Genomic DNA, 144,179 nt, shown 5'->3' with positions numbered 1-144,179 from the left:
AATGTCCTACCTTGAGCTGTTCTTCCATCAGTATCTTGGGCAAAGGATCCTTTCTTGGGAGAAATCGTCTTTTGGTGGAAAGCTGTCCTCTTGCCATGTGGAAATGTCAACTACGTTCGGGATGAACTGAAAAGCGTGCCCAACTTTTCACATCGTTGCAAAAATAAATGTCCCAAAATCGCACTAAACGGATATAAATTGCTATAAAACGCTTTAAATTAACTACTTTATGATGTTTGTAACTCCTATAACGAGTGAAAAGATGACCGGAGAAATATAACAGGCTAAACTAACGCTTGGAACAGGAGAGGGTCGGTGTCTTCCACGCGCGTTACGCAGCTCCAAAAGAATGACTAGCTTCAGAGTTTTTTCATTTGTAGGGCCTGTGAACGCGCAATCGAGCCCGTTGGAATCGTCATCACGTAAAGGCATCCAGGGGAAGACGTAAGAAGTGTCCGTATAGTCATAGCAACGACAGTGCCCTTTTAACTGACTTCAGAAAAGTGCCCAACATTTCTCAAATCTGACTCCATGTCAGGGAAATTGCTGTAGAATGGGCTCTGTTCCACTTAGAGACAAAATTTCAACTCCTATAGAAACTATAGACTGTTTTCTATCCAATAATAATAATAATATGCATATTGTACGATCAAGGATTTTGTGGGAAGCCGTTTAAAAAATTAGCCACATTAGCATAAATAGTCTAAACAGCGCCCCCATCCCCAACAGGTTAACCCTCCATCCATTACTTTATCATTTTATAAGATGACCTGTTAAAATGTGGATATATTTTTTCAAACATGTAATTGTGTCATTTCAGCCTGAGGCTATTATTGTAAGTGTCTTCCAGAATTTGAATGATAAATAACATCTGAAGACATCCTAGCGCCCCAACAAGCTATCACAGTCGCCAGTCACAGAATTAGATGTTCATCCATGTTTCTCAAACGTCAATTTTCGAAATTGTTCCAAATTTCAAATTTCAGGGTGTTTAAGGTTAAGTTTAGGCATTAACTCTGAATTCTTACGGTTAGGCATTAACTCTGAATGGTTAAAACCTTTCTAGGACACGCGTTCCGCTAGCGGAACCCCCCCAACATTCCACTGAAAAGGCAGCGCACGAAATTCAAAAATATTTTTCCGAAATATTTAACTTTCACACATTAACAAGTCCAATACAGCAAATGAAAGATAAACATCTTGTTAATCTACCCATCGTGTCCAATTATTTTTTTTTTAAATGCTTTACAGCGAAAACCCAACATATATTTATGTTAGCTCACCACCAAAAACAAAAAACACACAGCCATTTTTGCCAGCCAAAGATAGCTTTCACAAAACCCAGAAATAGAGATAAAATTAATCACTAACCTTTGAATATCTTCATCAGATGACACTCATGTGACATCATGTTACACAATACATGTATGTTTTATTCGATAATGTGCATATTTATATCCACAAATCTTGGTTTACATTGGCGCCATGTTCAGAAATGCCTCCAAAATATCCGGAGTAATTACAGAGAGCCACGTCAAATAACAGAAATACTCATCATAAACTTTGATGAAAGATACATGTTTTACATAGAATTAAAGATACACTGGTTCTTAATGCAACCGCTGTGTCAGATTTAAAAAAAACTTTAGCAAAAAAAAAGCACACCATGCAATAATCTGAGACTGCGCTCAAATATAAATAACATTTCTCCGCCATGTTGGAGTCAACAGAAATACGAAATTACATCATAAATATTCCCTTACCTTTGATTATCTTCATCAGAATGCAATGACAGGAATCCTATTTCCACAATACATCGTTTTTTTTTGTTCGATAGTGTCCATTCCTTATGTAAAATTAGCAACTTTAGCCAGCATGTGTAGTACATGTGTCCAAACACTGGCGCAAGGGAAGGCAAACGTCGGACGAAAACTTCAAAAAGTTATTTTACAAGTCGAATAAACTGGTCAAACTTAGTTGAGAATCAATCTTCAGGATGTTGTTATCATATATATCCAATAACGTCCCAACCGGAGCATTTATTCATGTCTGTAAAAGTAATGGCACACATGCTCATTCCATGACTAGCGTGCGTGACCAGCAACTGGCAATCTGCCAGACCAGTGACTGAAACACCTCCCATCCGGTCCCACATCACACTAGAGGCTTCATTCCACGTTCTACTGACTGTTGACATCTAGTGGAAGGCGTATGAAGTGCAAACAGATCCATAAATTACAGGGATTTGAATAGGCGATGACTTTCACATCGAGCCTTTTCAGAATTTTCACTTCCTGTTTGGAAGTTTGCCTGCCATATGAGTTCTGTTATACTCACAGACATAATTCAAACCGTTTTAGAAACTTCAGAGTGTTTTATCCAATAGTAATATGCATATATTATCATCTGGGACAGAGTAGGAGGCCGTTCAATTTGGGCACCATTTCATCCAAAAGTGAAAATGCTGCCCTCTCCCTAAAAAGTTAAGGTTTAGGGTTAGGGTTATCAAAAACAATTATCTATCGCTAGAACATGCAAACTTTTGAACCAGAGGCAGATGCTTATGCTCATCCCCATCCACAAAACCCTGCCAAAACCCAAACCTATTTGAAGGTAACAGGTGGCCGGTTTCCACGTCATTTCCTGACGTCCTCAGACATGGATGGATGTCGAATACTGACTTGTATCACGGGTGACTTGCCTGAGCGCCCTGCTATCAGATTGCCAAATGAGGGCACCTGTCACGGCCGTTGTAAGGAGGAGACCAAGGCGCAGCGTTGTAAGCGTACATTCTTCTTTATTATAAGAACGAACACTGAACAAACAAACAAAATAACAAAACGAACCGTGAAGCTAATATGAGTAGTGCAGACAGACAACTAAACATAGAACAAGAACACACAAACACCAAAAGGTAAATGTCTACCTAAATATGATCCCCAATCAGACAACGATAAACAGCTGCCTCTGATTGGGAACCATATCAGGCCACCATAGACATACAAATACCAAGACCTACAAAAAACCCTAGACAATACAAAAACTAACGTACCCACCCTAGTCACACCCTGGTGACAGCACCATGAAAGATGGAGTGTACCTGCTTCTACACTCAGAGGTGAAAAGACAGCACAGGCCTTTATCATTACCACCTGTCATCAGTAGTTTTGTTTTGGATATTTCTATGACACCTATGCATGTACTAAATGTACGTGTACCATTTGTCAAGTTTCTGATATTGGTTCGGTTCTTATGAAGGACAATGTGCCTTTTCTCTCTCACGTCCCCATTGGGTAAGTCAAAACAGAACATTGGCTATGACTGTTTTTTTTGTTTTTTTTAAAGGGGTGGATCAGCTTAATATTGCGTAAAGAATGTTGCTTCCAATGTAATTGTCTGCATCATTTCCAATGCCCCATATTTTTGTGGTAAATATATATATCCATACACGTATGCATACATATACACATATATACATACACATACCTATATAGACATACATACTTTTTTAAAGAATATACCTTTATTATTATTCCCCGCAAACCCTACCACCGATCCCCCATTTGGAGTAAACTAATAAACACTTCTGCTTTACCTTCAATTTATACATCTTATACACATTTTACAGACACAGTCTACTTTACAATACAATACTCTTGTTTGTTCTTAGTCCTTCCTCTGTTTCTGATTTCCATCCAGTTTGATTTCTATTTGTAACTGTGCTATTTCACAAAGTTCCGAACCTATATATTTTACAGATCCCGTATGCATTACATTGTTTATCTTGATATTAGTCCCACCCTTCAGCTCCATTCAACCCCTCCCATCTATCTCTCAACATCATCCATTTTGGATTTCTATTTGCCATATATTTTTCAACTCTGCTGTGATGCTTCACAAAATAATTGAACCTTCCTATTCTCAAAGCTTCTACAGATTTCTAGGCAAATGTTGCAATTCTTCAGCCATTCCTGGACCTGTGACCAAAAACGAGCTACATATGGACAATACCAAAATAAATGATCTTATGACTCTGCCTCCTCACAGCAGAATATGCAGAGCTGGGAAGATTATATCCCCCCATATATATAACATTCTATTAGTTGCAAGAATTTTGTATAGTAATTTAAATTGAAAAATTCGAAGTTTTGAATCCGGCGTTGTTTTGCGTGTCAATTCATAAACCATGTGCCATGGAATGGGTACATCGAAAATCTCTTCCCAACTATTTTGCAAATTATATGGCACAGCTGTCAGTTTTTTGGTCCTTAAATGAAATTGGTATATGTTTTTATTTATCACACTTTTCTTTAACCCTTTATGTTCTTTAATACAGGGCCGACATACAAGTTCCTTACTTTTTTCCCCTTCTACTTGCCTCTTCCATTTTTGTGGTAATGCTGGAATTAATTGGTTGTAATTTTGAGTAGAGCAGACATTTCCATATGTCTGTGTTAGCTGCATGTGTGACATAACTCCACCAGTCCTATTTATGATATCATTCCCTAAAATTATACCTTTTTTAAACATTTCTTTGATAAATACATTTTTTTTAATCAATTACTATATTTGAATTTGAACAACAACATTTGTTGTACTATTTGTTCCGTCCTTTCAGGTGGATTAAACTGAAATTGCAACCAACTTTCAAAGGCTTGTTTAAAAAATAAAGATATTTTGGAGATGATTTCCTTTTCAAACAACCGAAAGTGAGCAGGTGTAATCTGAATAAAGGGAAAAGGCCCTTCTTGAACATAGGATGAGACATTCGTACCAATTTACTAGAGAACCAGTTTGAATTTAAGTATAACTTTTGTATGACTGATGCCTTTAGAGAGAGGTTTAATGCTTTAATATTGAATCATTTCTGCCCTCCGAATTCATATTCGTTATATAAATAGGCCCTTTTAATTTTATCTGGCTTGCCGTTCCAAATAAATTTAATATTTTTTGTTCGCATAATTTAAAAAACAGATCACTAGGTGTAGGCAAAACCATAAGCAAATAGGTATACTGTGATATGACTAAAGACAGTTTTCACAAATAGACAGGTATTTTCCTTTCCATGGTAGCAAGATCCTATCTATTTTTGCTAACTTTCTATAAAAATTTATTTGAGTGAGATAATTTCTTTCTTTTGGGATTTGTATACCGAGTATGTCAACATCTCCGTCAGACCATTTAATTGGTAAACTACATGGTAATGTAATATGTGCATTTTTTAGTGATCCAATACGTAATATGGTACATTTATTATAATTTGGTTTTAATCCAGAGAGGATAGCAAAAGTATCTAGATCCTCTAAAAGGCCGTGGAGAGACTCTAATTGTGGTTTTAAAAGAAAACATGAATCATCAGCGTACAATGACACCTTAGTTTTCAAGCCACGTATTTCTAATCCCTTAATATTATTGTTTGATCTAATCTTAACAGCTAACATTTCGATGGCAATAATAAATAGATATGCCGATAGTGGACAACCTTGTTTTACTCCTCTAGATAGTTTAAAACTTTCTGAGATGTAGCCATTATTTACTAATATACACCTAGGGTTACTATACATAACTTTAACCCATTTTATAAGAGATTCCCCAAAATGGAAATATTCTAGGCATTTATATATAAACTCCAATCGTGCTTGGATTTTTGCATCACAACACTGAAGTGTAAGAGGTCTCCAATTTTTTTAATGGACTGGATCTTTATATATACCACTTGGGTCCTGTTTCAGTAATAATGATATCAGACCTTCTTGTTGCGTGTCTGATAATCTACCATTTATATAGGAGTGGTTAAAACAAGCTAATAATGGTCCTTTGAGTATATCAAAAAAAGTTTTGTATACTTCCACTGGTATGCCATCCAGCCCTGGAGTTTTCCCATGCTTAAAGGCCCCAATTGCATCAAGCAGTTCCTCGTCTGTAATTTGGCCTTCACATGAGTCTTTCTGTACAGATGTTAATTTTACATTATTATTAGGAAAAAAATCCATACAATTAGTTTCAGAGGAGATGGAGGAGCCTGAAACGAAAAAATATTCTTAAAGTACTTTACTTCCTCTTTCAAAATATCATTTGGTGAATCATGCGTGACTCCATCATTTGTAACAAGTTTTAATATTTTTTTTTAATATATATTCAAGATTGAAAAATAATTTGTTGCATTTTTCCCCATATTCCATCCAGTTTGCTTTTTTAAATAATATATTACACTGGATCTTTCTTGAATAAGTTACTCCATTTATTTTTGTTTTTCCTCTAACTTATTCTGTGCCTCTATGGTACCGTTTTTATTGCTATCTAACTGTACTGTTAGTCCTTCAATTTCCTTTTTTAATATGGACTCTTTTGATCTAAATTGCTTTTGTTTTATAGATGAGTACTGAATTGCATTGCCTCTAAAGGCACACTTAAAACTGTCCCATACAATATGGGGATCTGCTGTACCTATGTTATGTCTGAAAAAGTCAGTTATAAATTCTTCTGTCCTAGTTCTAAACAATTTATCATCTAGTAGGCTTTGATTAAATTTCCAATATCCTCGCCCACGTGGAAATTCTGTAAGAGTAATATATATGCCAATTATGTGATGATCCGACCGCATTCTGTCCCCTATCAACACTTTTTAAACTTTTGGTGCCAGAGAGAATAGTATAAGAAAGTAGTCAAGACGACTAGCTTGATTAAGCTTCCGCCATGTATATCTCACTAGGTCAGGGTATTTAAGTCTCCATATATCCACTAATTCCAATATATCCATGACATTCATGATTTCCTTAAGTGCCTGAGGGTGATAGTTTGTAGTGTGATTTCCTTTCCGGTTCATAGAGGTATTTAAGACCGTATTAAAATCTCCCACAATAATAATAGAGTCTAGTGTTGCTTGTAGAGTTGATAAATTCTTATATATATTTTCAAAGAAGCTTGGATCATCATTATTCGGACCGTATAGGTTAATAAGCCATATCTGTTTATGGTCCAATAACATATTTAAAATAATCCATCTACCTTGAGGATCTGTTTGGACAATTTGCACATTTGGATCAAAATTATTGTTAATTAAAACCATCACCCCTTTTGAATATCTTTGCCCATGGGAGAAATATATTTCGCCCCCCCAGTTCTTTATCCACAAAACTTCATCTAAAACGGTTGAATGGGTTTCCTGTAAACAATAGATATTATATTCCTTCTCTTTTAGCCAGGTAAATACTGATTGTCTTTTCTTATTATCTGCTAGGCCATTACAATTGTAACTGGCTATACTTATTTCACCACTTACCATAATGAGACACAACTTTCAATTATTTTTATCAAAAGATATGTTTGTAAACGTACCATTAAAAAGTAACATGATGATTGAGTGTCTATATAGCTGTACCATGATATTTGCATTTCTACTAAGTAAACCTCCAATTGGTCCCTACTATTCCAGCCGCTAAAAGCCCTCCTCATCCCGAGTTGGGTTGTCATCCCAATGCCCGACAGACCACCCTCGACCACCTGTATCCCATAGCCCTGAACCGACTGGGATCCATCCTTTGAAAAGAGCACACATTTACCGAATTGAAGTAGATCAGCTGCCAAATGCATTTCCATCGCCCTCACCTCGATTTGTATTATATATAACTGTGGATCATCCTCTATTGTCCCTAACATCTTTTACTCCTTCGCAACAGTTGTGGGATACACACATACACCCACACACTCACACACACTCAACCCTTACCCCCACACAACCATAAGCTCACTTTCTCAACAATTGCACCATCCCAGAGCCCAACTCAAGATAGGTCTTGATTTACAAATGCACTTGCAGCTGCATGAGAAGGCCTGCAAGACCGTGCAAAAAATGGGCAAAAATTGAGAGATTTTATTTACCATTGTCACATCCTAGATGATGGAGGTCAAATGTACACCTTCTTCCTGAAACACCCACAACACGGTCCCCCGTATTGACCATATTCCCAAGCATTTCCATGCAGTCTGACTTTGATTTTGTGCCACCAGGGTCACAATAATATATCCCCTCTCTGAATGTCCGAGTGTGACCCCCTCCCCCTGGGTTACTGCAGCTAGTGCTGCCAGCACTGCCACTGCCTGGGTGGGGGCACCCCACTGGAATCCCCACCGGCTAGGTACAAGGTAGTCAAGGTTCTCATTAGCAGCTTTGAGAATTTCCCTGTGTAGTATGCTCTCCCTTTAGGGGGCTTTGGCTTTGCAGGACCAACCCTGCCAAGCAGGCTCAGAATCTTAAGGGGGCAGTGCTGGTCTTGGTCTCTGACCTCATTTTGGCTGCATACAGACCGCTTACAGCAGGCACATAAAACAGTTAGGGACTTCTCCTTAGTATTTGGGTCATTCAGGTGGGTGTCTAGGGTATAGGGTCATGGACGATAGCATTAAAATAGGATCATAAATAAATAATTAGATATAAATAATTTTTTAAATATAGTTCCCCATGATAGGACAATAACAAATCAAATGTATCATTTATTTTAAAACTGTTCCACCATGATAAGACAATAAATAAGACGTATAATTCATTATAAAAGTATATTCATCATCTGAACAACATTGAAAGCCCTCTCATACCCCGGCTCACAGCAATACATTGGCTCTGGGATATGCAACCATTTCATCACTCACTCACTCAACTTTCCAAACATAACAAATAAAATAAAAAATAAACACACACCACACCATCCACACATACTGTGCCTTCTGTTTACTTAGTTTTTATCTTCACTATGTTGAATTAGTGCTTGTGTGTTCAATTAGTTATATGTGAAGATATATAGAAAAGCTATATTTTTTTATTGTATTGTTACAATCCACAACCGGGCTATAATTGTGTTTATTTTCCTCATCTATGAGAACTTTGTAATTTTTAAAATAACCATGGAGTAGTCTTTGTGTCTCTGAACAACTGGTTATCAATATATAGTTTATCAATGACGAGAGCTACTCGTTTCACTTTTAATCTATTTTCTTTGAAAATTGGATACAGAAGTTTGCGCCGTTCTGCAATTTCCTTCGGAAACTGATCATTCATGCCAATTTTGGTCCCAGCAAGTCTTTTACCCAGGCTTTTAACCATTATTTTATCTTTAAATGAAGCAAATTTGGCAAAGATTGGGCGTTCATACCTTTGGCCTCTCTGTCCGAAGCGGTGTACACGTTCAAGTTGGATTTTGACGATAACTTCGAGTGGGATCTGAAGCGCTGTAAGGAGGAACTCTCTAACTACAGATTCAGGAACTTCCCCTTCTTTCTCCTGGATACCTGTAAGTAGCAGATTCTCTCTCATGGATCTAGTTTGTATGTCCAGTAAGGCTTCCTTCAGAACGGTGTTCTCCTTTTTAATTTCATTCATTTCGGTTTCAATCTTATTGACTGTCCCTTTTAGCTTGTGTGTTTCCTTCTCCAATGTCGCAGCTTTTTCATCACTCATCTCGAGGCTTGCCTTCAACTCTTTTATATCCTTACCAACTAATTCAAGTATACCCAGTTTGTCATTTCTTGATTTTAACAGATCGGTTTCGACCTTTACCATTCCCGGTGGTGAAAATATTAAATCGTCTTTGTCTGTAGAAGAGTCACGTTTCCGTTTTGAAATCGGTTCCCCTGTCTTACTCTCCGTCATGTTTGGGTGTTGCTTGTTTACGTAATATTTGTCGATAAATGTCTTAAGATTTGTTTTGTGTTATTATCCAGATTGAAGGTTATCACCCACCAGATTATGTAGTGCTAATATTTTAGTCTAACTTGCAGATATTGAATATAACATTTTATCTTGAGGTGCTCTACATAACTTCGTTCAGTCCGCCATTACCTTTACGTCCGCCACGTCCGCCCACGCCCACCTGATGTCATGATGTGGCTATGACTGTTTTGCACTCTCCTCCAGCCAGTGTTCTGAACATTTATTTATTTGCAGCAAACTACACCACATCACCTCCAGCATCTAAAGCAGCCAGACAGTCTACACATCCCCTAAAGGACCGGTCAAACAAGGAGTGTGAACTCAACCGAGTCTTTAAGATACCAATGCTTTGTTCTTGATAATATCAAATACGATTCAGTTTTATGCTTGTTTGAACTGTCCAGTCTAAAATGGAAAAGGATAAATCACCCATGTTGGAAGTGTTGGGAGGGAAGACCGACACAATGCTCCTGTTGTCATTTTTCACGAGGCCGTGACGAGGCCCATCAGGCTACACCAGAGTAGCTACTTGGTATACAAGGCCGCAGTAAAAGGAAATGGAGCATGATTGTCACGCTCTGTCGCCCCACTACCAATTTCCTAAGCCGTATTTCTCTCTAATATTGTTAGGAGCCAATAACTCTTGAGGGACAAGTGACAGGGGGCGGCGGAACGTGAGGCATCAAACATGACAGCACACAATACTAAAACAAGTCATGCCTGGAATTAATTTCTATCTTTAAATTCCCATCAGTTATATTCATATCGATTAGTGGTTTTCAATCCTGGTCCTGGGGACCCAAAGGGGTGCACATTTTTGGTTTTGCCCTAGCTCTACACACCTGATTCAAATCACCAAAGCATTTTGATGAGATGATAATTTGAATCAGCTGTGTAGTGTCAGGGCAAACACAAAAATGTGCACCCCTTTGAGTCCACAGGACCAGGGTTGAGAACCAGTGGATTAGAGTGACAACGATGAAAAGACTGTGGTCATTGTCTTTACACAAGAGTACAACTCAAAGAGACAAGTTTAAATAAATAAAAAATGTATAAAAGAGACAAGTACTCAAGGTCAATACTGGCATTCATTAGTGAACAGGTTTCTATAAGAATCATCATCATGATGTCAGGTAAGTGCCTAAATAAAGGAATACAAAGTATATTGGTATTGGAGGGCCAGTAGGAGGCACTCTTTCCTCTGGTCTAATAAAATATCCCAATGCCCCAGGGCAGTGATTGGGGACACTGCCCTGTGTGTAGGGTGCCATCTTTCGGATGGGACGTTAAACGGGTGTCCTGACTCTCTGAGGTCATTAAAAATCCCATGGCACTTATCGTAAGAGTAGGGGTGTTAACCCCGGTGTCCTGGCTAAATTCCCAATCTGGCCCCCAAACCATCATGGTCACCTAATAATCCCCAGTTTACAATTGGCTCATTCATCCCCCTCCTCTCCCCTGTAACTATTCCCCAGGTCGTTGCTGCAAATGAGAACGTGTTCTCAGTCAACTTACCTGGTAAAATAACGGTAAAATAAAATGAAAATAAAATTGAAAGCAGGTGCTTTCACACAGGTGTGGTTCATATATACTTTATACTTTTGTCATACTCTTTTCATATTTGACAACAGCTGATCAATTACAGTAGATATGAGGCTATGCTACCGATATTAACAAATAGCGGGATACGACGCAATCGCAAATGACGCATTCTCAGTATGCGAAGATAGAGTATATGAATTTTCAAAAATAGAGTTTAAATGCCAGAATGTTATAGTCATTTCGGCTCTTCATCTAGTATAATTTAATGCACACTTTTCCACAATGCATTGGAAGAGGTGGGCTGCGAGTGATAGGCCCTAGTTCTCTTCAAGTAGCCAAACAACAAAACTAGGCTACTAAATTGGGAAGATCCCGAATAGCGAAGCTTCTGCTTTGGTGTTCAAATGTAGGCACAGATCTTTTGTATTTTTTTGGTGGATTTCTGTTTTTTCATTGAAGTGTTTCTTATTCTCTTGGCCTTTGTCAGAGCTTTTAAACAAAATATTAAATCTTTTGACTTCTGAAAGTGTCGGCACCGGGGACTCAGGATGTGGCTGTGTTATTTATGTCTTGTTAATCAAGCCTTTTGATTTGAACATATGGATTGTTTTAGTTTTGTAGGCTACCTATTCAATGATTTAATTTATGGATCAAGTCTTAGCAGTCATTCTGATCTCGTTCCTAATGATCAGGCGTTCAGTTTATTATGTTGCTGTCTAGCAATTCTGAATTTGCGATGCACCCAACTGTCCATCTTTTTCAGTGCAATAGCCTTTTGATTTGAACATTCAAAAAATGTTGGTGTGTGCCAGGCTATTTAATTTATACATGTTACAGCACTTTGGTTTCACTAATAAATATGTTACAATGGAACCAAATGATCAGTTTCTGTCTTCCGTCCTTTTAAAATAGGATATTTGGGCTATATGGTCCACTACAGTATAAGTTGAAGGTGATAGTCTGCCTATAACCAACCTGAGTAGGCCTATAACTCCATTCCTATTCTATTCAGAGTTTAGGGAAGTTAATCTAACAGGAAATGAGCTATTATCATGCTGGTTAATGCGATGCATGTCTGTTGAATTTGGAAAAATCCCACCACACTAATCAAATCAAGTTTATTTTATATAGCCCTTCGTACATCAGCTAATATCTCGAAGTGCTGTACAGAAACCCAGCCTTAAACCCCAAACAGCAAGCAATGCAGGTGTAGAAGCACGGTGGCTAGGAAAAACTCCCTAGAAAGGCCACACTAGGCCCTGCCCCACCTACTCAGCCAGTCAGGATCCACTAATGCATACCCCATACTTTTTACTAAACGGTACGTGCTAAATAGTATGCGTCCATTAGTACATAGTATGCAGTATGCAGTTTATGTATGGGTATTCGGACACGGCCAGTGACTTTGAAAGAGGGGGTCACAAAGGAACATATGAGGTTTGTGTGTGTGTGTCTGTCACCAGATCTCAATCCAATTGAAGACTTATGGGAGATTCTGGAGTGGCGCCTGAGTCAGCGTTTTCCACCACCATCGACAAAACACCAAATGATGGAATATCTCGTGGAAGAATGGCACATTGAAGCTGTTCTGGCAGCTCGTGGTGCCCAACTCCCTATTAAGACACTTTATGTTGGTGTTTCCTTTATTTTGGCAATTACCTGTATGTAGGATTTGTTTGTTCATAATGCAATTGAAATGTATCAACTGCACTCAACAGCCATTTTTACAATCTGAACAGGAGGTACACTTAGACTACTATCCTCTGGACACGGCTCAAAATTCTAAGAGAACACGTCACTTCCTCTTGAATTTGCAGACGTGTTGCTGTGCGTTTTGTTGCTGTGCGTTTTGCTGCCAACCTTACTTTGCTAGCTGACAACTTTACGTTTTTTTTTCTTTTTACTTTTTAATTACCGTTTATATTTTTAGTTTTTCCATCACAACTTTTTTCCCTCATTCAACTTTTTCACTCCCGACGCTTTATCTGGACATGGTTTGTCAGCACCTTCAACAGCCGAAGCTAAGTAGTAACATTAACATGATGTCTTCTAATTGCAGTCGCTGTACTCATAATATACAGGAGAACAATCGCCTTATGGCGAGGATGGCTGTGCTGCAAGCCCACCTTCAGACGCAATCGTTAGGCAAGGGTAATTTCAGTGTAGGAAAGGATGAAACAGTGTCTGTGCCACCAGTAAGTACAGATAGTAGTATAAACCCCCCCCCCCCCCCCCCGCACAGTCCCCGCAGCCGGACAACTTTCTCATGGCTTCTGGAGGGAAATGCTGTAGGAATGCTCAACTGGTGTCGCTCATACAGCCAACAGAAACTTTCAACCGTTTTTCCCCATTAAGTAGCGAGTCGGAGTCTGAGGCCGAGTCTTCTCTTGTCTTTACTCCTCCCGTTACGGGGTCTGAGACGCCGAAGGCTCCCACCATTAGCTCTGACAAATTGAAAACCCTAGTCATTGGCGACTCCATTACCCGCAGTATTAGACTTAAAACGAATCACCCAGCGATCATACACTGTTTACCAGGGGGCAGGGCTACCGACGTTAAGGCTAATCTGAAGATGGTGCTGGCTAAAGCTAAAACTGGCGAGTGTAGAGAGCATAGAGATATTGTTATCCACGTAGGCACCAACGATGTTAGGATGAAACAGTCAGAGGTCACCAAGCGCAACATAGCTTCAGCGTGTAAATCAGCTAGAAAGATGTGTCGGCATCGAGTAATTGTCTCTGGCCCCCTTCCAGTTAGTGGGAGTGACGAGCTCTACAGCAGAGTCTCACAACACAATCGCTGGTTGAAAACTGTTTTTTGCCCCTCCCAAAAGATAGAATTTGTAGATAATTGGCCCTCTTTCTGGGACTCACCAACAAACAGGACCAAGCCTGACCTGCTGAGGAGTGACGGACTCCATCCTAGCTGGAGGGGTGCTCTCATCTTATCTACCAACATAGACAGGGCTCTAACTCCCCTAGCTCCACAATGAAATAGGGTGCAGGCCAGGCAGCAGGCTGTTTGCCAACCTGCCAGCTTAGTGGAGTCTGCCACTAGCATAGTCAGTGTAGTCAGCTCAGCCATCCCCATTGAGACTGTGTCTGTGCCTCGACCTAGGTTGGGCAAAACTAAACATGGCGGTGTTCGCCTTAGCAATCTCATTAGGATAAAGACCTCCTCCATTCCTGCCATTATTGATACCTCACATCTCAAAATAGGGTTACTTAATGTTAGATCCCTCACTTCAAAGGCAGTTATAGTCAATGAACTAATCACTGATCATAATCTTGATGTGATATGCCTGACAGAAACATGGCTTAAGCCTGATGAATTTACTGTGTTAAATGAGGCCTCACCTCCTGGTTACACTAGTGACCATATCCCCCGTGCATCCCGCAAAGGCGGAGGTGTTGTTAACATTTACGATAGCAAATTTCAATTTACAAAAAAAAATGACGTTTTCGTCTTTTGAGCTTCTAGTCATGAAATCTATTCAGCCTACTCAATCACTTTTTATAGCTACTGTTTACAGGCCTACTGGGCCATATACAGCGTTCCTCACTGAGTTCCCTGAATTCCTATCGGACCTTGTAGTCATAGCAGATAATATTCACATTTTTGGTGATTTTAATATTCATATGGAAAAGTCCACAGACCCACTACTAAAGGCTTTCGGAGCCATCATCGACTCAGTGGGTTTTGTCCAACATGTCTCTGGACCTACTCACTGCCACAGTCACACTCTGGACCTAGTTTTGTCCCATGGAATAAATGTTGTAGATCTTAATGTTTTTCCTCATAATCCTGGACTATCGGACCACCATTTTATTACGTTTGCAATCGCAACAAATAATCTGCTCAGACCCCAACCAAGGAGCATCAAAAGTCGTGCTATAAATTCTTAGACAACACAAAACTTCCTTGATGCCCTTCCAGACTCCTTCTGCGTACCCAAGGGCGTCAGAGGACAAAAATCAGTTAACCTGTGTGGGCTGCAAGGGGCAGTATTGAGTAGCCAGATAAAAGGTGCCCATTTCAAACGGCCTCGTACTCAATTCTTGCTCGTACAATATGCATATTATTATTACTATTGGATAGAAAACACTATCTAGTTTCTAAAACCGTTTGAATTATTTCTCTGGGTGAAACAGAACTCATTCTGCAGCACATTTCCTGACCAGGAAGTGGAAAGTCTGAAATCGATGCTCTGTTCTTCTTCCTGCCTATAAATGGGCACGAGACCTATTAGTATACCTGCACGTCATACACCTTCCCCTGGGTGTCAAGAGGCTGTGAGAGAAGAAATGAGTTGATTATCTTGGTCTTAGATGGAACACATCATCTTGGAATGACGTGTCCCCCATTTTCGGTACTCTGAAGAGCGCGAGGTGGACAGTGGGATTGCCTTTTGTTTAGCTGCCGTTATAGGCGACTATTATCTCCGGCTTTGATTTTATTTGATATATGTCACCATATCATCGTAAAGTATGTTTTTTCAATATAGTTTCATCAGATTATTGAAATTTTTTCGGGAGTTTTGCCGTGTTCCGTTCTCTTCCGTTTGTTGACATGGAGAGCTTTGTGACACTGGGCTAGCGCGCTTGCTAAATGAAGAGGGAAAGTTGCCGTTCTAAATCCAAACAACGACTGTTCTGGACAAAGGACACCTTGTCCAACATTCTGATGGAAGATCAGAAAAAGTAAGAAACATGTTAGGATGCTATTTCATATATCTGTCGTAGTCGTCGGCGCCCAAGTGTTTCTGGCTATTGTGCTAAGCTAATATAACGCTACATTTTGTTTTCGCTGTAAAACACTTAAAAAATCGGAAATATTGGCTGGAATCACAAGATGCCTGTCTTTCATTTGCTGTACACTATGTATTTTTCAGAAATGTTTTATGATGAGTAATTAGGTATTTGACGTTGGTGCTTGTAATTATTATGGCTGCTTTCGGTGCAATTTCTGATTGTAGCTGCAATGTAAACTATGATTTATACCTGAAATATGCACATTTTTCTAACAAAACATATGCTATACAATAAATATGTTATCAGACTGTCATCTGATGAAGTTGTTTCTTGGTTAGTGGCTATTTATATCTTTATTTGGTCGAATTTGTGATAGCTACTGATGGAGTAAAAAACTGGTGGAGTAAAAAAAGTGGTGTCTTTTGCTAACGTGGTTAGCTAATAGATTTACATATTGTGTCTTCCCTGTAAAACATTTTAAAGATCGGACATGTTGGCTGGATTCACAAGATGTGTACCTTTTGCATGCTGTATTGGACTTGTTAATGTGTGAAAGTTAAATATTTAAAAAATATATATTTTGAATTTCGCGCCCTGCACTTGAAGTGGCTGTTATCATAAGTGTACCGACGCCGGGCTGCAGCCATAAGAAGTTAACCACCTAACTGAGGAACTCAATTTAACCTTGCACAATACCCTAGATGCAGTTGCACCCCTAAAAACGAAAAACATTTGTCATAAGAAACTAGCTCCCTGGTATACAGAAAATACCCGAGCTCAGCACAGCTCTGCCAGGGCCTGGGATCGGGAGAGACACTTAAGTGTTTTAGTACTATATCTCTTGACACAATGATGAAAATAATCATGGCCTCTAAACCTTCAAGCTGCATACTGGATCCAATTCCAACTAAACTACTGAAAGAGCTGCTTCATGTGCTTGGCCCTCCTATGTTGGTGAATGCACCAATTTGTAAGTCGCTCTGGATAAGAGCGTCTGCTAAATGACTTAAATGTAAATGTAATGTTGAACATAATAAATGGCTCTCTATCCACCGGATGTGTACCAAACTCCCTAAAAGTGGCAGTAATAAAGCCTCTCTTGAAAAAGCCAAACCTTGACCCAGAAAATCTTAAAAACTATCGGCCTATATCGAATCTTCCATTCCTCTCAAAATTTTTAGAAAAAGCTGTTGCGCAGCAACTCACTGCCTTCCTGAAGACAAACAATGTATATGAAATGCTTCAGTCTGGTTTTAGACCCCATCATAGCACTGAGACTGCACTTGTGAAGGTGGTAAATTACCTTTTAATGGCGTCAGACCGAGGCTCTGCATCTGTCCTCGTGCTACGAGACCTTAGTGCTGCCTTTGACACCATCGATCACCACATTCTTTTGGAGAGACTGGAAACCCAAATTGGTCTACACGGAGAAGTTCTGGCCTGGTTTAGATCTTATCTGTCGGAAAGATATCAGTTTGTCTCTGTGAATGGTTTGTTCTCTGACAAATCAACTGTACATTTCGGTGTTCCTCAAGGTTCCGTTTTAGGACCACTATTGTTTTCACTATATATTTTACCTCTTGGGGATGTCATTCGAAAACATAATGTTAACTTTCACTGCTATGCGGATGACACACAGCTGTACATTTCAATGAAACATGGTGAAGCCCCAAAATTGCCCTCGCTAGATGCCTGTGTTTCAGACATAAGGAAGTGGATGGCTGAAAACGTTCTACTTTTAAACTCAGATAAAACAGAGATGCTTGTTCTAGGTCCCAAGAAACAAAGAGATCTTCTGTTAAATCTGACAATTAATCTTGATGGTTGTAAAGTCGTCTCAAATAAAACTGTGAAGGACCTCGGTGTTACTCTGGACCCTGATCTCTCTTTTGACGAACATATCAAGACTGTTTCAAGGACAGCTTTTTTCCATCTACGTAACATTGCAAAAATCAGACATTTTCTGTCCAAAAATTATGCAGAAAAATGAATCCATGCATTTGTTACTTCTAGGTTAGACTACTGCAATGCTCTACTTTCCGGCTACCCGGATAAAGCACTAAATAAACTTCAGTTAGTGCTAAATACGGCTGCTAGAATCCTGACTAGAACCAAGAAATTTGATCATATTACTCCAGTGCTAGCTTCCCTACACTGGCTTCCTGTTAAGGCAAGGGCTGATTTCAAGGTTTTACTGTTAACATATAAAGCGTGACATGGGCTTGCTCCTACCTATCTTTCCGAGTTGGTCCTGCCGTACATACCTACACGTACGCTACGGTCACAAGACGCAGGCCTCCTAATTGTCCCTAGAATTTCTAAGCAAACAGCTGGAGGCAGGGCTTTCTCCTATAGATCTCCATTTTTATGGAATGGTCTGCCTACCTATGTGAGAGACGCAGACTCGGTCTCAACCTTTAAGTCTTTACTGAAGACTTATCTCTTCAGTAGGTCATATGATTGAGTGTAGTCTGGCCCAGGAGTGTGAAGGTGAACGGAAAGGCTCTGGAGCAACGAACCGCCCTTGCTGTCTCTGCCTGGCCGGTTCCCCTCTCTACACTGGGGTTCTCTGCCTCTAACCCTATTACAGGGGCTGAGTCACTGGCTTACTGGTGCTCTTTCATGCCGTCCCTAGGAGGGGTGCGTCACTTGAGTGGGTTGAGTTACTGACGTGATCTTCCTGTCTGGGTTGGCGCCCCCCCTTGGGTTGTGCTGTGGTGGAGATATACTATACTCGGCCTTGTCTCAGGATTGTAAGTTGGTGGTTGAAGATTTCCCTCTAGTGGTGTGGGGGCTGTGCTTTAGCAAAGTGGGCGGGGTTATATCCTTCCTGTTTGGCCCTGTCCGGAGGTATCATCGGATGGGGCCACAGTGTCTCCTGACCCCTCCTGTCTCAGCCTCCAGTATTTAAGCTGCAGTAGTTTATGTGTCGGGGGGCTGGGGTCAGTTGGTTATATCTGGAGTACTTGTCCTGTCTTATCCAGTGTCCTGTGTGAATTTAAGTATGCTCTCTCTAATTCTCTCCTTCTCTCTTTCTCTCTCTCTCTCGGAGAACCTGAGCCCTAGGACCATACGTCAGGACTACCGGGCATGATGACTCCTTGCTGTCCCCAGTCCACCTGGCCTTGCTGCTGTTCCAGTTTCAACTGTTCTGTCTGCGGTTATGGAACCCCTACCTGTCCCAGACCTGCTGTTTTCAACTCTTAATGATCGGCTATGAAAAGCCAACTGACATTTTTTTGTGATTATTATTTGACCATGCTTTTCATTTATGAACATTTGAACATCTTGGCCATGTTCTGTTATAATCTCCACCCGGCACAGCCAGAAGAGGACTGGCCACCCCTCATAGCCTGGTTTCTCTCTTGGTTTCTTCCTAGGTTTTGGCCTTTCTAGGGAGTTGTTCCTAGCCACCGTGCTTCTACACCTGCATTGCTTGCTGTTTGGGGTTTTAGGCTGGGTTTTTGTACAGCACTTCGAGATATTAGCTGATGTACGAAGGGCTATATAAAATAAACTTGATTTGATTTGATTTGATTACGGAGGTGGAACTCTCATTGAAAATAGTAATAATATTTGTATAGGTTTTATAAGGTGTTTTATCATTCCATACTTTCAGAGAGTCTTATTATTTTTACCATGCATAAGCTCCTAAAACCTGTAAGTATGTGAACCGTGAGATCCTGGACCACACAAGCATGCGCTTGTTAACGCAATAGCTTCCTAGACTAGTGAAATCCTCTAAAGGTCCAATCATCTATTAAGCTAATTCCCCTCCACCACAATGCATACGCTACTGAAATGAGATCAGATAACAGTCAGCCCACTTGAAAGATGGCTACATATAGATCGTCACAATAACTAGTGCTTGCATACCATTTCACCCTTTGAACATCAATGTAATGACTCAACTGAAACCCGATAAATCCAGCCAATATGTTTCAATAGTATCAATCCATGTTATGACACCTAAATGTAATACTTAAATGTCCAATTTGCTTTCAAATGAACATGTGACCATATATTTAATTTAATGTAACTGATTTATTGACGACTTCGGAGACATTAAAGTTAAATGATGCAAGTCGGCAAGTTGAAACGGTCTGCTGATTTGCAAAGGTATACTGTTTTCTCTGGGGGCGTATCATGGTTCAAGTCTCTTTTCCAGGGTTAATAGTTTACTATCCATTCTATTGCTCCACCAATGAACAAACTGTACAACGGCATTGGCCCAATGACTTATAATATCCTCTCTCTACACCATTATTGCTCCTACGTCCTACCATATAAAGTCATGTTAACAGTCCTCCTGTATCACTTCAGAGGAAGTTTCAAACATAATATCAGCTACAGCACCATTGTACTTCTCAGAATGTGTTTGTAGACAAGTTATTTTGCACTTGAACACTCAATGGCTGTACTACAGATTAGGAGTGCAGTATCAATAAATGCTTCTGGAAAGGGTATAGTTGTTATCCGTATTCTTCAAATGGCACATGTTAATGCATTCATAAGCAACATTAAGCGGTCAGCAAAGGCTCTTCCTGTGTCAATTACATTTTGAGATACTCTAAGGAGAAAGCAGCATCGTTGTATTTCGTTGCGAGGCATCATTCCTCAATTAAAGTAAACAAAGTAAACATAAAAAATTATAGAAGATGGGCAGAAGGTGAAGGTAGTAGAAGAGGATGAGTTTGGAGAGAATAGGGAATCTGTCACGTCGGTACAAAGGGTCGGGAGACAGATGCAGGAATGCGTAATCGTTTTTGTTTATTACACCCAAATTACGGCGTGCCCTGTAAAGGCATGGGGACGAAGACCAAACAAACACTATACAAAACACAGGGTAGAAACCCAAACAAAAGAGCGAGGAGTTCCTCTAATAAATAACACAAGCGCACAATGATTAACACACGGGACGAGACCCCTAATCATCTGCGCAATCCACAATGGCACGAAAGCCAAAACACACAGCTCAGGTACTCACACGACCAACAGACATAGTAACAACAATCGACAGCACAATGGTAAACCAAGGACACACTTATACAATTACTAATCACTGGGAATAGAGGCCAGGTGTGCGTAATGAAAGTTCAGGAGGGATCTGTGACAGACTCATTTGAAGTATGAGCACATTCTTCTAGTCTGGAAGCAGCCAAGCCCTCTAAGCTAAGGAGTGATGGGTTTCAGGGTTGCTGCGTGATGTGTGTTCCTCATGTAATCATAGAGGCAGTCATTCTCCCCACTGTCTGGTCCAGGGCAGGTGAGGACTGAACATCATTCCTATGTGTGAGCAGCTTGTCATTCCTGAGATCCCTCCTCTCCAGGTTTATCTGCTCCCAGACTATTGATCCACCACCAAACCCTAGCTCAGTAATAGAAACATAGGGTCATTCATCAAGATGTTGACTCAGGAAGGAGATGAAAACCACTGGCAAATCATCATGTCCCTCCTCTCATCCCCAATCAGTCAGAACTAGGGTCCATCCCTAAAGATGCAGAGTCTCTACTCCAGCCCCAGCAGCAGCCCAAGGACAACAGCCTCTCTCCGGCCTGATTCTCTCTACCTCTACCTGGCCCTGTGAGGGATGACCTCAGGCGGTCCCAAATCAGTCCACATTAGTGCTCAGCTGTCGTCATCACTCACTGACGGAGGCCTTCGGGCTGAGGACTACATCTCGCTCACAAGACAAAAGAACCACACCATTAGTCTTGATTCCATTTCAGGTGCAATGGTGACTTCAAGTGTCCTGCCATGGCCAAGGACGTGCCGCCTCTACGGCCTTCTTTCCCCAGAGGACCTCCTCTGAGGGAAGGAGCCACTGGTCTGCCTTCAATCTCTCATCCTCATAGTCCACTCTACGGACGTTGGCTTGTCCATGATGAATGTGGCCTACCATTTGTCTTTATCCTATTAGATGTGTGTGACACCAGGTGGACGGATCGAGCCTAAAGGAATACATTGAAATGCTACCTGTAGGAAAAAAGGTTTGCGCCATATAACCAGTTCATTGGGGTTTCGTTAAGAGGTTGAACATAATACAGAGGTTTGAATGATGTGGTGATTTTGAAGGCCTAAAGTTATGCGTTGGAAACAACATATTTCAAGCCGATTGAGTCATTAGTTAAGCAACAATCTGATTGCTCATTCCAGTGCAGACTGGGATGTAATAAGTCATTAAGACCTGCAGCAGAGCAGAGCATTATCCAGAGGTCTCTGTCTGCAGCCCCTGAAGACCACTGTACTTCAGAGCCATCTTTTAATTTGTAACTGCTTTAACGCTTGGCTTAAATTCATGTCCAAATAACGGTTTTAATTACGTGATTAGGACAGATCTGTATTCCCTCAGGAAAAGAGCCGATCAGTCCCTTTTCTGGAAAGCTGTATACAGAGAGGCTTAAATCCATGTTATAACATCATGTAAATATGCTATGCAAATCTACATGAGATTTCCACATTTCCCCGTGGTCTCTGTCTTGTTGACTGATCTGAAGGCAGATCAGAATATTCATTATGAAGACATGTTAATATGTATTCTTGTCCACTCTGGAAGCGTGATATTCTATGTTAGCAGCAGGAGGGGTTGGAGTGCAGATTCCATAGGGCTGTAATTAATGTTCCAGTGCCTATACAGTACCTTAAAGGCAGATCTCAAATCAAATCAAATTGTATTTGTCACATGCACCGAATACAACAGGGGCAGACCATACCGTGAAATGCTTAGTTACAAGCCCTTAACCAATAATGCAGTTCAAGAAATAGAGTTAAGAAAATATTGAATAAATGAACTAAAGTAAAAGAAAAATATATATAATAAAAAGTAACACAATGAAATAACAATATTGAGGCTATATCCAGGGGGTACCGGTACCGAGTCAATGTGGGGGGTACAGGTTAGTCAATGTAATTTGTACATGTAAATTGTACATGTAATAATCTCACGAATAAACACATTTAAATTACTTCATTACAAGCACAATGACAATAATAACAGAATTGCCGAGACCAAACTGGAAAAGGACAGCATTTTGAAACAATTTACCTTTAAATGGATTTTCCAATTAGCAACAATACAACTGGTTTGAGTAAGATTAAGGTACAGTTAAAGTCGGAAGTTTACATACACTTAGGTTGGAGTCATTAAAACTCGTTTTTCAACCACTCTACAATTTCTTGTTCACAAACTATAGTTTTGGCAAGTCGGTTAGGACATCTACTTTGTGCATGAGACAAGTAATTTTTCCAACAATTGTTTACAGACAGATTATTTTACTTATAATTCACTGTATCACAATTCCAGTGGGTCAGAAGTTTACATACACTAAGTTGACTGTGCCTCTACGGACCACCCATCCCGGATCCGGGATCATTCTCATCAGAAACGCTGACTAGAATAGCCTAGCCTAGCACCACAGGGATATAATATAATATAATTTCATGAAATCACAAGTCCAATACAGCAAATGAAAGATAAACATCTTGTGAATCCAGCCAACATGTCCGATTTTTAAAATGCTTTACTGAAAACACAACATATATTTATGTTAGCTCACCACAATATCCAAAAACACACTGCAATTTTTTCACAGAAAAGATAGCTTTCACAAAACCCACATATAGCGATAAAATTAATCACTAACCTTTGAACAACTTCACCAGATGACAGTCATATGACATCATGTTATACAATACATTTATGTTTTGTTCGATTATGTGCATATTTATAGCCACAAATCGTGGTTTTACATTGGCGCCATGTTCAGAAATGGTTCCAAAATAGCTAAAGTAATTAGATACACTGGTTCTTAATGCAACCGCTGTGTTAGATTTAAAAAATAACTTTAGTAAAAAGCACAGCATGCAATAATCTGAGACAGCGCTCAGCCATTCTTCGCCATGTTGGAGTCAACAGAAATACAACATTACATCATAAATATTCCCTTACTTTGATGATCTTTCATCAGAATGCAGTGCCAGGAATCCTAGTTCCACAATAAATCGTTTTTTTTTGTTTTATAATGTCCATTACTTCTGTCGAATTAGCAACTTTGGCTGGCATGTGTAGTTCACGTGTCCATCGAACTTTACGCTAATGAAAGAAAACTTCAAAAAGTGATATTACAAGTCGAATAAACTGCTCAAACTCAGTTGAGAATCAATCTTCAGGATATTTTTCTCATATATATCCAATAACATCCCAAACGGAGCATTTCTTCATGTCTATCTAACGCATTGCAGACAAAGACATCACATGCCCTCTGTGCGTGGCCAAGAACTTGGCTCTCATCCGGTCCCACATGAAGCTATATGCTTCATTCCACGTTCTACTGCCTGTTGACATCTAGTGGAAGGCGTATGAAGTGCATACAGATCCATAAATATAAGGCAATTGAATAGGCGATGCCTTTCACAGCGACCCATTTCAGAATTTTCACTTCCTGTTTGGAAGTTTGCCTGCCATATGAGTTCTGTTTTACTCACAGATATAATTCAAACAGTTTTAGAAACTTCAGAGTGTTTTCTATCCAATAGTAATAATAATATGCATATCATATGATCTAGGACAGAGTACGAGGCCATTTAATCATTCAAAAGTGAAAATGTCGCCCCCTATCCCTAAGAATTAAACAGCTTGGAAAATTCCAGAAAATTATGTCATGGCTTTAGAAGCTTCTGATAGACTAATTGACATAATTTGAGTCAATTGGAGGTGTACCTGTGGATGTATTTCAAGGCCTCCACAAGTGTGGTTCATCCTTGGGAGCAATTTCCAAACGCCTGAAGGTACCACGTTCATCTGTACAAACAATTGTACGCAAGTATAAACACCATGGGACTACGCAGCCGTCATACCGCTCAGGAAGTTCTGTGTCCTAGTGATGAACATACTTTGGTGCAAAGTGCAAATCAATCCCAGAACAACAACAAAGGACCCTGTGAAGATGCTGGAGGAAACAAGCTACTTCCGGGTTGGAGCGAGTGGTCGCATTTCGCTCCGCAGGTAGTATTACATTTCATTACAGTACAACGGTTTGACTTGTCTGATCTTAAATAGCTACATAGCCGTCTTTGTATCAAAGATAATTGTGTAGTTTAGAGTAATTATCGTAATTACCGAGGTTAGATAGTCAGCTATTTTCGTCCTAGTCAACACTGCTAGCTAGCCAGCAGCTAGCAGCTAGCCAACGTCTACCATCTACCGAATAGCAGCACTGTTGGAGCGAGTGGTCGCATTTCGCTCCGCAGGTAGTATTACATTTCAGTACAGTACAACGGTTTGACTTGTCTGATCTTAGCTAGCTACATAGCCGTCTTTGTATCAAAGATAATTGTGTAGTTTAGAGTAATTATCGTAATTACCGAGGTTAGCTAGTCAGCTATTTTCGTCCTAGTCCTAGTCAACACTGCTAGCTAGCCAGCAGCTAGCAGCTAGCCAACGTCTACCGTCTACCGAATAGCAGCACTGTAGAAACTATTACATTAGTTTCTACATTACAACGGAACGACTTCATTAGTGTAGTGTTAGCTAGCTACATAGTTGTCGTTGCTGTCTTTGTATCCAAGGTAATTGTGTAGTTTAGAGTAATTATCGTAATTACCGAGGTTAGCTAGCCAGCTATTTTCGTCCTAATGTAGGCAACTCTGCTAGCAAGCCAGCAGCTAGCCAACGTCTACCGTCTACCGAATTGCAGCACTGTAGAAACTATTACATTACAACGGAACGACTTGATTAGTGTAGTGTTAGCTAGCTACATAGTTGTCTTTGCTGTCTTTGTATCCAAGATAATTGTGTAGTTTAGAGTAATTGTCAAGGTTACCTAGCCAGTTACCGAGGCTACCTAGCCAGCTACACTTTCAAACTAAGTCAAGAACGCAGCCACTGCTAGCTAGCCTACTTCACCAGTCAGCAGTACTGTATCATTTTAGTCAATAAGATTTTTTGCAACGTAAGCTTAACTTTCTGAACATTCGAGACGTGTAGTCCACTTGTCATTCCAATCTCCTTTGCATTAGCGTAGCCTCTTCTGTAGCCTGTCAACTATGTGTCTGTCTATCCCTGCGCTCTCCTCTCTGCACAGACCATACAAACGCTTCACACCGTGTGGCCGCCGCCACTCTAACCTGGTGGTCCCAGCGCGCACGACCCACGTGGAGTTCCAGGTCTCCGGCAGCCTCTGGAACTGCCGATCTGCGGCCAACAAGGCAGAGTTCATCTCAGCCTATGCTTCCCTCCAGTCCCTCGACTTCTTGGCACTGACGGAAACATGGATTACCACAGATAACACTGCTACTCCTACTGCTCTCTCCTCGTCTGCCCACGTGTTCTCGCACACCCCGAGAGCTTCTGGTCAGCGGGGTGGTGGCACTGGGATCCTCATTTCTCCCAAGTGGACATTCTCTCTTTCTCCCCTGACCCATCTGTCTATCGCCTCCTTTGAATTCCATGCTGTCACAGTTACCAGCCCTTTCAAGCTTAACATCCTTATCATTTATCGCCCCCCCAGGTTCCCTTGGAGAGTTCATCAATGAGCTTGACGCCTTGATAAGTTCCTTTCCTGAGGATGGCTCACCTCTCACAGTTCTGGGTGACTTTAACCTCCCCACGTCTACCTTTGACTCATTCCTCTCTGCCTCCTTCTTTCCACTCCTCTCCTCTTTTGACCTCACCCTCTCACCTTCCCCCCCCTACTCACAAGGCAGGCAATACGCTTGACCTCATCTTTACTAGATGCTGTTCTACACTAATCTCATTGCAACTCCCCTCCAAGTCTCCGACCACTACCTTGTATCTTTTTCCCTCTCGCTCTCATCCAACACTTCCCACACTGCCCCTACTCGGATGGTATCGCGCCGTCCCAACCTTCGCTCTCTCTCCCCCGCTCCTCTCTCCTCTTCCATCCTATCATCTCTTCCCTCTGCTCAAACCTTCTCCAACCTATCTCCTGATTCTGCCTCCTCAACCCTCCTCTCCTCCCTTTCTCCATCCTTTAACTCTCTATGTCCCCTATCCTCCAGGCCGGTTCGGTCCTCCCCTCCTGCTCCGTGGCTCGACGACTCATTGCGAGCTCACAGAACAGGGCTCCGGGCAGCCGAGCAGAAATGGAGGAAAACTCGCCTCCCTGCGGACCTGGCATCCTTTCACTCCCTCCTCTCTACATTCTCCTCTTCTGTCTCTGCTGCTAAAGCCACTTTCTACCACTCTAAATTCCAAGCATCTGCCTCTAACCCTAGGAAGCTCTTTGCCACCTTCTCCTCCCTCCTGAATCCTCCTCCCCCTCCCCCCCTCCTCCCTCTCTGCGGATGACTTCGTCAACCATTTTGAAAAGAAGGTCGACGACATCCGATCCTCGTTTGCTAAGTCAAACGACACCGCTGGTTCTGCTCACACTGCCCTACCCTGTGCTTTGACCTCTTTCTCCCCTCTCTCTCCAGATGAAATCTTGCGTCTTGTGACGGCCGGCCGCCCAACAACCTGCCCGCTTGACCCTATCCCCTCCTCTCTTCTCCAGGCCATTTCCGGAGACCTTCTCCCTTACCTCACCTCGCTCATCAACTCATCCTTGACCGCTGGCTACGTCCCTTCCACTTTCAAGAGAGCGAGAGTTGCACCCCTGCTGAAAAAACCTACACTCGATCCCTCCGATGTCAACAACTACAGACCAGTATCCCTTCTTTCTTTTCTCTCCAAAACTCTTGAACGTGCCGTCCTTGGCCAGCTCTCCTGCTATCTCTCTCAGAATGACCTTCTTGATCCGAATCAGTCAGGTTTCAAGACTAGTCATTCAACTGAGACTGCTCTTCTCTGTGTCACGGAGGCGCTCCGCACTGCTAAAGCTAACTCTCTCTCCTCTGCTCTCCTCCTTCTAGACCTATCGGCTGCCTTTGATACAGTGAACCATCAGATCCTCCTCTCCACCCTCTCCGAGTTGGGCATCTCCGGCGCGGCCCACGCTTGGATTGCGTCCTACCTGACAGGTCGCTCCTACCAGGTGGCGTGGCGAGAATCTGTCTCCGCACCACGTGCTCTCACCACTGGTGTCCCCCAGGGCTCTGTTCTAGGCCCTCTCCTATTCTCGCTATACACCAAGTCACTTGGCTCTGTCATATCCTCACATGGTCTCTCCTATCATTGCTATGCAGACGACACATAATTAATCTTCTCCTTTCCCCCTTCTGATAACCAAGTGGCGAATCGCATCTCTGCATGTCTGGCAGACATATCAGTGTGGATGACGGATCACCACCTCAAGCTGAACCTCGGCAAGACGGAGCTGCTCTTCCTCCCGGGGAAGGACTGCCCGTTCCGTGATCTCGCCATCACGGTTGACAACTCCATTGTGTCCTCCTCCCAGAGTGCTAAGAACCTTGGCGTGATCCTGGACAACACGCTGTCGTTCTCAACTAACATCAAGGCGGTGACCCGTTCCTGTAGGTTCATGCTCTACAACATTCGCAGAGTACGACCCTGCCTCACACAGGAAGCGGCGCAGGTCCTAATCCAGGCACTTGTCATCTCCCGTCTGGACTACTGCAACTCACTGTTGGCTGGGCTCCATTCCTGTGCCATTAAACCCCTACAACTCATCCAGAACGCCGCAGCCCGTCTGGTGTTCAACCTTCCCAAGTTGCATCCGCTACAAGACCATGGTGCTTGCCTACGGAGCTGTGAGGGGAACGGCACCTCTGTACCCTCAGGCTCTGATCAGGCCCAAACACCCAAACAAGGGCACTGCGTTCATCCACCTCTGGCCTGCTCGCCTCCCTACCTCTGAGGAAGTACAGCTCCCGCTCAGCCCAGTCAAAACTGTTCGCTGCTCTGGCACCCCAATGGTGGAACAAACTCCCCCACGATGCCAGGTCAGCGGAGTCAATCACCACCTTCCGGAAACACCTGAAACACCACCTCTTTAAGGAATACCTAGGATAGGATAAAGTAATCCTTCTAACCCCCCCCCCCCCCTTAAAAGAGTTAGATGCACTATTGTAAAGTGGTTGTTCCACTGGATATCATAAGGTGAATGCACCAACTTGTAAGTCGCTCTGGATAAGAGCGTCTGCTAAATGACTTAAATGTAAATGTAAATGAAACAGGTAAAAAAGTATCTATATCCACAGTAAAACAAGTTGTATATCGATATAACCTGAAAGGCCGCTCATCAAGGAAGAAGCCAGTGCTCCAAAACTGCCATAAAAAAGCCAGACTACGGTTTGCACGTGCACATGGGGACAAAGATCGTACTTTTTGGTGAAATGTCCTCTGGTCTGAAGAAACAAAAATAGAACTGTTTGGCTATAATGACCATCGTTACGTTTGGAGGAAAAAGGGGGAGGCTTGCAAGCTGAAGAACACCATCCCAACACGGGGGTGACAGCATCATGTTGTGGGGGTGCTTTGATGCAGGAGGGACTGGTGCACTTCACAAAATAGACGGCATCATGAGGATGGAAAATTATGTGGATATATTGAATCAACATCTCAAGACATTAGGAGGTTAAAGCTTGGTCGCAAATGGATCTTCCAAATTGACAATGACCCCAAGCATACTTTCAAAGTTGTGGCAAAATTGCTTAAGGACAACAAAGTCAAGGTATTGGAGTGGCCATCACAAAGCCCTGACCTCAATCCCATAGAAAATTTGTGGGCAGAACTGAAAAAGCGTGTGCGAGCAAGGAGGCCTACAAACCTGACTCAGTTACACCATCTCTGTCAGGAGGAATGGGCCAAAATTCACCCAACTTATTGTGGGAAGCTTGTGGATGGCTACCCGAGACGTTTGACCCAAGTTAAACAATTTGAATGCAATGCTACCAAATACTAATTGAGTGTATGTAAACTTCTGACCCATGGGAATATGATTAAATAAATTAAAGCTAAAATAAATCATTCTCTCAACTATTATTCTGACATTTCACATTCTTAAAATAAAAGTGGTGATCCTAACTGATCTAAGACAGGGAATTTTTACCACGATTAAATGTCAGGAATTGTGAAAAACTGAGTTTAAATGTATTTGACTAAGGTGTATGTAAACTTCCGACTTCAACTGTAAATGGTCTATAGATAGAGAATCAATTTTTCAAGTTCTTCTTGTCCTAATAAAGACTAAAAGGGGCCACATTTCCTGCACAAAGGGCCTTTACAATTGCTGTTCTTTTCCAATTAGACGAGAAGACAGAAAGGTTAATTTCATACTTGTTTATTCCACATCAGGACAAATTGATTTCACTTCTCAGAATGCTGAAATCCTCCAGTTTCCTCCACTCCAGGCTGAAATGAATCAGGGTAATGTTCCTTCTAAGTGAAAATAAAAGTAATTTTCACTGCTGTACTGGTCTAACTAATAATGAGGTACAAGTAAGGATAAGATGGGAAATCATTACTCAGCGAACATTGTCTTTATTATTTGTGCCCACTCCTTGTCACATGGAAAGACAAAATGGAGGGGCAACCAAGGAGGAAGTTTAGGGTGTATACCTTGAAATGTGTCTGACTTTCAACAGGATCCTGAAGAAAAGCATTAAAAAAGGAATTGGACATTGATTTCTTGCTAATGCCATCGGAGAAAGAGGGAAGGAGGGGAAAAAATCTTTGCAAAAAACTTTATGAGCCACTCATGCATGTTATTAAAATCGTTGAACTGAAATCCTCATTGAAAGATATGGGATATACTGTAGATAAGATCTAGGAAAGGAAACCTGAACTTGCCAGAGACTATGAACTAATATACATCTTATCAATGCATTTATGGCAACCATAAATTTAAATGACAGGACACTAAAATCCCCACTAGTGATAAGCAAATATTGAAAATATTGAGCATCTCCAGTTCACTCATCAATTCCGTTAGCGCCAGTACTGTGGGCATGATGATGTCTCTGCCTTCACAAACCATAGCTTGGCTTGTCCCTGTTCAGCAAAAAGTAATTAGTAATAGTTAGTACAAGTTTGTGCTATCTATTTTACAATTGATCTTCAGCTCAACTCAAATAACTTTTTGTCTAAGATCACAACGCCATTTGGGAAATCCTCCTATAAGAATTACTCTGTGAAGAAAAAAATACCAGTTGTTTTGTGTCTAGCGACCCAACAGTGGACTAGACTTTCATCACAGTTTGCCAGTGTTTCTGTTGGAATGGATTCTTGGGGCAATTAAGAGTTGGATCTTGTGGAACGTGGGAAGAATCAGCACGAGAGCATAATGACAAATGGTTCCATTTCCATTTTACATTTTAGTCATTCAGCAGATGCTCTTTTCCAGGGCGACTTACATGTACAGTAGTGAGTGCATACATTTTCAAACGTTTTTCATACATTTCTCATCTTCTCAGCAAACAGGCCTCAGCCCACGTCTGCCAGCACATCACTGTCTGCGTTTTTTTTCTCACTTATGTCTTTTAACCATTCGGATCAGCTCAGAAAAAGATCTGATGTGAAAAAATCTGATGTGATTGGTCAAAAGACAAGAAAAAGGATTAGAATTGGGCTGACTGTCTAAAAATGGCCACTGAGGCACACCTGTACATCACAGAGTTCACGATGCATGACCAGTTTGAGGGCTGGTGGAATAGAGTAGAAGGGAAACAACATGAAGGAGAGGGGTTAGAGCTGTCCTGATTTAATTTATACATGTTTTAGATACAGTACTGACAACTGACGTACAGCACTGTATGGTTGAGCCCTAATTAGTTAGGGCTGCATGTTGTATCTGTCCATTGTTTTAGATAGCAATTAATTGTGCAGCTCATTATAAAAACAATGTATGTGTGCTTGCAAGCGGCAGTGTATAAAGACCAGGGACATACAGTACATACAGTATTTACAACAGTGTGTCGTTGTAGATTATTAAGGTACATCTATCACATGTACGGGGCAGAACATCAGTGCAATAAACCAATTCCACACCCCCTTAGGAGTTAAAGGGCCAATAGTGCGGTGTTGTGGTCTTGTTAAGAAAATAATAATTTATCTTGAGGGTTACTTTTTAATAGTAATTCTTTAAGGCAATTTTGTGTTTTAATCAGATTTAAGTTTTCCCATGGCAATGATTACCCAGAGGAGCAACGCTATTGTTATATTTTTAAGGTTAAAACAAATAACATAAATTGTGCACGGAGGACTGAAATTAGACATCATGAGATGTGACTGTCGCTGCAGGATATTGGAACCCCACATAAGACTTCAGCTAATATTAAACAGTATGCAAAGTATTGAGTTCTACTTTGCAACAGGGGTAGTAGATTTGCTGACATTATATGGAGTGTTTTTTAAACCTAATACTGTGTCCAGCAGCTTGTCCACAGGGCAGGGTATAGATCAGATATAGAACATAATGGTTCTATAAACAGACCTGCTGTTTTCAACTCTATAGAGACCGCAGGAGCGGTAGAGAGACTCTTACTGATCGGCTATGAAAAGCCAACTGACATTTACTCCTGAGGGGCTGACTTGCTGCACCCTCGACAACTACTATGATTATTATTATTTGACCATGTTGGTCATTTATGAACATTTGAACATCTTGGCCATGTTCTGTTATAATCTCCACCCGGCACAGCCAGAAGAGGACTGGCCACCCCTCATAGCCTGGTTCCTCTCTAGGTTTCTTCCTAGGTTTTGGCCTTTCTAGGGAGTTTTTCCTAGCCACCGTGCTTCTACACCTGCATTGCTTGCTGTTTGGGGTTTTAGGCTGGGTTTCTGTACAGCACTTTGAGATATCAGCTGATGTAAGAAGGGCTATATAAATAGATTTGATTTGATGGTCACCAGGTTGAAGTTTCCCTAAACCACAGATCAAGCCTATTCTCAATCCTAAATATGACCATTAGAGGATATTAACATATCTGACCCTGTATTGTGGATTGGAGTAGCTTCTACATTCTGTGGTTGTATTGGCCAGATAGTTGTGGTCTCTCAGAGCAGTGGTTCCAACTCCAGCAGTACCCCCAACAGTACACCTTTTTATTGTAGCCCTGGACAAGCACACCTGATTCAACTTGTCAACTAATCATCAGGCCCTCAATTAGTTGAATCATTTGAGTTTGTCCGCGGCCAAAACAAAAATATATGCTGTTGTGGGTACAGGAGGACTGGAGTTGGGAACCACTGTCTTAGACAGGCATATGGGAGTGAGGGCCCCTCTCGTCTCCTCACATGACTGAGATTAGAGAGGTGCCAGAGCGGTCAGTCAAAGTGAATGTCATGTGTGGGAGATCAATAGCCTGACAGGAGCTGGTGTAGAGAGGTACAGAACTGACAGCTAGTCAGCTACACATGAATAGTTACAACCTGTTTGCCATTCTCTGTCTGTAGGTGTCTAAAAGATCTTGTCCTGGGGAATTTGACATGTAGCCTATATGGATTTATATGCATGTGAGGAAGTCAATAAAGCTACAACCATAGTATTCACTACAAGTTTACCTTTTACAGCTGTTTTCAAGTGCAAGGAATAGACTTTTGAAATATTATCTGAAAAATCTGGATTTGTTATTTACTTTACTACAGTGCTTGTCTAATGTTTCAATGAAAGGACAACTATGTCACACCGGAGTCCATATTGAATCATGATACATTCATTCTGAAGGGTATAACTACCTTGTTTCCTCCTTGATATAAGAAGCACTCCTTTCCGGCACTTCAGATGATGGTCACACACGGAAATGGAGCACTTATTCGAAATAAACCTGATATTTCAGCGCCATGTACAGTGTGATTAGCCTGTTGATTCAAGATGCAATATTACCCCATTCACATAAGATCTCTCCATTTGAACATCAAGGGATTCCAAAATGACTGGAGGTTGAGAGCCACTGAGTGAGAAGAGAGCACCACCCCCAATTGGATTACTGTGCCATTCTTTCAGAGTGATTACAGCAAAGACGCAGGTTTATGTCCCAAATAGCACCCTGTCGTGTAGTGTACTAGGAATAGGGTGCCATTTGGGACAAAGCCTGCATCTCCACTGTGGCTTTCTTCATTCTGTTATAAAGGATTAACCACTGTGCAGCTGCAAGCAGATGAAGGAAATTACATCATCCAACACTGAATTTAGCTAGTTTAGGCACAAACAAAAAAATATACACTACTGTTCAAAAGTTTGGGGTCACTTAGAAATTTTTTTTGTCCATTAAAATAACATCAAATTGATCAGAAATGCAGTGTAGACATTGTTAAAATTGTAAGTGACTACTGTAGCTGGAAATGGCAGATTTTATATGGAGTATCTAAATAGGTGTACAGAGGCACATTATCAGCAACCATCACTCCTGTGTTCCAATGTGACGTTGTGTTAGCTAATCCAAGTTTAACATTTTAAAAGGCTAATTGATCATTAGAAAACCCTTCTGCAATTATGTTAGCACAGATGAAAACTGTTGTGTTGATTAAATAAGCAATAAAACATTTGTGGTTTCGATTACAGGCTCAAAATGGTCAGAAACAAAGCACTTTCTTCTGAAACTTGTCAGTCTATTCTTGTTCTGAGAAATTAAGGCTATTCCATGCAAGAAATTGCCACGGAACTGAAGATATCGTACGACGCTGTGTACTACTCCCTTAACAGAGCAGCGCAAACTGGCTCTAACCAGAATAGAAAGAGGAGTGGGAGGCCCCGGTGCACAAATGATCAAGAGGACAAGTACATTAGAGTTTCTAGTTTGAGAAACAGACACCTCACAAGTCCTCAACTGGCAGCTTCATTAAACAGTCCCCACAAAACACCAGTCTCAACGTCAACAGTGAAGAGGCGACTCCGGGATGCTGGCATTCTAGGAGTCTTATGGCTTGGGGGTAGAAACTGTTTAGAAGCCTCTTGGTCCTGTTTAGAAGCCTCTTGGACCTCTCTGCGGTAGCAGAGAGAACAGTCGATGACTAGGGTGGCTGGAGTCTTTGAGAAATTTTAGGACCTTCCTCTGACGCAGCCTGGTATAGAGGTCCTGGATGGCAGGAAGCTTGGCCCCAGTGATGTACTGGGTGGATCGCACCACCCTGTGTAAGGGCCTCACGGTCGGAGGCCGAGCAGTTGCCATACCAGGCAGTGATGCAACCAGTCAGGATGCTCTCGATGGTGCAGCTGTAGAACATTTTGAGGATCTGCAGACCCATGCCAAATATTTTCAGTTTCCTGAAGGGGAATTGGTTTTGTCTTCATGACTGTCTTGGTGTGCTTGGACCATGTAAGCTTGTTGGTGATGTGGACACCAAGGAACTTGAAGCTCTCAACCTGCTCCACTGCAGCCCCGACGATGAGAATGGGGGTGTACTCGGTCCGCTTTTTCCTGTAGTCCACAATCATCTCCTTTGTCTTGATAACGTTGAGCGAGAGGTTGTTGTCCTGGCACCACATGGCCAGGTCTCTGACCTCCTCCCAATAGACTGTCTGTTCGTTGTCAGTGTTCAGGCCTACCATGGTTGTGTCATTGGCAAACTTAATGATGGTGTTGGAGTCGTGTCTGGCCATGCAGTCATTAGTGAACAGGGAGTACAGGAGGGGACTGAGTACGCACCACTGAGCGGCCCTTGTGTCGAGGATCAGCATGGCAGATGTGTTGTTAGCTACCCTAACCACCTGGGGGCGGCCCATCAGGAAGTCCAGGGTCCACATGCAGAGGGAGGTGTTTAGTCCCAGGGTCCTTAGCTTATTGATGAGCTTTGAGGGCATTATGGTGTTGAACACTGAGCTGTAGTCAGTGAGTAGCATTCTCACATAGGTGTTCCTATTGTCCAGGTGGGAAAGGGCAGTGTGGAGTGCAATAGAGATTGCATTATCTGTGGATCTGTTGGGGCGGTATGCAAATTGGAGTGGGTCTAGGGTTTCTGGGATAATGGTGTTGTAGTGGCTTCCTTTCCTCTTTACCATAGCCACTGCCCGAGCCTGAAGCGGGGTTGTTTCGTACGCATACAGTCCACACTTCCTGCCTTTATCCTAACACACTTACCACAGTACAATGAATGGGCAAGAGGGGGGGCAACAAATAAATATATCTTAATCAGGTAAATAGAAAACATAAAGGTACGTACCTAATATTTCATCATATACATTAATATTTCATATATTTACACAAATGTACATGGAGTTCGGTATGTTCAGTCTTTTATACAAATATGTCCAAATCGGCTGTAACAGGTGTTGATGTGAGCCATGACCAGCCTTTCACAGCACTTCATGGCTACAGACATGAGTGCTACAGGTCGACAGTCATTTAGGCAAGTTACCTTAGTGTTCTTGGGCACAGGCACTATGGCACTACTAAGGCACTACTAAGACACTTGCTAGTTGGTCAGCGCATGCACGCAGTATCAAATCAAATCAAATCTATTTATATAGCCCTTCTTACATCAGCTGATATCTCAAAGTGCTGTACAGAAACCCAGCCTAAAACCCCAAACAGCAAGCAATGCAGGTGTAGAAGCACGGTGGCTAGGAAAAACTCCCTAGAAAGGCCAAAACCTAGGAAGAAACCTAGAGAGGAACCAGGCTATGAGGGGTGGCCAGTCCTCTTCTGGCTGTGCCGGGTGGAGATTATAACAGAACATGGCCAAGATGTTCAAATGTTCATAGATGACCAGCATGGTCGAATAATAATAATCACAGTAGTTGTCGAGGGTGCAGCAAGTCAGCCCCTCAGGAGTAAATGTCAGTTGGCTTTTCATAGCCGATCATTAAGAGTATCTCTACCGCTGCTGCAGTCTCTAGAGAGTTGAAAACAGCAGGTCTGGGACAGGTAGCACGCTTGGTGAACAGGTCAGGGTTCCATAGCCGCAGGCAGAACAGTTGAAACTGGAGCAGCAACACGGCCAGGTGGACAGGGGACCGCAAGGAGTCATCATGCCCGGTAGTCCTGGGGCATGGTCCTAGGGCTCAGGTCCTCCGAGAGAGAGATCAAGAGAGAAAGAGAGAATTAGAGAGAGCATACTTAAATTCACACAGGACACCGGATAAGACAGGAGAAGTACTCCAGATATAATAAACTAACCCCAGCCCCCGACACATAAACTACTGCAGCATAAATACTGGAGGCTGAGACAGGAGGGGTCAGGAGACACTGTGGCCCCATCCGATGATACCCCCGGACAGGGCCAAACAGGAAGGATATAACCCCACCTACTTTGCCAAAGCACAGCCCCCACACCACTAGAGGGATATCTTCAACCACCAACTTACCATCCTGAGACAAGGCCGAGTATAGCCCACAAAGATCTCCGCCACGGCACAACCCAAGGGGGGGCGCCAACCCAGCCAACCCAGTACATGTCTTGGTAATCTGTCAGCAGGGCCTTGTGAACGTTGACCTGTTTAAAGGTCTTACATGCTGACCAGACTGGACATGTCGCGTGCACTAGTGTCGCAAAATAAATTTAGAAATTCATGTTATTCAATTATTGCACCCACACTGCTCGCGCGCCAACAAGCATTTGCGTTACCAAGGACTACAATAGAAGTAATTCCTATTTCTGACACAGATCGCTCTGAAAGTCCTGCCTCTCCCATCTCCTCATTGGTTTATAGAAGCAGGTACCCACGTGCCATCTCCTCATTGGTTATACCCACGTGGGTGATTGAAAGACAAACTGTTTTGCCGGTAGTCGTGGTAATACTATGAAAGTTTAGATGCGATCACCATATAAGTTCAACGATGTAAAAGCCTGGAAGGAGGAGAGATGACTAGAAACGATTCAGTTGGCCGTTTTATGTGTGGATTAATTTGTCGGAGTAGAGGACCTTGTGCAGTTCAGGTAAAATAACAACTCAATGTTTATATCCCAGGACAAATTAGCTAGCAACAGCAAGCTAGCTAAATAGGACAAATTAGCTAGCACGTGCAAGCTAACTAGCTAAATTGCCATACATGTTTAATGGTTTTTGACCTGTCCCCAAATTAATGTCATTGGTTCAGAGTTTGTTTTGCTATTTTAACCTGCGTGTCGTGATCGTGTTTGGTGTAGGAGGACAAAATACATTTATGCACGATAGCGCACGATGGCGCACGCGCACAGCCGGTTTGGGTTCCGTGATACTCACATCAGCTGCGGAGAGCGTGATCACACAGTCTTCTGGTACAACTGGTTCTCTCTTGCATGTTTCAGTGTTACTTGCCTCGAAGCGAGCATAGAAGTAGTTTAGCTTGTCTGGTAGGCTTGTGTCACTGAGCAGCTCTCGGCTGTGATTCCCTTTGTAGTTTCTAATGGTTTGCAAACCCTGCCACATCCGACAAGCATCAGAGCCGGTGTAGTATAATTCAATGCTGTCTTAGTGCCAGCCTCTGACTGTGGTTGTCACGATCGTCGTCAGGGTGGAAAGGACCGGACCAAGGTGCAGCGTGGTGAGCAGACATTGCTTTTTATTATGAATGTTGCCAACAAAAACAAGAAACAACAGAAACGAACGTGAAGCTGACTAGGGCTATATAGGCCACTAACACAGACAACTACCCACAACTAAGGTGGAAAAACAGGCTGCCTAAGTATGATTCCCAATCAGAGACTATGATAGATAGCAGTCCTTGATTGAGAACCATACACGGCCAAAACATAGAAACAGAAAACATAGAAATAAAGAAACTAGAATGCCCACCCTAGGGCGTGACAGTGGTGGTATATAAACAGCTATGAAAAATACAGATGAAAACTCTCTAGGTAGACAGTGTGGTCTACAGCTTATCATGAGATACTCTACCTCAGGCGAGCAATAGCTCGAGACTTCCTTAGATATCGTGCAACAGCTGTTATTTACAAAAATACATAGTCTGCCGCCCCTTGTCTTACCAGACGCCGCTGTTCTATCCTGCCGGTACAGCGTATAACCAGCCAGCTGTATGTTGATAGTGTCGTCGTTCAGCCACGACTCCGTGAAGTATAAGATATTACAGTTTTGAATGTCCTGTTGGTAGTTTAATCTTGCACGTAGGTCATCGATTTTATTCTCCAAAGATTGCATATTAGTGTTATTAGATTGCACATTTGCTAGCAGAATGGAAGGAAGTGGGGGCTTATTGAATCGCCTTCGAATTCTCAGAAGGCAGCCCGACCTTTGGCCCCATTTCTCCACCTCCTCTTCATGCAAATCACGGAGATCTGGGCCTGTTCCCGAGAAAGCAGTATATCGTTTGCGTTGCGCTCGTCAGACACGTTAAATAAATAAAAATATTATGCCAGTCCGTGGTGAGTAATCGCAGTCCTGATGTCCAGAAGTTATTTTCGGTCACAAGAGACGGTAGCGGCAAAATTATGTAAAAAATAAGTAGAAAAATAAGTTACAAAAAACGCAAATAAACTAACAAAAAAACACAATCGGTTGGGGACACGTAAAACGTCTGCCTTCTTCTCCGGCGCCATTTTAACAACACACCCCTTAACTTTGTCCACATTTTTTGTCAACAATCTACACAAAATACTCTGTAATGTCAAAGTGGAAGAGAAATTTGAACATTTGTAAAAAATATCTTGATTAGATAAGTATTCAAGCTGAGTCAAAACAGCAGTGATTACAGCTGTCTGTCTAGGTAAGTCTCTAAGAGCTTTCCACATCTGGATTGTGCAACATTATTCTTTTCAAAATTCTTCAAGCTCTGTCAAATTGGTTGTTGATCATTGCAACAATTAACAGGTCTTGCCATGGATTATCAAGCAGATTTAAGTCAAAAGGAACATTCACTGTCTTCTTGGTAACTAACCCCAGTGTAGATTTGGCCTTGTTCTTAAGGTTATTGTCCTGCTGAAAGGTGAATTAATCTCCCAGTGTCTAGTGGAAAGCAGACTGAACCTGGTTTTCCTCTAGGATTTTGCTTGTGCTTAGCTCCATTCCGTTGATTTTTTATCCTGAAAAACTCAGTTGTTAAAGATTACAAGCATACCCTGAACATGATGCAGCCACCAAAATACGGTGGTACTCAGGGTGGTACTCAGTTATGTGTTGTATTAGATTTGCTCCAAACATAACACTTTGTATTCAGGACAAAAAATGAATTGCTTTGCCATATATTTTCAATATTATTTTAGTGACTCGTTGTGAAAAGGATGCATGTTTTCGAATATTTGTATTCTTTACAGGCTCCCTTCTTTTCACTCTGTCAATTAGGTTAGTATTGTGGAATAACTACAATGTTGTTGATCCATCCTCAGTTTTCTCCTATCACAGCCACTAAACTCTGTAACTGTTTTAAAACCACTATTGGCGTCATGGTGAAATCCCTGAGCAGATTCCTTCCTCTCTGGCAACTTAGTTAAGAAGGATGCCTGTATCTTTATAGTGACTGGGTGTATTGATACACTATCCAAAATGTATTTCATAACTTCAACATGCTCAAAAGGATATTCAATGTCTGTTTTTTTTGTTTGATCCATCTACAAATAGGTGCACTTCTTTGCAAAGAATTGGAAAACCTCCCTGGTCTTTATGTTTGAATCTGTTTGAAATTCACTGCTTGACTGTGGGACCTTACACAATGTTATGTGTGGGGTACAGAGATGAGGTAGTCATTAAAAAATCATGTTAAACACTATTATTACAATCAGAGTGAGTCCATGTAACTTATTATGTGACTTGTTAAGCACATGACTCCTGAACTTATTTATCCTTGCCATAACAAAAGGATTGAATACTTATTGATTCAAGACATTTCAGCTTTTTATTTTGAATGAATTTGTAAAAATGTCTAAGAACGTAATTCCACCTTGACATTATGGGGTATTGTGTGTAGGCCAGTGACACAAAATCACAATTTAATTAATTTTAAGTTCTGGCTGTAACACAACAAAATGTGGAAAAAGTCAAGGAGTGTGAATACTTTCTGAAGGCACACGCATAGTGTCAGTGGTCTGTATATAGCTTACATTCTTTGTGTGTTTTAAATCTCGTGCTTTCATTTTTATCTGACCTAGCGTTGAATCCTTCCTTTTATTAAAATCCTATTCTAGATTTTTTATTTCATAGCTTTGATATTGGACTCTGCATTGTTGAGGATGAGCTTGTAATTAAGCATTCTGCTTTATGGTTTACACTAGCCAAATAAAAAATAATTCTACAATGTAGAATGGAGTTGAACGGAGACAAGTGTGGGCGGAATGCACCTCCGAATACATCGAATCGCTGTCAGTCGACACAAGGAAACAGTCGGTGGTTTTATTTGATTAACGCTTTATTAAAAAGTATGGATTTCAGCAAATAAAGAAAGGCACTCAGCTACAGAAGGCAAACATACACTACCAGTCAAAAGTTTTAGAACGCCTACTCATTCAAGAGTTTTTCTTTATTTTTACTATTTTCTACATTGTAGAATAATAGTGAAGACATCAAAACTTTGAAATAACACATGGAATCATGTAGTAACAAAAAAGTGTTAAACAAATCAAAATATATTTTCATGTGAGATTCTTCAAATAGCCACCCTTTGCCTTGATGACAGTTTTGCACACTCGTGGCATTCTCTCAACCAGCTTCATGAGGTAGTCACCTGGAATGCATTTCCATTAACATGTGTGCCTTCTTAAAAGTTAATTTGTGGAATTCTTTTCCTTCTTAATGTGTTTGAGCCAATCATTTATATTGTGACAAGGTAGGGGGGTATACCAAAGATAGCCCTATTTGGTAAAACACGAAGTCCATACAGCTCAAATAAGCAGAGAAACGACAATCCATCATTACTTTAAGACATGAAGGTCAGTCAATGCAGAAAATTTCAAGAACTTTGAAAGTTTCTTCAAGTGCAGTCACAAAAACCATCAAGCTCTATGATGAAACTGCTTCTCATGAGGAACACCACAAGAATGAAAGACCCAGAGTTACCACTGCTGCAGAGGATAAGTTCATTAGAGTTACCAGCCTCAGAAATTGCAGCCCAAATAAATGCTTCACAGAGTTCAAGTAACAGACACATCTCAACATCAACTGTTCAGAGGAGACTGCGTGAATCAGGCCTTCGTGGTCGAATTGCTGCAAAGAAACCACTACTAAAGGACACCAATAATAAGAAGAGACTTGCTTAGGCCAAGAAAAACAAGCAATGGATATTAGACCGGTGTCTTTGTGAGACGTGGTGTGGGTGAACGGATGATCTCCGCATGTGTATTTCCTACCGTAAAGCATGGAGGAGGTGTGATGGTGTGGGGGTGCTTTGCCGGTGACACTGTCTGTGATTTATTTACAATTCAATGCACACTCTGTAGCAATACGCCATCCCATCTGGTTTGGGCTTAGTGGAACTATCATTTATTTTTCAACAGGAAAATGACCCAACACACCTCCAGGCTGTGTAAGGGCTATTTTACCAAGAAGGAGTGTGATGGAGTGCTGCATCAGATGACCTGGCCTCCATAATCCCCCAACCTCAACCAAATTAAGATGGTTTGGGATGAGTCGGACCGCAGAGTGAAGAAAAAGCATCCAACAAGTGCTCAGCATATGTGGGAACTCCTTCAAGACTGTTGGAAAAGCATCCCAGGTTAAGTTGCTTGAGAAAATGCCAAGAGCGTGCAAAGCTGTCATCAAGACAAAGGGTGGCTATTTGAAGAATTTCAAATATAAAATATATTTTGAATTATTTAACACTTTTTTGGTTACTACATGATTCCATATATGTTATTTCATAGTTTTGATGTCTTCACTATTATTCTACAATGTAGAAAATAGTACAAATAAAGAAAAACCCTTGAATGAGTAGGTGTTCTAAAATGTTTGACCGGTAGTGTACAGTAGGTACACGGTAAGGGTTTAATAATTTACATTTCTACAATTATCAACTTTTAATGTAGTGGGAGATATAGTCCATGTGAAGTACGTTTTGGAGTTGAGTTTTTCTTAGCTAGGTTTACACCTGTTGTATTCTGTGCACGTGACAAATAAACGTTGATTTGATTTGGTTCTGTTAATGTGACAGGAGCGATCTTGTTAATATATTGGTATAATAATCATACAGGCAATCATTAAAGCTTCAGTCTAATATCACTAATGGCCAATATGGTAATTGTGGACCATTAAATGTCTTAACCTTCACATAATGTCTCTTTAGTGAATTTATGACCAGGTTTTGTTTTATTGCTTTTCACACATTCTTCTCCAACTTTTGGTAATTTCCATAATTGCATTTGATTTTATGTAATGCATTAGTGAATGGAGCAAACATTCAACATCTATTAAAAGGAATAACATGTTTTTTTATGTGCAGGTAAGTGCTGTGTGGTTAGTAAAAGTTGGAACAGGTAAATAATGTTTTTTCACCTCTGCAATGAAAACGACACATTGTGCTCTCCAAAACAATTACAAAGCTAAACTACTGTAACTAAATCTTGAGCAACAGCACCTGCATAAGCTTTATTAGTTATATTTGAATATGTAGGAATGTAGATTAATTTATTGATGTAAAAAAAACTCACTAGTACATATCCCATGGTTCCACTTGCAGCACAGGAAAAGACCAGCCAAGTTGTCTTACGCTTGACAGATTCAATCGGCTCTGGGATGACTGAATAATTGCAAAATCTAACGCATGACCATCTGGCAGCTGTGAGTGCTACACATCCAGACTAGTTCTTCAAATAGCTTTTGTGACCAAACTAGCCTAGTGACTGAGAAGCCTCGATATTATATACAACTGTATTAGGAGGTTGATCATCTTCTAATGTACTAATTGATATTTGTGGCACTGCATCCAAAGTTATGCTTTGGATGCATCTTTATCAAATACCGACTTCAGTGCCAAATTATCTAGGGCATTTTCAGTAGAGCTGATGATATGGGTTATCAGCTAATTGTCCTATTATATAATGTCATGACAGTGCCAAGCATGAAGCCCCTGGAAAGTCTTTCAAATATTAAGTGGTACTATTGGTTTTATGGATATTTAAGGACCTCTCCTTGTCAATAACACACACACTTTGCCCTGGTTATCAATTATTTACATTCTACATAGCTGAGGATTTTTATATAAAGGACCACATGTGTTTTTATGGTAGGCTAATTTGATTCACATTTGAACATGAAGTTACAATAGCCTACTACACAAGAAACTTATTGCACTAGCTCCGACCATCACCTTTCTTGTCTGAGCTGAGCTACATGTATTTTCACGCATCCACCTTTCTTCTCCAAGAAACACCCCCAAACTCTCAACATCAGTCGTCCGTCAGAAGTCTGCTGCTACTGGTCGAGGTCTGTGGTGGTGGGCGATCCTATTGTATTTGGAACTCAGAAGCTTGAACGCGCATATTCCAACAGCACAGTATTTTTTCAAGGTCCCCTAAAACCAGAGAGAACAGGAGCGGACGTACTTTAATGCAGATCTAAAATTTCCGCGGGACAGCTCTGAGATTCACCAACACCATTAATATCCCACTAATTTAGCACATTTACACCTGTCTTCTTATCGCCAAGACTGGTGTCAGTCTGGAACCATCGAGATGATTGTATAGAATACTTTGAGAGCATATGAAAACAGCCGACCAGAACATTTTCTAGACGACTCGCTCCGGGACAACTCTTCCGGCAGTGTGTGTTGGTGCTTGAGACGGAGAAGCACCTGCTCTAGCCTGCGGGAAGTTGATTATGTGTAGGCGCTTTCTGACCTCTACTGCATCTTGTCAGTTTTTGTGTATTTCGCTGCTGAGAGGATAGCCGTGTCCCGAGGAGGATGCCGAACAGGTACAGTAACATTTTGCTGGTTCAAAACATTTTTCTAGACGTGTCATGCGTTTCACAATGTCGGTAAGGCGCTGGGTACTGACTAGGCTGTTTTCTACCGACTAATTCGTCACTAAGGCATTTAGACAGGTAACTGGAAGGAAGCATAGGCTGTATTGACATATTTTACGTTTTCATTCCAAAGTCCCTATAACTTAGTTCACAGAAGTAATAGGCCTTTGCATTTTCCTCCATATTTCCACCTGTCAGGACAGAGCTCAAATTGACCTTCTAGACATCATTATTTTTGCCCATGATTTAATAATATAATATTTATAAACAAACAAACAAAAGTTTCCCTTATGTCAGCCTTTCAGTTCACAGTTATACTAACGTATGTATTGGATACATAGTATACTATATATCCATCTAATAACCATGTAATAACCTCCAGAATCTCAAACATATTTCCACTAAATTAATTTGTAACACTTTATCACCTGTTTATAGTTGATGTATTATAAACATGCACAGCCTCTACAGTATGTGTTATGCTGTTATTTGCTGTAAATTGCTTTATGAATTCTTATAGCATGTTCTACTATATACCGTACTATGGGAGTGATAGAGATCACGAAATGCTTTACACAGGCAGTTCATAAAAATTGTTGATGATAAAACAAAAAATCATAGAGATAGCTTTTGAGATACATTCGCTTACAGATTGCTTTTTAGGATGTACTATAATACACTATATAAAGAAAAGTATGTTGACACCCCTTAAAATTAGTGAATTTCAGCCACACCCATTGCTGTATAAAATCGAGCACACAGCCATGCATTCTCCATTGACAGACATTACCAGTAGAATGGCCTTACTGAAGCGCTCAGTGACTTTCAAAGTGGCACTGTCATTGGATGCCACCTTTCCATCAAGTCAGTTCGTCAAATTTCTGCCCTGCTAGAGCTGCCCCGGGAAACTGTAAATGCTGTCATTGTGAAGTGGAAACGTCTAGGAGCAACAACAGCTCAGCCCTGAAGTGGTAAGCCACACAAGATCACAGAACGGGACCGTGCAGCGCGTACAAATCACCTGTCCTCCGTTGCAACATTCACTATTGAGTTCCAAACTGACTCTGGAAGCAAAGTCAGCACAATAACTGTTTCGTCGGGGACTTCATGAAATGAGAGAGCCCTGACCTCAACCCCATCGAACGTCTTTGGGATGAATTGGAACGCCAACTGCGAGCCAGGCCTTATCGCCCAACATCAGTGCCTGAACTCACTAATACTCTTGTGGCTGAATGGAAGCAAGTCCCAGCAGCAATGTTCCAACATCTAGTGGAAAGCCTTCCCAGAAGAGTGGAGGCTGTTATAGCAGCAAAGGGGGGACCAAATCCATATTAATGACCATTATTTTCGGGTGAGATGTTCGACGAGCAGGTGTCCACATACTTTTGGTCATGTACTGTATTTTCTTAGACCTGTTCTCAAAGTTTTCACCTTCATCCAGCAAATTAAAATAATTAGAACCTGATTACTCTGATGTGCAAATAGAGCTCTCATGTCAGACATTTTCAGATCCTAAAACAGATCTGGGCTTCTAGTGATTGGGTAGGTAGATTCAAGAGGGTCTTTGCTTTATAAACACAAGAGTTAGTGTATTTTAATGTATCCCTCACAGGTTTACTCTTGGGGTTTCTCTGTGTTCTGTTTTGAAGGATGGAGACCAAGGCATTATTTAGACAGGAAAGCGCTGGTTGTATTGCACCCTAAGCTTGCTATGTGCTATCCAGTCATATTTTTCCTATGCCAATGAAATTCATGAGTTTAAAGTGATACCAGACCGACCAACACAACGCAAACACACATACATACACATTACACACACTCACACACACACACACATACTCTTTTACACTCATAATTTGCTGCTATTGCTCTGTTCTTTTTTTCCCTGTTATTATTATCTATCCTGATGCCTAGTCACTTTGCCCTGCCTTCATGTACTGTAAATATGTACCTCAAATACCTCTTACTTCTGCACATCTGTTACCGGTACTCACTGTATATACTGTAGCTCCATTCTTGTGTATTTTATTTTATTCCTCTTGCGTTAGTATTTTATTTTTTATCTTTAAACTCTGCATTGTTGGGAAGGGATCGTAAGCAAGCATTTCACAGTAAAGTATACACACGTATTCAGCGCATGTGACAAATACAATTGGATTTGATTTTGATTTTATATGTAACAATACCACCAAATAATGGATAACATCAACAGATTCGCTCTCTCTCACTCTCTCTCTGTGTGTGTGTGTCTCTCTCTCTCTCTCTCTCTCTCTCTCTCTCTCTCTCTCTCTCTCTCAGCCTCCCCTCTCTTTCATTTCCTATGTGTAGGCTCTTTGTTCTGTGTGTTCGTTTTTATCTCTTTGTGTCTTCCGCTCGTTTCTCTGTGGTGATTTAGTTTCATTACTGTCTACAGATGCTTTTTGCAGTGTAGATTGGCCTGTCATCATTATTCTGCATTTACTTTATAATATGTATTTTGCAATTAGTTAAGTCTCCAACCTCATCTATAACAGTCTGTGTAAACAAAGACATAAACCATACAGACCAATACTGAATAAGGTGCAATGGCAGAATGAACTTCGTTAGTATCTACACATTGCAGTGCCATGTTGTTGGATGTTCAACATGGGTAAAAAGACAACGGCATAACTTCCTTAAGCCACCTGCCTCTGTGTTCTCCAGCTCAGTCTTGAACATGGGTGCACCTCAGCCACGCTCATGATCCTAAACAATATCATAACCGCCATCGATAAAAGACAGTACTGTGCAGCCGTCTTCATCGACCTGGCCAAGGCTTTCGACTCAATCACCGCATTCTTATTGGCAGACTCAATAGCCTTGGCTTCTCAAATGACTGCCTCGCCTGGTTCACCAACTATTTCTCAGATATAGTTCATTGTGTCAAATCGGAGGACCTGTTGTCCGGACCTGTGGCAGTCTATATGGGGGTGCCACAGGGTTAAATTCTCGGGCCGCCTCTTTTCTCTGTATATATCAATGATGTCGCTCTTGCTGCTGGTGATTCTCTGATCCACCTCTACGCAGACGACACGATTCTGTATACATCTGGCTCTTCTTTGGACACTGTGCTAACAAACCTCCAAACGAGCTTCAACGCCATACAACACTTTCCGTGGCCTCCAACTGCTTTTAAATGCTAGTAAAACTAAGTGCATGCTCTTCAACCGATTGCTGCCCGCACCCTCTCGCCCGACTAGCATCACTACTCTGGATGGTTCTGACTTAGAATATGTGGACAACTACAAATACCTAGGTGTCTGGTTAGACTGTAAACTCTCCTTCCAGACTCACATTAAGCATCTCCAATCCAAAATTAAATCTAGAATCTGCTTCCTATTTCGCAACAAAGCCTCCTTCGCTCATGCCGCCAAACATACCCTCATAAAACTGACTATCCTACCGATCCTTGACTTTGGCGATGTCATTTACCAATTAGCCCCCAACACTCTACTCAGCAAACTGGATGTAGTCTATCACAATGCCATCTGTTTAATCACCACAGCCCCATATACTACCCACCACTGCGATCTGTATGCTCTCATTGGCTGGCCCTCACTGCATATCCGTCGCCAAACCCACTGGCTCCAGGTCATCTATAAGTCTTTGCTAGGTAAAGCACCGCCTTATCTCAGCTCACTGGTCACCATAGCAGCACCCACCCATAGCACACACTCCAGCAGGTATATTGCACTGGTCATCCCCAAAGCCAACACTTCCTTTGGCCGCCTTTCCTTCAAGTTCTCTGATGCCAATGACTGGAACGAAATGCAAAAATCACTGAAGCTGGAGTTTTATATCTCCCTCTCTAACTAAGCATCAGCTGTCTCAGCACTTACCCATCACTGTACCTGTGCACAGCCAAACTGTAAATAGCACACCCGACTACCTCATCCCCATATTATTATTATTATTAATTATTTTCGCCTCTATGGGCTATTTATTGCCTACCTCCCTACTCTTCTACATTTGCACACACTGTACATATTTTTTTCTATTTTTTTTTATTTTGTGTTAATGACTGTACGTTTGTTCATGTGTAACTCTGTGTTGTTGTTTTTGTCATACTGCTTTGCTTTATCTTGGCCAGGTCGCAGTTGTAAATGAGAACTTGTTCTCAACTGTCCTACCTGGTTAAATAAAGGTGAAATAAATAAAATTAAAATAAAACATGGGCACCAGTAGACTTCACTAGAGAGCTTGATATCCTTCTCCTTCTCAGCAGAAACTGTAAGTAAAGGATGGATCTCATGAAAGGAGTGTGTCTTTCCCCTCTCCACTTACCTTCCACCCCCACATAGGCAACAGTACACCACAGGGATGAACTAATGGCTGCTGCATTGTTGAAAGCCTAATTTGAGATAATAAATGCCATAATGGCAAACAGTGGGAGGCAGCCAGGGCACCATATTGTTGTATTCATCTTAATGATTCCCGCTGGGTAGGGCTGCAGCAGGGTTCCCAGGCAGGAAGCTGAAAGTTGAATACAGGCCAGTCTCCGTTGACCTTCTGGAGGTAAAAAATGAGGTGTCCTGCTACTGGCTGATGAAACAACAGGCCTGGCTGGAGAGCTTGCCAAGCACTGTAAAACTCCCAGGAAAAAAGAGAGAGAGAGAGAGAGAGAGAGAGAGAGAGAGAGAGAGAGAGAGAGAGAGAGAGAGAGAGAGAGAGAGAGAGAGAGAAAGAACACACCCTGTCACTCAGAGTTGACATTGTCCTTTATGGTGAATACATTTTCTCCATCTCTCAAAACCCAAGTTAGTTATGTTACATTTTATTCATGTTTGGGGGCAGAAGCACTAATTGAATGTATTTAGTATACAAGATAAACCATTAAAAACATACACAGTGTAATCATGCCCTTATGAATCAGTGTCATCATTCCTGATCCATAATAATCCATGGTGTTTGCAGAACAACAACTGAGATGAATTGCTTGGTTGCAATGAATGTAATTAGAGAAAGAGAAGAGATGGGCAAAGGTGTTCAAAGCTGCTGCATATCATGTAAAAATGTGTCAGTCCTCTGTGCTGACACCACTATCTAAGTCATCTACCTGTGGCTGGTGAGTTATAGCTAAGGTGACTGTGATCATTATTCACAGACCGATCTGCTCTTCCCTTGCATTCTGTTCCTCTTGGGTCTGATCAAGTGTGCTCTATTATACCTCCCAGTAATTATTTGTGGCGGTCTGGCTGTGTAACATCTGAAGGACAGCGGCGCGTACTAGCACCTTTGAAAACAATATCACAATCCACATCCATTAGGCATATGGCTTTCATTCTCAGGATTCATCTAAAACAATTTAGACGCCATTCTCAAGGGTTTACCGTTGCAATCCTTACATTAGTGTTTGTACTTCTGATTCTCATTTTCTTTTTTCCAATTGAGCTTCTCTTTCAAACACACATTTTTATTTCACATATGAAATAAGCATGGTTTAATTAGAAATACAAAAATGCATGCCATAGTATTGGTGATATGTTGAGTAGCTTTTGCTACAGGTTTTCGAATCAGTCTCAGGGTATATCAGGAATTGTTTCTTTTTTCGTTTGTGTTTGGATGAACAATGAAAGTGATAGCTCTCCCTCTGTGGTGCTTGTGGTTTTAAAGCCGTTGAAGGAAAACGCAGGGAATTACCCCTAGCATGATCCATATTTACTACCAGTGCTCTGTACTGTGTGTAAATGAATTTGGAATGCATAAATAATGACGACGACTTCTTCTGTGAGTGAGTGATGCCTACGGCCTCGCTCCCTCCCGTGTTCCTCATCGTCCCTGTTGCAAGCTCTCGCTGTTCATTACTTATCGTCCCCCACCCAGTCTCTGTTGTAGGCTAAGCCATGATAGCGCACCTGTAGCAGTGCTTCCATTAGGAATAGTGAGTGACCGGTACAGGTGGCACCGGGCTGATGACACGCACCTCAGGGCGAGTGCGGGGAAGAGGAACAGGACGGACCTGACTGGGGACACGCACTTGAGGGAGAGTGTGAGAAGCAGGAACAGGACACACCTGACTGGAAAAGCTCACTTGAGGGAGAGTGCGAGGAGTTGGCACAAGAGGTACTGGGTTGAGAAGGTACACTGGAGACCTGGTGTGTATAGCCGGCATCAATTGTTCCGGAACTTTAACACACGTTTCAGGACGAGTACGAGGAGCTGACTCAGGTGGCATCAGACAGCTAACACGCTCCTCAGGGCGAATGCCGTGCATACTACGCCAAACCAACAGCTCTCTCTCTTCACTCTCCTCCAATTTGATCAACAACTCCTCGAAGGTCTCTAACTCACCCCTCCGTTCACTCTCCTCAAATATGTCCAATAACTCCTCGACATTCTCTGACTCACCCCTCAACTTCGCCGACTGCTCCATGTGCCCCCCTCAAAAATGTATTGGGGTTTCTGTGGCCTACCTCCCCGACGTTGTTGCTGTCCTCTCATGCTCCTAGGCCACTCCCGCCAAGGAAGGCGATCCTGTCCTGCCAGGATTTCCTCCCAAGTCCAGGAACCTTCCCATCCAGGATCTCTTCCCAAGTCTAGGATACTTCCTCCTCCTGGGCACGCTGCTTGGTCCTTTGTTGGTGGGATCTTTTGTCACGATCGTTGTAATGATGAGACCAAGGCGCAGCGTGCATAGAGTTCCACATACTTTTAATAAAGAGAAACCCACTAAACAAAACAACAAAAGTACAAACGAAACGTGACGCTACTGGAGTGCACAAAGCCAACTTACTGTATACAAGATCCCACGACTAACAATGGGGAAAATGGCTACCTAAATATGATCCCCAATCAGAGAAAACGATAAACAGCTGTCTCTGATTGGGAACCATATCAGGCCAAGATAGACATACAAACACCTAGATGACCCACCCGCGTCACTATCACGCCCCAACCAACACAGAGAAAAACAGCTTACTATGGTCAGGGCGTGACATTTATTCAGTTTAAGGTTTTGCACCGTCTCCATTACTCAAATGACAGATTGGAAAAAATATACCCAAATGTTGACCCCAAGTGTTTGAGATGCCACCAGAGTCCAGCGACTGTGGGGCACATGTTTTGGTCATGCCAATCTTTGACTGGCCTCTGGGACCCCAGAGGCATACTCAGATATGTGTAATACAACTGTTAGCCCCAACCCGGTCACTGCCATTTTTGGGGTACTTCCTCTAGACCAGAATGCAATCTTGCTGCTAGCTCACTGCCAGCTTGCCGCCTTGTCCTCTTTCAATGGAAGTCTGCAAAGTGGATGGATGGGAGGGAGGGAGGGAGGGAGGGAGGGAGGGAGGGAGGGAGGGAGGGAGGGAGGGAGGGAGGGAGGGAGAATGAGGGGTTGGGGTTGTACTGTTTTTTTTTAAATTTGAAAATCTATAAATAAGGTTTTAAAGCATATGTAGTGTACGTATATGTGCAAGCATTGGTGAATGTCGGCATTGTATTAGTACAAGTCATTTTTGTGTCAAGTCAAAACACATAATAGTTGTGTTAGTAACTGACACAGATAATAACATGAGTAGGTATATTATTACTCCATTTATATAAAGAGGTGGGCATTTGAGTTTGGACCAATATTGGAATCAATTTAGCCTTTTCTCATTTAGAAACTGTTAGTTGTGACCTTCATAGGGGCGTTTCCCATAGGGACAGATCTAGGATTAATTTAGTTAAATAATAAATACAAATAATAATAATTAACGGATCCACTTCCCCTTCCCCAACATGAACCATTAGTGGGAAAAATGCGAAACTAACCCAAGATCAGCATCTAGGGGCAACTTCACCCGACCTCGATTCCTCCATCTGGGGGGACAAGTATCTGTTCATCCATAGGACATTCTAGACATTTGAAACGTCTGTATGTTTAAAAGGAAGAGCTCGGCTTGTCTTCTGTCACATATCTTAGTCCAATCCACATTTTCATCTCAGGCAAAGGGAACAGATTGGGTAGCCCATTCTAGATCAGATGGGAGATCAGGGACCTCCACATACACGTACATGCACATGTGCATCACACACATACACACTAAGGCTTGGAGATAGGGCCTAAAAATCATATCTCAATCTTTTCAAAGTTATGGGCGATTCACGATATACTGTATTCACGAGTCACTGAGCTTTTCAGTAAGGCCATTCTACTGCCAATGTTTGTCTATTGAGATTGCATGGTCAAATCAAATCAAAGTTTATTTGTCACGTGCGCCGAATACAACAGGTGTAGACCTTACAGTGAAATGCTTACTTACAGGCTCTAACCAATAGTGCGAAAAGGTATGTGTGTGTGTGTGTGTGTAGGTAAGTAAAGTAAAACAACAGTAAAAAGATAGTGGAGGAATGTGTGTACTGTTCTGCACTGTATGTTCAGTCCCATGGAAGACCCAATGCAGATAGCTGCAGAGAGAAGGTCAACATTCCTAATAACAGGCATAATCTCCTCTATGCATGTCAGTCATCCCTCGTGTATCTCTGTCAAGCTCTTTCCACAGCTTTCAATCATATGACACAAGTGATTGACTGTTGACTGACCATATTGGCCACTGGCTGAATACAAACACAAGATCAGATCATTCAAGATCGTTCAAATGTTATACATAATGTGTCTCTTATAATATGTAGTTTTAAATGAATGTTTAATTCTGGTATAGATCTGGCAACACAAAAAAGATTCTGGGGAAGATATTACAATCTCCCCTTCCCCCTTCAAAGCTTCATAAAGTCTCACGCTTGTGAATCAATTGATAAACATCAAGTTTTATCTGATCTGCCTTCCTCTCCGGCTGTGTGCAGGGTATCATTCTCCAGCCTGACCTCTCTGTTGACAAAAATGATGAGAGCAGTATTTGTTTGTTGTCTGACTGCAGAGCACTCACTCATTACTTCACAGAGACAGACAGAGGTTGTGGTGGGGTTTTTCTCCACTGTGGCGTGTCGAGTTGCGTCAGGGTTCAGCGTTTTCTTGTTTTTTTTTTGCATTAGTGCGTCGCCGCTGAAGTCTTGACCGTAAATAATATACACTGTTGAAGCTTGGTTGACTAATGGTAGACATAACTAAATGAGAGTCAGGTTCATGGCTGCCAGGAATGAGGGGAAAAGGACAGAGAGAGAGAGAGAAGGGGCCTCATTTCTCTTCGTCAATTCACTCTGCTGAGAACAAGATATGAGAACTAATGTATTCTGTAATGTTACCTTACAAGTGGCATCATAAACAATACCAGCAAGTCATATGTCTGGTTTAGTGTTTATTACAGTATATAGACTTGAGATTATTTTTTGGTGATTCATGCTAGTGAAACAACATCCCATTCTTGGCGAAGATGATTTGATAGTTTTTAGGACGTCTAGACAAGTCTGCCATTTTTTTATGTAGTGACAGAGTACTCTCCTAACTTGGGCCACACAGGGGCACAGAGTTACGGGGATACAGGTTTGATCTGTCTGACAGTGGAATGCAACACAAAGTGACAGAGAAGCGTGATTAATTTTGAGCTGCTATTCACTGCTATCAATTACACGTTTTTTGGGGAGGTGCTCTCAGAGTTGCCATGGCAACCCCGTGTCTTTGGGAGAGCTATGCATCCCCTGTAGGGCTTGTGGATGGAGAGCTACACATTTTACTGCCCTGTACCATTTAAAGATTCAAAGTTTTCAGCATCCAGGGATAGAAACAATAAGCATGAATATTTAGCAGTGTTGGCAGAGCGAGCATAGTGTGTACCGTGGACCTAGTTTCTCCACTGAGTTCTTTCGGCTTAGCTAGGATTGCTGAGGCTATCTCTTGCAAAAAGATCGAAATTTGACAATTTTGTGTTGAGGCAAGAGTCTTTCAGAGGCAGTCATACAGCGGCATCGGTTCCTAGCCCCGGAGTATGTTGAGTTTAATATTTCCACTTTTCAACAGGAAATTGCCTGAGATAGGACAGTTAGACAAGCCTCTTAGATGGATCCAGGCAAATGAAAATGGATGGGTTGACAACTTGATTCAAGTCAAATAGTATTGAGATACAAATTCTGTACACAGACAGTCTCCTCTGATTTAACCCTCATCCCTCAGTTTGCATCCACAGACTGAAACATCTAGGAATCTGCCATCTTGGAGATACTGCTACTGGCAGCCAGGAGAGGTGAACCTGAAACATACAGAGATGAATGGAGAGACAGGGACATGGAGTCTGGAATGCTTGATGTCATTCAGATCTGGCTAAGCCACTGGAGAGTGATGCTGATGAGGAGTAATCTAACCGGCCCTCGGACAGAGAAAAATCTCTCTTTCTCTTTCTCTCTCTCTCTCTCTCTCTCTAGTCTACCCACTTTGAGTTATGGGTGGCATTTATCTGATGGAGCGCTTCGTTGCTGTTTGAGCCTTGTTTTCAAGTCCTTTTTTCACTTACGTTGTATCGATCGCTGTTGCCAGAGTGTTAATGATGAGTCATACTAATAAATGGGATGACCCACACCGTATTCAATTACCTCCCTTTCTTATAGAAATGGCCCCTTGTAATTGAGGTCTAAGCAGATGCACTTAGAAAAGAAGAACAGCAGGCAAAACACAATTACCCAGATAGCCTTCACACTGATACCAGTAGAGAAGAAATATGGAGCAGAGCAGATCTAAGGTTGTGTAAGTTTATAGTTCTCATTTTTTATTGGTGTCTCTCACTAAAAGAGATTAATGATTCGGGGGAACTAGTGAAATAAAATACTAGTGTGAAACTGACAGGATAATAATTTATTGGAATTAATAGGGGAGCACATCCTTATTTAATTCATACGGTGTGGTATTTTCCCCAAGTTGACTGTACTGTAGGTTGTGTTGGGAATGTAATGCCGAGGGCCTCCGGTCAGGCTAATGGTTTATATACATGAATAATTGAATGTAACGAGGCTGTGTAGGACAGAGTTGTGTAACCACAAGGCAAAGTGCTTCTGTTCAGCCCGTCATCACTCGAGACATCTTTTGACTTCATGTAGGCCACAAGGAATGTAAAGAGTCTTAAAGTTCTATGTTCAATTCTACTGACTTGCTGTATATTTATAGAGAGGAGGAGGAAGAGGAGGAAGGGCTATGGGATATTCTTGTCAGTGCTGGCCACCCTGTCTGGGTGTGTTATAAGCAGAGGAACTGGGGGGGGAGCTGGAGGCTGCGTGACTTTCATCTAATAGCAAGCTGAATAATTCAAGAGAACCAACCAAGGAATGTTTTAGGTAGAAATGGTCTGGATGTCTCCTGGGCACGTCTTACTTCTCATAGGAAACCAGTTAGAACACCCTGCTGCCCATTTAAACTATGTTCTGAGAAAGAAGTTGACCCAGGACTGCTTAGATTCATGTGAACATGGTTTCCTAATGCATAAGAACGTTGATCACTTAAACCATGACAAAACCTTCATGTTTGATCTCCAGTGCTTATGTGGATCAACGATTACGTTTTAATGATTTGTGTTTTTCTTGCAGGCAGCATAACAAACACGAGGATCTAGTTTACATGGTTTCAGAATATCAGTCTACCAGCTCCTCTAAAATGTGTTCATTTCATAGCCAGTTTACTCCCTGAATCTCTGAGAGGGCAGACTCCTCCTCATAACTTTATTATATTCTCAGGACAGTCTTGTGTCTGATTGCGTATTCAGGTCACCCTGTTGCAGCCCGAGGGGCGTTAATAAGAGACATGTCAGAGGCCATAAAGGCTGTGAAACTGGAAAGTTTCTGCTGTCAAAACAGCAAAATCCCATTAATATTCAATTGGTCTCACATAGCAGAGCTAGGAGGCTACAGCATTCCTTTAGTCATCAATTAGCCCACGGAGTAGGGCACATAGGCTGAGTGACACCCAGTGCTCGCCCACGTCATAGCCCTAAAATAGTCAGTCAGAACATCAGCATTGTCCTTTAGTTTGACGGACCTGACTCCAGGGCTAACCTACCACCAATAATAATAAGAGAATAATAGGAGAATGATGCTGTTGAGGACACTGTTTTGAATAGACAATGCAATCTGTTGCATGTATTTGAATAAGATATTCAAGGTTAATGGGGTTAATGCAATAAACTGCAGGCTCTTTCTTAAGGCCGACAGGTGAAGGAAGAGCTGCTAGATCATCTTAACTCGAACTCTTACTGGCATCTGATTAACTATGTTAGAACAACTATGTTCTAACTATGGTATGGAGCATAATGGTTTAACATAGACTAAACAAGTATCCTAGGTTTTAGTGACGTGTTTATAGAAGGTAGTGGGTCGTTCCACCAATTCAGTGCCTTTTGTTTAAAGAACGAAAAATAACCGCTCCTCAGCACTAATTACTTGTTACTTCTGTGAACTGTCATTATCCTCCCCCCTCATGAGGGACAGAAATTAGAAAATATCTTGAAGATATGTGGGTTTTTGGTAATGGAATTACAAGGCAAAAGTTAATGTTTCTTAAACTTACAGAAGGTAAATAATTTTTCCCAAACGAAATATGTGTTGATATTAGTTGGCAGGGTTTTTTACGTCAACATTATTGTGTGTTGATGTGCACTGAGTGTACAAAACATTAAGAATCCCTTCTACAAGGTGATGAAAGCGTTCCACAGGGATGCTGGCCTATGTTGACTCCAATGCTTCTCACACTTGTGTCGAGTAGACTGGATGTCCTTTGGGTGGTGGACCATTCTTGATACACACAGGAAACTGTTGAGCGTGAAAAACTCAGCAGCGTTGCTGTTCTTGACATAAACCGATGCGCCTGGCACCTACTACCATACCCAATTCAAAGGCACTTCAATATTTTGTGTTGCCCATTCAAAATGGCAAACATACACAATCCAGGTCTCAATTGTCTCAAGGCTTAAAAATCCTCCCCTTCATCTACACCGATTGAAGTGGATTAAACAAGTGACATCAATAAGGGATCATAGCTTTCACCTGCATTCACCTGGTTAGTCTATGCCATGGAAAGAGCAGATGTTCCTAATATTTTGTACACTCAGTGTAGCTCAGTTGGTAGAGCATGGCGCTTGCAACGCCAGCGTTGTGAGTTCGTTTCCCACGGGGGGCCAGTACAAAAAAAGTATGAATGTATGTACTTGTAAGTCGCTCTGGATAAGAGCGTCTGCTAAATGACTTAAATGTAATGTATTTCTGATACCTTTTAAGGCTTTTTCTGGTAGATGTTTTATAAGACCCCTTTTCTATCTGTTTATCCAGAAACCAAAGTCTTTACTTATGCCTAATTTTTAAGATGGAAAATGGTTGAAAAATGTATATACTGTATGCCTTAATTTCCCCAAAATATGGACTCTTACTGTATCTTTCCTTTGACACCCAATTTGATATGCTCCTATGAACTTCCCATGTTGGTGCTCAAGGGTCCTTTTTGATGGAAATGCCTTTCTACAGCAAACAATATTACTATCATAAGATCATTACCCTCAAGCAGAACTATCAGGGACCTCGACTTAAAGTACTCTGACACTGTTGGCTTTTTGAAATATTAAAATCATCCTGAAAGCAAAATCTGTCACTTTTGCTTAGAAACTCATGTTCTCACTCGGCCAAATGTAAAGTTTTGTTTCTGAACCCTCTCCAGGCCTGAGAGTGCAGTGCCCTTGCCCTTGCCAGTTAAATAAAGGTTAAATAAGAAATGTAAATAAAAACAACGAGACTCACCTAATGCTTTTCAGTGTCAGATCCCACAGTTACAAATACTCCCCTTCCCTCTACTTTTTGGAGCATGTGCTCAAGTATTAATGTGCAGGGTTGTTTCATGGCTAGCTTTATTTTTTGTATTTCTTTTGTGTCTCCTAATGAATTTGAAATAACCACACTCAAATGCAGTATTCAATTTGGGAATATTAGTGTGTAACATTTGCTGAAACTGTTCCAGTGCACCTTTTGCACTCCTCTGCTCTCTCAGAAGCACACACAATCCATCATTACATTTTTTGTCACGTATAGAATGAGGTGCAAGTGGGCCTTGGCACAAGTCAAGGTACAGTACATCCTCCGGGATGTAACCTACAGGTTTTTATCCTCTCAGAGCTGCAGCCTTGCCTGCTGCATAACAGCTTCTTAAGCTTACTGTTGCTTACGTGACCTAGGAGGTTATACAAACATTACAGCCCCTGAAAATAATTCTGTTTTTTGTCATTTTTGTTTTGACATCTCTGTGTTTACACATTGTAAGCATGTTCCATGGTTGTATCCAGTCTCTCTCTCTCTCTCTCTCTCTCTCTCTCTCTCTCTCTCTCTCTCTCTCTCAAATGGCGTTTTCCTGGGCTGTGTAATATCTCAGAGATCTCAATTGTAAGTGTTGATGGTCTTTTAGTCTTCAAAGCAGTTCTGTTGACTTTCTGTTTCTCTGTTTACTCCACAAAACTGCATCAGCCATCCAGTTTGGCCCTTTCAGCAGCATACAATTGTGTTTTTATATAACATCACATTTGCTGGGTTTTCTTTTAAATCTGCTGTACTAATGATATTATATGCAGAAATCTGACCTAATGCTAATGTACCAAAACACTGTAACGAACACAATAATGTAACTACAGTAGAAGAAAAGTCCACTGTTCAAGCTTTAGGTTATTTCAATTGCTTCACTACTTAGACTCTGCTACTTACACATGCAGTGTTGAGTTCATATGAACACAATACATGCATGAACTGGGATGTATTATTCATTCTTCCATGTTTCTCTCTGCGTTTTGGATGATGTGGTAGGTGGTGGGGGGTAAAAGCTGAGGCAGCAGAAAAAAAGGCCTTGAGAATAACAGTTTGCATTGAGCACCGGAGCTGATGACCTCAGAGTCAACAAATACATTTGCAGGTCATAGGTGCTCTCCATCTCCGACAGCCACTTCCATTATCAGCGGACAGCTGAGCGTCTTCCAAGATTAGGTGCAGCCTCTGCATCGCAAGGCACAATGGAGATGAGGAGGATGGAGGGTAGGTGTAAGGGAGGGGGGTATGGACACGGACCGGGGGTAGATGGACTCGGGGGTTGCAGCGAGCGAGGTCATCCATTCTGGAGCTCCAGCTACTATCTAGGTCAGTATATGTACATCTATACACTACCGGTCAAAAGTTTTATAACACCTACTCGTTCATGGGTTTTTCTTTATTTGTACTATTTTCCTACATTGTAGAATAATAGTGAAGACATCAAAACCAAGAAATCACATTTATGGAATCATGTAGTAACAAAAAAAGTGTTAAACAAATCTAAATATTTTTTGAGATTCTTCAAATAGCCACCCTTTGCCTTGATGACAGCTTTGCACACTCTTCTACAATGTAGAAAATAGTCAAATAAGAGTGAGTAGATGTGTCCAAACTTTTGACTGGTACTGTATATTTAACCATTTTACATATGGTATAATTGTGTGATATGACAGCATTTAGCAAACCCGTGGTGTGCATGAACATGAGCGAATTCATTGTAGCCTATCATTTCACTTCCCCTGTGAGAACCATGAGCACGGGCTTACTAGGCTTTGCTGTACTGCGGCCAAAGCCTGCCAGCAGCCTACCTACCAAAGATTGCCCCGTGTCCATTACAATGCAGAAAAACTAATATCAGCTATCTTTCAAAGTTATCCATATTAGCGGAGATTCATCTTATTCTTTCTATCTATTTCTATGGCGGATTTGCAGGCGCAATTTATGGAAGATGCAAAAACTTTGGAGATAACAATAGATGGCAAAGTCAAAGATAGGCCAGTGGTTTCCTCTAAATCAATATGTGCTCCAGAACCAGCCGTTGAGCCAGCTGGCTAATCTTTTTGAATACGGTGTAGTTAAAAAAAACAGAATTAACAGATAACATTAGCTAGCTAGATAAGGTTAGCAAGATAGCTAGCTAGATAATGTTAGCATGCTAGCTAGCTACACTGACAGCTGTCAGTGCCTTATTTGTTGATGTTTGTCAACTCCACGTGGAAATTCCAACACCCAAATTGTGAATATAATATACCTCTAATAGTCTTTAGAGGTGAAACCTAAACATGCATTTTCTCTCTAGAGCAGGAAATTAGGTCTAAATAGTGGTGTCAACTTCCTCTGGGGTGTTCCTTTAAATACTATTGAATAAATATATTTACATTCAAGTGTTAGACATCGACAGCTAATGTGTTGGAACCATTACCAAAGCAACCAGTGGCATAGCCAGACCACAGAACTATAATGAGATGATATTTCTATGGGACAGACCTCCCTCCTAGACTATGTAGGGCAGGCTACAGTATCCTCAGCCCCAGGGCTTCATAGTACAGAATCTATAGATTAGAGCAGAGCAGGGCTGTGAAGGAGTCTGCAGGGCTGCTGTCCATGTTGCTGATTCAGCCCAAGGAGCAGGGAAAGCTATCACCCCAGAACTCAGACTCAACTATGAACACTTTTACTAGAGTGAAGATACATATTTGCTTTTGGTCTGAATAGTTCCATGACTGCGAGTCTGCGAGCCAATAGATCTGTGTCTCAATTATCCCTCATGCTTGTCATTTGAGAGATATTAGGTGTATTTATTCAATTCAAATATGTCCCAAGTAGTGCATAAGCAGTGCTACTCATTTGTGCAAATAGATTGATTTATTTCCAAGGTATGCCGTTCTTATCAGTAAAACGCTGCATCATAGTATTGGTTCAGCAGAATTAAATCCACTAGACGTGGTTCTGTCTAATTGGATTTGCTGCTCTGTGATTTGTGGGATCGGTAGTGTCCTTTTAACACAATTTCCCGAACAGGAGATTATTGATAACAAGCCATGAATATAATGGCCGGCTGTTGCGTGCGTTGTCAGTGAGGAGGGAAGTGTCATAAGTTGGGGAAGATTGATGCAGGCCACACTGTGTGGGGTCAAACACATTTCCAGAGCTGTGGCTAGGAAACCATGGCCAAGTGTAACTGCTGTTGGAAGGAGAGGACCAAGGTGCAGCGTGGTACGTGTCCAAAATTATTTAATGAACACTGAAATAACAAAAATAACAAAGAGAACGACCGAAACAGTTCTGGCTGGTGCAGACACACAACAGAAAACAACTACCCACAAAACACAGGTGGGATGAGGCTACCTAAGTATGGTTCTCAATCAGAGACAACGATAGACAGCTGCCTCTGATTGAGAACCACACTCGGCCAAACACATAGAAATATAAAACATAGAACAAAAACATAGAATGCCCACCCCAACTCACGCCCTGACCAAACCAAAATAGAGACATAACAAAGGAACTAAGGTCAGGGCGTGACACCAAGGTAAAACTCTGTATAATATACCCTGTTAAACATTTCTGCACTATGAGCCCAATGCAAGGGGAAAAAGTTGTAAATAAACCCATTGCGATGTGATATACATTACACAGCTCTGTCTAGACATGATAAAGCCATGAAAAGTTTAGACATGATATTATTGTACTGTATCTGCAACTCAAAGAAAATAGATGACTATCAACAGTCGGGTTATGAGGCAGAGTTTATATGAGCTCTGTAATCATTGGAATGCATGTTTATACCCCGCTGTAAATAAACCATGGTAACAGTGGCCATGGTTAGATGAGCCTCCGTAAAAACCGCAGAATCCTATTAAAAAATATATTAAAGTGGCCATGTTTTATGAAGTCAAATCCACTCAATATTATTTCCAAGGTTCATAGCTTAGCATTGGGACTTGGGAGGGAGCAACTGACAGGATCTTATTACACAGGATGTAGCAATGGACAATAACAATCCATAGATCTCAGGGCCCTCCACATTGATGTCAATGTCTCTTGTATCCCATCTTACTGGAGAAAGTATTCATTTTGATGTTATCGGTTCCTATCAACAACCTCTCATGTGAAAGCTGAAGAGTTATGTCTCTCTGTTCAGCATTGACAGGTCACTGGTGCTGTGCCTCAGAGAAACTATGTTCACCTTCCAGCCATCACAATAACAACTGAAATAGAGCCGTCCGCACTTCTACACTTCTAACCCACCTGAGCTTTCATTTTCTGCTGGGTTTCTTAACTAGTGATGCATCACAGCACACAGCATGCACAGAAAGGGCTGCTTCGTGGGAATAGCTGTTGCCTTGGCTGTTATATGACTTTTGGCTGAGTGTGTGATTTAATTTACTCTGTGGCCCCAGCTGATGCACTCTTCATTATTTGTCAACACAGCAGAGCATGACTTATTAATGATTTCTTCATGGTTTATTAAGCTCACAGTCAAAACACTTCGCTGGGGACTTCTTTGGGGTAAAGTTTCCTTTCTCTCCTCCCACTGACAAAACAATTTCATGCTGAAAGAAAGTAAAAAAAAAATGGTTGTTTTTGCTTTACTCACAACACCTGAGTCCCTGTATTCAACACTGTGTAAGGAAAACGATACTCCTGGGAGCTTGATCATCACATGGGACTGGATTACTGCTCGTGTGCACTTTGCCTTGCGGCCATCTTGGAGCAGACTGTCCATGTTATTGCAGAGCTGTGTGTGCGGTATCAATCAGGCTTGCTTACCCTTAACCATTCATCCTTCAAGCTGTAGATGCCATTTAAAGGCCCTCCTGGTCAATGATTTTGGCAATCTACAATTATCACCGCCTCAACAGTGAGTGGCGGCCATGCCAAATGGAGCCACAGTCAGCCAGAAGAAGAAGCAGTAATGTGGCTCCCCTCCCCGGCCACCTCAGATCAGGAAGCACTGCCATCAAGAAGGCTCTGCTTATTTTAGGCATGGCTCCTTTCCTCTACCCTGTCTGCATTATGGATGTGACTTGCTCTTGGAGCACATGGCAGCCTTGGAGTGAGACTATAGATTTACTTTAGAGGGGGTTCTCTCTACCCTCTACAGTCTACACCGAGCACTGAGGTCTGAGAGACAGATGTTCTTTTCCTGATTCTGTTTACTAGGTGGGCTTGGAGCCAGCGAAGCCAAGTTTACCACTGTGCTTGTTACTTTGCCTGTATCTATGTCTAGACCAGCTCCAATACATTTACTCATCTGCTGCTTCCCCTGATTAAGTTTGTGTGATGTTCATGCAAAAAAGCAGAAGAATTTTAGAGTTGGCAGGAAGACATCTCATGTCCAGAATGACTCATTGTAAAACTAGATATTAAATCAGTGATCAAATAGTTCTCTCTGAGCAATTGTGTTAGTATAAAATAATATAATTTCCCCAATTTCTTTTGCATACAATATAGTTCAGTATTTCTATTATTTATTTTCTACATAATTTTTTGCTCATCTTTATCAAGGGTGTCAATCATTTTGGACATATATGTGTGGAATTATCATGGGTCTAGTTATACAATGACAACCCAGAGACTCTTCTGGTGTTTTTGCGCTTAGAGACAAATAAGATAACTCATCAGTTGGGAATGACTTCATGTTGCTACATCTCAGCTTAAGTGATCAAAGTAGGGCGAAAACAAGCTAACTGGATCTCCTCAGGGAAATCAGGCAGGAAGACAGATCTTGCTTGAAATGTAGTTCAAAACACTGAAAATACAGTCTAAATATATACAGTACAGTGCAATATTATTTATGTCATTTCAAATCACGTACACAGAGATTAGCATATGTTAAAACAGGCGCAGCGAAATGCTTGTGTTTCTAGCACCAGCAGTGCAGTAAATGTCTAACAGTACAATACTAACACAACTAATTTCAAAAGATGAAAAAAAATAAAAAGAATGACGAATATCGGAGTCAGGAATATAAATATGTGGTGTGTATAGACAGTATGGACAGTATATAAGTAGGAAAAGGTATGTATAACAGTAGATAGATAGGATGAGCTATGTCCAGAAGACAGTATGTACAGTTGAAGTTGGAAGTTTACATATACTTAGGTTGGAGTCATTAAAACTCGTTTTTCAACCACTCCACAAATTTCTTGTTAACAAACTATAGTTTTGGCAAGTTGGTTAGAACATCTACTTTGTGCAGGACACAAGTAATTTTTCCAACAATTCTTTACAGACAGATTATTTCACTTATAATTCACTGTATCACAACTCCAGTGGGTCAGAAGTTTACATACACTAAGTTGACTGTGCCTTTAAACAGCTTGGAAAAATCCAGAAAATATGTCATGGCATTAGAAGCTCTGATAGGCTAATTGACATCATTTGAGTCAATTGGAGGTGTACCTGTGGATGTATTTCAAGGCCTACCTTCAAACTCAGTGCCTCTTTGCTTGACATCATGGGAAAATCAAAAGAAATGTACATTATGGCAATTCATCTTATCATACACTACTTGACCAAAAGTAGTCGAACATCTCATTCCAAAATCATGGGCATTAATATGGAGTTGGTCGGTCTCCCCTTTGCTGATATAACAGCCTCCACTCTTCTGGGAAGGCTTTCCACTAATTGTTGGAACATTGCTGCTGGGACTTGCTTCCATTCAGCCACAAGTGCATTAGTGAGGTCGGGCACTGATGATGGGCGATTAGGCCTGGCTCGCAGTCGGCATTCCAATTCATCCCAAAGGTGTTCGATGGGGTTGAGGTCAGGGCTCTGTGCAGGCCAGTCAAGTTCTTCCACACCAATCTCGACAAACCATTTCTGTATGGACCTCGCTTTGTGCAAGGGGCATTGTCATGCTGAAACAGGAAAGGGCCTTCCCCAAACTGTTGCCACAAAGTTGGAAGCACAGAATCGTCTAGAATGTCATTGTATGCTGTAGCATTAAGGTTTCTCTTCACTGGACGTAAGGGGCCTAGCCCGAACCATGAACAACAGCCTCAGAACATTATTCCTCATCCACCAAACTTTACTGTTGTCACAATGCCCAGGAGGCCTATACACATTAGCTTTGCAAAGTGATTGAGTAGGCTGTAAATGTTAGCAACACCTTCGCCTTTGAGGGATGCACAGCTCAAAAGATGAAAGCAGTCATTTTTTTTATTTTATTTAAATTTTCTGTTGTAAATTTTATAGCAAAGTACATCCTCCTGAATGTTCATAACAAACAACATATGTATGGAATGGGTCTCTCCGATAGGAGACTCTCGAACAGCTCATTAAAATTATTCTCGAGTGACTGGTCAGTTGCCAATAGAACGGAGGGGAGCGCCGTTTAGTTTTATCTTCACCTCAATTTCACTGCGTCTACACCTGCTGCGTTTTGGTAGCCCATGAACAAAGGAATAGGGTTCAGTATGTACATTGGAACAGCTGAGATGGAGTTGTAGTCATAATCGAGGTTAGTAACAGATCTGATGTCCATAAATGCTTGGTGGTCACATGTGATAATCTTTACTTCTTTAACCCCCCCCCCCTCCCTAACAGTCCGCTGAAAAGGCAGCGCGGGAAATTCCAAACAATTTTTTTTAAATATTTAACTTTCACACATTAACAAGTCCAATACAGCAAATGAAAGATAAACATCTTGTTAATCTACGTATCGTGTCCGATTTTTAAAATGTTTTACAGCGAAAACACAACATATATTTATGTTAGATCACCACCAAATCCAAAAAACACCCAGCCAAAGATAGAGTCACAAAAGCAGAAATAGAGATAAAATTAATCACTAACCTTTGATAATCTTCATCAGATGACACTCATAGGACATCATGTTACACAATACATTTATGTTTTGTTCGATAATGTGCATATTTATATCCACAAATCTCGGTTTACATTGGCGCCATGTTCAGAAATGCCTCCAAAATATCCGGAGTAATTACAGAGAGCCACATCAAATAACAGAAATACTCATCATAAACTTTGATGAAAGATACATGTTTTACATATTGTAATATTCATATGTGTAAACATACTGAATTGTAATTGGATGCATTTTACCGCCATATCATACTGTGCTATGATTGGTTAAGACCACCCAAATGGTTAGGTCATGGTCAGTTTGATCCTGGTTGGCATTACGTGAACATGCCAGTTATAGCTAGCTAATAAAGAGCTACGTTAAGAAATATCCTGTAGTAATGCATTTTATTCTTTTGTACAAAGCGTGCAAAACAAGACACATATAATTAAAGAAACATTTGTTCTTAATGCAACCGCTGGGTCAGATTTTTAAAAAACTTTACGGAAAAAGCATACCATGCAATAATCTGAGACGGCGCTCAGAAATACACAACATTTGTCCGCCATGTTGGAGTCAACAGAAATACGAAATTACATCATACATATTCCTTTACCTTTGATGATCTTTCATCAGAATGCAGTGCCAGGAATCCTAGTTCCACAATAAATCGTTGTTTTGTTTGATAATGTCAATTACTAGTGTCCAATTAGCTACTTTTGCTAGCATGTTTAGTTCACATGTCCAAACGCTGGCGCCGGTCCAGGCGAACTCAGACAAAATCTTCAAAAGGTTATATAATAAACTGGTCAAATTAAGTAGAGAATCAATCTTCGGGATGTTGTTATCATATTTATCCAATTATGTTCCATTCGTTTTTGTCTACAGAGTAATGGAACGCATGGCGATATCATGTGCAATGCGCGTAACCAGGAACTAGCATTCTGCCAGACCACTGACTCAAATAGCTGCCATCCGGCCCCACATCACAGTAGAGGCTTCATTCCACGTTCTACTGACTGTTGACATCTAGTGGAAGGGGTAGGAAGTGAGAACAGATCCATATCTTACTGGGATGTGAATAGACGATGAGTTTAACATCAACCAGACCCAGAATTTCCACTTCCTGTTTGGAAGTTTGCCTGCCATATGAGTTCTGTTATACTCACAGACATAATTCAAACAGTTTTAGAAACTTCAGAGTGTTTTCTATTCAATAGTAATAATAATATGCATATAATAGCATCTGGGACAGAGTAGGAGGCAGTTCACTATGGGCACGCAATTCATCCAAAAGTGAAAATGCTGCCCCCAGCCCTAAAAAGTTAACACTATAAAAGTCACTAAATAGTTGGGTTGGAACAAGATTTCATCGTTGTGAGAAAGCGTCTCTCTGCGTTGCTGCTTGTTAAGCAGACGGTCCACTTTGGTGTCTTCAAATGTCCCCGTAGCTCGCAGATGAGCGCTGACTTTGTAAAACTGTAAAACGGGCTAGGTCTCTTTGAAACCAACCAGTACTGGTCCTGGTTGACGTGCTTGTTGGTGCTGAAGAGCAGACAATCCCAGCAGTACAGCTTCTTGGTTTGCTCACACCCAGTCATCCATGGATAGCACTCATACTTCTTAGCTTGAAATGCCTTTCAAAGATCTTTCTTCGTTGCACCACTCGTGGCTGTGCTGGTGTTGGTCTCCCCCATTTCATTTCTTGTTGAAAGTTAATCTTGAAAAGGGTGATCTTAAATTAAACACCACATCCTTCTCAACAACACCTGCTACAGCCACTGCCATTGTCACTACCATTGTCACACACGCTACAACAAAAGCACGGGAAGGCTATTGCTCACTATTGGCTCTCAATCAGAAGGCCTAGACACGTCACATTTTTTTTTCAAACAGTCCCACCCATTTCAAGTCAAAATGTGAGTGGTTCATTCCACTGTCACTCCAAAATTCTGCCCTAATACAGTTGAATTGCTGAGGCCTTCTGTCCAGCGTTTGAAGGCCTAGCCAATGGCTGGCTGAGCTAGCTAGATTTTTCTACTCAGATACCTCAAAAACAAAATCCTGATTTTGATATTTTTTTCTCTTCAGTATTAACCCTTCTCTTTCCAACACAAACTGAAAAACAGAAGGTCATTCAAATTGTTTTACATATTAAATAGAAATTAAAACAACATAATTTTGAACTGATATTTTCACCTCAGTCACATGAAACCACTTGCAGTGTGTAAACAGTGTTTACCCGCTAATTACATTTTGGAACATTTGCAAGTAGCCAACAGACATGTGTGCATTGTTGATCTGTCAACCCTGAACTGTCCCATAGTCTTGTTTGAATCGTATACATATTATTTTGCCCAAGGGATGACATACATGGTTGGAATTATTTTATAAAGACAAAGTATTTGGTTGTAATTGTAATATTGCAATATTTTATAGGGTACCAAAGGTGGCCAACCATCCTCCAAGAAAGCCTTAAAGGGGCAGGTTAGTGATTTGAGACAGGGTTGAATATGCAAAGAAGCCAATAGGCAGAGTGTACCTTACATTTTTGTCTGATTCTCTATGTTGAAAAAACATAGCTTTTGAACTAGTAAAAAATCTGTCCGTCTTGTCCAAAGGACAAATGGCTAAAAAAGTGAATGTCAAGCCTTGATGTGAGGTAGCCAAACAGCTAGTGACTCACTTCTGATGGGTTTGCTCTGTTTTTGCTGTCTATTAAATGCCCAAATATGTTAAAAAGGACCTCACTATGTATAAATAGACAACAATGTCTTCACAAGACATACAACGCACATATACAATGACATAGTAGCAGCTATGCAGTTAGATTTACCGTGCTGGTTGTGAACATAGCGCTTGCCCTAAATGACTGTATTGTTTCGCTGATTACTGACTCGATCACACAACGATCTCCCTGATCAACTCTATCGGAGTAATTGACACGTAGACACTGAGGACTTGGCCTGACAGTTTTATCAGTCACATCTCACACATGATTCAAACTTTAGTGTTTGCCCTTTCAGTCTTTGTCTTCATTTAATGTCCCCTTCAATCCTCCAGAAATGTCAACTAGTTACAGTGTCTTTAGACTTTTTCCACATTTTGTTGTGTTACAGCCTGAATTTAAAATGTATTAAATTGAGATTTTGTGTCAATGATCTACACACAATACCCCATAATGTCAAAGTGGAGTTATGTTTTTAGAACTTTTTACAAAAAGATTTCAATAAGTCAATATGTATTCAACTCAAGTAAAAATGTGCTTAACACATCACATGATAAATTGCATGGACTCACTCTGTGTGTTTAATATGATTTTTGAACGACTACCACATCTCTGTACCCCACACATACAATTATCTGTATGGTCAATCAGTCGAGCAGTGAATTTCAAGCACAGATTGAACCACAAAGGGCAGGGAGGTTTTCCAATTGTTCCCAAAGGAGGGCACCTATTGGTAGCAGACATTGAATATCCCTTTCAGTATGGTGCTCTAATTAATTACACTTTGGATGGTGTAAATCAGTTGCTTGAGAGGAAGTAAACCGCTCAGCGATTTCACCATGATGCCAGTGGGGATTTTAAAACAGTTACAGAGTTTCATGGCTGTGATAGGAGATAACTGAGGGTGGATCAACAACATTGTAGTTACTCCACAATACTAAAATAAATGACAAAAAATATTCCACACATGCATCCTGTTTGAAGTAAGGCACTAAAGTAATACTCCAAAGAAATTGTACTTTTTGTTCTGAATACAAAGCGTTATGTTTGGGGCAAATCCAACATACCACTGAGTACCATTTTTCATATTTTCAAACATGGTGGTGGCTGCATCATGTTATGGTATGCTTGTCATCGGCAAGGACTAGGTTTTTTGGGGGGGATAATGGAATAGAGCTAAGCACAGGCAAAATCCTAGAGGAAAAGTTGGTTCAGTCTGCTTTCCAACAGACACGGTGTCACGCCTGCCCCCGCTCCTCCTCTCTGGCAGTCAAGGGCGCCAGGCTGCCCATCATTACGCACACCTGTCATCATCATTACCTGCATCAGCGCTCGCTGGACTAGCTGTTACCTTGTTGATTACCCCTCCTATATCTGTCTGTTCCTCAGTTAGATCCCTGTGTCAGCATTATTGTCGTTTTGCTTTCCCTTGTCCAGACGCTGTCCGTATTCTGTTCATGTCCGTGTTTCATTAAATGTTCACTCCCTGCACTTGCCTCTCGTCTCCAGTGTCTGTCCTCACACTGGGAGACAAATTCACCTTTAAGCAGGACAAAAACCTAAAACACAAGACCAAATATACACTGGAGTTGCTTACCAAGACGACATTGAATGTTCCTGAGTGCCCTAGTTACAGTTTTGATCTAAATCGGCTTGAAAATCTAGGGCAAGACTTGAAAATGATTGACAGAGATTGAAGAATATTTAAAAGAATGATAGGCAAATATTGTACTATCCAGGTGTGCAAAGCTCTTAGAGACTTACCTGGAAAGACTCACAGCTGTAATTGCTGCCAAAGGTGATTCTAACATATTGACTCAGCGGGTTGAATACTTATGTAATCAAAATGTATGAGTGTTATAATTTAATAAAAACATATTTGACATTACAGAGTATTTTGTGCAGATCGTTGACAAAAAATGACAATTAAATCCATTTTAATCCCACTTTGTAACGTAACAAAATGTGGAAAAAGTCAAGGGGTTTGAATACTTTCTAAAGGCACTGTAAGCTCTGCCTTGGGTGCTGACAATAGAGATGCTTTTTATTTATTTATTAAAAAAAGAAGTTCCAGCTTTAAGTTACCAGAAAACCAAGCACTTGAACATAATCGACAAACAAACACAGAAGGCAGAAGGCATTTGCATAACTTGGCTTTGATTGGCCACTTTTATATGTCAGTGAAATACCATTAGCTCAGTTGATTCGCATAAATCACTCACAAAGCCTGATGCAGCAGAAATAAAAGGGAAAATTAATGATTAAAATTGAGTGATTATGGGTTTCTCAGAGTGATGCTGTCTCTGCTAGACTTCCGGGTGTGAGTGCTGCTGTCACAGATGTGTTGCTACCAGCCAACTGAAGAACAAGTAGAGAGAGTTTATTATGCACCCAGTAAAATAAAACGGGTACAGTATTTCCTGTTCCCATGGAGATCGTTCATAAAGTACAGCATGCTACTGGAGGTAGAACAACCAAAGGTGAAGTTCAAAGTCACTTAAATCTTTATGGTTCACTGTTCACACCAGCTAATTGGCTGTCCTTATGGGTCTGTACTCTGGCCACATACAAAACTGTCCTGCGTTTTACTGACCCAGCTTTAAAGGCCTCAGCATGATACTATATAGCCACTAAGTGCTATTTTTAAAGCTGGTCAGTGATCATGTGTCACTGGCAACAGGTGATAAACTGGGAGATGAGGAGGAGATGAAGCCTTGGCTAGTAGTGGGCTGCTGCCGCTGCTGTTTGAAGGCTGTCAGTTTTACAGCTGACCTTGAGCAGAGTTCCAGTAATTTATGGGAAATAATGTTTTAAGAAGATCCATTTCCATGATTCACTGTCATTTTGCACTAAAGATCACTCTGCCTCCAAAGACAAATCTACACTCCTGACAAGGCAATCCTATAAAAAATATTGCCTGGCACCTAGGTGTCCTATACAATAAGGTGGAGTGGAAATTAATATTTTTAAAAGCTGCTAGTTTTTGAAAGGTAATTGCAATTTATTCTAGCCGGTTCCCTAGCGTTATGATCTATTGGCTTATGGCATCATTAGTTTCTAGTGTGAGCGCCTTGCCTTGCAAGAGTGAACTGCATTGCCAACTTATTGATGTAATACTTATTCTGAATATTGAAGTCCGAGGGCAATCTATGTCACGAGCAGCTTGGTAATTGGTGACATTAGACCACTATATTTGAAGAATCTCTGGCCTGAACTTTGGTTTAAGAAAGGTTTTTACCAAAATAAATGATCAATTCATGTTAGTGTATTGGTTATATATTAAAATATTGGTTATCAATTTGCAATGCATTAATACTAAATAACCACATTTCCTTGCTGTACGTGTCGTTAGATTGTTGTTACAGTGCCTTTGGAAAGTATTCAGACCCCTTGACTTTCCACATTTTGTTACGTTACAGCCTTATTATAAAATTGACTACATAGTTTCCCCCCCTCATCAATCTACACACAATAGCCATAATGACAAAGCAAAAACAGGTTTTAGACATTTTTGCTAATAATAAAAAAAAAAATCTGAAACATCACATGTACATAAGTATTCAGACCCTTTACTCAGTACTTTGTTGAAGCGCCTTTGGCAGCGATTACAGACTTGAGTCTTCTTGGGTATGACCCTATAAGCTTGGCACACCTGTATTTAACAACCCTCCAGACGAGCTTCAATGCCATACAACTCTCCTTTCGTGGCCTCCAATTGCTCTTAAATACAAGTAAAACTAAATGCATGCTCTTCAACCGATCGCTGCCTGCACCTGCCCTCCCGTCCAACTTCACTACTCTGGACGGTTCTGACGTAGAATATGTGAACCAATATGTGGATCTCCAATCCAAAGTTAAATCTAGAATTGGCTTCCTATTTCGCAACAAAGCATCCTTCACTCATGCTGCCAAACATACCCTCGTAAAACTGACCATCCTACCGATCCTCGACTTCGGCGATGTCATTTACAAAATAGCCTCCAATACCTTACTCAATAAATTGGATGCAGTCTATCACAGTGCCATCCGTTTTGTCACCAAAGCCCCATATACTACGCACCACTGCGACCTGTATGCTCTCGTTGGCTGGCCCTCGCTTCATACTCGTCGCCAAACCCACTGGCTCCAGGTCATCTACAAGACCCTGCTAGGTAAAGTCCACCCTTATCTCAGCTCGCTTGTCACCATAGCAGCACCCACCTGTAGCACGTGCTCCAGCAGGTATATCTCTCTGGTCGCCCCCAAAACCAATTCTTCCTTTGGCCGCCTCTCCTTCCAGTTCTCTGCCGTCAATGACTGGAACGAACTACAAAAATCTCTGAAACTGGAAACACTTATCTCCCTCACTAGCTTTAAGCACCAGCTGTCAGAGCAGCTCCTACTGTACCTGTACATAGCCAATCTATAATTAAGCCCAAACACCTACCTCTCCCCTTACTGTATTTATTTATTTATTTTGCTCCTTTGCACCCCATTATTTCTATCTCTACTTTGCACATTCTTCCACTGTAAATCTACCATTCCAGTGTTTTACTTGCTATATTGTATTTACTTCGCCACCATGGCCTTTTTTTTGCCTTTACCTCCCTTATCTCAACTCATTTGCTCACATTGTATATAGACTTATTTTTCTACTGTATTATTGACTGTATGTTTGTTTTACTCCATGTGTAACTCTGTGTTGTTGTATGTGTCGAACTGCTTTGCTTTATCTTGGCCAGGTTGCAATTGTAAATGAGAACTTGTTCTCAACTTGCCTACCTGGTTAAATAAAGGTTAAATAAATGAACAAATACAAATTTGTGGGGTTTCTCCCATTCCTCTCTGCAGATCCTCTCAAGATCTGTCAGGTTGGATAGGCTGTGCAGTTGCTGCGCAGCTATTTTCAGGTCTCTCCAGAGATGTTCGATCGGGTTCAAGTCCGGGCTCTGGCTGGGCCACTCAAGGACATTCAGAGACTTGTCCCGAAGCCACTCCTGCGTTGTCTTGGCTGTCTGCTTAGGATTGTTGTCCTGTTGGAAGGTGAACCTTCACCCCAGTCTGAGGTCCTGAGCACTCTGGAGCAGATTTTCATCAAGGATCTCTCTGTACTTTGCTTCATTCATCTCTGCCTCGATCCTGACTAATCTCCCAGTCCCTTCTACTGAAAACTATCCCCACAGCATGATGCTTCACCGTAGGGATGGTGCCAGGTTTCCTCTAGACGTGACGCTTGGCATTCAGGCCAAATAGTTCAATCTTGGCTTCATCAGACCAGAGAATATTGTTTCTCATGATCTGAGAGTCTTGCAGTGCATTTTTGGCAAACTCCAAGCCGGCTATCATTTGCCTTTTACTGAGGAGTGGCTTCTGTCTGGTCACTGTACAATAAAGGCCTGATTAGTGGAGTACTGCAGAGATGGTAGTCCTTATGCAAGGTTCTCCCATCGCCACAGAAGAACTCTAGAGCTCCGTCAGAGTGACCATCGGGTTCTTAGTCACCTCCCCAACCAAGACCCTTCTCCCCGATTGCTCAGTTTGGTGGTTCCAAACTTCTTCCATTTAAGAATGATGGAGGCCATTGTGTTCTTGGGGACCTTCAATGCTGCAGAAATGTTTTGGCACCCTTTCCCAGATTTGTACCTCGACACAATCCTGTCTCGGAGCTCTACGGACAATTCCTTTGACCTCATGGCTTGATTTTTGTTTTGACACTCACTGTCAACTGTGGGACCTTATATACAGGTGTCTGCCTTTCCAAATCATGTCCAATCAATTTAATTTAGCACAGGTGGACTCCAATCAGGTTGTAGAAACATCTCAAGGATGATCAATGGAAACAGGATGCACCTGAGCTCAATTTCGAGTCTCATAGCAAAGGGTCTGAATACTTCTTCTCGCTTTGTCAATATGGGGTTTTGTGTGTAGATTGATGAGGAATACTTTTTATTTAATACATTTTAGAATAAGGCTGTAACGTAACAAAATATGGAAAAAGGGAAGGGGTCTGAATACTTTCAGAATACTTTCAGAATGCACTGTAGTTGACTGCAGAAATCAACACTGCACCTGCAAGTAGTGTGAAGATGGTTATCATCTCTACGGGCGAATGTTGTGATATATCCTGTATTCCTGTGCCTGCTTCACAGGTTGTATTCTTCCTCATGAAAACACAGGGCTGTGGTTCATAATTAGGTTGGTGTAAGACACGGCAATCTGTTGCATGGAGAGCTGTCTCTTTTTGAATTATTAAAATGAATATACTCTTATCCCTATTTGCATAAATTAAATTAATATTTGTTCTGCACCGCTTGGCAAACACATTCCCGTTCCTAACAGTGTACAAACTTTCTTACTTGCAATGTGCGCGTTTTTGTGGATCCTACAGGAGCAATATTCTCCATAGCTCCACTGATAGCAGAGAGAGGACACAGTTCAATGGCGTTATATATGACCTTATCATATATGATTAATCTCCTTTCAATGCTGTCATGACACTAACTATTTTAAGTGATTCAAGTACTGTGCATTCCTTGAGGTCAGGCCAACAACACCCGTTCCTTTTGACCTTTTGACCCTGTGACCTTTGGGGTCATTGTAGAGCTCTGTAATCGCAATATTGCCTGCCTTCCTCCTATCTCCATCTCTGCCTTCTGCTACTAGTCCATAAGGATCAAGGAAATAGAACCCAGCAAATGAGTCTTATTGATTGTTATGAGCCCCCTACTCCAAACTGATGTTATAATATTCTTGTGATGGAGCATAGTCCCATTGCATCAGTCTGCATGGAATACATTTTGGAGAGGCTTAAAGCCAGTTCAAATCAATACATTATATAAAGAGAAAGGTCTGTGAATAATTTTTTGGGGGGTTTTGTGCTTTCATGTCTGTATTGCATTCCCCCCTGAGCCTCAGATCTTTAAGCTCAGAGACTTCCTATTGTCTGGGAGAATGTAGCTAGCAGTACAGCCTGCCTGGGCAGGTTCAATTTACAGCTTGATACTTTTGTGATGGTCAATGTGGTTGAAGGTGAAGGCAATAGTAATTACAAGGTTGTAGACTTGCTGTGTAACCAACCACTGTGGCCCATCTGTTTACATAATGTTGTCTGAAAGTCAAATTGAATCATACTTAAAACCCCTTGTTTCCAGGGTGTCCAGACGCTTGGCGGACCAAGATTGTTTCAGCGGAGAGAGAAACAGCATTAAAAGGATATTAATTAAGTCATATAAGTACAAGCAGTGTGGTTGTAAATAAATTATTTCCAGAAGCTTCCCGAATAAAACTGCTTGTGTTTATGCTAATGTTTTGTTATAGCGATGAGTTCTGTGTTATTCTCGTCTGCTTGGACGGTTTTAACACAGCACAGAATCCCCCTGGTGTATGCCAGTCTATTTATCATACCTGCTAGAGCTGAATGAGCTTCTCCCTGCGTGTGAGGTAAAGAGATGTATTAATAATTTAATTTACAGATGTTTACTATGATTTATACCACAGTATTGTTGAATACTCATTTATGATTGGTTAGAAGGGCATTCTAGAATGGACAAGGTTCCTTTATAAAAGTGTTTTAATTACATACCATTAATATTAGATGTAGTCCTGAAAGAATTATGAAACTCCATGTATTTTTGTCTCAAGGTGACATAGATGTATGTAGGTGAGTTTACTTTTACTTGAGTACTGCACATGTTTATATGGTCGTAGTAAGTGTTGCTTAACAGATGCAGTGAAAATTACGGCGCAGGATTAGCTGACCTTGTTGTCTGGCCTAGGTGACTGTTTATGTTGCTGCAGGTTACCTGTCCTTGGTGGTGACTTTGTCCTGTTCCGCGTTCACTTGTCAAAAGTTGATCTGAGAGGGGAGATGGCTGGCGAGCCCTGCTGCCTGGCTTTGTACACACTGTGAGGGGTGGTTGGGTGCCAGCATCGTCTGGGCTGGGGGGTGGCAGGACACTAAATCGCCCACACACTCATCTATCAATCTTCCCATATTTCCGCTCTCTTCTCGCTCTCTCTTTTACCCTCTCTCCCCTATCTCGTTCTCTTTCTCTCTGTCTCTTTCTCGATCTCTTTTTCTCACCTTCCCTCCCCCTCTCTCTTTCAGCAGAGGCTAAGAAACCTCTCTGTCTACACAATTCCTGGGCTGCATGATTAATCCCACCTCTCATATCTCTGCTGATGTGTCAGCACCGTCACTGGTTTATAGGATTATTTTCAGATCAAGTGACAGTTCCACACTAACATATCACCAAATTAAGATCACTGGCATGTGGAAACAACACAAATATAATTCTACATTGTAAATAAGTCTTTGAACATGGTTGTTTTAACACTTTATTGGCCAGTAGTGCTGCTGTTGTTCACCGGATATCAAATACATGTAGTGTGTGTATAATCAGTTTACTATTAGCCAGTGGGGACATGTTTATTGTCACGTTCTGACCCTAGTTATTGTGTTAATCCTTTGTTTTGTTGGTCAGGACGTGAGCTGCGTGGGCATTTCTATGTGTTGTGTTTCTATGTTGGGTTAATGGGTTGCCTGGTATGGCTCTCAATTAGAGGCAGGTGTTTGGCGTTTCCTCTGATTGAGAGTCATATTAAGGTAGGTTGTTCTCACTGTTTGTTTGTGGGTGATTGTCTTCCGTGTCTGTGTATGTTGCTCCACACGGGACTGTTTCGGTATGTTTGTTCGGTTTTTGTGTAGTCTGTTTTTCCCGGTTCGTGCGTTCTTCGTGTTACATGTAAGTTCTTACGTTCAGGTCAGTCTACGTTGTTTTGTTATTTTTTAAATCTTTCCAAGTGTTTGTTTTCGTGTTTCGTCGTTTGTCTAATAAATCATTATGTATTCACAACCCGCTGCATTTTGGTCTTCCGATCCCTCTCTCCTCTCCTCGTCCGAGGAGGAGGAAGAGCTAGACAATCGTTACATTTATTGCCTATACAGTAGATTCAGAAAGTATTTAGAGCCCATGACTTTACCCATATTTTGTTACGTTACAGCCTTATTCTAAAATTGATTAAATAAAAAATGTTCCTCATCAATCAACACACAATGTCCCATAATAGGAAAGCAAAAACAGAAATACCTTATTTACATAGGAATTCAAACCTAAAGGACTCTGACCATGAGAAACAAGATTCTCTGGTCTGATGAAACCAAGATTGAACTTTTTTTTTTTTTTTTTTTTTCACCTTTATTTAACCAGGTAGGCTAGTTGAGAACAAGTTCTCATTTGCAACTGCGACCTGGCCAAGATAAAGCATAGCAGTGTGAACAGACAACAACACAGAGACCTGAAGGACAAGCGTCACATCTGGAGGTAACATGACACCATCCCTACGGTGAAACATGGTGGTGGCAGCATCATGCTGTGGGGATGTTTTTCAGTGGTAGGGACTGGGAGACTAGTCAGGATAGAGGGAAAGGTGAGTAGAGCAAAGTACAGAGAGATCCCTGATGAAAACCTGCTCCAGAGTGCTCAGGACCTCAAGCTGGGGCGAACGTTCACCTTCCAACAGGACAAACACCCTAAGCACACAGCCAAGACAAAGCAGGAGTGGCTTCACGACAAGTCTCTGAATGTCCTTGAGTGGTCCAGCAAGAGCCCGGACTTGAACCCGATCGAACTTCTCTGAAGAGACCTGACAATAGCTGTGAGTAACACTCCCCATCTAACCTGACAGAGCTTGAGAGGATCTTCAGAGAGGAATGGGAGATACTCCCCAAATACAGGTGTGCCAAGCTAAAGCATCATACCCAAGAAGACTCAAGTCTGTAATCGCTGCCAAAGGTGCTTCAACAAAGTACTGAGTAAAAGGTCTGAGTACTTATATAAATGTAATCTTTCAGTTTTTTTTAATACATTTGCAAACAGTTCTAAAAATCTGTTTTTGCTTTGTTATTGTAGGGTATTACGTGTAGATTGATGAAGAAAAAAATATATTTTATTTTTAGAATAAGGCTGTAAAGAAACAAAATGTGGAAAAAGTGAATGGGTCTGAAAACTTTCCAAATGCACTGTATAAGAACATGTTATACAGATGAGCTCTACAAAGTTTGCTTTGAGAGAAACTTTTCTGATCAGAATTTATTTATTTATCTTTTTTGTCAGTTTTCCATAACTTTTTACTTCTAAGTATTTCTCTAAAACCTCAGTAATATTTTCAACCCACATCTTTATCCAGAGCATATTTACTTTGAGCTTGTATCAAGTCACAGGGAGCATTCTGTTGTGTAACTACTTGAAAGTTTGTCAGGGTAAGTTTGGCAACTTGGTGGAAGTATGAAGCACTTTGACGGGAGGGAAGGGAGGGAGCTTCTCCCATTGGAGTCTAATCCAAGGCAAGGCCCTGCAGTAGCCCCGCTGTGTAGCAGACAGATGGGGAAGGATTTTTACTGTGCAAGTTGTAGAGAAATGCTTACAGTGTGAGATCTGACTTACCTGCATATGCATGAAGTTAAAGTGTGTTGAATCCGCTGAAAAAACGTGAAATAAGCTCCTTCTCAAACACATTATTTTGGCACATATTTCAGACTGTAACCATATTTCAGACTGTTCAAGCATGTTTGAGTTATCACCCATCAGGACGGATTTAGCCTTGCTACTGAAGGGGGCTGGAATTTAATTTCTCAGATCTACCAGAGAAATAATTTTCTCCTTTCCATCCGCCATAAAATACAGGCATCTGTGAGACAGAGGCCTACCTATCAATATTCTTAATTTCTCTTTGAAACTGGAGGGATTTATCTCACGTTTACCCAGAATGCGTTGCACAACGATTAAGAAGCAGGAAGGGTGGGATATAAATGGAGTTCTGTAAGCTGTCCTAAGCATGTTGACAGATGACAGCAATTATGGAAAAAAATCAAATACACAGAATTATTCAAGAATATGAGAAACAGATTATTCCATCTGAGCTTTCAGATATTTTCTTCCCCTCAGTCGGGTTATTTTCATACATCTGTACTAGGCCTACTAAACTTGGCTGAAATGTGACAACAGCTTGCGGCTAATTGTATTGACAGAGAAACATACATCATTTAGGCCATTTACATTTTCATCAGCTGAATCATTATCACTTTGACAAGACCAGCTGAAGGACAATGGCATTATGAAGTCTGCATTTTCTGATATGTTTATGATCAGCTGGCTGTTGAATCACGATGGAGGGATAACAGTGGTAGCTCACCTTTTGGAAAAATGTTTGTATGCAAGTGACTGGCCACAAGCAAATGGTACTAACAGTAATGATGCAATGACATTTAATTCTATGCAAATGGGATGCCTAGGCCCCAGACCTGAAACGTTCAATCAATGCGATCAAAGGCGGCCATCGGCCATCCTGCTGTGCCCTAAATGTTCCAGGAGAAATATCAAAGTTCTGCACTACTTACTGCCCCTCTCTCACCTTCAGGTGCTGCAATATTTCATCAACTCAATAGAATATATTGTTAGGCTGGCTTATTTATGGATCGACGGTGTTCCCTTTTAGTTTGCAGGGCAGAGCTCGGTCACACTCTAATGAGGCAGAACACAAGCTGAAATCAATAGCTGCTCCAAGTGCAATGCAACGAGTTCTAAGCCAAGGCAACACAGCTAGGACACAAATAATTAAATGTATTTCACCATGTATAACAGCAGACTGGTTTAAGGTTGTAGGACCAGAGAATTACTCTGTAGATGCTGCCTGGCTGTCAGAATGGAGGTTATTCTTCTGTTGGAGGGAGACCATTTCACACTAGCCCCGGTACTGAAGAACGTTTGCATCATAGGGTTAGTGTACGTTGAAGGCCTGTTAGTTTTCACTGTAGGAGACAGAATACTTTGGCCCCGATGTTGAAGCTTGATGTAGCACAAATGACTAACATAGGAGCCGTTGTACAGATTTGCTTGGTTGCTATCTCGGTGTGCTGTACAGCATGGAAATGTCAGATGATTACCTCAAGAAGAATAGAGAGTTGGTTGGAACTGCCCTTGCATCTCCCGATCGCTCCACACTTCAGGGTGAATCAAGAAGTATCCATCAGTCTCTGCTAATAAGGAAACGGAGTCAATCCCACTTTACTGGACTAGTCATGGGTATCAGGAATCAAGGTAAGACCCAAGTGCAGACTGTGTGAAATAACAATGTTTATTTTAACCACAGGGGCAGGCAAACGACAGGTCAAAGCAGGCAGGGGTCGATAATCCAGAGTAGAGGCCAAGGTACAGGACAGCAGGCAGGTTCAGGGTCAGGTCAGGCAGAGGTCGGTAATCCAGAGCAGGAGCAAATGTACAGGAGGGCAGGCAGGCTCAGGGTCAGAGACAGGCAGTGGACAGGTGGACAGGTGGGGGGGGGGGGGGGGTACAGGGTCAGAACAGGAAAAGGTCAAAAACCAGGAGGATGAGAAAAAGACAGACTAGGGAAAAACAGGAGCTGAGCCAAAACGTTGGTAGGCTTGAACAAACAAGACGAACTGGCAACAGACAGACAGAGAACACAGGTATAAATACACCGGGGATAATAGGCAAGATGGGTGACACCTGGAGTGTGGTGGATACAAGCACAAGGACAGGTGAAACAGATCAGGGCCTGACAAGGGGGTGTAATACAGATGTTCAAACTTAAACTATAAGAGATTTTCAGCTTGTTTTAGGTTTTGGTAATACAGTATGTAGTTTTAAACAATAACACATTGCACTCAGTTCTTGGAAATAACAGATATTAACATCAGGGTCTGCAAGAGAACACAGCAAGCTTTTGCGTCACAACCTCAGTAATGTCTTCTATTGACACAAATAATCGAAAAAGACCACTCCCCTGTTTAATAATCAGCCTGTTATAATTTCCATATTTCCTATTATTCAGGAGTTTCATAAAACGAAGGAATATTCAGGGCCATTGCTCCAGGCACTGTGGCTTTATATTGCTGTATCCCGGTGCTAGGCAACCTTCCTGTGGAGAGCCATAATTGAAGTTGATATCATGAGAGGAACAGGACGAGGTCATCGGAGGAATACATCCAGCACGTGGCCAGATGACACACTGGTGTAACCGAGCAGTCACTGTTGCTGTATACATTATAAACTACTGCCACCGGGGCGAGGGTACACAGTGGCGAAATGGATGCATAAACCACTGCCTTTCAAACAGGCCTTTGCCTTAGCTATTTTGGCATAATTACATTGTGTATAGAGGTTATTGTTATCATTTTGCTTGAGATGTACAGTGCTGTATTAGCTATAAGAGAATGTAGTTTGAAGGACAACACAGATTTTTTAAAGAGAGTTGAATGACTGTGTTCTTCTGACGTACTGTATATGTGTGACAGTGCTCTTCACATGCACTAGACTTTATCTTGTAGGAGACTACAACAGTAAGAGGTTTTTACGGAAGGTTTTGTCTGATTAGCTTTGTCAGAAATAAAGTTTGAGTTGAAATAGATTTGTTCAGGTTTGAGAGTAAATAGCAACATGTGTTAACAGTTTAATTCCACAGGTGATTAATTAACAGTCTAAATGGCTTGCAGGTTCTATACCCCAGATGGGGAAAACACAATATATTATATTCCGGAGTTCCAATTCACACTATCACACATTGCATGTTGTTTTTTGTGTGGTTTTTTTCACCCCCCAAATATTCAACTGATTCTAATCATACGCTTGTCTAGTTTCTACTGACAGGATTATACTGTGCATCCTCTCACTGAAGTAGGAAATTGGATACATACTATATTTCATTGCACTCCAATACATGGACAATTCATAGAGTTGATCTCTGCCTACATTGGTAGAACGTACAGACTGTAATATCTCCTAATGGGCCACTAGTGACATCTTCTAGACAGAGCCTGTAAAGTACAGTGCTACGGTATTCAAGAGCGAATGTATGAAGTCTTTATCCTACCCCAGAGTGCTTGGACTCTATGAGATATTCCTAAAATCACAGTCAATGCATGGCTTAGATATGTTTAGCAAGCACTGGGTTCACCAGGCACGTACACAAAATGAGAGAGAGAGGGGAGATGGAGGAATGGTATTATTTAGGAACACAGCAACACACTGAATCCATTATTCATGAGCCGTGTACTCACTGCAGTCTTCATTTCGTGTAACAAGGCTTTTCGATTCCATCCGCCCGGCTTTGGAGGCAGAGCACCCTTCTATATGAAATTGTGGGTGTTGCCTAGCTAATGTGGCCTTATAAATAATGAATTGTAATAAGTGGAGCGTCCAAGCTTCTATGTTTTATTGCCTCCCTCCCTTTGCATTGCCCTGGCATTCCAGAACTGGCAAATATGTCTGGAAATGGCCAGAGCACATTAATAATAGAGAAGGCTTTAGTTCTTTTGAGACTCGACTTCTCTCTCTAGCATGGCTTCAGAGCTGCACTTCTACTCCACATAGCAGGGTTTTTACCTCCACGTTAATGCCCTTTCCTTTTATCACTTCCATTGTGCAAATGTTATGATGGATATAATATGGGGCGTAATGCACGTTTTTATACAAAGCTTTATAAGTCGTTCATAAAGTCACCAGAGCCACGTGCTGTGGAACTTAAGGGAAGTTTTGGAAGCAGAACAAATGTCAGAACCTATTTGAGCAAAGCTATACTATGCAGAGCAATATCTGTACCTCTTCTTCTTTCTTCTCTTTCTCTCTCTTCCTTCCCTTTCAGTCTTCCACTGAGCTCCAAATTCTCAGCTAGGACAAGTGTGTGGTCCATCAGTGCTGTCTCTCCGCAGAGAAAAAAAATAATTCATTATTGTTCTCCATGCATTAGATAAATCCACCTCTCCACACTGTGACACATGGATTGACTATAGACTCTACTACTTTGAGCTTTTAGGTAATACTTCTCCGTGTGGCTTTGAGCAACGATTGTTCTAACAGACGGCTGAAAAGAAGGTATAGGACAGTGTTACACTCGATGAGGACAAAGGTAAGGAGTCAGGCGCAGAGAGCAAAGGTAACGGGGAAAACCACTTTTTAATGTCCAACCAGAAATACAACTGGTAACGTCAAAAAACATTGGCGTAAAACCCCAACTTTGAATAAAGTCCAAAACTGGAAAATAAATCCAGTCTGTGGAAAAACCCCAATGAAAATAGCAACCTCAGAATACAAACAGAGAAACAAGCCCGCACAAACATAAACGGGCTAAACGAACTTAAATAACACCACCCTAACAACCAAACAATAAACAGGTGAAATCAATTAGACAAAACCAAACGAAAAGGAAAAAAGGATCGGTGGCAGCTAGTAGACCGGCGACGACGACCGCCGAGCGCCGCTCGAACAGGAAGGAAGGCCACCTTCGGTAATACTCGTTACAGACAGGAGCTGCTACTGCCCATGTTGTCGTCTCTGATGAAGGAGTAGGGATGCACTGTAACGATCTTCGTCTGGAGAAAGAGAGGAGGACCAAAGCGCAGCGTGGTAAGTGTTCATGATGAAACTTTAATAGAACAAACTGAGCACTGAAATACAAAACAATAAATTGAACGAACGAAAACCGAAACAGTTCCGTGTGGAACACACAGACACGGAAGACAACCACCCACGAAACCCAGGTGGAAAAGGCTACCTAAGTATGATTCTCAATCAGAGACAACTAATGACACCTGCCTCTGATTGAGAATCATACCAGGCCAAACGGAAAAAAACTACATAGAAACACAAACATAGATAACCCACCCAAGCACGCCCTGACCATACTAAAACAAAGAAATAACAAAAGAACTAAGGTCAGAATGTGACATGCACACAGAGGTTAACAACATAGATTGTGGGTTATTCCTTGCTACTTTATTCTGTTTCATATGCAGCTAGTGAGCTAGTTTTAATCATACTGCTAATAGATTTTAGAGAGAAAAAGAGCCTGCAACAAATTCACAAATACCCCAAAATATGAGAACATGATTTACGAAAGAAGCACGCAAACAATGTTCTCACATGGGGTTTTGTAGATGGACATCATGTATATATCAGTTTGATTGTGTCTGACAAAAATAAAACAGAGCCTCTTTCTAAAAGTGAATCTGTTTCAAAGTCTGTATTAGACGACATCGACAGAGCACAAACAGGCCAGAATAAATATTTCATTCCTAGTTGAGAGGTATTCCACAAACAGAAAAACGTGGCTGTATATATTTAGAATGCATTATTAATAGCACATCAGATATTTAATGCGTTAGTATTCTCCGAAGACTCAATTTGATTTGACTGTTTTGCTGTATGAGATGGATCTTATGAGCCAGTTCTTCAGTGACACCATTAGTTGGGAGTGAGGGGTGATCCATTGGAACTCATTTTCTATTTCACTCCCCCAGGTGATTCTGTTTTACCTTTAGCAGTAGGCTTTAGTAGTGGACAATAGTAATGGACAAATCCTATAAGAGTATGACATTTACTTTGGTAAGGAAGCTAATGCATAATGACACCAGGATGGACTTTGTTTGGCAACATGGTGAAATAAGCACATAAGGAAAGAATCCGAATGTGCCGCCAATTAGTTTAGAGTGTGGCAAACCACCAAAAGCTGCCCACCCGGGGCGACAGCACACTAGGCACACTTATTGGCCTAGATGGTGTGAATGTCCCCAGTGTTCAGTGGTAGAGAGAGGGTCTTCCTCCCACAGTGGGGGTCTAACATTGTGTGACGGTTCCACTAATCAGCCGATCCGCCAATCTCGACGCTGTGGTTGGTCAGTACGATCAATCGCCTGATTGACCGGAGACATTGACTGGGCTTGATGGAGTGTGATGGAGGAGGACGAGAGTCTAGAGACAATGAATTGTTAAAGGAGTGGATACATGATGTAAACAGACCTGACCAACATTGGGACTACAGTAGCTATGTACTCTATGTAGGTTTAGCTATTGTCACCCGACATTTTAATCCAAAAAGGAAGCACGTTATCAGTGGTGCAAAGTACTTAAGTTAAAATACTTTTACTTCACTACATTCCTAAAGAAAATAATGTACTTTTTACTCCATACATTTTCCCTGACACCCAAAGGTACCCATTACATTTTGACAGGAAAATGTTCCAATTCACACACTTATCAAGAGAACATCCCTGGTCATCCCTTACTGCCTCTGATCTGGCGGACTCACTAAACACAAATGCTTTGTTTGTAAATTATGTCTGATTGTTGGAGTGTGCCCCTGGCTATCTGTCAATAAAAAAATTATTGCTTAATATAAGGAATTTGAAAAAGTTATACTTTAACTTTAACTTTTGATACTTAAGTACATTTGAGCAATTCCATTTACTTTTGATACTTAAGTATATTTAAAACCAAATACTTTTAGACATTTACTCAAGTAGTATTTACTGGGTGAATTTCACTTTTACTTGAGTCATTTTTTGTTAATGGTAATGGTGGTGAGACTTTAATAAAAGTTCCTAGTTTCAAATTTGTTCATGATTATTAAGTTATAACAGTGATGATTAAACTCAACAGGGTTAAAGCTATCTGGACAGCAGACACCACTGAGGCAATTGCCCTGGAGCCCATTTTGTCTTCTCCACCTTGTTCACATCTCCCATTCTTCACTCTCGTAGACCAGACGAGGCCTTGAGCGGTGCACACTAACAAGGAACCAATTACAGAGAGAACATGGTGCTCAGGATCAGCTCATTACAGGGACTGAAGGAGTTCTTGCTTCGCTTCAGTCCGTTACAGCAGGGGATAAGTATCTACAACCATTCAAGTGCAGGGAACAGCGATGGGGATCTCACTCAGTCCAGTTCTCCACTGTGAATTTCCATTTAGATTCCCTGCGAGAACAAACTGCTTGTGTGATTGAAACTTGAGATTGAATCTATTGATCCGGCGCTTGATTCAATATCATTGTTTTCCACCCCAAATGAAAAAAGTGTCAAATGCTAATATTGATTTGATTGTACGTGGCTGGTCTACTATTAAAGACATAGGAGATAAGACTATAAAGGCATTAATAGGGATGTCCTGCTGTGCTGAGATGGGCTGTTTGCTGACAACCTGATAGAGCAATGAAATCCTGGGCACCAATAGGTCTCTGCTGATCGGAATGGATGAAATGTTAAACAGCTAGGTGGGGTAGATTCTTTATGCAAGGCAGAGTAGCAGACCTGTCACTGAGAATCAGAAGGATCTTGATGGCTGTACACAGAGAATGTTCTGGGTAAGAAGAGCCTGCTGCATATATGGGTTAAAAAGGTCCATGTGCATTTTGTTGTCTCTTGCCAGAGGGTCCCCCCACCCAGAACCCCTTCTCCCCCACACCTCTCCCCCACCAAATCGACCCTGGGCCCATTCACCACTGCTGGATGACAATTGAGAGCTGTGTGCACATACATTACCATAGTAGTAGTTACATTACTCCATTTTCAGACCAACATCTTGTGATACATTATCGTGTGCAATATGTCTGAAATTGATATCTTTATATAATGCACTGATGCTTAAGCACTAGGATATAAAACCTTAAATGCAGATACCCTTGGATGTTGCATTGCATTGCACATGAAACCTTCAGAGAGGAAGAAGCAGTCAGTATGAGGAAATGCTGACCCAAAAGGCTGGGATATGTTTCACATGACTCAGAGGGTTGCATCTCAAATGGCACCCTATTCCTTATATAGTGCACAACTTTTGACCAGAGCTCTGACAAGAGCCTCAGAGTCTGATACACATTAGTCAGCTTTTAACCTCCACATGCACCTGCCTTGATCTGCTGTCCCTCAGACCCTTCATAGACCAGCTTTAAATCATGGATGTATCCCAAATCCCAAATGGCCCCTTATTCCTCATATAGTGCACAAATTTTGACCAGCTGTATGTGCCCTAGTCAAAAGCAGTGCTTTTTAGGGAATAGGGTGCCATTTGGGATTCACACCATGTGAGACTGATGATCCTGTTAGGATAGGCCCTCTCACTCTGAGCTGTGTGTCGATGGCAGAGTTTATTTACCCAATTGTGTGCATGCATAAGCCCTTGATAAGATCTGGTCTTGTTATCACTGGGCTACTGGCAAATGTGCTTTCATCTTTTGATGAAACACCTGCTTGTTTCTCTCTCGTGCCATATCATGGGAAAAGCATTGTTGCTGATCTGCAAGATGATCCAGTGTTTGCTGACTGGAACAAATATGAAAATACCTTAATAACAGATTAATAATAATAGATGTATTTGATATATACAATTTAACAAAACAAATGTAGGGATCTTGCAGTCTTGGGCGAAGGTCTTCCATAGCTTTAGACGATAGGCAGTTCAGAAAGGTAGTGGCCGCGTTCTGGAGCTTAGGCGTTGCTGACGCCTGACAGATCTGACAGCGCCCAGTATCTTTAGAGGAGGAAGCATCTATGGTACAGCCACGCAGGGAGGTAGAGATATCTGACAGACATGGCCACAAAGCTCTTCATCGGGCACCTCGTTGTCTTCAATAGCCACAGCTTCTCGTCTGGAGGTAGGCTGGATCGTCTACTACTGAAATGTAGCAGCCACCTGGGTGATGCTTCGGCGACTGTAAAAGCAACAGTAACACCACAACACCTCAGCAGTGGTCCAGAAAAACCCTCTACGAAGCGAGCCTTTGCATCCCCTCACACCGCAGTCCACTTCCCTCTAGTTACTGGGGCAGGGAGCCAAAAAGCTGATGCTGTTGATCTAGTTTTGCTGCATCATTCAAATGGCTAGCTAGCCAAGCCAAATAAAAACGGACTTGCAGTAATCAGTCCTGCAATTCCGTGGGTCACCACCAGATATTTCAGTTCATATATCAACAAAAAAACTCTCTGCCTAGGCTACCTCACGGCGCCATGGCAACGCCGGAACCATAGAGGTGTGCTTAATAAAGATGCCCTCCGCGTACCTCAAAACACACACACAGTCCACACACACACACATTAATGCACGCTTATGCAGGCATGTCTCCTATTAGATCCTGCCAACAAAAAAGCCCTCTAGTCAGCGTGCTATGTCTAGATGATGGTATCCGTCTAGGAAACATGCAGGCACGACACTGTTCTACAGAACTAAGCTTGTCTCCCCTGGATATCTGGATTAAGTTGTTTCCACTTGACAACCTCTGTTTTAGCAGTGCCTGCCCAGTCTCCTAGCTAGCTGTAATAGTGGGGGGCAGAGCAGAGCCCAGTACAACCAGGGAACAAAGTGCATGTAGCAGTAATGGAATTGAATCAGAGGGGTTGAAGCAGCAGCAGTGGCTCTGGCTCTCGGGAGGTTGTGATTGTGCAGCACTGCTCCTCTGGTGGAGTACCAGACAGACAGACAGACATACGGACATCAGCCTGCCGATGGCCGAGCCGGGCGCTTTACTGAGCACTGAGCACAGCCAGCCAGCCTACATGGCCCAGCCGGCCTTCAGAGGAGAGTCTGCTGATAGGGAAGGGGGTTGGGGGGCACAACTGTTAGGGGAGCCAGCTGCTCCAGAACAGAGCCCATCTGTCAGATGTGGCCCAGGTTCTCCCCAGAGGTAGAGAGGCAGCCAGAGGCGCCCCATAACCCCCTCGTACACCCCCACCCTATTGCATTCCCACACAACTAAAGTACATCACGTGCCCCCCTCTTACAAGTAACATTTGCATATTTAACTATAAAAGTAAAAAAGGCCTTGTTCTATTACCGTACTTAACTACAATGGTAAAATCCCCCCTTCCCTGATACACGTGTAAATATTGGACTATAAATTGTGCCTTCCTATATTATACTGATGCTAAAATGTCTTTTCTATTCTACTGAGTCATTTACGTTATGTTCGTATTCTTTTATTATTTCTTATTGTTGTTGCATTGTTGAGAAGGAACCTGCAAGTAAGCATTTAGTTGGACAGTATATACCATGTGGTACCTGTACATACACTATATATACAAAAGTATGTGGACAGCCCTTAAAATTAGTGGATTCTGCTATTTCAGCCACACCTGTTTGCTGACAGGTGTATAAAATCGAGCACAAAGCCATGCAATCTCCATAGAAAAACATTGGCAGTAGAATGGCCTTACTGAAGAGCTCAGGGACTTTCAACGTGGCACCGTCATAGGATGCCACCTTTCCAACAAGTCAGTTCATCAAATTTATGCCGTGCTAGAGCTGCCCCGGCCAAGTGTGGTTATTGTGAAGTGGAAACGTCCAGGAGCAACAACGGCTCAGAACGGGACCCCGAGTGCTGAAGCGTGTAGCGAGTAAAAATTGTCTGTCCTCGGTTGCAACACTCACTATTGAGTTCCAAACTGCCTCTGTAAGCAACATCAGCGCAAGAACCCATCGGGTTTCCATGGCCGAGCAGCCAAACACAAGCCTAAGATCACCATGCGCAATGCCAAGCGTTGGTTGGACTGGTATAAATCTCTCCGCCATTGGACTCTAGAGTGTGGAAACGTGTTCCCTGGAGTGATGAATCATGCTTCATCATCTGGCAGTTCGACGGACAAATCTGGGTTTGGCGGATGCCATGAGAACGGTACCTGCCCCAATGCATTGTGCCAACAGTAAAGTTTGGTGGAGGAGGAATAATGGTCTGGGGCTGCTTTTCATGTTTCGGGCTAGTGCCCTTAGTTGACGATGCAGGGCATCTCGTTAGTCGTCAGTGTCTGTGATGATGCAGGGTATCTAATGCCAGTTCACAACACAACACCTCCAGTTACAGATGTCTGTTTGCATTAACAAACCTCAGCAAACCACAGCCACATAGAGAACATGGTTGCTCCGAATGCAGTTAGCTGTGGTTTTGCAGAGGTTTGTTAATGCAAACAGATGTCTTTAAATGGAGGTGTGGTGCTCTCCTGTGCCTCATTTGTAAATGACATCTGATTCCTCTGTGAAGTAAGCTAAGTCTAAGTCACAGAAATAGAGAAAGTATTTGCCTTACCTCGCAACGACGCTGTCTGTACTCGATTGAGGGACGAGCGTTCGTAGGAGTTACGCCACCTGTCGGAAGACAATGTAATAGAATCAGGGTGACTGCAAGTGTGACCAAGCAATTGACTTCAAGGGATATCTCCAGTTTACATAGACAAAATGAGGTTGTGAATATCGTTTTTTTGCGCACATATGATGTATATTTCATCAGTGTCTGGGATCTATGGTGCCATTCATATCATCTTCAGAAGGGGTGGGGAAATGAGATGTAGAGTAAATGCCACACTATAGACAGACTTTGTCTTGAGGGGTAGAAGCATAAACCTTGTATCTCTCCCTCTCTATCTCCAGGCTGTGAGTTTATTGCATCAAGGTCGCAGCATAGTCAGCAATAAAGCAGATATTGTCTTTTGAGTTAATTGCAGTGATGCTGTTTATTATTTCACCCCACTAGTTAACTTCCTCCGACCATGTCTGCATGACCTTTGTATGGATATTCTAAAGACCCCTCAAAAGGACTTCTACCAATTAGTGCCTTTATATTTGGCGTTGTGTCTGATAGCAGCTTGCCTGGAGTTAAAAGGGAATGCTGGCATTTATGAAGAGCTGAAGCACTTTCAGGTTGTTTAATTGAGCCTGACATTAGTAAAGTCGCTTGACATTAGTCATGTCCTGGGAGGATCAAGCCTTCACAAAGACATGAATGGCTTAGTCAGTTGACCTGTCAATGATGTGATTACCCCCCCCCCCCCCCACACACACACACTTACCCTCAGAACAGCCTCAATTCGTCAGGGCATGGATACTACAAGGTGTCGAAAGGATTCCACAGGGATGCTGGCCCATGTTGACAACAGTTGTGTCAAGTTAGCTGGGTGGTCCTTTGGGTGGTGCACCATTCTTGATACACACAGGAAACTGTTGAGCATTAAAAACCCAGTAGCGTTGCAGTTCTTGACACAAACCGGTGTGCTTGGCACCTACTACCATACCCCGCTCAAAGTCACTTGCATTCCTCAATTGTCTCAAGGCTTAACCTCTCTGGTACAAGTGGGACGGTAGCGTCCCACCTCGACAACAGCCAGTGAAATTGCAGGGCGCCAAATTCAAAACAACAGAAATCCCATAATTAAAATTCCTCAAACATACAAGTATTATACAACATTTTAAAGAGAAACGTCTTGTAAATCCAACCACAGTGTCCGATTTCAAAAAGGCTTCACTGCGAAAGCACACCATGCGATTATGTTAGGTCAGCGCCTAGTCACAAAAAACCATACAGCCATTTTCCAGCCAAGGAGAGGGCTCACAAAAGTCAGAAATAGCAATTAAATGAATCACTTACCTTTGATGTGTGTTTTGTTCGATAAAATTCATCTTTATGTCCAAAAATCTCATTTGAAATTGGCGCGTTATGTTCAGAAATGCATTGTCTCAAACAAACATTCGGTGAAAGTGCAGAGAGCCACATTAAATTACAGAAATACTCATCATAAACATTGATCTAAGATACAAGTGTTTAACATACGATTAAAGATAAACTTTTCCTTAATGCAACCACTGTGTCAGATTTCAAAAAGGCTTTACGGCAAAAGCACACCATGTGATTATGTCAGGTCAGCGCCTAGCCACAGAAAACCATACAGCCATTTTCCAGCCAAGGAGAGGTGTCACAAAAGTCAGAAATAGCGTTAAAATGAATCACTTACCTTTGATGATCTTCATCTGATGGCATTCCCAGGTCTCCATGTTAGACAACAAATGTTCGTTTTGTTCGAAAAAGTTCATCTTTATGTCCAAATACCTCCTTTTTGTTTGCGTGTTTAGTCCAGTAATCCAAATGCACAAGGCGCGGGCACTAAGTCCAGAAGAAAAGTCAAAAAAGTTCCATTACAGTTTGTAGAAACATGTCAAATGATGTATAGAATCAATCTTTAGGATGTTTTTATCATAAATCTTCAATAATATTCCAACCGGACAATTCCTTTGTCTTTAGAAATGAAAGGGAATGGAGCTCGTGCTCACGGCTGCGCGCGTGACTAAACTTAAGGCTTTTAGCTTGACCACTGGTTCAACCAGCTCTTATTCGCTCCCCTTTCATAGTAGAAGCCTGAAACAACGTTCTAAAGACTGTTGACATCTAGTGGAAGCCTTAGGAAGTGCAATCTGAGCCCATAGACACAGTATATTGGATAGGCAATCACTTGAAAAACTACAAACCTCAGATTTCCCACTTCCTGGTTGGATTTTTCTCAGGTTTTCGCCTGCCATATGAGTTCTGTTATACTCACAGACATCATCCAAACAGTTTTAGAAACTTCAGAGTGTTTTCTATCCAAATATACTAATAATATGGATATCCTAGCCTCTGGGCCTGAGTAGCAGGCAGTTTACTCTGGGCATGCTTTTCATCCGGACGTGAAAATACTGCCCCCTACACCAGTGAGGTTAAAAACCCTTATTTAACCTGTCTCCTCCCCTTCATCAACACAGATTGATGTGGATTTAACAAGTGACATAAGTAAGGGATCATAGCTTTCACCTGGTCAGTCAATGTCATGGAAAGAGCAGGTGTTCTTAATGTTTTGTATACTCAGTGTATCATTTTGATATTAGCTTATTATGTTCCATTGTGTACTGTGTTTGTCTTTACTGTGTAGCCAAAGCAGCCACCAACTGCTTCTTTAAATATGTAAATCATAACATTATCCCAATGTTCATGGCTTCTCTGGTGTATATTTCCCTCAAATGACATGTTGATAATTCTCTCACTGTTGTGTCACATACAGCTGGAGTGTGAGGAGTGGGATCCTCTCCATGGACATGAACAGCACTTTTGAAATGTATTTTGAAAAGTTACGTTTCCTTTGATGTAGAGACAAAATCCCTAACAGAATGCAGCACAGCGTGGGCTTATTGAGTATAGGGTCATTCACTGTCCATGTCAGTGTGGTATAGAGCTTCAAAGCTGACGCACTGGATGGACACAAGCAGGGGTGTGCGTGCAAGCAAGCGTGTGTGTGAGTATGTGCGTGTGTGTGAGGGGTTGTGTCTGTGGACAATGAGGGGTGGCAGCTTGGCTGGCTGCAGCCAGGGGCGGACTGAGGCACGCAGACACGTTGGTGCCAGAGGAGAGTTCAGGACAAAGCCAATGCAGTGTGCTGGTGATAAATAATGTAGGTGTAATATCACAAAATGGAGGCTTGGAGAGCCTGGTGGAAGGGCTCGGGTGGAGGCTGAATGCAAACAGAACAGTAAAATCATTCCCCAGTGCATAAGCATACAGATCAATAATAATAATAAACCTCACACACAGTGGTGAATTATTCATAACCATTCTGTATTTTTTCATCTCTTTCATCCCTCCACGTTGTCCTCAGATGGCATTACTGGGCATTAGATGGAATAATGGCGCCAAAGTCTGTCTCCATTAAACTTCATTGGGATTTTTTCATTAACAAAGAGCCACTTCGAAATGTGAGAGATCCAATAAAGTTTGTATATGAATATGTTCAGATGAATGGGATGGAATGTTGTTTTGCCTACATCAATAGTCAGTATCCTTCCTTGTGCACTACTGCACAATCCCAGTCTTCTGTCAGCTATGGAGAATGAGATTCCTATTAATCCCAGTCTTCTGTCAGCTATGGAGAATGAGATTCCTATTCCTGTGTCAAGTAGACTGTCATTTCTAGTGGTAGTTTCTCTGCTGCTGGACTCTTGTCAGCAGCAGTGTTACAAATAAAGGGTATGAGGTAAATCACTCAACTCAATGTACTTGCCCCAAAAGTAAGTGAATTTCAACTCTATATTCAGCAGTCACATTACATGAGCATAACTCAAGATGGGACATGATTCTGAATAAAATATAGTAATTTGCTGCGTGCTTCATGGGTGTGAACAACAACTCGTTTGAGGAAAAATGTTCCTCCTGGAAATAGTTCCTCATATCACTTCTTTGTGTGGATCATTACCATTTCCTAATGTTCCGCTCCATCCCATAGACATTCTGTTTCCCCAATGGTTTATTTGAAGTGGAGAAAATGGTATTGATCTGACATGATAGTTTGGATCAGAGACGATGTGTCTCTCTAGACAGTTCTTACGGTTTCCATGTGATGTGACACTCCACAGCTTCTGACTGTTGCATTTGCTGCTACTGCAGCCAGTAGCCCTGAGACCCTACTCTGTGAGGCTGTTGGGGGGCAGGCAGGACCAGAGACTAGGGCGGGTTGAGGTGGGGATAGGGGGTGCTGGGAGTCTTCCCTGACTTGTCTATCAACACTGGCCCACTCAGGTGATCTACTATGATCTCAGATGACCATCCATGGACTCCACTGAGACCAACTGCAGCACTGATCTATTTTTACCACCCGGCCACAGCATGATGTCCTGAGAATTAGAACAGCAGCGTAGCGGTGTACACATAATTAGCAGAACACAACAGGCACCTTAATAAGTCAACAAGATTTTATGCAGTATCACTGTCTATAAGCACATGCTACAGTACACTAATATGAGTGCTTTATTATAGGGTGCAATAGTCTATATTGAAATGACTGTTATTATGTAGCCTGTGGATATTAAACATTTACTCGATGTAGCATATAATGATCTCCATGCTATTTGCAATTGCAGAGGACGCATTGTGGTAAAAAAACATTGTATTTTGAAGCCTATGCTGTACTTCAGAACTCATGTCAGTCAAAATTAATGTAGGAAACAAATATTCTGCCCTCTATCTCTGATTTGCATACAATAAATATTTGAGAGGTAAGAATGCTCGGAGACAGTTAAAGACATGCTCTGGAACTTTTTCGACTAGTAAGTAATTTTTAAACCTCCCGCTTTGGGCTGGATGTGTCAATGTGTAGTTCAGACATGCGTAATCTATGAGCAGAATTACTGGCTTACCTCAATTAGCCATGAAATCCTTAGTTTGAAAGCAACTATTTACTAGTGCCAGGACAATACTAGTATTGTGATACTCATTAGTATCGTGGCAAGGAAACAAAACAAGAAGTGGATTTTACTTGTTTAGGAAAACAGCCCTATTGTTGGAAACAAACATCATTATGGTGTCATCCAGTTACATACAGCAGGTTTTTAAAGTACCAAAGAGAGAAAAATGTTGTGATACTGGTATCGTAACATCCCTACTGTTTACTGGAAGCTATGCGGTGCTATTCCCCCCCCCCCCCCCCCCCCCCCCCACACACACACACACATGAACTAGCCCCCTAGCAATTTGAGTTCCAGCCAATGAGATTCAGCCCCTCTCCATTTCAGTGACAGCTAGCAAGATGCACAAATAGCAGAGCGAGAGAGGGAGCAATGAGATGGTGCACATGTCTGCACAAATGTGATGTAGTACGCAATTTCCGGGGACCACTTTTGGCTTGTGAACGTTACTTTCTGAACTACTGGCTAAAAAGTATACAAAAGGTCAGGAGCATAGATGAGAGAAAATGTAAAATGACTGAGTAAAAGGTTATTTATCCGAGAACTGAAATATCAGAGTGCCTTATTATGGATATCCATGCTTTGATGTAAAAAAAATCTACACAAGAGACTACCAGATTTAAGACTAGAATCCCATACATTAATGTCAATTCCTTGTGTTGTCTGTTAAACTGCATATTGGCTCAGAGTTGGACAGAGCAAGATTTTTTGTAAAACTGAGGAACTAAAAATAAATGCATCTTGTCATAAACTTGCTTCCAGAATCTAGTAAAATTGTCAAGGTGAAAGTGATTCCTTCTCAAAATGTGTATTGATGCTGCTGTTCAATTTATTTGTATACAATTCCATTTCTCTCTCGAAGGACCTGCCTGCTTACAAATGCATAAAAAATATGTCAGTCTTCGTTTCCCTCTGTCACTAGTAGCTGTACACTCTCTACTCTGTATTGTTTAAACTTTTCTCTTTGTCAAGTCCATCAAAGGGAATATCTCAGAGGCTCATCTTGGTTTATTTAGGTCACATTGTGTGAGTCTGCTGCTCGATTGCCTTCTGAGACTATTGTGCTCCTAACTTCGTTTATAGACTATATATACAGTGCCTTCAGAAAGTATTCATACTCCTTGACATAATTCACATTTTGTTGTGTTACAGCCTGAACTCAAAATGTATTAAATATATATTTTTTTTTATGTCACGCATCTACACACAATACTCCATAATGACAGTGAAAGTGAAAACATGTTTTTAGAAATTCTCACACATTTATTGAAAATGTAATACAGAAATATAAAATGTATATAAGTATTCACACTCGAGTCAATACTTTGTAGAAGCCCCTTTGGCAGCGACTACAGCTTTGAGTAGTCTTGGGTATGTCTGTATCAGCAGTAATCAACAGTAATCTTCAAGGCTGAGTTGTCCTTATGTTCGGCCCTGATCTGGCTATGCCATATGGCTGTGGGCTACACTAGTTCATTTAGCAGACAAGATTTGTTTAGAATTCTGTGGCATTATTTGTATTATTTTATAGTATGAAGAATACAACTGAACATAGCTAAATAAAATAGAAAGGATATTTTCTCCAAGCGATTTGAAGAAGTGTGCACATGCGGCTATTCTGTGCTGAGCGGTTAACAAAGAAACAGGTTCTCCTATATGCTTAACTTTGAGTTATTTATGTAACTTTATTTGTGAAACAAATGTTTGGCTATATGTTTAGATTTTGTATACATTCTAAGGTTGCATGATGCGACTCTAATGATGATTTTGTATACATTCTAAGGTTGCATGATGTGACTCTAATGATGATTTTGTATACATTCTAAGGTTGCATGATGTGACTCTAATGATGATTTTTTTTAAGTTGCATGAAGGGCATGAGCTCTGCTTTGTTTTTTGCGCAGGCTGTACACACTTCATCAGTCTTTCATTCACAATTTGACAAGCACTTGATAATGCCTCAAATTCCCTTTGTGTGGCCGTAATGCCCCCTAAAAAATGCATGCCTTATGCGGCCAGTGTTGTGTCCTTGGGCTGAATATAATAATTATAATTCCCAGTGGTGTAAAGTTCTTAAGAATACTTTAAAGTACTACTTAAGTATTTTTGGGTGGTATCTGTACTTTACTATTTATATTTTTGACTACTTTTACTTTTACTCCACTACATTCCTAAAGAAAATATTGTACTTTATACTCCATACATTTTCCCTGACAACCAAAAGTACTCGTTACATTTTGAATGCTTAGCAGGACAGGAAAATGGTTAAATTCACACACTTATCAAGAGAACACTTGGTCATCCCTACTGCCTCTGGCCTTGCGGACTCACTAAACACAAATGCATCTTCTGTTGGAGTGTGCCCCTGGCTATCCGTACATTTTACAAACAAGAAAATGGTGCCGTCTGCTTTGTTTAATATAAGGATTTTAAAAAGATTTATACTTTTACTTTTTATTTTCTTAATTACATTTAGACTTTTAGTCAAGTAGTATTTTACTGGCTGACTTTCACTTTTACTTGAGTAACTTTCTATTAAGGTACCTATACTTTTACTCAAGTATGTCAATTGGGTACTTTTCCCACCACTGATAATTCCCTTCTCCCGGCTGCATGCTCCAAAGCACCTCTCACTCACGTGGCTCTCCATCAAGTGATCAGGTTTTTCTCACAGGCTACAAGTGAAGACAGACATCTGGGACGCAACTGCGTGTGTCCTTAACCAATTCGGAGGCGCATGAAGATATTGGAAGAACTGTCCACATTTACTTTTCGTCAAGATGAGTAGGCCTAACAAACAGCAAAAATGAAAATGATATTTTAATATTGTCACCCGTCAGACTATTCTTGATTTAAAATTGTCTTTACATATACTAAATCATATATGTGTGAAATTTGTTTTGATTTAGAATGGACCATTATCATGCACCTGTCTCGAAACAGGGACAGCGGAAAAAAGTGCATGTCATCTATGCACTTAAATAGCGAATGGGGGATTATTTTCCAATGGTTCATTTTCATGCCAGCCAGATAGGCTATACTCCTGTTGTAAAGAGAAGCAATGTGCTTAATATTAGGAAAGTTGAGAAATACATAAATTAGGCCTAGCCTATAAGAAAGCTGATGGGATCCTCCTTTTTTTATAGAGGCCATCACATTTCTCACGCAATTGCATAGCCTATAGAAATGTTGCGCAACATGAGCTCATGGGCTCTCATGAAATGTTTGATTACATTTTTGATTACATTTGCATTGATGTCAGAGTGATTAGAGGGACAATAGAGGGCTAACTACCAGGCAGTTAGCACGTTTGGTAGGCTACTAATGACCATCATCAGCATCAGAGCTTGGAGAAGCCTAATCACTGTGACTAAACGGTCACATGGAATTTGACTGCCGCCATGACTCATGACCGCTGGTGTGGTGGTAATATGGTCACTAACAGCTCTCTCCAATCAAGTTGTAGCGACATCTCAAGGAGGATCATAGGAAATTGGATGCACCTGAGCACAAATTGGATTGTCATAGCATAGCGGTGTGAATACTTATGTAAATTCGATATTTTTGCATTTCATTCTCAATACATTTGAAAACATGTTTGTGCTGTTGTTATGGGGTATTTTGTGTAAAGGTGTAGTACAAAAATCTATTTAATCCTTTTTGAATTCAGGCTGTAACACAACAAAATGTACAATAAGTCAAGGGGTATGAATACTTTCTGATGGTAATGTAATACTAAAGTACAGTCAGAAGAATACTGGCCACCCCTTTGGAGCGTGGTTCCTCAAAGTTTCTTCCTACGTGCCTGCCTTCTTGGGAATTGTTCCTAGTGTTACAATCTGGCTCAAGATTGTAACTAACAATGGGAAACCACACACTGAGTAAAGGAATAACAAAATGAATGTATTCCATAAATAAAGTAAACACTTACAAAAATAATCAGATGAGGCATGGTCAGTAAATTAAGTGTCAACTGCCGAAGCCACAACCAAAGGTATGCATGGAGAGAGGGATTTTCTTGCTGAGTATGGGGGGGACTTTATGCCACAGCTGAGTTTTCACAGGTGTGCCCCATCAGCACTGACGACCCTCCCAGCTCCGCCCACCAATCTCTTGCAGGAAGTAAGCACAGCAAAACCCAGAAGGCAGAGCAGGGAGGGGCCGTCACACTAGGCACTGTGCTTCTGCCTCTGCATTGCTTGCTCTTTGAGGTTTTAGACTGGGCATCTGTAAAGAACTTTTATATTTGATAAAATACATTTCATAATAAAGTGTTGACTGTTTATGTTGACACTGGGGATTCATAGAGAAACCGCATATGGCCAGTGCACAACTCTTCTTAGCTCTTGATGACCAAAATGTAAATGTAACATGTCCTGATAAGCGCAAACACGATCATGTTGCAGAGGTTCACAACATGGGTCAAGAAAACTTGTCTGAAAGGCAATTTACGATACATTACTCTACTCTAAAACTAATTGGACCACAAGTCTCTCAGACATCTTTGCAGTGCTAAAATAAGTCAGGGTTCATCCTGTGAAAGAGGCAATTAATTCAGACACAATTAGACTAGCACTGTGGATTCAACAGTCTGAGTGAATAGAAGGAATTGAAATACATCAGTATTTGGTAAGACTACTAGAGATAGGGGGTAGCAAGGGGTAGCAGGGGAATGTTTTCCACAGATTTCCTACAATTGAGTCAAATGTAGGTCATCTGTCCCTGACCATAACGTAGTAGAGGATAGGAAAGAATGGACACCCTGGAATTCTAAGGGTGTACATTAAGTGTACTCTAAAGTAGGTTGGGACATCAAAAAACAGTACATTGATTTTGAGAGAGTCAACTTCAGCATTGTAAGTAGGAGCATTGTTCTGCAAATGACACCCTCTATAAACCAAAGAGCCATTAAAATGAAAGCTCTCCCCAGGAGATCTGTGAATCGCTCCCCAGCCCTCTCAAAGATACCACCTGTAATGAAAAACATTTCATTTCCAAATGGGAATCCACAAACAAGGGGACTGAACTGGCCCTCTGGCTAAATGGGTTTATTCTCCTATATTGTTAGACTGATAAAATAGCAATTGCTTGGCTAGAGTCCCTTTAGAGGCCAGGCAATATGACTTATTTTGTAGTTACAGCGAGAGTCAAAAGCCCACTCGACATGCCTGTTATGTGTTATATTAAATCAAATGAAATGCTATTCGTCACATGCTTTGTAAACAACAAGTGTACACTAACAGTGAAATGCTTCCTACAGTGCAGAGCACGACATGTGGCACGACAACACCCCTTCCCTACAATGCAGAGTAAAAAAAAATAGAGAAATAATAGGAAAGTAATAACACATAATAATATAAGTAATAATAAATACACAACGAGTAACGATAACTTGGTTATATACATGGGGTAGCAGTAGCGAGTCGATGTGCAGTGGCACGGGGCAATTGAGGTAGATATGTACATCTTACTAGGAATAAAGTGACTAGGCGACAGAATAAATAATAAACAGTAGCAGCAGCATATGTGATGAGTTAAATAAAGTTAAATCAAAACAGGTCAATGATAGTAGCTATTGGGTAGCTATTTGGTTAACTATTTAACTAACTATTTAGCCGTCTTATGGCTTGGGGGTAGAATCTGTTCAGGGTCCTGTCGGTTCCAGACTTGGCATATCAATACCGCTTGACATGCGGTAGCAGAGAGAACAGTCTAGGACTTGGGTGACTGGACTCTTTGAAAACATTTTGGGCCTTTCACTGACACCGCCTGGTATAGAGGTCCTGGATGGCAGGGAGCTCAGCCCCAGTGATGTACTGGGCCGTACCCACTACCCTCTGTAGGTCCTTGCAGTTGGATGCCAAGCAGTTGCCATACCAAGCGGTGATGCAGCCAGTCAAGATGCTCTCAATGGTGCAGCTGTAGAGGATTTGAAGGCCCATGCCAAATCTTTTCAGCCTCCTGAGGTGGAAGAGGTGTTGTCGTGCCCCATGACTGTGTTGGTGTGTGTGGACCATGATAGATCCTTAGTGATGTAGACACAGAGGAACCTGAAGCTCTCGACCCACTTTACTACAGCCCCTTTGATGTGAATGGGGGGGGCGCGCTCGGTCCTCCATTTCCTGTAGTCCACGATCAGCTCCTTTGTCTTGCCGAGGGAGAGGTTGAAGTCTCAGCACCACACTGCCAGGTCTCTGACCTCCCTATAGGCTGTCTCATCATTGTCGGTGATCAGGCCTGTCGTCAGCAAACTTAATGATGGTGTTGGAGTGATGCGCGGCAACGTAGTTGTGGGTGAACAAAGAGTACAGGAGGGGACTAAGCATGCACCGCTGAGGGGCGCCTGTGTTGAGGGTTAGAGTGGCGGATGTGTTGTTGCCTACCCTCACCACCTGGGGGCGGCCTGTCAGGAAGTCCAGGATCCAGTTGCAGAGGGAATATTTCAGTCCCAGGGTCCTTAGCTTTGTGATGAGCTTGATGGGAGAGGGCAGTGTGGAGTGCAATAGAGGAGTGCAATGGAGATTGCATCATCTGTGGATCTGCTGGAGTGGTATGCGGATTTGAGTGGGTCCAGGGTGGGTCCAGGGATGATGGTGTTGATGTGAGCCATGACCAGCCTTTCAAAGCATTTCATGGCAACAGATGTGAGTGCTATAGGGCGATGTAATCACGCTCTCCGTAGCCGATGCGAGTAAGACCTTTAAGATGGTAATCTGGCCCTGTGGCCTTGTGAATGTTAACCTGTTTAAAGGTCTTACTCACATCGGCTACGGAGAGCGTGATTACACAATCGCCCGGATCATCTGCTGCTCTCATGCATGGTTCAGTGTTGCTTGCCTCGAAACAAGCGTAGAAGGCATTTAGCTCATCTGGTAGGCCCCGTCACTGGGCAGCTCGCGGATGGGTTTCCTTTGGTAATCCGTGATAGTTTTCAAGCCCTGCTACATCCAACGGGCTTCCTCATATTGTCTTTGGAAGATCTAAGCCGGCTATTCCCAACCTCGGGTATGCGCAATGCCGCCGGATGTACGCCAAATAAAAATGTGATTCACATATTCAAATAATCTGTTTAGATGTTCCAATGGGGCTATACATTTTGGGTGTATATATTTCTTTGCCTTAGTAGCCTCGTTTCACTGCCAAAAATAAAATTAAACCATCTAGTGTTCAGCAAAATAACAACACAATGTCAAATATAGGTAGCCTAGTCAAATAATGAACATCCTATCACATTAACCGTTACTCTCTCGCGGGAAACGTTCACTCTTGCACAGATATTTAGAAACGAAACATGCCAATTTGAAAAATAAGCCACGGCAGTTTTTGGAGCGAGAATTAAGATGACTTTCGAGTAGTAAGACCTGTATAAAAGCAACAGGTACCATGAATAAGAAGGGGCTAGAAGCGTCTTATATGGTGAGCTACCGAGTGGCTAGGACAGGCGAGGCCCATACTATTGTGGATAACTTAATTATTCCTGCTGCCGTTGATATGGCTGGGATAATGCTGGGGGAAAAGGCCAAAAAACTATACAGACAATGCCTTCATCAAACAACACTGTTTCACGACACATCAGTGACATGGCAGGAGATGTTTTGAAACAATTACTGCTTTGCATACAAGCCAGTGAATTCAATGCGTTACAGCTGGATGAGTCAACAGACTTTTACTGACCATAATTTTCACTTGTCTGACCACTTGCATGATGACGAGTTTCTCACACGACTGGCCTATCTTGGTGATGTTTTTTCTCGCCTGAATGATCTGAATCTAGCATTACAGGGACTCTCCACAACTATATTCAATGTGCAGGACAAAATTGAGGCTATGATTAAGAAGTTGGAGCTATTTTCTGTCTGCATTAACAAGGACAACACACAGGTCTTCTATCACTGTATGATTTTTTTTTGTGTGCAAATGAACTCAAGCTTAAGGACAATGTCAAATGTGATATAGCGAAGCACCTGAGTGAGTTGGATGCGCAATTACGCAGGTACTTTTCCGAAACAGACGACTTAAACAACTTGATTCATTATCCCTTTCAAGCCTTGCCTCCAGTCCACGTATTGATATCAGAACAAGAGAGCCTCATCGAAATTGCAACAAGCGGTTCTGTGAAAATTGTATTTAATCAGAAGCCACTGACAGATTTCTGGATTGGGCTGCGCTCAATCCAGAAAGTATCCTGCCTTGGCAAATCCAACTGTTAAAACACTGATGCCCTTTGCAACCACGTACCTATGTGAGAGTGAATTTTCGGCCTTCATTTGCAAGAAAATTAAATACAGGCACAGACTGTGTGTGGAAAATTATTTAAGACTGAGACTCTCTCCAATACAACCCAACATTGCAGAGTTATGTGCATCCTTTAAAGCACACCCTTCTCATTAACCTGTGGTGAGTTATTCACCATTTTTTATGAACAAATAAGGTTTTATATGTAAGATGGCTAAATAAAGAGCAAAATGATTGATTATTATTATTTTATTATTTGTGCCCTGGTCCTATAAGAGCTCTTTGTCACTTCCCACAAGCCGGGTTGTGATAAAAACTCACTAATTCTTATGTTTAATAAATGTATTGTATAGTGTGTGTGTGTGTGTGTGTGTGTGTGGCAGGCTTACAATTATGGCAAAAAACAACATTTGAGAGTGTGCTGACCCTGGTGCTAGAGGGGGTATGCAGCTGGAGGTTGAATGTTTGAACGGATACAGCACTATAAAAGTTTGTCAACCACTGATCTAAGCCATCTGCTAATTGGTTTTGGAGACTGATCTCTCTGGGTCCACAGGGGTAAACAGTCAAGGCTGTGTAATTTGTCAGTTGGTGGTTATTCTTTGGGGAGGAAGTGGGCTTCCATTTGCTGATCATAACAGCAGTTACATTCTATTGTAAAGCCTACAAACATCAGTATGTTGCAGACCTGCAAAAATGATCTCTCTAGACTCAAATGTCAATAGCCTAAATCTACATAACTTTGCAAAGCAGAGTGTTCTACTGCTCCCTCTTATAATTGTTCTAACATCTGCAACTACTAAAAACCACTAGTATGTCTCAACCTGGAGCAGGATAAAAGACTTGTAGAAAAAAAACTGTGATGTCTGTGAGAGTCACAGTACTTTGATGTCATTCTTAGATAATGAAATACTGCCCCCGCTTGGTTTAACAGGGGAACAGGTTTTAGTTTTCCATCATTGAAGGTCAAACGAGTCATGCTGTACACGATAAAGACACAGCAGTTTTATTTTGTATGCTAATCACAAGGGAGATGTGCTGAGGCAGATAGTTATTGATGATCTTACACTATTAGCACCAACAGTAGTCTCTGGATGCAGTTTTTCAAAAATGATCAATCTGGGTTTCGTCTACCGGATAGGAATAGAATAAATAGAATGGGTCCCAATTCAGAATGAATAGAATGAGTCCCAATTCAAGTAAATTATTTGTATAATAGGAGTCCACATTCAAGTAAATTATTTGTATAGTGGGAGTCCCCATTCAAGTAAATTATTTGTATAATGGGAGTCCCCATTCAAGAAAATTATTTGTATAATGGGAGACCCCATTCAAGTAAATTATTTGTATAATGGGAGTCCACATTCAAGTAAATTATTTGTTTAATGGGGATCCCCATTCAAGTAAATTATTTGTACATTCTATTCATTCTATTTCTATGCATGTGCTCCTGTTCGATGGCCGTAATCAAGATAGATATTTTTTTGCAAAACTCGGCCCTGGGGATTAATCCCTTTCCGCTCTAAAATAAAAAACACACATATAATATTGTGAACACTAGGATCTGTTCTAGATTGGAACAGTAGATGAAGTGTAGCCGACAATGAATTGAGGTCAGGTTTTTCTGTTTCCTTTGATCATTCTTGTTTTGTTCCTATGCAGCAGCTTCTCACAGTGATGCTTTCTTTTCATAGAACATGATAGTGCGTGTGTGTGTGTGTGTGTGTGTGTGTGTGTGTGTGTGTGTGTGTGTGTGTGTGTGTGTGTGTGTGTGTGTGTGTGTGTGTGTGTGTGTGTGTGTGTGTGTGTGTGTGTGTGTGTGTGTGTGTGTGTGTGTGTGTGACAGAATGGTTTGAACATCTAGTTAACAACATCCAAATATACCATTTCTATCCTGTTTTCAGACTTTCTTTGAGGTGAACTATTTTCACGTGGCACCAATTTACAGTATGTATTCTAGACTGATGGTTTTTCCTTAGCTCCTCAATCCTCTGAAAAGTTATAATTGAATGGAAGTCACAGTAATCTAGAAAGTTAAACTTGATCTTATTCTAGCTAATTTAACTATATATACAGTACCAGTCAAAAGTTTGGACATTCCAGGGGTTTTCTTTATTTTTACTATTTTCTACATTGTAGAATAATAGTGAAGACATCAAAACTATGAAATCATGTAGTAACAAAAAAAGTGTTATACAAATGAAAATATATTTTATATTTGAGATTCTTCAAAGTAGCCATCCTTTGCCTTGATGACAGCTTTGCACACTCTTGGCATTCTCTCATTCAGCTTCATGAGGTAGTCACCTGGAATGCATTTCAATTAACAGGTGTGCCTTATAAGCTAATTTGTGGAATTTCTTTCCTTCTTAATGCGTTTGAGCCAATCAGTTGTGTTGTGACAAGGTAGGGGTGGTATACAGAAGATAACCCTATTTGGTAAAAGACCATATTATGGCAAGAACAACTCAAATAAGCAAAGAGAAATGACAGTCCATCACTACTTTAAGACATGAAGGTCAGTCAGTCCAGAACATTTCAAGAATTTTGAAGGTTTCTTCAAATGCAGTTGCAAAAACCATCAAGTGTTATGATGAAAATGGCTTTCAAGTTGACCACCACAGGAAAGGAAGACCCCGAGGGAAGACCCAGAGTTACATCTGTTGCAGAGGATAAGTTCATTAGAGTTAACAGGACCTCAGATTGCAGCCCAAATAAATGCTTCACAGAGTTCACGTAACAGACACATCTCAACACCAACTGTTCAGAGGAGACTGCGTGAATCAGGCCTTGCTCGTCGAGTTTCTGTAAAGAAACCTCTAATAAAGGGCACCAATAAGAAGAATAGACTTGCTTGGGCCAAGTAACACGAGCAATGGACATTAGACTGGTGGAAATCTGTCCTTTGGCCTGATTTGAGAGTTTTTGTTCCAACCGCCGTGTTTTTGTGAGATGCAGAGTAGGTGAACACATGATCTCCTCATGTGTGGTTCCCACCGTGAAGCATGGAGGAGGAGGTGTGATGGTGTGGGGGTGCTTTGCTGGTGACACCGTCTGTGATGTATTTAGAAATCAAGGCACACTTAACCAGCATGGCTACCACAGAATTCTGCAGCGATACGCCATCCCATCTGGTTTGCAGTTAGTGGGACTATCATTTATTTTTTAACAGGACAATGACCCAAAACACACATCCAGGCTGTGTAAGGGCTATTTGACCAAGGCGAGTGATGGAGTGCTGCCTCCACAATCACCCGACCTCAACCCAATTGAGATGGTTTGGGATGAGTTGGACCGCAGAGTGAAGGAAAAGCAGCCAGCAAGTGCTCAGTGTAACGGCTGTCGTCTGTGGAAGAAGGTGAGGACCAAGGTGCAGCGTAGTAAGTGTTCATGACGTTTAATAATCATCAAAACAGAACACTGAATTACAAAATAACAAAGAAACAACCGAAAACAGTTCTGTCTGGTGCAGACACACAAAGACTGAAAATAACCACCCACAAAACACACTAGAAAACAGGCTATCTAAATATGGTTCTCAATCAGGGATTGACAGCTGCCTCTGATTGAGAACCATATCAGGCCAAACACCGAAATAGAAAATCATAGAAAAACGAACATAGACAACCCACTCAACTCATGCCCTGACCACACTAAAACAAAGAAATAACAAAACAACTAGGGTCAGAACGTGACACTCAGCATATGTGGGAACTCCTTCAAGACTGTTGGAAAAGTGTTCCTCGTGAAGCTGGTTGAGAGAATGCCAATAGTGTGCAAAGCTGTCATCAAGGCAAAGGGTGGCTAATTTGAAGAATCTAAAATCTAAAATATATTTAGATTTGGTTAACACTTTTTTGGTTACTACATGATTCGATATGTGTTTTTCCTAGTTTTGATGTCTGCACAATTATTCTACAATGTAGAAAATAGTAAAAATAAAGAAAAATCCTTGAACGGGTGAGTGTGTCCAAACTTTTGACTGGTACTGTATATATATATATATATATATATATATATATATATATATATATATATATATATATAAACTGCTCAAAAAAATAAAGGGAACACTTAAACAACACAATGTAACTCCAAGTCAATCACACTTCTGTGAAATCAAACTGTCCACTTAGGAAGCAACACTGAGGTGGTGACCACAGACCACTTCTCAGTTCCTATGCTTCCTGGTTGATGTTTTGGTCACTTTTGAATGCTGGCGGTGCTCTCACTCTAGTGGTAGCATGAGACGGAGTCTACAACCCACACAAGTGGCTCAGGTAGTGCAGCTCATCCAGGATGGCACATCAATGCGAACTGTGGCAAAAAGGTTTGCTGTGTCTGTCAGCGTAGTGTCCAGAGCATGCAGGCGCTACCAGGAGATAGGCCAGTACATCAGGAGACGTGGAGGAGGCCGTAGGAGGGCAACAACCCAGCAGCAGGACCGCTACCTCCGACTTTGTGCAAGGAGGTGCACTGCCAGAGCCCTACAAAATGACCTCCAGCAGGCCACAAATGTGCATGTGTCTGCTCAAACGGTCAGAAACAGACTCCATGAGGGTGTGACCAAATGTGACCAAAACATCAGCCAGGAAGCATAGGAACTGAGAAGTGGTCTGTGGTCACCACCTGCAGAATCACTCCTGTTTTGGGGGGTGTCTTGCTAATTGCCTATAATTTCCACCTTTTGTCTATTCCATTTGCACAACAGCATGTGAAATTTATTGTCAATCAGTGTTGCTTCCTAAGTGGACAGTTTGATTTCACAGAAGTGTGATTGACTTGGAGTTACATTGTGTTGTTTAAGTGTTCCCTTTATTTTTTTGAGCAGTATATATATATATATATATATATATATATATATATATATATATATATATATATATATATACAGTATATATATATATATATATATATATATATATATATACAGTACCAGTCAAAAGTTTGGACACACTCACACTCATATATATATATATATATTCTCAGTCGGTTTAGTCTGTTGCAAAATGTTTCCCAACAGAAACCGTTTACTGTTTACTCTACGAACCAAACGGAACGAAACGGGGAGGGACCTACCTGAATTTGCCCAATAGAAACTATCTTTTTTGTTGGAAAACGTTTTACATTTGGAGTAAATGGTTTCTGTTGCATAACGTTTTGCAACAGACAAAACGTTTTAAAACGGAACCCGACTAATGAATAAACCCCAGCCGTCTGCTCTAATGGCACTGCAGCACTTTGCAGGCTCCTGTGAGTTTAGCTTAATCACGTGTAAGACTTGATTGAGTGTGTGTTAATAAACATTATTCTGTCTCTCTCCTCGCCAGTGATTAGTGGTTCATGTGCTCTGCTCTCCCGTCCCCAGGCTGAAGACGCAGTCCTGAAGATTGATGGAGGGCCATGCTATTCAAACAGCAGGCGTTGCTGAGACAGAAGCTCTTCTTGTTGGGCAGCCTTGCTATCGGGAGTCTCCTCTATCTAGTGGCCAGGGTTGGGAGCTTGGATAGGTACGTCGTTTGCTGAAAGCAATGCCTGTTGAATGTCAAGTATTGAATGATTTTAGTTTATATAAATCTAATATTTTTTTCAAATATCAAAATCTTGATCATATATGATTCGATTATGATAAGACTTCATAGAATTTAACAATGTGTTTAAAGATAATTCTAAAGTGCTCTAAAGTTTACTGATGAAATTATTATATAGAACTAAATGTCTCCTCCAGGCTGCAGCCTATTTGCCCCATAGAGAGCAGACTGGGGCCTCCTCACCTGCCGGAGCAGATCCCTCTCCGGACCCTGCAGTATAAGCGTGGTCTGCTCCACGACATCCGCAAGGGCAATGCCACCAAAGAGCAGATCCGCCTGCACAACCTGGTACAGCAACTGCCCCGGGCCATCATCATCGGGGTGCGCAAGGGGGGCACGCGCGCCCTGCTGGAGATGCTCAACCTGCACCCGGCGGTGGTCAAGGCCTCGCAGGAGATCCACTTCTTTGACAACGAACAGAACTACGCCCGGGGCATCGACTGGTACCGGGAGAAGATGCCCTTCTCCTTCCTCCACCAGATCACCATTGAGAAGAGCCCCGCCTACTTCATCACAGAAGAGGTCCCCGAACGTATCTTCAAGATGAACTCCTCCATCAAGCTGTTGATTATTGTGCGCGAGCCCACCACCAGAGCTGTGTCCGACTACACACAGGTGCTGGAGGGCAAGGAGCGCAAGAACAAGACCTACCACAAGTTTGAGAAGCTGGCCATCGACGGCAACACGTGTGATGTGAACACAAAGTATAAGGCAGTACGGACCAGCATTTACACCAAGCACTTGGAGCGCTGGCTGAAGTACTTCCCCGTGGAACATTTTCACATTGTGGACGGTGACCGTCTGATCACAGACCCACTGCCTGAGCTGCAGCTCGTCGAGCGCTTCCTCAACCTCCCCTCCAGGATCAGCCGGTATAACCTGTATTTCAATGCCACCAGGGGATTCTACTGCCTGCGATTTAACAATGTCTTCAACAAGTGCCTGGCAGGCAGCAAGGGGCGCATCCACCCTGAGGTGGACCCCTCAGTGGTGGCCAAACTAAGGAAGTTCTTCCACCCCTTCAATCAGAAGTTTTATCAAATTACTGGGAGGACGTTCAACTGGCCCTGAGAAACTAAGGGAAGGTCTAGGCCTAGCCTATATGAACTTCTTAACTGAAGTTGTTCTGTTGGCATTTTCAAGATGTCAACCACAACAATATTAAAGGATATTAAAAGCACTTTGATTGAATTTAATACGTAGAGGAGAGTGGGGTAAGTTGAGCCGAAGGGTAGTTGAGCTACTCCTTGTTTCTAGGAAACCATACACAAAATGTACCATGTGACCAAATATTAAGGAAGAGGTCGTCATTTCATGGAGTCTGTGAAAGAAAAAAACACATGGAAAAAGTGGTAAGCAAGTTAGAGCTAATGAATGTATTGTGTTATAGGTTTCATGCAGCTTGTATCTAAACCAAGGTGGATTGTTTTATATATCAGTTGGGGTCTCTATAAGCTACAATATGAGGTCCTAAACCTAGCATGAAAGTGCATCCTTGTAGCTGTGTGGGCTAATATAGTAAACATGTTTGCCTTGGGGTAAGTTGAGCCAATGGCCACCATACCCCATACAGATCATGATTACATTTAGTCAGTTTTATGCATAATATGCATAGTATTTTTGCAATGTGTCATGCATATTAACTCAATATACTGCATTTGTATTGTTATAGAGCAGACCTAATCATTCCCTGTGTATACAAATGTAAAACATGCAGGGATCCAGCCCCCCTTTAGGTTCTTCAGAGAGCAGCCAAGGAAGTGAGAGAAGGGAAGAAGTCCATTCCAGAAGCACCAAGGGATGAACAAATGTACTGAATGACACTGAAGAGGTACATTGACAAAAACGAAAACAAACATGTACCTGTGTGAAAGAGAGGCTGTGATATAGTAGCAGAGACACACAAGGTCGTATCTGATGACATGGAGTCTGAGCTTGCTAAACATATAAAGAATATTGCGGACCAGCTTCATGGGCTTTAGTAGCCTCAAATGCAGAGAACTTGCCTACGAATTGGCACATCTAAACAATATCACTGTCCCAGACAACTTGTCAAGAAATGCAAGGGTAAGTCATATTTAACAGATCCATCTATATCTGAATATAGGCATACACTTCAAATTTACAGTACAATATACCTCACCCCCATTCCATGAATTAAACTTTGACCAACCAGCATCATCACCCACTGTCACAGGGCACCTACACCGACTTATCCCAAGGTGGCTCAACTTACTTTATCCCTATGCTCAATTTACTCTGGGATAAGTTGTGCAAAGAGACCAATTTTTTTGACAATTATGTTTTTAAAACTGTTATGTTTACATGAATTATGATTATTTCCAGGGATACACAACATCCTGAAATATATGTAGATATCTTTGTTACAAAGAATACCATATTACTGTAGTGAGGCTGAATGTAAAAAATGGCTCAACATACCCCATTCTCCTCTGTGAGAATGACAATGTGACCAAAATCTGTAATGGAATCAATGTATGTTTGTTTCTTAATATGTAAGGTGGCATAAGAGGAAAAAGGGTTTGTGAGTTGTGTGATTACAAAACAATTCAGGTTAATGCACCTGATCTTTCTTCATAATAATTCACCTGTCTGACACTTGTGCCCGTTATAAACTCGGCATTTTGCCATCATCTCAGCCAATATTGAATGAAGGGTATACTACAATGAGTGATAGACATGAGATTATGTTAAGTGAACACGTGGATTATAAAAGAAGACTTGTCAGTCAACAACACATACATTTAACATATTTAAAGGCTATATCATGAAGCTATATATGTGTCAATGTTTCATATAAAACCAACCTTGACAAAGACGTAGGCTTACGTGGTCTTGCAGTTCTAAGTGTGATAGTCTTGTATTTATTACAGTCCTCTCATTTTGGTTTTGGTTTTCTCCTGCATGTGTATTGAACATACAACTGACAAAGCATTGGCTCTCTAATGTAGTTTTGTGTTATTTAATTTATTCCAGTATCATTCTTTAAACATGTGCTACCTTTATTTGTTTCTATGTTGTTTTTAGGTAGTTTTATTTTTCTCAAACTACCATGACGTACTTGTATCCGTAATATATCCCAGAAATCTGTAGAAGGATAGGAGATTCTCATGAGGGAATGGGAACATAGATTTCTCATAAAATTCTGACTCCGATGATGTCCTCATACGCCAAGCATTTAAATGTTGAATAAGGGATTTAAGTGGTAACTTTGTTCTCATTCTTTTTTTCCAGTATTAATGACATGTTTGTCATTCCCCTTGGTGAAAAGCCACAGTAAAAAATAATTTTTTTAGTTACTGTCAAACCATCTCATGCTTATTCTACTACAATTAACATATTTGTCTTATGTGCAAATAGCCATCCTGTATCATAAGTGTGTCGTTCTGTAACAAAAAATGATTGAATTAAAATGACATTTAAACACGTGTCTGCTGAGTCATTCATTATTTCTGTTTTGTCTCGTAATCTATTGTGTGGTTCAAAGACTGAGACTCTTCCTTGATGCTTTCATTAACCTATTTAATCCCATTGGTCTCAATAGTGACCGTAAAAAACATTTTCAGTTATAAGGCTCTAAAAATGTTACTGAATAATCTATCAATGCATTTCCAGCAAATATTGAACTAATAAAGGGTCTCAATGAAAGATGTGCAGTGTCACATGTTTAGTGTAAATTGTCACATGACCAGAGCTGTTTACTTCCTGGTTGCACCACAAGAAGAGGTTGGCTGCATCAAAGCTCCCAAACAAAAGGTTAGTAAAGTATGTTAACATAAAGTTAGGACAAAGATTTTTGGTACACATCATCTTTAAGGTGTCTAGTATTGATATATGCATTTGAAATTACTCAACTTTGTTCAGTGTGGTCATAGAATGTGTAAACATGTTGACGGCAACAATAGTGACCGGCGGGATATCACAGTGCATCTAGGTATACACATACTTATACACATACATAGTTCTTGTTCTACCTAACTTTCTACTCTGTTCTTTCTTTTAGTTTCACTTTGAGTCAAGTTCTGGATATGTTGGATCTAGGTGACTGCCCAGACAAGGCATGCAACATTGCAGTTATCCCTCAAAATGAGAAAGATGCTGTCCTGAGTGATTGTGATAGCGATGGGTCAGATATGGACTATGGACAGGCCATTTGCCAGCCAGGCTGTTGAATGCATATGCTGAACCTATGCAAACAGATCATGACAGGAACAACATTATCAGTGATGATGACCTACCCCTACCCCTCTAGAAACTCCTGGTACCTTCATTAATTGCACACATCTCAGCAAATACATAATTCCACATATAGTATCTTATTATTAGAGGGTGTCACGAGAATTTTTAATCCCAATGATAATAACTGACAATTATTTAAACTTTGACCGATTCCCGAGGTTTGTAAGACCCTGGGTTTAATAATAATTAGGTAAAGACTTCTGCAAAAGGTTGGTTTCTTCATTCACGAGAACGTTCTGAAGTCCATAATACCAAGACATGTAATTGTATAACTCTCCCCCCTACGTACTTACACGCACATACCGACACACAAAATAGTAGGGGGATTACACACACATACAGAAACACAAACAGTAGGTGGGATGTGTCTTTCCCCACAGTTCTCATTCCTGTTTTTAACCAGGGCAGGGTGACCGGAAACATGACCGAATACAAAGTGTAGCTATTCCCTTCGCAAGGCAATCAAACAAGCTAAGCATCAGTATAGAGACAAAGTAGAGTCGCAATTCAACGGCTCAGACACAAGAGGTATGTGGCAGGGTCTACAGTCAATCACGGATTAGAAAAAGAAAACCAGCCCCGTCGCGGATCAGGATGTCTTGCTCCCAGACATACTAAACAACTTCTTTGCTCGCTTTGAGGACAGTGCCACTGATACAGTGCAACTGATACGGCCCGCTACCAAAACCTGCGGACTCTCCTTCACTGCAGCCGACGTGAGTTAAACATTTAAACGTGTTAACCCTCGTAAGGCTGCAGGCCCAGACGGCATCCCCAGCCGCGTCCTCAGAGCATGCGCAGACCAGCTGGCTGGTGTGTTTACGAACATATTCAATCAATCCTTATCCCAGTCTGCTGTTCCCACATGCTTCAAGAGGGCCACCATTGTTGCTGTTCCCAAGAAAGCTAAGGTAACTGAGCTAAACGACTACCGCCCCGTAGCACTCACTTCCGCCATCATAAAGTGCTTTGAGAGACTAGTCAAGGACCATATCACCTCCACCCTACCCTACCTGACACCCTAGATCCACTCCAATTTGCTTACCGCCCCAATAGGTCCACAGACAACGCAATCGCAACCACACTGCACACTGCCCTAACCCATCTGGACAAAAGGAATACCTATGTGAGAATGCTGTTCATCGACTACAGCTCAGCATTTAACACCATAGTACCCTCCAAACTCGTCATCAAGCTTGAGACCCTGGGTCTCGACCCCGCCCTGTGCAACTGGGTACTGGACTTCCTGACGGGCCGCCCCCAGATGGTGAGGGTAGGTAACAACATCTCCACCCCGCTGATCCTCAACACTGGGGCCCCACAAGGGTGCGTTCTGAGCCCTCTCCTGTACTCCATGTTCACCCACGACTGCGTGGCCATGCATGCCTTCAACTTAATCATCAAGTTTGCAGACGACACTACAGTGGTAGGCTTGATTACCAACAACGACGAGACGGCCTACAGGGAGGAGGTGAGGGCCCTCGAAGTGTGGTGTCAGGAAAATAACCTCACACTCAACGTCAAAAAAACAAAGGAGATGATCGTGGACTTCAGGAAACAGCAGAGGGAGCACCCCCCTATCCACATCGACGGGACAGTAGTGGAGAGGGTAGAAAGGTTTAAGTTCCTCCGCGTACACATCACGGACAAACTGAATTGGTCCACCCACACAGACAGCATGGTGAAGCAGGCGCAGCAGCGCCTCTTCAACGTCAGGAGGCTGAAGAAATTTGGCTTGTCACCAAAAGCACTCACAAACTTTTACAGATGCACAATCGAGAGCATCCTGTTGGGTTGTATCACCGCCTGGTACGGCAACTGCTCCACCCACAACCGTAAGGCTCTCCAGAGGGTAGTGAGGTCTGCACAACGCATCACCGGGGGCAAGCTACCTGCCCTCCAGGACACCTACACCACCCAATGTCACAGGAAGGCCATAAAGATCATCAAGGACAACAACCACCCGAGCCACTGCCTGTTCACCCTGCTATCATCCAGAAGGCGAGGTCAGTACAGGTGCATCAAAGCAGAGACCGAGAGACTGAAAAACAGCTTCTATCTCAAGGCCACCAGACTGTTAAAAAGCCACCACTAACATTGAGTGGCTGCTGCCATATATGTAAAAAATGTATCACTAGCCACTTAAAAAATGCCACTTAATATAATGCTTACATGCCCTACATTACGCATCTCATATGTATATACTGTACTCTATACCACCTACTGCATCTTACCATCTTTATGTAATACATGTATCACTAGCCACTTTAAACAATGCCACTTAATATAATGTTTACATACCATACATTACGCATCTCATATGTATATACTGTACTCGATACCATCTACTGCATCTTGCCTATGCCGTTCTGTACCATCACTCATTCATATATCTTTATGTATATATTCTTCATCCCTTTACACTTGTGTGTATAAGGTAGCTGTTGTGAAATTGTTAGGTTAGATTACTCGTTGGTTATTACTGCATTGTCGGAACTAGAAGCACAAGCATTTTGCTACACTCGCATTAACATCTGCTAACCATGTGTATGTGACAAATACAATTCGATATGATTTGTTTATCACTACCAAGCTGGCAGTTCCATCCTCCCGAGATTAGAGGGACCTTGACAGGACTCCCTTTCCTGTCGTTAGTTTCCCAGAGTTCTAACCAAGTCAAGTCATGCATAGTCTAACGGTTCTCGTGGGCTGAAGGAAGAGTGGACCAAGGTGCAGCGTTTAAAGTGTTCATGATTTAATCCAAAAAACGAAATCGAACAAAAACAACAAACAGGAGAACGAAAGCGAAACAGTTCTGTCGGGTGCAGACACAAAACAGAAAACAACTACCCACAAACCACAGGTGGGAAAAGGATACCTAAGTATGGTTCTCAATCAGAGACAACGATAGACAGCTGCCTCTGATTGAGAACCACACCCGGTCAAACACATAGAAATAGAAAACATAGAACAAAAAAATAGAATGCCCACCCCAACTCACGCCCTGACCAAACCAAAATAGAGACATAAAAAGGATCTCTAAGGTCAGGGTGTGACAGTACCCCCCCCCCTCCAAAGGTGCGGACTCTGGCCGCAAAACCTAAACCTATAGGGGAGGGTCTGGGTGGGCATCTATCCGCGGTGGCGGCTCTGGTGCGGGACGTGGACCCCGCTCCAGCTTAAGCTTGGCCCACTTAGGTGGCGCCTCTGGAGCGGGGACCCTCGCCGCCGACCCCGGACTGGGGACCCTCGCAGCGGGCCCCGGACAGGAGGGCGACTCTGGCGGCTCCGGACAGGAGGGCGACTCCGGACAGGAGGGCGACTCTGGCGGTTCCGGACAGGAGGGAGACTCTGGCGGCCCCGGACAGGAGGGCGACGCTGGCGGCTCCGGACAGGAGGGCGACTCTGGCGGCTCCGGACAGGAGGGCGACTCCGGACAGGAGGGCGACTCTGGCGGCTCCGGACAGGAGGGAGACTCTGGCGGCTCCGGACAGGAGGGAGACTCTGGCGGCTCCGGACAGGAGGGAGACTCTGGCGGCTCCGGACAGGAGGGAGACTCCGGACAGGAGGGCGACTCTGGCGGCTCCGGACAGGAGGGAGACTCTGGCGGCTCCGGACAGGAGGGAGACTCTGGCGGCTCCGGACAGGAGGGAGACTCTGGCGGCTCTGGACAGGAGGGAGACTCTGGCAGCTCCGGACAGGTTGCAGGCACAGGACTCACCAGGCTGTGGAGACCTACTGGAGGCCTGGACCGTGGAGGAGGCACAGGATAAACCGGGCTGTGGGGGAACACTGGAAATCTGGTGCGTAGCCTTGGCACCACACTTCCAGGCTGAATGCCCACTCTAGCCCGGCACGTACGAGGAGCTGGAACAGGCCTCACTGGGTCCTCCTGACGAACTGGGGAAACCCTGCCTAGAGCCGGCGCAGGACTCACCGGGCTGTGGAGGCGCTCTGGAGGTCTGCCGCGCCAAGCTGGCACAAGACGTGCAGGGCTGGGGATGCACACAGGAGGCCTGGTGCGTGGGGCTGGCACAGTCTTCACCAGACGGCTAGCACGCACCTCAGGACGAGTATGGAGAGCTGACTCAGGTGACATCAAATCAAGGACACGCTCCGTCGGGCGGATGTCATGCATCATGCACCAACACAGCAACTCTCTCATTACTCTCTCCTCCAATTTCCCCATCAACTCCTTCACTGTCTCTGCTTTGCTCCCTTCGCTCACCTCCAATTTCACCCCGACTGGCTCTGGTTCCATCCTCGGCTCCCTACGGTAAGCACGGGGAGTTGGCTCAGGTCTGAATCCTGACTCTGCCACACTCCCCGTGTGCCCCACCCCCAAACATTTTGGGGGCTGCCTCTCGTGTCTGCTTCGTTGCCGTGACTCCTGGTAGCAAAGTTGTTCCTCCCTCGCTACTTCAGCCTGTTTCCATGGCAGGGTCTTGTCCCCTGCCATCACCTCCTCCCATGTCCACGATGTCCTCCACTCACTTTTCTCCCGGGCCCAGGATCCCTGCTCCTCCTGGCCATGCGCTTGGTCCTTTGGTGGCGGGATCTTCTGTTATGTGCGTCGTTAGAAGGAGACAAAGGCGCAGCGTGGTAAGCGTACATCTTTCTTTATTAAGATGAACACCAACAAAACAACAAAAGAATAAACAAACGTAAAGTTCTGCAGGGCTAGACAGCAACTGTGAAAAAACAAGATCCCACAAACTAGGGTGGAAAACAGGCTGCCTAAGTATGATTCCCAATCAGAGACAACGATAGACAGCTGCCTCTGATTGGGAACCATACCCGGCCCACAAAGAAATAGAAAACTAGAATGCCCACCCAAATCACACCCTGACCTAACCAAATAGAGAAATAAAAAGGCTCTCTAAGGTCAGGGCGTGACAAGTGCCTAGACCTGTATCCTGGAGGGAAAATATCAGGCCACTGAGACCTGTGTACTTTCATGGTTTACTTAATACAATTGAAAAAGAAAAAGAGAGCCCCACACCCTAGGAGTTCAGATGCAATAATTTTATATGCACAGTTTCTACAAAAAAGCTGTACAAACAAGCTTTCTACAAACACTGCGGGTCACTAATTTATATACTTTAAAGGATTTACTTAACACCATGTCTTCTTTCCACCTGAAATATGGGATGGGTCTCAAGAGAAAATGCTATGTGGTCTCAACACTAGACAGGGGCTTTGTCCCAAATGGCACCCTACTCCCTACATAGTGCACTACTTTTGGCCAGTGCCCTGTTGTCCCTGGTCAAAAGCAGTAAACTATACGGGGAATAGGGTGCCATTTGGGACGCAAGCAGGGATAGTGCTGGTCCTGACATTCGGCTGCCTACAGGGAGCTGACTAAGCAGAATGTCATTGTTCCACCAAGTGTGTGAGGACATTAGAGCAGTCCCCGACAAAAATATATATTGGTCCACCAAAAGTTGTCTGTTCTTTCGACCAATTGATCGGTCAACATTTTTAAATGTGTATTTTTCCATATATAGACATACCCTACGTGTTTAATAAAATCAACTATACGGATTGAGCTTACAGTTTGATGAAATAAGACAAATGCCTCAAGAGGGCGCCAGACGTTGTGGTGGCTTATTTCTGTATTTACCAAATGAGGAGAAACAAACTTCACACATCAGTCAGAGTTATACTTAAACTACATTTTTAATAATAATAAGAGCTTTGCAATAGCCTTTGACTTTCAATGATGCGCTATCTCTAATGAACCATTGAAAGTCACAACAGAAAAGTACAAAGATCTTTTATAGCCAAGATACAACCCTCTCAACCTACATGACGAACCACAGATCTTAGGAACAGTTCACAAAGGGACTTTATAATTGAGAAAGGAGTATCCAGATAACATTTGCAAAAAATTATCGTTCAGTTTGGTCCCTAAAACGAGGTTCTAATCTCGTTCCTGGTACTTCATTGCACAAAAACATTACCTCATGTTATCTGGAATGCTCTTTAGGTTTTATCACCCAAAGACATCGTAAATCTCCTCTGTCAGTGCTATTTCATATAGGCCCATCCTCAGTGGAACACACACACAATAGTTAACAGAACACTCTATTCTGGCAAATAAAACAACGATTATAATGCAATACAAGCATTATAACATAATCTTGCAATTTTCCACGACAACGTCTAGATAATCAGAAGAAAAACCTTAACCTTTACCCAACTATTCTCCTCCCGCTCTTGCTGGCTTTTGCAGATTATGCCATTACTCTCCTGAAGTTGCCGGTAATAGGCTACACGAGGAGTTGGCCACCTTTGTCATGTGGAATGACCATTTATCTTACCATTTCTACCGATGTACATGTCGGTTATGGTTTTCATATTCACATCTTCATTTAATTTAATAATGTCTTCATATCTCAATCATTGTCATGTGGTTATTGAAAATTCTATCCAAATCTAAAATGATACAAACCTAAAAAGTAACTTCTATTGCCCACTATGTTAAAATAGCCTACATAAAGCCAACAAATAAAAACATTGCATCCACAAGGTAGAAATAGAACCTATTTCAGTCCAATTCAAGCACTGATAAGAAGTAATCAGGTAGGCCTATTTTATGACGTTTCCACTGGATCAGAGCATGACATTTTCCCCTTTCAGGCAGAGGGGTTATAGAGAAGGAGCTGGAACAATTTTTCAAATACATTGAGGAACTATTGTAACTCTCAATGGATGTAAAAACAGACTTCGTTTGATTGCTGTTTGAGGTGAAGAAAACCTTACTTTGAGAAGCCATACATGTCATTAGTGGGGGTGTGTTAAGCAAATCAGAAATACTATCAGATCCCCAAATGGGCACATTTATATGCCACATTTACAGGCAGGCCAGGTAGCCTATTACAGGCAGGCCAGGAAGGCCTACTTCTCTGTGTGCGCGTGCTAGCTCAACATTGACAGGAGTTCTCAAAAAAAAGACAATGACTAAATTGACTAACTCGTAAATGGAATGAAATAAACCAAAACTTATTCCTCACAATTGTAGCATAGGTTTTGCTCTCTGCAAACAATGTGCCCACTCTGACAATGATAACGGGAAGACTGGAATAATAATATTGAATGCATTAACAGAAATTACCGTAACCAAGGTAACAAACATTGTGGATTAGAAATTATAGGCATTAACATTAAATGTACTATTGGTGATATATGTAATAGGGACTTGATCTACACTAACAATCAAATGCAAACATATCACATGGATTAGTTCACTGAGATGGGTGCAACTTTTCCCGTCCCTTCCTTATGTTTTATCTTTCTTTTCAGAATTGCCATACAACGATTACTTTGAGTAGTTTGGGCCTGACTTCAAGCTGCACATTAGCCCGTCTAACAACCAACCAGAACACATCGGAGGACATGGATAAGATCAAGTAAGGGCTGAGTCTGTCAGATGTATCATATCGTATGTACTTCAGTAACTCCAGTTGGATATGTCATATTCATGAATTTTGCATTGTGAGGTTGTTGCATCTGCATTGCCAGTACTGTATGAAACAGGCATTCTGGTGTGGGGGGGGGGGGGGGGGTTGTAGTCTACTTCCTTTATCCTTATTGTCACATTATCCACATTTCTTAGAGCCTTCTAGTGGGCTTTTGGGCTGATGGTGGTTACTGCACAGGTATTCGTTGCATTAAAAGCATTGACCTTTGTTTGAGAACCCGTCTGTTTGAGAACCCGTCTGTTTGAGAACCGGATGCTACCCTACGCCCCGGGGGTGGTGCAGATGCAGGCTATCCCTGAGGACGCCATCCCTGATGACACAGTGGACGAGGATACAGAGGACCCTGACAAACACATGTCCAGTAAGACACGCCTCCTTTAACCCATCACATCCTCTGAACCATCTCATTGACCTTCCCTGTAAATACTCTCTGTTGCAGTTATATCACTCAGTGTTCCATTTCATTTGTATTTTTTTTGCCAGGATAGTAAACTCCACTGTTTTCCAGTGAGACCTCGGCTCCATTCATATTGTATCAGCGGCTGTATTTTCCATATTCAATCATATTGGATCCCATTTTGGATCCCATTTTGGATCCTATTGCCAGCAGCAGCATCTGAATGGTGACTTCCTGTCTCGTTTCAGTCAGTGCTTCAGACAAGAGGATAGCCTCCGATGAGGAGTTCTCTGACTCGGAGGACAAGGGATAGGGAGGAATGAGGAACATGGCCGATAACAAAAAAGGAACGAAGCAGCCCCGGGTAGAGGAAGACAAAGAGCGAGAGGAGAAGAAAGAGTAAGTTGGTGAGTATTCAGAACTTGGTTATCCTGAGTACAAACCTTGCAAGAGCACTGAGTTCAATGTGATAGTAGAAAAGCACCTAGCAATATTTCATCCAAGTAGTGATAGCTTGATGTAATGCCGCTTGTGATGTAGTTTCCTAATGTATGTGTATATTTGTGCTGTTAGAGGTGAAAGAGGAGAAAGCAAAGGAAACAAGCACTGAGAAAACCGACACAAAGGTAAGAGTGACTGTGTTATCCATGCTAGTCTCTGCTATATTCACTTGTCAGGACTACACTTATAGTTGTAACATGCATTTATGATTTATTAGAGGTTGTCACAAATGTATTCAGACCTGACAGCGTCTTATGGAGGTGAAATGGCACTCTCATTTTTCCATCTGTTCTTTCTAGTGTGAAGAATGAGCAGACTAGTAGTGCCTGATTCAGCCACATGGTAGCACTGTGATCTCTCCATGGACAGTCCAGAGTGTGGCAGTCAGGGCAGCTCATCTCAGCTGATTCTACTCTCTCATGTCAGACTCCATAACTGAAGCATTATATTTATTGTCATTGATCTGTATCAAAGATCATTTCTTATATTGACAAGATGTTTGAGGGACCACTCTAGCAATGAAAATGCATGTCCTCAAAGATGGAAGTCAGGCAAGATCAGGTGGGACCATTCTAGCAATTTTATGAGAGGGCAGATACGCATGTGAACAACAGACAACTCTGATATAAAGTTGTTTTTTAAAAGTTGCCGAAATGCCACGTGCGTCCACTTATGTCAGTGCATTCGTAACAACCTAACCATTACACACCTTCTGTATCAGGGATCATCGACTAGATTTCGCTGTGGGCCAAATGTTTTTTTCTTGAGCAGATGGTCATAGGGCCGGAACATAATTATAAATAATTTGTAGACTGCAAATTGACCACAAGAAGCCCAAAAATATTTTTTTTTACTAAAACATAATCATTTCTAATCTTGCTTACATTTGTACATGATCATGTGTCTATTTTCTATCCATGGGAATTCTTGGGAACAGATTTTTATCAGAGCTTTTATCCGTAAACTGCATAGTGGACCCAGTTATAGTGTTCTCTTTCTTTCATCAATTTTTATCTTCATGTTTGATAAACACGCCCCGTTAAAGCGACTTAGGCTAAAAAAAATCAAACTAATTCTTGGTTCTCCTGTGATTTGAAAATCCTTTTCCTTCAAAAGAATCAAGCATGGGCCTTGTGAGGAAAACTGGTGAAACAGCTGATTGGCTGCTGTTATAAATAAATGGACTGTCACGTTCTGACCTTAGTTCCTTTTTTACGTCTTTATTTTAGTTGGTCAGGGTGTGAGTTGGGGTGGGCATTCTATGTTGTTTTTCTATGTTTTGTTCTGTTGTTATATTTCTATGTGTTTGGCCTAGTATAGTTCTCAATCAGAGGCAGGTGTCAGTCGTTGTCTCTGATTGGGAGCCATATTTAGGTAGCCTGTTTTCTATTGTGTTTTGTGGGTGGTTGGTTCCTGTTTCAGTGTTTGCACCATATGGGACTGTTTCAGTTGTTTGTTTGTTTGTTTGTTTGTTTGTTTGTTTGTTTGTTTGTTTGTTTGTTTGTTTGTTTGTTTGTGTTTTGTTCTTTTTTGTTCTTTTTTGTTACCACGCTGCACATTGGTCTGATCCTTGCTACTCCTCTTCAGACGAAGAGGAAATCCGTTACATGGACCGAAGGAATAAAAAAGGCAAAATCTAGGTATTTTCTTGATGCTATGACAGAGTCTGCTGGTGATCCCTCTAAATTCTGGTACACTGTTAACTCACTTAAACAAGGAAACTCCTTGACTTCCCTGCCGAAGCAAATTACATCGGAATCTGGGATCATCAGTGACCGAACTGAAATTTGTGATGTTTTTAATAAGCATTTTATTTCTGATGGTTTTCTTTTTGAAAGAAAAAATGGCTAACATGGTCCTGACCGGTCTATTGTTTCAGCCCCTCGGCCTTCAGCTGATGTGGAAAACAGTAAGCCGGTTTTTAATTTTCAAAAAGTCACAGAAGATGAGGTCTTATCTGCACTATCTGCTATAGATTCTAAGGCACTGACAATCTGGATCCATATTTACTTAAGTGTGCGGCACCTATTATTGCTTGTGCAGTGACGCATATCTTTAATCAAACATTAGTTGTAGGAAAGATTCCTAAAGCTTGGAAAACAGCTTTTGTTTTACCACTCCTCAAGGGAGGCGATGGTAGTGAATTGGATAATTATCGGCCCATCTCTAAGCTCTCCTGTTTGGCTAAAATTCTAGAGTCATTGGTGAATTGGCAACTACAATCTTTTTTAACTGTTAACAATACTCTTTCTAGCAATCAATCTGGCTTCAGACCTAAACACAGTACTATTACGGCCAATGTACGTGTTGTAAATTATATTACTAATGCCCTAGATAATAGAAACTACTGTGCCGCCTTGTTCATAGATTTGTCTAAAGATTTTGACACTGTAGACCATGCGATACTTTTGGGTAAGCTGTCGTTAATGGGACTGGGATCGGATGCCTGTCGTTGGTTTCATGACTATCTAAAGGATAGAAGTCAGGCTGTAAAAGTCGACGGCATCCAGTCGGAGCCATTGGAGTTGGTTAAAGGGGTCCAACAAGGTTCTATACTTGGTCCATTACTGTTTACTCTCTACATAAACAATATCGGTGATGAGATACGAAAGTGTAAATTTCATTTACATGCTGATGACACTGTCATGTACTCTATCGCTTCAACGGCTGACCAAGCATTATCACTATTGGAGACAGATTTGAAGATATTACAAGGGTATTTTATACAGCTGAAACGTGTTTTTAAATGCAAAGAAAACACATTTTATGATTTTTAATAGATTCAAAAAGTTGGTTGAAAATACACTTGCACGTACGAGCTTAGATGGCTCTCGAATTAATCAGGTCTCTGCATATAAATACTTAGGGATATGGTTGGATGATAAACTGTCTTTTAAAATGCATTTTGATGAACTTTGTAAACGGCTAAAAATCAAGCTAGGCTTCCTCTATAGAAACAGGACATGTTTGTCCTCTACAAATAGAAGACAAATTGTGCACGCTTATACCTTTGTTGAAATAAAGGTATAATCATTTCCCAAATTAAAATCACTTGGAGCTGACTTCCTATTGTTTTTACAGTCATGTCCAACAATAAAAAATAAAAAAAGTGTTTTGGTTTTTTTTATTGCTCAGAAAACTTGGGGGGGGACAAATAAAACCCGCTGGCCGCCAGTTGGAGAACCCTGTTCTATTTGATCAAATAAATCTCACGTAGCAAATTAGAAATTACATTTTATGTTGACTAATTTCTACACTTTCTCATTGACCTCCATTACAACAACGCCTAAATTTGTGGTCTTATTTTCATGGACAGATTTTAGGCAAAAAAACACTACCTTTGCCTCATCCTCTCTATATGTCCTAGTTGTACGTTGTTGTGAAGATTTAGTTTCCTTTGTGTACTGTAACAGTTGATTTCTAGGATTCACAAAAACAACCTGGATTTGCTGTGCTTCCCTTTAGTACTCCTTGTATGCACTTATAGTGTGATGTTCTTTATCTTCTGAATGAAATATCCACCTTTTAATTAATGAAATGTTTTTAGGGAAGATTATGTGGGTGTTCCCGTAATTGAACCTACTATCATTTCATATTTGTTGAAAATGGGATATTTTGCATTTGCCAATTAAAACCTTTGTATACTAACGTTAATTCTTAGTGTGAATGCATGAATTGGAGTAGTTAGAAATCAGTTAAAGTATGTGTTAAATATGCTAAATCCACCATGATCATGTAAATTATTGATACCCATTGAGTCTTGAAGAATATACATTTTAAATGCCATGAGTTTAGGTCAAATGTAACCAACCCTATCATAATCCAATATATAAGGTTGTTTTACTCTATTATTTGTAAACAATGTACTGTATTTGCAAATCTGCATAATGTACAATGTCAAATCTAAGATACAAAACCTACTAGAGATTTTTGTGGTTGATGCATTACATGGCAGCCACACGATGGCGTTATAACAAATAATACACAGGCCATTATTTTCATCAACACACACCTACAATTTAAACCGCCATTATTGCTAGCTAATACAACCTTGATCTTCGAGTTGTGTGGACTGTAGACCTGATGAACAGACAAAGTATATTTAGATTTTCAGTCCAGTAACTTACTAGTATTAGTGATTACATGCACCTGCAAGCGGGAAGCGAGCGTGTGTGGATTTAAAAACTTGAGGAAGCTGCAACCAGTCAGTGAAGATTGGAGTAGCATGTGCACATGCTTTTTTGTGGCCTACCCATAGCTGTGGGAAGATGTTTTGGGTTGCGGCCTTCCACCCTCGCTTATATGGTGCTCTCACCAGGAATCATAAAGGCGTAGTTCACTGATTTGATTGAAAAAACACGACGACCGGAGTAATAAAGGCCTGTGACCACCAAAAAATGTTGGTAAAAAACAAATACATGGGCTTGCTGCAGCACCCTCAGCACCTCTACTTCCTGCAACTATGGGCAACTAGAATTTGTTCTTAACTGACAATTTATGAGGCATGTATAACATGCTCTTTAGTTGTTGCAATTATTGCAATGTAGTATAACGTAACTTGATACAGAATGATATATGCTACAATGTTGCAGCTCCCCAACTGCTCATTGAGTCATTTGCCAATTTCACTTTACTTGGAACCTGTTGCACAGGCCACTGTGTCACGTTCTGACCATAGTTCTTGTGTGTTGTGCTTGTTTTAGTGTTGGTCAGAACGTGAGCTGGGTGGGTATTCTATGTTGTGTGTCTAGTTTGTCTGTTTCTGTGTTCGGCCTAATATGGTTCTCAATCAGAGGCAGCTGTCAATCGTTGTTCCTGATTGGGAATCATATATAGGTGGCTTGTTTTGTGTTGTGGATTTGTGGGTGGTTGATTCCTGTCTTTGTGTTTTCTATGCACCAGCTAGGACTGTATCGGTTTGCCACATTTATTTACTTTGTATTTGTTAAGTGTTCACGTTTATCGTTCGTATTAAACATGTTGAGCACTGGCTACGCTGCGTGTTGGTCTGATCCCTGTTATATGCCCTCTTCTAGTGAAGAGAGGGAAGGCTGCCGTTACACACTGCCACAGTTTTGACCAAGAAGCCACAATCTTCATGAGGTAGTACGTAAACTAGGCTAATATGAAATCTTTCCTATTTCTGCAGCAAATGAACAGGAACAGATGCCAAATGACTAGTCAGTTGTGAAATAGGCCTTTCCTTGGAAAGGTTTGCACCCAATGCATCTGACATCAAAATATGTTTTGTGTCTGCAACACCATTCATTGAGTCTCTGAAGCTGAAGAGCATGGTAACAGGTTAATGAACACCTCCTTACAGATTATATGGCCCATATAGGCCCTAAGCTATAATAGAAACTAACATATAACATGTAAACACTGTAGCCGGGCCTTCTACTGCCAGGTGTTAACCCAGCTACTGTAAAATAGGTACATTTTAGTCTCTAAACATGGGCACCTTGGGAACTTTGACTAGGTTACTTGTGAGCTAACCTGGCCGGGAGGGAGCCCTGGCCCTGAAACAAAATCTGTGATAAGCATATTGCATTGTCCAAGTGTAGCTTCAAACCACCGTATTGATGGTTTATTTTAATGTCTTGGGTGGGTCTGCGATTGATTCATTGTTCAACGTCATTGCAAAGTATTGAGTCTGCAGTGACGGTCTCTTGCTAGAGCAATGAGCTGCTCAATAGAGCTGCACTGACTTTTTTTAAATTTTCAGTTGGCATTGTACCAGTCAGAGAATAACTATTGTTCTACAATCTCACACCAGTCAAAATATAATTAGTGAACGTAGTTAATGTCAGTGACGTAGGCAGCATCTGATGTTGAGGTGGAATAGCACTCTAATAGTGGAACTTGCAATGAACAAAACCTGATCCCTGTGACAAACACATGTACAGTGCATTCTGAAAGTATTCAGACCCCTTGACTTATTTCACATTTTGTTACATTACAGCCTTATTCTAAAATTGATTTGAGTTGTTTTTTCCCCCCTCAAATCTACAGACTGTATCCCATAATGACAATACAAAAACAGGTTTATACATTTACATAAGTATTCAGACCCTTTACTTTGCTGAAGCACCTTCGGCAACGATTACAGCCGTGAGTCTTCTTGGGTATGACGTTAATAAGTTTGGCACACGTATTTGGGGAGCTTCTCCCATTCTTCTCTGCAGAGCCTCTCAAGCTCTGTCAGGTTGGATGGGGAGCGTCGCTGCACAGCTATTTTCAGGTTTCTCAAGAGATGTTTGATCGGTTTTCAGTCCGGTGCCACATTTCCCTTAGAAGTGACGCTTGGCATTCAGGCCAAAGAGTTTAATCTTGGTTTCCTCAGACCAGAGAATCTTGTCTGATTGGTGGAGTCCTGCAGAGATGGTTGTTCTTCTGGAAAGTTTTCCCATCTCCACAGAGGAACTCTGGAGCTCTGTCACTCCCTGACTAAGGCCCTTCTCCCCCGATTGCTCAGTTCGGCTGGGCGGACAGTTCTAGGTAAAGTCTTAGTGGTTCCAAACTTCTTCCATTTAAGAATTTTGGAGGCCACTGTGTTCTTCAATGCTGCATGATTTTTTTGCTAGCCTTCCCCAGATCAACACAATCCTGTTTCTGAGCTCTACGGACAATTCCTTCAACGTTATTTCTTGGGTTTTACTTTGACATGCACTGTCAACTGTGAGACCTTATATAGACAGGTGTCTGCCTTTCCAAATCATGTCCAATCAATTGTATTTACCACAGGTGAACTCCAATCGTTGTAGAAACAGTTCAAGGATGATCAATGGAAACAGGATGCACCTGAGCTCAATTTCAAGTCTCATAGCAAAGGGTCTGAATACTTATGTAAATTGTGTGTGTAGATTGATGAGGAAAACAATGAATTTAATCCATGTTAGAATAAGGCTGTAACAATCAAGTGTGGAAAAGTCAAGGGGTCTGAATACTCTCCAAAGGCACTGTATTCAGGTCCATACTTGCTTTGAACAAGTTAGACCTAGTTTATGTTAGTTGTAATGTGAGATTAAATATATTTGGCCAAACAATTGAGTCCATGTTGGACTTTTGTAGACGACCGAGGGGCATTGACACTGGCTGTGATCAGCTGTAACAGTATAAATTAAAATCCTAGGCAAAACCATCTTGGTGTTGTTGCTCAAGGCAAGGTGCTTCTGCAAACATACCGTAACATTTGAGTATGTAGAAAAGGCAGTTAACAGTAGTGTATTCAGGTTAACACACTTGTATCCAATGATGACAAGTCTTCACTTAGCTGTTGAAATTACTCAATTTACCACCTCCATCTTTACAGTTAACTGAACAAAAATTGGTTAAATGAAAACACAGATGCTGCACAAATTTTATTCACATTTATTTTTGCTTTTAGTGTGCTCACAGAAAATTAGAACACCTTAAGCAGGAGTTTAATAGCAATTTTTGTAAGCAAAGTTACATTCCATCTCTAAGTCAAATTGGTAAAACCTTCTCCAGTATTTACAAAAGAAAAGAAAGAGACAAGATGCTACACAAACATTGCATCTGATAGAGATTCCTTAATTTGTCAAAGACCACTGAAAAGCATTGTCTCCTGTAATCAAAACATACCACAGTATATAAACAGTAACCATTCCACTTATCACAGCTTGGTTGAGTTCAAAATTGCTTAAAAGGTCTTCCAGGATGAATTTGTTTTCGTTATCTTACAAAAATGAGCGGGTGGAAAAAGAGCTGCAAACTTCATGTGCTTCTTGAGATCAAGATTTCATTTGTACAATAATCACAGTTAAAAACACCCCGCCTATACATACTTACACTTTATTAAGGTCATAAAACCAGCAATAAACAATAAAGCCTATACAACTTGTATTTCTACTGAATCACTGACTGGTACAGCTAATGAGAAGTGAAAAGCTCCTATGATTTCTTTTAAATGACTTCCTAAACCTAACTCTGGGAATTTAATATTTTGTCTCATAGTATAAATGACTTAGTGTTGTTAATCGCATGGTACTCTCGTGGTACACAGATGTTGGTCGTTTCATTCAAATTTTTTAAGATTACTCTTTACATCAGTCTGTGGCACAGTTGTGCCACCTTCTATTCCATCCCCTGCCCACCCCAAAATCCCCTTCATTTACAACTCATCTTTTCCCCACCTCCTTCATACCATGGGGATGTCCATACATTGACAAGTTTACATTTTGTATAAAACTGCAAAACCAAAAACATTTAATACTGATGCAAAAAATATATGGCAGAGTGTGGATGTATTCTTTCTGTAGTATTACATTTAAGCCACCCACCTCTGCCCGTTGGAATGGTAGTAACAATGGACCGAGACAGGTTTTGTGGAGGGGGAAGGGAAAACCAAAAAAAGGAAAGCTTTAAAATATCCCTGGTTGTAGACAAGTTCTCCAAAGCCATCAATTGGCACCACTCCAACATACAAACAGGGAAATGTTCTTTGATTATCTTTTTTTCTCCTTTTTAAATTTTAATTAATTCTGTTTTGCTCTGAGTTTCCAGCTTTACTCAACAGCAGCTTCTGCAGTAACGGGGGCTTCTGGACTGGATGCAGCCTCTGTTGCAGGTGCAGCCTCCTCCGAGATGGGTGCCTCCTCTGCAGCAGCAGGCTCGGCTGGCTTCTCTTCTGCTTTTGGCTCCTCGGTGGCTTGGGCTACCTTGGCCTCCTCAGCGGGGGCTGCTGCTGTTTCCTCAGGCTTGGCCTCTGCAGGGCTAGCTGTTTCCTTAGCCTCCTCCTCAGCAGCAGTGGGTGCAGCCTCTCCCTCAGCAGGCTTGGCCTCCTCACCCTCTGCCGCGACCTCTGGGGCCTCGGCTGTCTCAGCCTTGGCCTCCTCAGTGGACACAGCAGCCTCCTCACCCTCTGCCCCATCGCCAGTCTCCTTTTTGGTCTTCTTGAAGGAGAAGCCGCTGAGCTTGAAGGACTTTTTGAATGAGAAGCGCTTCTTCTTCTTTTTGGGGGTCTCGTTGCTGGTTGAAGCCGTGGCTCCCTCCGGCTTGGTGGCCTCACCCTCGGCTGCTGGAGACACAATCTCTGCATTCTCTGTCTTCACCCCATCTACTGCCGCCACTTCTGCAGGTGCAGCCTCCTCTTTTGGAGCCTCCTCAGCTGTGGTGCTGCCATTGGCCTGCACCTCTTTGCCTGCCTCGGCAGCTGCAGGAGAGGCATCCCCATTCACTTTCAAATGGCCATTTTCCTAAAGAGAAATTGAAGTCTTATCATACAAGAAGCAAACGTGGAAATATAACGTGTGGCATGGACCATAGCCACACAGTTACACAAGGGACAGTAGACGCCACAAATTCAACTGAGACCAAAGCATATAGCCTCATCTCAAGTTTTTACCTGTTTAGTATCACTGGGCTTTCAGGCACGTGCGGCGGTAATTACTTTGCGAGTTACGAATTCAACACAATTTTTTTGCGATTCATGATTGAAACATTTCCCCACAAATCACAAGCGAGAATGAGCCGATTCCAGCAATGACGGAGGCAATGTTTCGGGTGTTTCACTAGGGGGCGATGCGCCTCTGCTAGTCTCTCCAATACCGAGGCACCAACGCAAAGCAGCTGCTCATTAAAACAGCAGATGCTCATTAATACACCCGACTACGCAGAGCAGCGTCTAGATGGATATCTCAAAAAACTACACAGAACCTTCAAGCAGTATTTTTTTTAGCAATATCGCGTTCATAAATAACACCCTTTCCAACACTTATTATAAGATCTACAGGACGGGCGCATTATTCGAATTTGGCTCCCCTGCCTTCAGTGTCATAGTAACCGTCCCTGCTCTCTACTCGAGCATCTGTAACAAAAGGCGAGGTGATGTTAGCTGACCGTGGCAAGCCATTGTTGGCGTCGTGCATCTCCCCCATTCACTTACCGATAGCATCAAGTTATTACATTTGTGCTCAGTTTTAAATATGATTTTGATTCAAAACATGATCGATCCAATTGCCATTTAACAATACATGGCTACATATGGACCGACCCTACAATGTGATACCAATTCCCAATGTCTCACAATCGGACATTTCAAACAAAGGCTGTAACCCCATTATCGGTGTGGAAATCCCCACATCGCAAATGAGTCAATGAAAACGAGTGTTTAATTTACATTTGTCTCCAAAAAATTATCCAAATCAGTTTGCCTTCATATATTTTTTAGAAATTACATTTCAACTCAATGATCAAATGTTAGATTAAATAGTACTGATTATATAGAACATGTAGACTTATGAATCAATGTTTTCCCTTCGTGGTCGTTTGCTCCAACAGCCCGGCGTGCGTCTCCATAAGTGCCCACAATAACGCAGAGAGAACTTTTACGCAAACCAACGGTATACATATATTTCCCTTAACAAACGCAATTACCTGTCCATTGGTCTTGGTTGGTGAAGTGGCAGCCTCTCCAGGCTTTTCAACCGCGGTTTCGCCATTTGCAGCTGTCTTGGAGAATTGCGCTCCCATGCTTTCGCTCCAACAAAGAAACTCAACAGATCCAAAAAAAAAACGAACAAAGACCACTAGCCTCTTTTTTAAACGCAAGCTCTTTGCGAAGGTTCCTCTTTGAAAAGTTTACTGGAGAAGCAATCAAAGTCCAGTCGCAGTGAACAAAATGGGAAAATGTCAGAAGAAAACCTGCCAACTGAAGAGAAGTAATAAAAAATCCCAGATTTGTGGCTTTCGCTGTAGACAGGGTGGAAAATGGAGAAATTTCCCTTGTTGCTAATAAGATGCGGAGTCCAACGCCCAAGTGCACAGATGAATGAGCATTCCGAGCGATGACGGCATCCGCGCTCAGATCCAGCCAATCAGAGTCCTCACACAGAAAGTGGGCAAGGCTTAAAAACGAGTTAAACAATAGATTTTTTTCAGATTGTAACAAATATGAAAAATATTATCTTGTCGCGGCAACAAATTTTACTTTCAAAATCACAAAATAAAAAAAAGTCGACCGAGAATGTAATTTGGGCAATTATGGTGCATACAGAGGTTTGAAATACGTTCTAATCACTCATAACAAAGTCATACCTAATTATTGATTAACAATGATACATTTGTTAGGGTGACATTATTGTTTGTAACAATTTCATCTCAATTATGCAATGTGAATATTAGGAATCGGCATTTGCGTTAGGTAGAAATTGGTGTTTGGCTTTTTGGCTCAGTGAGCTCGAGCAGGCACCACTTTCAGAACGTGCTCTGAATACAGCCAGGTTCACTTGAAACAGACAGTGTTCATAGAAGGTATATTTAGTGGCGGCTGTTTTTCATATTGAAAAAATACTGCTTATGTGAGAATCAAATATTGATAAAATGCACATTTCAACCCTTTGCCATCTTGTAAGAAATACATTTCAAGTCACAATATGCACCACATTTAAGTTACGTTTATATATTTTTTAATTTAAGATGTTTATTGTTAATAAAGATACCGTCGAATGGATTGCATCATTCGGTGTATTCTACAGTATATAACACGTCAGTTAGGATATTAATAATGAGCAATTATGGTGCAGGGTTTTCCCCTCAATGCACACCGTGTGTATACACAATAAATTGAACGAATAATATTTTAGTGTCCCGTTATGCCTATCAAATGAAACGAGAGGGAGGGGCGACAGGCTTAAATTAAAGCTATATAAAATGCAATAGCCTTGGCTAATAAATACACGTTTAAAGTCAGGGCGTTCAAAAACGTTGCTGTGGAAATTCTAAAATGTCTTGACAACATGGTCTAACTGTAATTTTCCCTCATTGATTGCAATACTTATTGGCAGTGATATATATGTAGTCTATGGAAATAATCGTATTTGGATTTATTGAACACATTTTCTTTTTTTCTAAACTCAAACGTTCAGTGTTCTCCTATTGTCTTGCCGCTCGGAATCATCATGTTTCCATGGTAATCTGACTGGCAAAACTGATGTCAAAGCTTCAGGGAGAGGCGAGTAGTAGACTTGCACAAAGCTTTCAGCGCACGGTCAGCGTCTCAGCAGAGTAGTGTCATTCGAACGCGGTAGGCAAAACTCCACGGAATCTTGAGGATGGTGAATGAGAGAACTCATTATTGAGCGTACTAGAGCACAAATGGTGGGTGGTGAGTTGTATTTTCGTAAAGTTAGGTCTTCGGATATTTTATTAGAGTCAGCGGCCGTGTTCGAGATAATTAAAACGTAATGCATCATGGGTAAATTGTGACTGACTGATGTACAAGTAATAATGAGTAGTTATTTATGATACAATTTTCTTTGTAGATCTGTCAGTCGGCTATCGCCTGCACTGTCGCCTGCAATGCCGAACAAGCCCAATGAGAAGGACATGATGCGGCGATTCAATTGTCATTGTCAAGTGGAGACTGACTGCAATGTAAGGCCAAATCATTCAGGGGATCTACTATGCTGAAGACACCCCTAGTTGACTGATTGCGGAAGTTGCATACTTTTGGCATTATGCACAACTTTTTGGAGACTCATTTGGAACCCAAGTGGTCACCATTCTGCTTTTCTTCTCTGCTTTTCCAAGACACATTAGCTGGACTGAAATATACTTTTACTGTATTGAAGACCTAGTTCAATATATGTTATCTTGTGAAGTATGTTGGAGATGTTTATTTAGTGAACTTATAAGATAAAGTTAAACCTTGATGTGTTTTTGCCTTACTTTGCAAGCCATATTGGTTTGTGTAAGGATCCAGAAATATTATGCATGATATGATTTATCACTAGTGTGTATGTCTGTCATTTTGTCTTGCATTCATTTTGCAAGTTGTCATATTTCCATTGTGAAGATGTGTGGTAACAAAAGCACAGTAAAGATGACCATCTCATATTCACACTTCCCTGTCTGGGCATGGTTCTGCAAAATAGTTTGTCCACAGTTTCATAGTTGTGGTGTTACACAAACACACACACACATTCCCCAAGTTGGACAAATAACTTATGGCACTTTGCTTATTTCACTTATCTGAGAAATAGGAATGGTGACAAATGATGGTTGAAGACTTTCTCTTCACGGGTGACAGGTCAGGGGCAAAGAGCCTTTCAGGGTCAGTGATAAAACTGATAGCCATTCTCTCTCTCCCTGCACATTTCTTTCTCAACAGCTCCCCTTGGAAGAATTCTGCTAAAATATCCTCTGTGTACAACGTAGAACACCAAATAATGCATGCAGAGCAGAATTAGGCCGATACCCGCTAATTATCAAAATCCAGAAAAGAGCCATTAAATTCTACAACCACCTAAAAGGAAGCGATTCCCAAACCTTCCATAACAAAGCCATCACCTACAGAGAGATTAACCTGGAGAAGAGTCCCCTAAAGCAAGCTGGTCCTGGGGCTCTGTTCACAAACACAAACACACCCCACAGAGCCCAAGGACAGCAACACAATTAGACCCAACCAAATCATGAGAAAACAAAAAGATAATTACTTGACACGTTAGAAATAATTAATTAATTCCTGACCACTGTGACGGACCCAAACTTAAGGAAAGCTTTGACTATGTACAGACTCAGTGAGCCAAGCCTTGCTATTGAGAAAGGCCACCGTAGGCAGACCTGGTTCTCAAGAGAAGACAGGCTATGTGTACACTGCCCACAAAATGAGGTGTAAACTGAGCTGCACTTCCTAACCTCCTGCCCAATGTATGACCATATTAGAGACACATATTTCCCTCAGATTACACAGATCCACAAAGAATTAGAAAACAAACCCGATTTTAATAAACTCCCATATCTACTGGGTGAAATACCACAGTGTGCCATCACAGCAGCAATATTTGTGACCTGTTGACACAAAAAAAGGTTAACCAGTGAAGATCAAACACCATTGTAAATACAACCCATATTTATACTTATTTATTTTCCCTATTGTACTTTAACCATTTGTACATCGTTAAAACACTGTATATATACCTAATATGACATTTGTAATGTCTTTATTATTTTGGAACTTCTGTGAGTGTAATGTTTACTGTTCATATTTATTGTTTATTTCACTTTTGTATATTATCTACTTCACTTGCTTTGGCAATGTTAACATATGTTTCCCATGCCAATAAAGCCCCGTGAATTGAATTGAAAGAGCAGTGTGTTGGGTGAGATGACATATCACAGTAAACACTGTGGCAGCAAATCAGGAGCTACAGCCACTTAGAGTAGTCACTCAGCTACACTCTTGAGCTCTGAGTCTCCCCCTTGTCATTCTCTCAGCTAAATGATGGTTTAACAAGCCCCAGTCATTTTGGCAGTGGTGGAGAGGGGAGGAGGAGGGAGGGGGGTTCTGCAGAAGAGAGGAAGTGGTCTCCCGAAAGTTTCAGTTACTCACAGCACAGGCTTGTTGACATCTAGTGATTGGCCCTAGGGGGAAGTGAGTGTTCAAAAAGGTACAAGGTTTGCAGTGCAATTGCAGCACCAAAATACAGTCAACTGTACTCTCTTGTATGAGCCTGATAAAGAAATCAAATCAAATTGCATTGGTCACATACACATGGTTAGCAGATGTTATTGCGATTGTAGCGAAATGCTTATGCTTCTAGATCCGACAATTTAGCAGTATCTAACATGTAATATCTAACAATTCCACAACAAAACCTAATACATACAATCAAATATAGGAATGGGATGAGAATATATAAGTATAAAGTATATGGATGAGCAGTGACAGAGCGGCTAAGATGCAATAGATAGTAAAGAATATGTAGTGAAGGATACAGTATACAGTATATACACTACCGTTCAAAAGTTTGGGGTCACTTAGAAATGTCCTTGTTTTTGAAAGAAAAGCATATTTTTTGTCCATTAAATTAACATCAAATTGATCAGAAATACAGTGTAGACATTGTTAATGTTGTAAATGACTATTGTACCTGGAAACGGCAGATCTTTCATGGAATATCGACATAGGCGTACAGAGGCCCATTATCAGCAACCATCACTACTGTGTTCCAATGGCACGTTGTGTTAGCTAATCCAAGTTTATCATTTTAAAAGGCTAATTGATCATTAGAAAACCCATTTGCAAGTATTTGCAAGTTTTAGCACAGCTGAAAACTGTTGTTCTGATTAAAGAAGCATTAAAACTGGTCTTCTTTAGACTAGTTGAGTATCTGGAGCATCAGCACTTGTGGTTTCGAATACAGGCTCAAAATGGCCAGAATCAAATAACTTTCTTCTGAAACTCAGCAATTTAGCAATTGCGCTAACGTTAGTTTGTAACTTCCTTCAAACTACACCGAGACATAAAAATGGTATCCACAAGTTCATCTGGCTCTGGAAAAGTAGATAAAGGGCTTCATTGCCAAAATCCCGAAGTATACCTTTAATATATAGTGAAAACAATCTGTAATATCTAGCTTTCTGTTAACAACAGCACCAAAGTATGACAAAAATCACTGAAATTCTCTGAATACAGATCCACACTCTGTCACGCCCTGACCTTAGTTATTTTTTTATCTCTATTTTGGTTTGGTCAGGGCGTGAGTTTGGGTGGGCATTCTATGTTTTTGTTCTATGTTTTCTGTTTCTATGTGTTTGGCCGGGTGTGGTTCTCAATCAGAGGCAGCTGTCTATCGTTGTCTCTGATTGAGAACCATACTTAGGTAGCCTTTTCCCACCTGTGGTTTGTGAGTAGTTGTTTCCTGTTTTGTGTTGTTGCACCTTTCAGGACTGTTTCGATTTTCGTTTCTTACATTCACTTTGTTATTTTGGATTTTCGTGTTCAGTTATAATAAATTAACATGGACACTTACCACGCTGCGTTTTGGTCCGATCTTTCCTGTTCCTCAGATGAAGAAAATCGTTACACACTCTCTTTGTTTTCTTTTTTTACTTTCCTGTTTCTTATTGGTTCTGTCAATGTTGACTTTTGTTCTATTGCCTCATCGGAAAACATTCAATAGCCTTGCTCTGAGCATTTCTTCAGCATTTAGGAATGCAATAATTAATTTGTTTAGGGTCAATTTTGTGTAACGGCACTGAGGGCAGGAGGAAGCAGAGAGGTGAAGGCACTGGGCGATGGAGGGAGAACTGTGAATAGCTGCACACAAAACACCAGGGAGGAGCCTGGTGACCTGGCTGAATAGGACAGGGACATGAGGTGAAAGGAACCTCTTTAAAACTCAATCTGCCCAACCGTAAAAGTTAGTCCACACAGCTTTTCCACCACCATTACAGGAATCCTATTAGTTGAGCTCATTGTGTCCTCCACTCAACCTCAATGGCTAAACTAATATTTGTCCATGTAGTTGTACCAACAAAAGGTACAGGAATCAGACACCCCAGTGTGCACAAAAGATGTGGAAATATAATACTCCATTTCATAAGCCTGAGTTTTTTGTGTGAGGTAGAGGAGTAACAGCTTCTGCTGGGCTAGTAATTGCAGGTCTCCACTCCCCTCTGTGGATCTGGACTTGATTCCTGCTCCCGTTGCTTTGTTTCTTCCTCTGCACCACTACCCCACCCCCCTGGGTGCATTGGGGTAATATCTCCTTCTGTTTTGGGTGTGCCTCTGTGCTGACACAGATGGCGATTCAAGCCCCTGCATTTCAAACACCACAGTGTGCTAGCCTAGCTTATCTCTCACAGCGACTCCACACTCCACATGGATGGCTTTTATTTATCCACCAGATCACATTCTGAAACATAAGTAGTAAGATATGTGACATTTTTAAAGCCCTGGTTTCTGCCATCTTGTTGAAGCATTTAAGCAGCGGGACTGGGTGTGCATGCAACATGGTTTTACCCTCCCTCTCCACTCCCCTATCCCCTAGGACCCATCACATGCAGGGCCTGTTAACTATCCCCTCAGCCTCTTCACATCTGTGAGTGGGAGCAGCGCAACACCGGAAGGAACACCATTCAATTGTTGTTATGGAAATGCTTCTATTATGCAAGTGAATTACATTTGTGTTTTACTGCAAAGTGTTTTTGGAATTATGTTAATGTTTTATATTCCCCACAGTGCGACAATGTATGAAATTCACTGGAAAAACAAAGTCCCAGTGCTCCCAAGTGTGACTTAAATGCATAATTGTATTTAGGTGTTTACATATTAATGATCTTGGTAAACATTCAAGTACTCCACAGATATGGCTTTTTTGCAACTTGTGGATAAAATCTTTCAAGCCCTGAACAACAATGAATACGCTCTTGGCATTTTGATTTATTTATCCAAAGAGTTTGACATGGATGCTCATGAAATATTACTTTCTAAATTGCATTTTTACAATTTTCATGATTATACACATAATTGGCTATATAGTTATGTTTATGGTAGAGAACAATGTGTTTATGCAAATGGCTGTGCATCTACCAGAGCCAAGATATCCTGTGGCGTGCCACAGGGTTGGATAATTGGACCGTTGTTATTCCTAATCTACATCAATGACCTTGCTGCTGTGTCTTCTACCGTACTTCCCATTTCTCTTTGCTGATGACACCAATTAGATTTTATCACACAAGAATTTTGATTCACTAATTAATGAAGCCAACTCAGGCACTGCCAAATGTTATAAATGGTTCAATATATTGTTTATTGTCATCAATTTGTCATCTCTTAATCTCTGGTTAAATGACTGAAAATAGTGAGTGTGTGTGTGGGCATGGGCAAATGGAAGCAATAGTTACACAATCCCAAGCTGATGTAAAATGTTTCTCATTAGTACAGGAGGAAACAGTCGCTCCCATTCAACCTTAAAGCATGAAAGCATTCCATCCACACATCCTTGAAAGAGACCTCATTATTATTCACCTTGAATGCTGAAGCATCTATCAACGGTATCTTTCACAAGCAGCCAGATAGCAGAAGGGATCAGGCTCAGTCAGATCAATTGTGCTTCTCTGATCAGTGACACTAAGATGGCCCTCTCCTATGACTGATGGAGAGTACACCGCCACCCCTTATGGAGAGATACAAGTGATTAAAAGCAGACCCTGGGGTTTGGAGTGGAGAGTGGTGGTGGGGTTGGAAGGGGCAGACTGTTGTTTGTATGGCGGGTCGATAAGACTTTTTGTCTGCGCACATCGCTGCCTCAGCACAGGCTGCAGCTGCAGGAATGCCACCGTCTGACAGATGCACCAGAACAGAACCGTCATGTGTCTGTCTCCCAGAGTAACCGTCCAGTCCGACAGCCGCGGTGGGTGCCAAGCTCACTGTTTCAATCTGACCACTGTCCTGTCCGTACCCCCTCTTAGCCCACAGGGAGAAAAGCCACGGCATTGTGTAAGCTTATGATCCCGGTATCTTTAGTATGCCAGTTAGTGCCGATGCCACCCCAACCAGTGTGATTTGTATATCTAATGAACGAATGGTGGGCATAGAGCTATGTGCACTGAATGTTTACAGTCATATCGTTTGTCTGTCTGACTGACTTCTTTCCCAGGATAATCACTGCTCTTCCTAGCTAGAATCAGGAAGTAAGGACATGATAATGGCCAGTGGCCATGCTTCAATAGAACATGTACTGCACATATTGGAGTAGCGTATCTGTCCAATGTGTGACAATACAGAGTTGTCACAACATGATGGCTGGCTGGTTAAAACTTGATCACAGTAAATGATCATGATATACACAATACAGCCTAGACATATCTGCTTCCCAAATGGCACCCTATCCCTACATAGTGCAATACTTTTGAGCCCTATGGGCCATGATCAATGCACAATAAAGGGAATAATGTGTAATTTGGGGGACACATATTGTTATTCTTGACCATGGTACTGACTGAGCTGGGCTCCTCCTGCCTGGGTGTGGTGCTCTCCACTCCCCTCAGTCTCCACTCACTGCCCCCCAGCAACCAACGGTCCCCCTGTGGCCTGAGGAGTAAACACCCGTGCCCCCCTCTCCTTTGATCCCCTGCCACCTCTCCTTTGATTGTCCCATTGGTCAGATTTGGTATTTGGTATTTTGTTAGGATCCCCATTAGCTGTTGCAAAAGCAGCAGCTACTCTTCCTGGGGTCAACACAAAATATGAAACATAAAACAGAATGGCATAATACAGAACATCATTAGACAAGAACAGCTCAAGGACAGAACTATATACATTTTTAAAAAGGCACACGTAGCCTACATATCAATGCATACACACAAACTATCTAGATCAAATAGGGGAGAGGAGTTGTGCCGCGAGGTGTTGCTTTATCTGTTTTTTGAAACCAGGTTTGGTGTTTATTTTGTTGCTAATGACAAACATGTGTCTGGGATCTTTGACCTCTGACCTCAGTAAACAGGCCTGCCGCTGTGTGTGTTGCGTGAGATAAAAGGTGGTTTAAAGCAGGAATTTAAGGGGCACAAGAACAGGGACAGAGTACCAAAAAAGTTCTATACCTGCACCATTGACAGCATCTTGACTGGTTGCATCACTGCCTGGTATGGCAACTGCTTGGCATCCGACCGCATTGCGCTACAGAGGGTAGTGCATACTGCCCAGTACATCACTGGGGCCAAGCTCTTTGCCATCCAGGACCTCTATACCAATCGGTGTAAGAGGAAGGCCCTAAAAAATGTCAAAGACTCCAGCCACCCAAGTCATAGACTGTTCTCTCTGCTACTGCACTGCAAGCGGTACCGATGCATGAAGTCTGGAACCAACAGGACCCTGAACATCTTCTACCCCCAAGCCATAAGACTGCAAAATAGTTAGTCTGGGTAGCTATTTAAAACATTTACATTTAAGTCATTTAGCAGACGCTCTTATCCAGAGCGACTTACAAATTGGTGCATTCACATTATGACATCCAGTGGAACAGCCACTTTACAATAGTGCATCTAAATCTTTTAAGGGGGGGGGGGGGGTCAGAAGGATTACTTTATCCTATCCTAGGTATTCCTTAAAGAGGTGGGGTTTCAGGTGTCTCCGGAAGGTGGTGATTGACTCCGCTGTCCTGGCGTCGTGAGGGAGTTTGTTCCACCATTGGGGTGCCAGAGCAGCGAACAGTTTTGACTGGGCTGAGTGGGAACTGTACTTCCTCAGTGGTAGGGAGGCGAGCAGGCCAGAGGTGGATGAACGCAGTGCCCTTGTTTGGGTGTAGGGCCTGATCAGAGCCTGAAGGTACTGAGGTGCCGTTCCCCTCACAGCTCCGTAGGCAAGCACCGTGGTCTTGTAGCGGATGCGAGCTTCAACTGGAAGCCAGTGGAGAGAGCGGAGGAGCGGGGTGACGTGAAAGAACTTGGGAAGGTTGAACACCAGATGGGCTGCGGCGTTCTGGATGAGTTGTAGGGGTTTAATGGCACAGGCAGGGAGCCCAGCCAACAGCGAGTTGCAGTAATCCAGACGGGAGATGACAAGTGCCTGGATTAGGACCTGCGCCGCTTCCTGTGTGAGGCAGGGTCGTACTCTGCGGATGTTGTAGAGCATGAACCTACAGGAACGGGCCACCGCCTTGATGTTAGTAAAACTATCATTAACCCTTTTTGCACTAACTCTTTTGACTCATCAAATGCGCTGCTGTTACTGTATATTATCTATCCTGTTGCCTAGTCACTTTAACCCTACCTATATGTACATATCTACCTCAATTACCTCTGCAGATCAACTCTGTGCTGGTACCCTGTGTACATAACCAAGTTATTGTTACTCATTGTGTATTTATTCCTTGTGTTAAAAACATTTTTTTTTCTTCTCTGCATTGTTGGGAAGGGCCTGTAAGTACTTCACTGTTAGTCTACATCTGTTGTTTACCAAGCATGTGACAAATAAAAATGTATTTGATTTGACCTTGTAGCCTCCACAAGGCATTCCAGCTTCACTCTCATCAGTTAAATCAGAGATAAATAACCACACCTTTAGGCCATAAGTGGGAGGAGTATTCTCCAAATGTGATTGATGGATGGATCAATTGGCACATTTTGCACATGTAACAGTTATTGACAAAAAAATGTATTGTGTTTTATTGATGTAAATCCATTGATTGAAAATCACAAAGCAGGAACAAAGTTGGGATGTTTTTGATCAAAAGTGTTTTAAATGCTGCCATATGGGTGAATTATGGAATGAACACAAGTCTCTCTTGATCAATATATTTGTCAAAGTCAATGATGGCAATGGAGATTTGTGTTTTGCATGAATGAGTTGTTCGAGCCAGTGTTAAGATGTATGAATATGGTTACAAGCAAAATACTTTTTGGAACTGCTCAACTTCTCCCGGGTACTTTAAAGAGGAAGTTCACACATGTTTCCATGTAAACGTATTTTCACTTGTTCAAAATGGGTGAACTTCCCTTTTAAAAGTGCTTTGAATCCCTTCCAATTAGAGAAAGTATCCTTAATTGGCATGATTGTGCCTAGAATAAAACACATCACTCTTTTTTCGGAGGAGTAGATTCTATTTAGGCTCAGTGTGTTGGTGATGACACACAGTGAATGATGCTCTCCAGATTCCCTAGGCTCTGGTTGTCTGTGCTCAGACAATGGTGACATAAACTGAACGTTTCCCTTTTTCAACAAAAAATTCCATTGCACAATGCTGATGAATTAAACATGGTTTCAGTGGTTTGCAGTGTCAAGCATTTTGAGTATGAGCCGGTCGATAGTCTAGCTCCAAACAAGATGACTATCAGTTTGCTTAGTTTTCATACAGAAAATAATTACTGCTTGGTGTAAGCACTTGAGTTGGTTCTCATTTTACTTGTTGCAACCCATTGGAGGCAAAAGTGTGCATGATTTAACATAATTACAGAATTTGAATAACTCTCAATGAGTCGTTCACCATGGGGTGGAGAAACAGAAATGCTTAACCAGTGGAGGCTGCTGAGGGGAGGACGACTCATTATAATGGTCGGAATTTTACATTTTAAATGTATTTATTTCACCTTTATTTAACCAGGTAGGTCAGTTGAGAACAAGTTCTCATTTACAACTGCGACCTGGCCAAGATAAAGCAAAGCAGTGCGACAAAAAACAACAACACAGAGTTACACATGGGATAAACAAAAGTACAGTCAATAAC

At 41.7% G+C, this 144,179-nt stretch overlaps 2 protein-coding genes and 1 long non-coding RNA gene across 3 annotated transcripts; 2 read left to right on the top strand and 1 right to left on the bottom strand.

The window, feature by feature from the left end:
• Positions 1-44,029: 44,029 nt before the first annotated feature.
• On the top strand, positions 44,030-113,014 carry LOC129817558 (heparan sulfate glucosamine 3-O-sulfotransferase 5-like). Its single transcript, XM_055872939.1, has 3 exons — positions 44,030-44,634; positions 109,341-109,482; positions 109,701-113,014. The coding sequence occupies exons 2-3, from the start codon at positions 109,376-109,378 to the stop codon at positions 110,632-110,634; spliced, it is 1,041 nt and encodes a 346-aa protein (XP_055728914.1). The 5' UTR covers positions 44,030-44,634; positions 109,341-109,375; the 3' UTR covers positions 110,635-113,014.
• A 16,546-nt stretch (positions 113,015-129,560) lies between these two features.
• Positions 129,561-132,983, bottom strand: LOC129817556 (myristoylated alanine-rich C-kinase substrate-like). The gene is made up of 2 exons (XM_055872938.1): positions 132,604-132,983; positions 129,561-131,423 (listed from the first exon to the last, which is right to left on the bottom strand). The coding sequence occupies exons 1-2, from the start codon at positions 132,697-132,699 to the stop codon at positions 130,734-130,736; spliced, it is 786 nt and encodes a 261-aa protein (XP_055728913.1). The 5' UTR covers positions 132,700-132,983; the 3' UTR covers positions 129,561-130,733.
• Positions 132,984-133,036: 53 nt separating this feature from the next.
• LOC129817557 (uncharacterized) lies at positions 133,037-136,308 on the top strand. The gene is made up of 2 exons (XR_008753715.1): positions 133,037-134,325; positions 134,490-136,308. It is a non-coding gene; the product is annotated as an uncharacterized LOC129817557 (long non-coding RNA).
• Positions 136,309-144,179: the final 7,871 nt, after the last annotated feature.

The sequence above is a fragment of the Salvelinus fontinalis genome, chromosome 20 (assembly GCF_029448725.1).
Source record: "Salvelinus fontinalis isolate EN_2023a chromosome 20, ASM2944872v1, whole genome shotgun sequence".
Lineage (NCBI taxonomy): Eukaryota > Metazoa > Chordata > Actinopteri > Salmoniformes > Salmonidae > Salvelinus > Salvelinus fontinalis.
The sequence above is the reverse complement of the archived record's forward strand: the minus strand, read 5'-3'. Positions and strand labels throughout refer to the sequence as shown.

Bases quoted from the DNA above. Each gene is read 5' to 3' on its own strand.
- LOC129817558 (XM_055872939.1), top strand. From the start codon at position 109,376: ATGCTATTCAAACAGCAGGCGTTGCTGAGACAGAAGCTCTTCTTGTTG. The intron at 109,483-109,700 runs GTACGTCGTTTG...TGTCTCCTCCAG, and splicing joins AGGGTTGGGAGCTTGGATAG to GCTGCAGCCTATTTGCCCCA.
- LOC129817556 (XM_055872938.1), bottom strand. From the start codon at position 132,699: ATGGGAGCGCAATTCTCCAAGACAGCTGCAAATGGCGAAACCGCGGTT. The intron at 131,424-132,603 runs GTAATTGCGTTT...ATTTCTCTTTAG, and splicing joins CAACCAAGACCAATGGACAG to GAAAATGGCCATTTGAAAGT.